At 50.9% G+C, this 111,248-nt stretch overlaps 9 protein-coding genes and 1 pseudogene across 18 annotated transcripts in view; 3 read left to right on the forward strand and 7 right to left on the reverse strand.

Annotated features, from left to right (window-relative positions):
• The window catches only part of PACS1 (phosphofurin acidic cluster sorting protein 1), a 102,887-nt gene extending 96,631 nt beyond the window's left edge, over positions 1–6,256 (reverse strand). The window contains exon 1 of the mRNA XM_039840841.1: positions 5,735–6,256. Coding sequence (XP_039696775.1) covers positions 5,735–6,087 — 353 coding nt within the window. The 5' untranslated portion in view covers positions 6,088–6,256. The remainder of the gene's footprint in view (positions 1–5,734) is intronic.
• A 1,476-nt stretch (positions 6,257–7,732) lies between these two features.
• On the reverse strand, positions 7,733–21,671 carry SF3B2 (splicing factor 3b subunit 2). 3 transcript variants are annotated; one of them, XM_039840838.1, is made up of 22 exons: positions 21,477–21,671; positions 21,273–21,319; positions 20,887–20,964; positions 19,867–20,115; positions 19,425–19,475; positions 18,408–18,525; positions 17,999–18,099; positions 17,549–17,645; positions 17,279–17,370; positions 16,675–16,890; positions 16,387–16,524; positions 16,118–16,198; positions 15,712–15,939; positions 14,619–14,768; positions 13,858–13,947; positions 13,638–13,745; positions 12,808–12,915; positions 12,380–12,522; positions 12,191–12,292; positions 8,594–8,693; positions 8,311–8,496; positions 7,733–7,968 (listed from the first exon to the last, which is right to left on the reverse strand). In XM_039840838.1, exons 1-22 carry the CDS (start codon positions 21,607–21,609, stop codon positions 7,897–7,899), a joined length of 2,688 nt encoding a protein of 895 aa, XP_039696772.1. In that variant the 5' UTR covers positions 21,610–21,671; the 3' UTR covers positions 7,733–7,896. The 3 variants fall into 3 exon arrangements, with proteins under 3 accessions (XP_039696772.1, XP_039696773.1, XP_039696771.1); XM_039840839.1 differs by having other exon boundaries at positions 19,425–19,472; positions 21,273–21,322; positions 21,477–21,644; XM_039840837.1 differs by having other exon boundaries at positions 21,273–21,322; positions 21,477–21,644.
• On the reverse strand, positions 14,999–15,117 carry LOC120584901 (uncharacterized; annotated as a pseudogene).
• A 2,715-nt stretch (positions 21,672–24,386) lies between the features above and the next one.
• Positions 24,387–31,568, forward strand: GAL3ST3 (galactose-3-O-sulfotransferase 3). Its single transcript, XM_039840840.1, has 3 exons — positions 24,387–24,588; positions 27,930–28,166; positions 29,975–31,568. The coding sequence occupies exons 2-3, from the start codon at positions 28,042–28,044 to the stop codon at positions 31,143–31,145; spliced, it is 1,296 nt and encodes a 431-aa protein (XP_039696774.1). The 5' UTR covers positions 24,387–24,588; positions 27,930–28,041; the 3' UTR covers positions 31,146–31,568.
• A 10,582-nt stretch (positions 31,569–42,150) lies between these two features.
• Positions 42,151–51,473, forward strand: CATSPER1 (cation channel sperm associated 1). Its single transcript, XM_039840399.1, has 13 exons — positions 42,151–42,641; positions 42,698–43,449; positions 44,369–44,581; positions 45,248–45,361; positions 45,587–45,746; positions 46,047–46,138; positions 46,236–46,379; positions 46,518–46,581; positions 46,752–46,824; positions 46,962–47,022; positions 48,256–48,331; positions 50,530–50,644; positions 50,805–51,473. Exons 1-13 carry the CDS (start codon positions 42,151–42,153, stop codon positions 50,829–50,831), a joined length of 2,382 nt encoding a protein of 793 aa, XP_039696333.1. The 3' UTR covers positions 50,832–51,473.
• A 2,016-nt stretch (positions 51,474–53,489) lies between these two features.
• On the reverse strand, positions 53,490–54,886 carry CST6 (cystatin E/M). Its single transcript, XM_039840849.1, has 3 exons — positions 54,598–54,886; positions 53,999–54,124; positions 53,490–53,671 (listed from the first exon to the last, which is right to left on the reverse strand). The coding sequence occupies exons 1-3, from the start codon at positions 54,835–54,837 to the stop codon at positions 53,588–53,590; spliced, it is 450 nt and encodes a 149-aa protein (XP_039696783.1). The 5' UTR covers positions 54,838–54,886; the 3' UTR covers positions 53,490–53,587.
• A 5,961-nt stretch (positions 54,887–60,847) lies between these two features.
• Positions 60,848–62,678, reverse strand: BANF1 (barrier to autointegration nuclear assembly factor 1). Of its 3 annotated transcripts, none has more exons than XM_039840850.1 (3): positions 62,468–62,678; positions 61,619–61,757; positions 60,848–61,414 (listed from the first exon to the last, which is right to left on the reverse strand). In XM_039840850.1, the coding sequence occupies exons 2-3, from the start codon at positions 61,739–61,741 to the stop codon at positions 61,223–61,225; spliced, it is 315 nt and encodes a 104-aa protein (XP_039696784.1). In that variant the 5' UTR covers positions 61,742–61,757; positions 62,468–62,678; the 3' UTR covers positions 60,848–61,222. The 3 variants fall into 3 exon arrangements, with proteins under 3 accessions (XP_039696784.1, XP_039696785.1, XP_039696786.1); XM_039840851.1 differs by having other exon boundaries at positions 60,848–61,369; positions 62,468–62,664; XM_039840852.1 differs by lacking the exon at positions 62,468–62,678 and adding an exon at positions 62,128–62,275 and having other exon boundaries at positions 60,848–61,369.
• Positions 62,679–62,846: 168 nt separating this feature from the next.
• On the forward strand, positions 62,847–67,505 carry EIF1AD (eukaryotic translation initiation factor 1A domain containing). 5 transcript variants are annotated; one of them, XM_039840846.1, is made up of 7 exons: positions 62,847–63,121; positions 63,243–63,435; positions 64,132–64,306; positions 64,453–64,561; positions 64,666–64,774; positions 64,928–64,975; positions 65,605–67,505. In XM_039840846.1, the coding sequence occupies exons 3-7, from the start codon at positions 64,220–64,222 to the stop codon at positions 65,870–65,872; spliced, it is 621 nt and encodes a 206-aa protein (XP_039696780.1). In that variant the 5' UTR covers positions 62,847–63,121; positions 63,243–63,435; positions 64,132–64,219; the 3' UTR covers positions 65,873–67,505. The 5 variants fall into 5 exon arrangements, with proteins under 5 accessions (XP_039696780.1, XP_039696779.1, XP_039696781.1 ...); XM_039840845.1 differs by having other exon boundaries at positions 63,258–63,435; XM_039840847.1 differs by lacking the exon at positions 63,243–63,435 and having other exon boundaries at positions 64,103–64,306.
• Positions 67,506–78,507: 11,002 nt separating this feature from the next.
• Positions 78,508–91,777, reverse strand: SART1 (spliceosome associated factor 1, recruiter of U4/U6.U5 tri-snRNP). Its single transcript, XM_039840842.1, has 20 exons — positions 91,348–91,777; positions 89,470–89,527; positions 89,039–89,094; positions 88,345–88,471; positions 88,116–88,221; positions 87,810–87,887; positions 87,579–87,678; positions 87,345–87,487; positions 87,017–87,223; positions 86,219–86,343; positions 86,001–86,137; positions 85,759–85,901; positions 81,136–81,309; positions 80,920–81,030; positions 80,516–80,603; positions 79,883–79,973; positions 79,639–79,774; positions 78,922–79,011; positions 78,697–78,818; positions 78,508–78,592 (listed from the first exon to the last, which is right to left on the reverse strand). Exons 1-20 carry the CDS (start codon positions 91,664–91,666, stop codon positions 78,574–78,576), a joined length of 2,430 nt encoding a protein of 809 aa, XP_039696776.1. The 5' UTR covers positions 91,667–91,777; the 3' UTR covers positions 78,508–78,573.
• An 856-nt stretch (positions 91,778–92,633) lies between these two features.
• Positions 92,634–101,959, reverse strand: TSGA10IP (testis specific 10 interacting protein). 2 transcript variants are annotated; one of them, XM_039840843.1, is made up of 8 exons: positions 100,321–101,956; positions 99,482–99,615; positions 98,691–99,379; positions 98,365–98,512; positions 96,143–96,313; positions 93,849–93,948; positions 93,526–93,650; positions 92,634–92,788 (listed from the first exon to the last, which is right to left on the reverse strand). In XM_039840843.1, the coding sequence occupies exons 1-8, from the start codon at positions 100,483–100,485 to the stop codon at positions 92,680–92,682; spliced, it is 1,641 nt and encodes a 546-aa protein (XP_039696777.1). In that variant the 5' UTR covers positions 100,486–101,956; the 3' UTR covers positions 92,634–92,679. The 2 variants fall into 2 exon arrangements, 1 of the variants encoding a protein (XP_039696777.1); XR_005648150.1 differs by lacking the exon at positions 93,849–93,948 and having other exon boundaries at positions 100,321–101,959.
• Positions 101,960–111,248: the final 9,289 nt, after the last annotated feature.

Raw genomic sequence — 111,248 nt, forward strand, 5'->3', positions numbered from 1 at the left:
AGTCCCTCGCGCCTTCACCCTTTCGATATGTACTTTTTTACAGCTTTATTGTGATATAAAATTCATAACGTTCACTCATTTGAGGCATATGATTGAGGAAAATCAACATGTATTTTTAAATATATATTTTTTAAATGACATTTACTGGTCTTTTCTATAATACATGTTCATTGTATAAAGTTTAGAAATCACCAAGTAATATATAAGGATAAAAATTAATATCACGCATAATCAATCCTACCATCTAAACACCATTTTGGAATTAATGCTTCCGGGCATTTTTTTCAACAGATACTGAGACCTAAAACTGCACCCAGAAGCAAATTCCCTCTAAGAAGTGAGCAGACCAGAAGGCAACACATTTAAAGGGCAAAAACTAACAAAGAAAACTAATGCACCCTTGAAATAACGAAAAAAGGAGGATTTTTAAAAAAATTTGGAAAGGAACAAAATTATTCAGTTTAGTTAAATGAAGAGAAACCACAAATATTAATACTAAAAACGCCATACACAGGCAATTTTCTCTACAAAACGACAACAACTTTCTGTGCTCCTGGAAATGTTCTAGATCTGCCCTGCCCAACATGGAAGCCACTAGCTACATGTGACTAGTGTGATGTAAAATGTGGCTAGTGCAACTATGGAATTTTAAATTTTATTCAATTGTAATTAATATTAATTTTAATTTTAATAGCCACATGGGGCAGTGGCTACTGTATTGGACAGCACAGCTTTAAAGATAAAACAGCTTATGACCTTAAGACATAATTAAATGTCAAATGCAATGTTTTAAGGAAATGTTTTCTAGAAGATATATAAACTAAGTAACAGCAAATCATCATTTACTGGCCTTCTCTACCGTGCTACCCAAGGTAGAGGCCAGGTACAGGTCTGCCTAGGTGGCTCCCTGGGCTGTGACTACAGCTATTGTTTGGTCTGTAATAAGATGAAAGGGAACGCAGGGTCCAGCAGGCTTTCTAACCAGACAATCGCCCTTGCAATGGCAGTAAGAGGGAAACTCTAGAATTGGTTTCTAGGCACAATATCTTGGTTTTCTAAAACCCTCAGAAGCTGTGCTGGTTATTGTTCTAACTAGGGCTAGAGACGGAGGATTCTGTCAGTGCTGGCCAATCTAGAACCAAACCACCTTGCTCAATTCCAGCCCAATGGGCCTCTGAGAGATGTTCTAAGGCCAACTTCAAACTCGTTTCTCAGGAGCGCTTAATACCACTCAGAACCCATGCTGGAAAAAAAACCAGCTCCAGCAATCATTCCCACAGCTACCCTGGGTTCCTCAAGCACTCCCAGAATGTGACGCCGCAGATGCAAACCAAGCTGACTCCAAATTTCAGAGGACCCACTGAGCCTTCAAATCCAGGCCAAAACAAGATGAGGACTCCTGGGGTAAAGCTGTGAAAAGACATTTTCTGACTTGCACCTCCCTCATGCACACTGATGCAAGCACGAACAGAAGCAGAGGCAACTTATTGGCTCGGCTAAGAAAGTGGAAAACTAGTTTAAAAAGAAATCACATAACCACTAATGTGTCCAAAATATCTGTAAATCAATACGTGTAAAATGGACTGTGAAAGTCATTCTCTTTCTGCCTTAAGAAATCTGAGCTTCCACAGGGACGACAGATAATATTACCCCGCCAGATAGGATATTCTATTACAACACTCACAATGTGAAATTCAAATCTTTGTAAGTATCAATTAATGCTTTTAAGACTTTTAATGCTAGAGAAATAGAAGTTTCACCAGGTCTTTCTTATTTGATCAATTACATTTACTTTAAATCTATCATTTAACCACTTTCTACTGTGGAACTATAGGTCTTATATTTATTGCACCCACATCTTAGAATCGATAGTAAGTAAAAGTATTCCCAATCAATGGATGAAAAAACTAAAGTGTGAAAGAATTTGCCCTAGTATACAATAAGAATACAGAGCAATATATCCTGGCTTGTCTAGTGCCTTTGTGGTCAGCAGGGCAACTGCCCCACGTGCCTTCATGAAACACTTGTATTACAGGCTGGTCATGCCAACTTAGCCATGGCCACCTCTTTCCGCTCTAACACTTTTGTACAATAAGGCTAAACTTTAGTGCCCACTTTTTTTAATGTGGTCTAGGGAGAAATGTGACTGATAAGCACTGAACTCCTTCCATAAGCACACGTACCGATAAGAATATGCGAATGTGCTTTGTATTCAAAGACAAATGTGATGTAGTTTGTGAGTGGCACAGCACAGCACATTTTGTCTCCTGATAATCAGTTTTACACCACCGAGGAAATGTTGTACACACTTGTGAAATTTAATAATTTTTCTGCCTCTCCTACTTAAGCAATTCAAAGAGAGAAAAGAACACCAGGGGAAACTTCACCAAAGACCTAAGAGAAGGGGATCGACAATGAGACTCGAAACTCCTTTAACATCAAGCAACATGCCACCTGGTGCCTATAATGGTGCCACGCCACTATCCTTACCATGGACCACAGTAGAGGAAGTACGACTTAGTGTGGAGGGCAAACGATGCCAGCTTCAAAAGCTGTGAATTTCATAAAGGAGACACAACAGACCTATCTGCTCCCAACAGAATCACAAAAGCCAACTGTATTTCCCAGTGATTACCTCTGGGGACTGAGAAAAAGAGCTAGGACTGGGGCTTTTTCCTTACAATTTCCATGTTTCTGTACTAGTGGAATTTCTAACCATGGACATGTATTTTATCTTTTAATTTTTTTAAAAAATGCCATTTTAAAGCCAACGACATGTATCCTCTTCATCTACAAAAAATTTTAAAAAGATGACTGTGGATTGAGGAAACCTAGTGGATGTTAATAAGATCAGACTCCACACCTAAGAAACAACTGCAATGCTCATCTTTATTTAAATATCCAATAAAGGGAAAGAGAACTTTTTCAAAAGCAAATTATATTTCTATAGGGACCAAGAAAAGCATGACTTCCTTAACACTTAACTTCTCAACCCTCTTCTGTGCACTAGGTGGAGGAACACGTTCCACAAAACGGAATCCCACAACATTGTTATACACAGCTACTTAGATCCACAATCACCTTTACGTTTCTTAAGCGCATATATCTCATATGTTTGCATCCTGTCTGTTACACGAGACAATAATGTCAATCCTAGACTATATTTAAAGTGCTGTATACAGATTACATGCTGCCAACATATTCTAAACAACATGAACAAGTACACCAAGGAGACCGCAAATTAACCAGATGACTCTAATAATTTGAAGGGCCAAGACAAGGCCATTTTCTCCCCACAGGGTGTTATTTTCTATCCTGCAGATAAAACAGCACGCTCCAAAGAGCACAAGTATTCCACAAGGAATCGGCGGGGCACAGGGTGATGGCTGAAAAACAAAGTCAGAGCAGGGCAGCTGACAATCTCAAGGAATGGTCAGCAGACATGACATACTGCAGGCTCCTGCAGGTGAAAACGAGCCAGCCTAAGCCTCTCGCACCAAGTTAGCCTATTACCGACTTGATCAGGATGCCTGGCTATTCCTTGGGCTACTAATTAACTATGTGGACTTTTCAGTGACTAATGGAGCAGACCAAAAATCAACAGCAGTCGGTGATTTTATTTATCCCCCTCTGTTGCACAGCAGCTTCTTGCCAGTCAGCTCATGCTAACGGGCTAGAGAAGGCAGCTGTCCGAATGTCATCAGTCAACCACAGTGATAGATGTGAAGGAAGAACAGGGAAGCATGTGTTACTAACACTGGAGCCATGTGAGAATGGGCACAGTGCCTTTACGTTCGAAAGAAGTAGATTAGAATACTTCAGCTAGAGATGGGCCTATATAAAAAGAGAGGCCCGCTGAGGATCCGGAGAGGAACAGCATCACATACTAAAGTCCCATTTGAGTTTGGTGTTGTACTAGGGCGCTGGCCAGAGCAAACTAAACTAACGTGGCTCCTGGTTACCCTAAAGGAAGGACAGAGAAAAAAATGTGTAAGTGAAGTGAATGTTGAAACGTAAACGACATGAACGGGCAATAGAAAACAATCTAGCATTGTCTAAAAAAGTTCCAGATGTAAACCCTACAAACAGCAATTCCACCCCTACATATAAGGACAACTGAAAGAAACTTTTGCAAGGAGCACCAGGAGTCCTGAACAAAAATATTTACAGCATGACTGTTCATGATAACAAACAGGAAACAACGCAAATGTTCACCACAAGGAAAATTATGACATATTCATACAATGAAACTTCATCCATCAGTGAAAATATTTACTACAACTACAACAGTGATCACTCTCACAAACTTAGTGTTGAGTTAAAAAAAAAAAAACAAAAACCTGCACTAAAATAGTTCACGGAACACATACAGTATGATAGTATTTCCATAAACTTCAAAACATTCAAAATCTTAAAATACTGTTTAGAGATACATATATGTAATAAAACTGTAGTTTTAAAAGACAAGGGAAATGATAAACACAATTCAGAATAGTGTTTATTTTACCTTTGTGGGGAAAGGGGATGTGGTCAGGAAGGGTCATCCCGACAGCTTCCACATCATTGTAATGCTCTACTTCTCAGGCTGAGTCAAGCATAGAGATGCAATTCTCATCGTTTTTTAAATAGCCTAAGAGTGTATATATGTGTGTGTATGTATGTATACATGTATGTACATAGAAAATGTTGTATGCATGAAATAATTCAGGATAAAAGAGGGAAAAAGAGAAATAAATAGAGTTGAAGGGAAAACCAGACAGTGGTCCCTAACCCTCACTCACACATCCATCTGCACAAGGCCAGACTAATAGAGTAAACAGTGAGCCCAAGACTACAAAGCAACAGAATTAACTCAGACAAAAAGATCACCTCCAGGCACCTCTCTGGGTTTATAGGGCAAAATCAGCTCCACTGTCTATTCAGAGGGTAAACTGTTAAGACACTGCACACTGTCCCAGAGTTGGAGAAAGACTACCTTGCCGATACAGAAACAGAAAATATCCTAAACTCGAGCAAATTTTACCAACGGAAGGAAAGTCCCCAGATGATTCCAAAAAACAGGAATGGATTGAATTTAGGAACAAGGCAGTAATTTTATGTAGCCCTGCAGGGCTGGAGAATTTGTGACCAGTTGCTGGGGGGCGGGGGAGGGAGATGAAGGCACACTGAATAGGACTTTTACAAGAGCACAGAGAATGTAATTTGAAGTACAAATGAACATGAGTACTGAAGACGAAGTGGAGGCCCCAAGGGTTGCTATATGGGCTTTACCTGGCAGAAGGTGAGAGCCGAGTTTGGCACATGCCGAGTACATTAGGCAATTATATCAAGAGAGATCTATACCATGTCTGTGTAACACATGTACAGCCCACGGGCGCCGGCGAGGGAGGGCAGAGAGTCTGACCTACGCGGGGAAACTGACCGTCCAGAAGGCCGGGCTCGGTCAGAGCGACCAGAGAAGGCCCAGGGCGGAAAATCCAGAAGGCCCCGCTCCGGGAGGGGAAAAGGGTGGTCCCGGCCGGAGACCGAAGGCGGGACTGCCAGGAGAGGGCGGGGACCCCGCAGGAGGAGTCCTGGGAGGCCAGGCCCGGCCCAGCAGCCCGGCAGCCAGGGGGAATCTGGGGAGGGGGCGTCCCCTCGGACGATGGGACAGGGGGGAACGGGAAGGCGGGGGCCTGTCAGAGCCCGGACCGGGCAGCCCCTTGAGGGCCCGGTCTCCTCGCCCGCCGCTCACCTGGGCACGCAGCTGGACGAGCTCCGGTCCACCTCCCAGGTGGCGTACAGGTTCATCTGCACGGGGGCGGGGGTGCGGCCTGGCCCCGGGCCGCCGGGAGGCGCAGAGCCCGAGGCCACAGCGACGGCCATGGAGGTGGAGGTGGACGAGGACGAGGAGGAAGCGGCCGCCGCCGAGGTGGACGAGGACGACGAGGTGGCCTGGGCCAGCTTGGGGGGCGTTGGCTGCTGCGGCGTCGGCTGCTGCTGCGGCGTCGGCTGCTGCTGCGGGGACTGGGCGACCCCAGAGCTCCGCTGGCCGCTGCCACCCCCGGCGCCTCCAGGACCACCGCCCGCCCCTCCGCGTTCCGCCATGGCCCGGCCGGGAGTGCGGGGCGCGGGGGCTACGGGGATCGAGGCGGCGCCGAGCGGACGCCCAGGCTTCTCCGCCGGCGGCGGCGGGGGCTCGCCTTGTCTCCTCAGCCCGCCCGCCCGAGCGCGCGAGCGAGCGGCAGGCTACACGCAGGCGCGGGGCCTCGCGGCGCGCGATCCTCGCGCTCGCCCGCCGCTGCCTGTTGCGGCTCGCGCCGCCGAGATACTGGGTGGGCGTGTCCGGGGAGGGGGCGGGGAGCCCTGGCTCCCGCCGGCCCCACCCAGCGCCGAGAGGCGGGGCCCGGGCTCGCGCTCGCGGCCCCGGGGGGGGGCCTCGGGGACGCGCACCACTGGCTCCTTGTGAGCGGGGTCTGCGACCCGCGCGCGCTCGGCCGGTCCCTCCCCTTAAATCTTCCGCACTTGGGGGTCATCGGCCCGTCCTGTCCTCCCCTCCCCCGTCGTCCTCTGGGCGGCAGCGTCCCGGCCAGCGGAAACCCTGCTTTTCCGGGGCGCGGCCCCGGCCCGAGGGGGCTGCCGCGGGAGCGCGCCTTGGCCTCTCGGGTCTGCGGAGTCCAGGCAGAACCCGCCGTCCGCCCAAACCCGCTTTCCAACCGCGGACCTGGCGCCCGCCTTGCAGACCCGTAGTTTCTTCGCCAAGAGCATGGGGAGATCTGGCGTCTGCCGCCACAGGGAACCCAAAGTCAGTGAAGTTCCTGCCCCCGCTTCTCTCCAGTGTAGGCGGCGGGCTCAGGGACCTAGAGTCCAAAGGCCCTTGGCAGGGGGTAATTACAAAGCTAAACCCTGGCCCATCTGGAGCCTACCCTTTTCTGTCCCTACAGCCCCGCTCTCCCAAAGAACCATTAGAGTCCCAAGCCCACCATCCCTGCCCTCAACTTCTACTTGGAATGTTTTTTCTTCTTCATCACTTTAGAAGTATCTAAAACTCTTCCTTCCAAAGCCTAGCTCAAGTGCCACGTCCTCTGTGAGATCTCCCACACCCCGCTCCCGAAACCATCTGGAAGCCTGCACATCCGCCACCTCAGTTGCTGCACTTAGACCAACACCAGTGGTACAGCAGCAGTATGTGACATTTCCCCAGGGCTCAGCAAATAAATGTCTTTTGGACCCAGCTATCCTTAACCTAGTCTAGCCTGTCAGGAAGACTTTGCACAGGGTACTAGAACCTGGAGAAAGGAAGACGCCGCACAAACGTGGAGACTGGTTGACTGAAACCACCCACAGGCTCACCGGGACTCAGGATTTTGAGCTGTGTTCCCTCCTGGGTTAGGACTTGGCCTCTCCTGACTACAAGGTCTATTAGGGAGGCCTGACCTGGCCTACTTCCCAAGCCCACTGTACTTCCTCAGCGAGCCAGGGCACTAAGCTGTCTATTTTTAGTCCCCAAGGACAAAGTGGGAAGGTCAAACCCTTCAGGTACTTCTCCCAGAGCCTTCCGACAAAGGTAGGCAGTGGTAAAACAGTTTCTGTAAGGCTGTGGCTTTATCACCAGTCTGAACTGTTATCATGATCCAGGTGTGCGTCCCTGCTCACCAGGGCAGCCCAGAAGGTGTAGAAAAAAGCTGTTTTAGTCCTTTTGCAGGAGGGGACTAAAAGGAGACGAAGGATGATCAGGAATATTACATATTCATCTCTTTCCTTGGGAAGCAGCTTTATTTACAAAACAGGTCTAAAATAAGAACATGAAATGACAAGCCCTTGGGAATGTGGGAGAGCTGGCTCTTGGGGACCCATGTGTAAAGCCCAAGCGTCCAGGCAGAGGGCCTAAAGGAAGGCTGGGTGTGTGAGGGGGACCTAAAATTTGAACTCCTTGTATTTCTTGCTGCCCCCACGGCTGTCCTGGGGCTGAGCTTTCCGTTTCTTTTGCTGAAGGAGAGAAAGAAAAACAGGTTACGACGGGTTAAAACAACCAAATGATCCCCAAAACAAGGGTGGGCAGCCTGACATGGCCACATACATCTGTGGAAAAAGTGCCGAAACTGGATTCTCAGACTTAGGTGAGTTCCTTCCCCTCTCCGGGCCTCAGTTTCAGCATCCTTAAAGACGGCAGCCCACTTCTAAGATTTCCCACACCGAGGAGGCTCAGGGCAGCAGGCACTAAGTCTTCCCTCGCTTTCACCACTAGAGGACACCACTCTGCTGCAAAAGGAGTCCCAGGTCCCCAGGTCCCTGGCTCCCACCCAGCCTGGTTCTGGTGTGAGCTCCTACCTTCTGTTTGGCAGCATGTTCAGCCACCATGTCACTAAAGTCTTCCTTCTCCACTTGTGCCTGCTGCTCCCGCACATGTTCCTCATACTTCTGGGTCATGGCCATGGGGTCCAGCTCCAACTCTTCAGGTGCCAGGGCCACTTCCACACCTTGCAGCTCGGGCGCCGGGCCCTTCCGGCTCATAACCTAAAAGGATCAGAGCCTTGTCATCTCCAAAGAGAGCTTTAAAAGCCCTAGCTTCCGCCCCCTCGCCAGCCCCTCAAAGTATCCTCCAAGCGCTCACCGTGGACATGTCGTAGATGTGGGTTGAGCCCATTATGGCCCCCCCAACGGTGGCCGTTCTCTTCTCTGGCAACACAGTGAACAGCTGAGGCGTCTCACTTCTGCAAAAAACAAGGGAGTCGAGCCCAAAAGGAACACAGATACCACCTCCACCCAGCTCCCTGGAGAGATTCTAAGACACCCAGGGGGAAAAGTGATGCCCACGCTGCCTCTGCAGGTCATGGAGGCCCGTGAGACGAGAGAACTGGGTCGGTACCGACTGCAGGGATTACAGCCTGGAAAGATTACAGAGACGGAGTTAAGGAATCCCCTGAAACAAGTTTAAGGGATCAGAGACCAAGATTTTCACCTGCAAAGAAGGGCTAAGGTCAGAGGCTGAAGTTTCCAGAAGACCTCTGGTAGAGAAGCGAGCCAGAGAGAAGAGGCTACAGCAGTTTCTGCCCAAGCTGGGCCTGGAGTTCTAACGTAACAAAATTCAACCTTTCCACCGGTGCGAGAGGCATCCACAGCCAGTCTCGCCACCTCGTCAAGGATTCCACTCAAAACACAAGAGGAAATCTACCAGTATCAGCCCAGACATGGCCTTAGCCCCACCTCTCCCCCTGGAAGAGGTGACAATCTGTTCTCACGGAGCAGCTAGAACAAGCGCATTAAAACAGAATTCAGATCCTGTCCTTCCTTTGCTCAACACTGTGGCTTCTGATCGTCATTAGAATAACATCCAAACTCTACCATGACCTAAAGGGTTTATAATCTGGTCCCTTACCTAATTCCTGCTCACTATACTCAGCCATAGAACCCTGCTTTCTTTTTCTTTCTTGAACATGCAACACTTGAGACTTCTGCTTCCGGAAAGGGAGCACTAGGGACTAGATGTACCCTCCCACCTGAAACAACCCCCCAATATGGGCAAAATAGATGAAACAGTGGTTTTCAAGTCACTGGACATGGGGCAACAGAGGACAGGGATTCCTGAGACGAGTAACGAATGAGGTGAGTTCTTCAATTGAACAGCCTACTGCACGGGGTCTGCAGACCACAGAACCAGGAGAGACACATGGAGCCCAGAAAACACTATGAGTCGAAGGGATGAAGCTGAAAGTGCAGGGAGACCAAGGCAGCTAGAAGTCACAGGAGAGGGTACTAGAGAAGAGAAAGCAGCCCAGAGATTCGAGAACTCAACACACCTGCGGAGGATCCTCCCTCAAGTCCTCAGGTGAGTACTGCACGTGAGGAAACTACCCAGGCCGGGGCGAGAAACCACCCGAAAAGATCAATGGGGACAGTACCTGCCACTCACTCGAGACTGGGAATAGTGCCCTAGTCCCACTGGCAGACTGAAAAACTTTCTAACAGGGCACCAGCTAGAGCAGGGGTGCCCAACCCCCAGGTCACAGACCAGTACCAGTTGTGGCCTGTTAGGAACCGGGCCACACAGCAGGAGGTGAGCAGTGGGCAAGCAAGCGAAGCTTCATCTGTATTTGCAGCCGCTCCCCAGCGCCAGCATCACCGCCTCAGCTCCATCTCAGATCATCAAGCATTAGATTCTCATAGGAGCACCGGTCCCTGGTGCCAAAAAGGTTAGGGACCGCTGGGATGGAGGACACAGAATGTCTTGTGCCTCCATAGTGGAGAGGTCTGAGCACTGCTTTGGTCCTGCCTAAGGAAGCTGCCAAGCAAGACCTGAAAGAATCAAACTGTTTCCAAGTACCTTAACTGAATCCCGAAACAAAGCTGAAGGAAACTGACTGGAATACAAAAGTATCCTGGACCTAACAAAGTACATTCCACAAGTCTGGCATCTAGTCAAAAATTAACAGGCGTGCAAAGAAGCAGGAAAATACAGTCCTTAATGAGGAAGGCAATCAATTTAAATCAATCCAGAACTGGGACAGGTGTTGGTATTAACAGGCAAGTACACTAAAATGTTATAACTGCATTCCACATGTTCTAAAAAGTTAAATAAAAAACACAGAAGATATGAAAAGACCCAAATCACACTGCTTAGAGATGAAAACTACATTGGATGAGATTAATGTCACGTTATAAATTGTAGAAGCTATATTAGCAAACAGAAACAGAAATTTTCTAAAATGAAATATAAAGAGATTTTAAAAATGAACAAAGTATCAGTGAACAGTGGGACAACTTTTAAAAATCTAACAGATATATAATAGGAGTTCTCAATGGAGAAGCTAAAGAGAAGGGAACAAAAATATACATATTTGGAGAAATAACTGCCCAAATTTTTCCAAAATTAACAAAAACCATAAATCCAGATTCAAGATGCTTAACAAACTCCAAGCAAAGAAACATGAAGAAAAGGACACCAATACAATGCCCTACACTGCACAGCATAATCGAATTGTTCAAAACTAATAAAATCTTAAAAGCAGCCAGAGAAAAATGACACATATGTACAGAGAAACGAAAGAATGAGGACAGACTTCTTGTCAGAAACAATAAAGACACTAGCAGCATCTTTAAAGTATTTGAAAGAAAAAAAACACTGTCAATCTAGAATCCTGTACCTGACAAAATCTTTCAAAAGTCAGACCAAATGAAGACAATTTTAGAAGCCAGAAGCTGAAAAGTCATTACCCACAACAGAAATACCGAAGGAAGACTTTCAGGCCGAAGGAAAGTGATACCAGATAGAAACCTAGATACGCACAAAGAAATGAAGGAACACTGGAAATGGCAATTACGTAGGTTAATATGTGATTCTTATGATTTATAAATAAATTATAACTAAATCTCTCAAAGATAATTGACCATTGCAACAAAACTAATAACCACATAGTGTGGGTTTTATAACATATGTAAAAGTAAAATGTATGACAAGAGTGCAAAAGTTGGAAGGGAAAAATCCAAGTATACTTTGTAAGGTTCTCAATACGATCCGGAAGTGGTATCGCTTAAAGGTAGACTGTGATGAAGACGGATATTCTAAACCCTAAAGCAATCACTAAAATAGTAAAACAAAGACTTAACAGTTAATAAGTCAACAAAGGAGATAAAATGGAATCATAAAAAATGTTCGATTAATCCAAAAAATGAGAAACCAGGAAAAAGGGAACAACAGAACTGAGATCATTTCCTGAAAAAAGAAGTCAATTGACCAAAAAGACTCAACATCCCACACGTTTGTTATATACCTGATAACAGAGCTTCAAAATGCATGACTGCAAAACCTGTGCCTGTCTCCGGGTCTCTGGACTGCCTGCGCGTACAGCTCCTTCTGCCCCAGATAGTCCTATGCCTGCTCTTTGCTAACACTCAGCTCTCAGCTCTCATACCCGCTCGTCGATGAGCCTCCCTAAGGCCTCCCCACTACCCAAATCCCTCTATGTCCCATTACCCAGCTTTCTTTGCTTCACCGTCCTATCCACATCTGAAATTACCTTGTTCTCTGATGACCTGTTTATCTTGCCTGTTTTTTTCATTGCTGACTCTCCGCTAAAGCAGTGCCTGGCACCAAGTTGGTGTTCAATAATTGTTAAACGGGCGGGGGTGAGGGGACAAAAGTCAGCCAGTAACCGAAAGGCCAAAGGAAAGAGAAAGTCCTCTCCTCCCGGCCCTGCCTGGTTCCCCTTACCCATCCATCGCCTCCTCAATCTTCTTCTTCCTCAGCTCGATGAGTTCTGGGGTCTCCATTCCAGCTGGCACTGACGAGAACCCTCCAGGAGTGATGAGGCCACTGTGAAGAAAGGAACAAGCCCTGGAGTAAAGAGAGGGCCCCAAAGACAGAAAGACCACGTCAGAGAGGCAGACTCTGCTTCCTCACCTGTCTGCAGGGGTGATAAAGCCTGTCTCATCTGGCTTGTCTTCATCACTTTCCTCCTCTTCCTCTTCTTCTGAAGACTCTTCATCAGATGGCTCCAGCTCCCCCCAAGGAGTCCGATCGATCTCTTCTTCCTCGGTCTTGGTCTGAAAGAGATCATTCATTCGACAACCGTTTACTAAGTACCGATTATGTATCAAGTTGTTGTAAACGGAAACTGATACTGATAGAAGAAGAGTAAACAGACAATCTCGGCCCACAAGAGCTCATATTTTCGTGGGGGGTTTGCATCACAGCCCAGGAAAATGTATGCCCCTTTTCAGACTTTGAAAATTCACAACACCCAGCTCCCTGATAATGAAACTATAAACCAACTATCTCCAAATTTCACAACCTTACCTAAGACTAAGCTTGCCAGCCATGGCCCATACCTGAAATTCAGCAGCATTGGTTCCAAACACGTCCCCATAGAGTGGTTTTCCAGTCTCATCTACTGGAGGTTTGCCCCAGCCACCGGCATGGTACCCAAAGGAACAGCTCTGCAGGAGAGGGAAAGCAAGTCAGTGCCACTGAGCTCCAAAAGAAACACTGAAGCCTAGGAAAAAAGTCACGCTCCAAAGTATAAAACTAACCCTTGGGAACTCTGGCAGTTATGATTTTCGAGAAGTAAATGCTACAAAGCAAAACTAATAAGCAACAAAAATCCAGAGACAACAGGATGGGGAGATGGGAGGAGAAAGTATGTGAATAACCTCGACCTTCATGGTAGAGTCCAGACTGTCTGAAACTGAAACATGTCCTTTAAAAAACATGACTCACTTCTTACCGACTTTTTCCTAACTTTTAGAAAGCTTCTTCAAGGGACAGAAACTCTGGAGGTTAACAATTACTTCTTTTTCACATCAATGACTTTAGTCTATTAACTTTTTTTTAATTTAATGCTTTCTGTTTAAAAATAAGAATTTAATGCCATTTCTGACAAAAATTATTTGTCTGTTCATCCGTGTATATACCAGAGAGCTACCTGGAAACACATTCACCGAATGTTAAATCCAGTTATTTCTGAGTGGTGAAATTGTAGGTGATCTTTTACTTGTCAATTCTGATTGACTATTTTATATGAGCATGTCAGGCTTTTTAAAAAGAAAAAATCTGCTACTTTTTTTTTTTTTTTAAGACACATTACTGCTAGAATGAGAGAAGGAAAAAAAAATCACCCACTGATTAAAAGCAGGAGCAGCTAAGAAAAAACAGTGCTCACCTCGGGGATGGGTGAGTTCAGCCCAGGGATTTTCAAGTTCGGGTACGACGGGGGTGGTCCGTATCGCTGCATGGCAATCAGCCACGGGGGAGGGACCTTGTGGGCATTCTGCAGGAAGGAGAGAACAGGATACCACCTGCCCAGCTCTATCCTTTTGTCTCCCTTCCGCTCCAGTTCCCACCCGCTTCTCTGCTTCCCCAGTCAGGTAACCGGCACTCACTGGTCCTACTGGCATCCCCAAGGAAATCCTTAGCTCATCAGACAGATCTCCTGGCTTCTTCTCCTTCAGTCGTGTCTCAAACTCCTTCCCCTGAGGAGAAAGCAGAGCATGCTGTATTGTGGACACCAGACACATACTGGGAGCTCAATGGCCAGGGGCCACGAGAACAAAGATGAGAAATCCCAATCCGCATCAGATACACAATCCCATTGAGGGGGTTGCCTAGTTCCCACTCAGATTCTCATCTCTTCTTTCCTGGCAAGAGTAGGGAAAGGAATAAAGGCCAGGAAGGAGGAGAAAAGGCAAGACTCCTAGTCCTATCATTAACCCACCATGAGAACACGGCTAAACTCGGGGGACCTACTTTCTCATCTGCAAAATGAGGGCATTCGACAGGAAGACCATCAAGATCCTTCTACCTCAAAAGTTTCAGGATATCATGGTCATTAACATTTTAAAGATCAGAAAACAAAAAAAAGCTTTCCTTCTACCCCCAGTGTTAAATATTTCCTAAAAGCATCTGCCCCTTGGGCCCCTCTGTCCCTAAACCATGCACTATAAACAACTATCACTTCAAAGACATGGTCTGCGCCTCTCCAGAAAACCATCTCATTTGAAGATCTCCCATTCCATCCCATTCAAGGAGTTACTGGCCAACTCTGAGGCCGAGGGGATGGGTCAGCTTCGAAAGCCCTTCCGACCAAGGGTTACACAGCTGTGACCAAGGGCCCAGCCTTGCTCCCCGGGCCCCACTCCCAAACCTCATAGTACAGGTCCCCGTGGATGGTCAGCTTTGGCTTGGTCTGCCACTTGAAGAAAGCATCGTGCAGTTTCTGGTAGTCAATGTCAATCTTCCCCATCTTGGGCCGAACCTTCTCTCGCATTTTCGACTTCATAGTCTTCTGTTCCTCCTGTGGACAACGGCAGGAGATGCCCCGCAGAATGATTCAGCGAGGTCAACTCTTAGCAGACCTGGCTCCCCACTCCCAAAAGGGATAAAGTGAACTCGCGTTTACTTCATTGCTGAAAGTCACCCAAATCCTTCCTGCTCAAACCCCTCAAAATCACGTAACCAATGTTAAACAAAATGTATCATATGAAGTCATCTTCATGTCAGTAAATTTTTATTTTTTATTTTTTATGCCTACAACACCAGGTCTTCCTAGGTGGTCTCCCATCCAAGTACTAACCAGGCTTGACCCTGCTTAGCTTCTGAGATCAGACAAGATTGGGTGCATTCAGGGTGGCATGGCCGTAGACTCGATAAGTATTTTTTTAAACCATCTGATCGAGACTGAGCTCGTTAGCTGCCTCTAGAGGAACAGGGAGTCTAGACTCTAACTGCGAGGAGTTTTCATCGTTGTACTTTCGTTCCTCCTAAATTTTTGCACACCATGCAAGTATTACCTACTCAAAGTATTTAATTAAATATTTTGAATTTAAGAACACACAACCACCATCAATCACTAGCCACAAAGTGTATCAGGCTCACAATGGGTGCTGAGAACTAAAGACACAGCCAGAAGCCACCTGCAGGCAAAGGGGTCGCCATGTGCAGATCGAAGAGAGCTGGCAAAGTGCAGACAGAGGGGATGAGGAGACAAAGAGACAAGGGGGAAAATGGAGCCACTCAGAACCAGAAGTCTCCGGGTGGGACAGAACTAGCTCTGAACACAGAGGTGAGGACTGTCCTTCCCGCCATGTGTTACATACAGTGCTGACTTCTAAACTGAAGAACAGATAATCAAATGATTAGCAAGTAGCGGGGTTTTGGGAACCAGACCCCAATTTTGCAGCAGGCTGCTCTTAAGGACGTGGCCCCGGGGCCAAGCGGAGCCCCGGCCGGGCCCTCACCTTCTCCTGCAGGGCCTCCCGCATCTCCTGGATGCCTGTGCGTTTGATGAAGTCTGGCAGCTCAAAGGGGGGCTTTTCAATGCCTCGTTTGCCCTGCAGGTACTTGCGCTTAAAACACCAGTGGCGTGGCACGGGCACGGAATTCCGAGTGGCCTTGAGGTGAACCAAAAGCTTGGGGTCCTGTGCTGTCACATCGTGCATCTCCACAACATCGGGACGAGCCACGAGCTAAAAAACAGCAGCATTCCTCGATAAAGCCCAATCTCTCTGGCCTAACCCTTTTTCTTTCTCTTCCTCAAAGGACCCACGCCTAAGCCACCCAGGCCGCCTTCAAAGCTCTCCCCCAAAAGCAAAACCTGCCGCGGGGGTCAGGAGCCCCAGGCCTGCGGGATCAGCTTGGTCTTACCTGCTTAAGTTCAGCCACAGTGAAGCGATTCATTCGGCGCAACTTCTTCTTAGACAGTTTGGGGGCTTCCGGCTTCTTTTCCTAAAACAAAACAATCACCTTTTTTGAGCAAGCCTCTTAGATGTCCATCAGACTGCCCAGCTGACCCCAAACCTTAAGCCACCAAAGGGATTCTTCTGTGCCACAGTTCACCATAGTCCCTCACTGGATGCCTCTCAGCCGGCCATCCCCAGAGTCCCTGTCTCTCAGCGGGAGAGTGTGCACCTCACCTGTTCATCGTCGCTGCTATCGTCGTCACTGTCCTTGTGCTCCTCCTCAAAGCCCTTCTTCTTGGGGGCCGTAGAGTTCTCCAGCTTGTCGAGTTTCTCCGGCTCCTTCTCTTTCTCCTTCTTCACATCGTCGGTGAGCTGAGGAGGCAGACAACGTGAAAACGCCAGCCCTGAGCCCCGCCCTGGCTCCGGAACCCGGCGCCGACAGATGCCCTCCTTCTCGCATCTCTTCGCGTCCCTGCCCCTCCCCTGCTCAGCTCTGCCCCTTCGGAGGGCTGCTCCTTGTACCTTGAAAGCCTCGAAAATCCTCTTGAAGAAAATGAAGTTGGGCTCATAAATTTCTGGTTCTTCCGTCACGTACTCAATTTCAACATCAGCGGCTGGGGAGTCAGAGCCACGGGACCGGGATGACTCTTTCTCTCGGTCCCCAGAGCTCTCAGATGATGCCCCCCGCACCCGCTGGGGCTTTTTCTTCTTCTTTCGGTTCCGACGCTTCCGGTTTTTCTGCCGAAACAAGGAAAACCAATTGTGTCAGAGAACCCAAGCACCACGTCTGCCCCCAGCCCTTAATCTCCCCCAATTTTCCCAAGAGAATAAGAGGCCTTGAAGTCAGACTCCAACGTTCTTCCTCTCTTGTGCTGTGTGTCTCTGGCTAAATTACTATACCTCTCAGAACCTCCATTTTTTTTAGCTGTAAAATGTAGGCATGCGCTGTACTCAGAACTCAAAGGACTTATGGCAAGCGAATGAAAAATGTATACGAAATGATTAAGATGGAAACCAGCACAAAATAGCAGCGCCACTTACAAAACGGCAGCACCATTTTAGAAATTATGTTAGTGCCCAGAACACGTCTCCCGCCACTCCGTCCAGACCCAGATCCGTCCCATACCTCTTTTTTGGATATGGACACCGTGTCCTCCTCCGTCTCTGACGCTGACTGGCCCAGGGACGAGCGCGCATCTGTTTCCATTTCCTCTTCCTCTGCAAGGGACGGAAGTGGCCATCAGTCTCCTCCAGGGCCACTGCTGGCTACTTGCTCACAAAACGCCCCTTTCCAAAGAGCCAGTTTCTCTCTCACACTCTCCTCAGGAAAGAGATCAAGGAATGCGGACCCTCCAGGTCCTGTCCTTGCGACACTCGGATGCAATGACACACTCACCCTGCTGAGAGTTCATCTCTTCCTGGCGGCTCTCCTTTAGCTGCAGGATCTTTTCCAAAGCCTGGGGGATCTTGGGGCCCACAGAGGGGTCGTCCATCTGCCAGAGACAACCCAGGCAGAGGGGGTAATCTCAGTGCCCCTTGCTCACCGATTCCTGCCTCTTACACTAAAAAGGCTGCTGGACAGATGACGTAAACAGCAGATAGTGGACAACACCAACTGGGCTCAAACATCCCTCCGCATCCCTCTGAGTGAGCCCCAGACCCTGCCCCAGAAATGTCTTCCTGCCCCACCTAAATATGTTTGAACTAAGTACAGCTCCTCCCACCTCCCACCCTCCCCAGCCCTAGAAGTCCTCCCATCTTCTCAAAAAATCTTCTCTGAGAACCCAGAAATGGTCCCATTCTAAACCACACTTTCCTGTCCCTAGAAAGAAATCACCAATCTCACCTCTCTGTTCTCATCTCCAGGAGGTGGTGGGGGACCACGAGGACGGGGAACTGGGGCCCCCATGGGCAAAACAGTGGGAGTGGGGCCCACTGGAGCAGCAACTAAGAGGAGAAAGAAATCTAATGTCAGAGAGATAAAACGCTCATTTTAAAAATTACCTTCCTTGCTAACAGTCGGGGTGACGGTTACTCTTAAGGGAAGGAAGTGGCTCTGAAGGGAGCTGGGAGGGAGCTGGGAGGTGCTGGGAACGTTTTGGTTCTTGGTCCAGGTGCTGGCTATATGGGTGTGTTCAGTTTCTGAACTCACTGAACTGCGCATTTATGATACGTGCATCTTTTTAATGTGACATATACTTAAATAAAACTTTCGTCACCTTCCTTGCGCTTCCATTCTATTTCTGAGGTCTTACCTCGAGGACCCAGAGGAGTTCGAACACCAATCTGGCCCATGTCTTGTGGGGGTCGGGGGACTGGGGTGCCCATCTTGGCAATTTCCTGCTGCCGTTCTTGCTCCAGTAACACAGCTGCCTGTAAGACGGGAGTGGGGAGACGGCTTGGAAACGCACGGGGCAGGCCCTGGCAAATGCATTCTTTCAGCCAGGAAGCAGGCCCAAGGAGAACAATCCGGTATCAGTGGAATTCTGCCACCCCCCATGACCCCCACGCTTCCAGACTACTGATCCAAATGGAGGAGCCCTCTCATCACCAAAGAAAACCCATGGAAATAACACCAAGAAAACCCCTAGAAGGATTCTGGCTCTTAGTAGAGAATTTAACATTAGTGAGACACTGACTTCTAAGGAACAGTGAATTCTTCTCTCGTATCTCTACCTCAAGACCTAGCACAATCGGGACAAAGACAGTTAAATAAATTTCCATATCGGGCACCGATAATGCTTATTTTCTAATACTCTTAAGTAACTCATTAGGTAACAACAGATACAAACACCTACAGGACTAAATTTCTTAAGTATCGTTTCCTAACTTCTACTATTTTTATTCTAAATCTGAAGCAAATGACTAAATTAGCCCAGAGTTCTCTCCAAAATACCTGAGATAATATCATTTAAGACTAGTAGGAACCCGCAAACTTTTTCTGTGATGGACCAGACGATAAACATTTTAGGCTTTACAGGCCATTGTATGGACTCTGTTATATGTTATTGAGTTGTTGGGGTTTTTTAAACATTCCTTTAAAAATATAAAATCCATTCTTGGCTTTCAGACCATACAGAAAAACCGGCTACACTCTATACTTAACCAAGCACTCTGCTGCAAGAAAATGAATTATTCGGAAGATACTGGAACTTAGTTGAGGACGAGGTAACTTCCACAGAAAATTTGAATGGTGCACTATGAATGGACACTATGCACTAGAAGTAACAGCTGACAAACTGAAACATGGGGTTGAAGATTAGGGGCATTACCCGCTTCTGCTGCTCCAACAGCTCATGTTCCTTCAGTGAATGATCTCCCTGCTTAAGAAAGAAAACAAACCAATTATATACACGTCTAACCATTTTGCTGTATACCTGAAACTAAAATAATGCTGAATGTTAACTGTAATTAAAATAGAGAGAAAAATAGAAAAAAAGAAAGAGGAAGGGAGGACGGCGGGGGGTGGGAGGGGAGGAAGAGGACATAGAGAAGGAAAGAAAGAAAAAACAAACTCATAACAGCATCAGTACCCCACAGCCCAGTCTGCCAGAACTCTGCTTCTTGGGGTCCTCTTCCAGCATTGGGCCTAAGTTGTAGTCTTTGGTCCAAAGCTTCCCAAAAGGCGTGGCCCCAGAATCCAGCTCTCTTTGAGGCTCCACTCCCCCTTCAGGTCCCCGGTAAGACCCAGGCCCCAGCTGCCAGTTGCCCTACCTGCTTGGCACGCTCCTCTTGCTGCATTAACAACGCTGCCTGCTGCTGTGCCAACTTCAGCCGCTCCTCCTCTGACAGCGCCACAGGCTCACCCACCCGGAGAGGAGGCGGGGGCCCCAAGTTTGGTGGGCGTGGTCCAACTGCCATAGGAAAGCCAAGGCCAAGGCCTGGTGGAGGTGGTGGAGGTGGTGGAGGAGGTTGCAGGGGTGGGAGTCCCATAGGTGGTGGTGGCATGGGAATGCCAGATAGCTATGAAAAAAAGTATGATCATGAACCAGGAAACATTTATCTACTGCAGATATTCGCTGGGCATCTATACGAGCCAGGTGCTGGGATTCAGTCAAACGACACAAAGTTCTTGCATTCAAAAGAATACTCTGCAGCAACATCAAGAAAGGATGTTAACTTTGGGGCATCCAGCAATGAAAATATCAACTCTCTCCCCCCAATATATCATGAACACAGATTTTGCATACAATTTCAGGAGATCCAGGGACACCCCTAAAGGCCATCTAGGACCTTCTTATCCCACACACAGAGGTCAATGAACTCCAGATCAGAGTACTGCTCTAAAGAAAAGATTAAATCCTAAATCAGAAAAGACAAGGAAGTTGAGAGGACTTAAACATTAGAAGCCAGTGTCCCCCCAATGACTAACTAAATGTAGACAGTATGAAATCAAATCAAGGGGCCGCAATGCCTCAATGAATAACACAGAAACTGTGCCCTGGGAGGACAAAGAAGAGGGTGATTACTTCCAGCTGGGAGGTGGCGGCTTGAGGGAGGGAGGATCAAATCAGGCTTCCAGGTATTTAAGCTGAAATCTTAAACAACAGAATTTGAAGGAGACACGAGGGAAGGACACAAAGATCAGAACCAAAGGAGGACTGAAGAGCTGCCAGTTCTGTCACTGCAGGACCTCCCTGCCCAATTTGCTAGTTGCATCCCCAATAGACCGTATGTGAGAAGAGGGGCCACCCTGAGCAGAAGGGATCTTATAAAGAAGAACAATCTCCTTACCTGTGCTGACATGGGAGGAGGGGCAGCTTTGTCCCCATCTTCACCTCTCAGAACGGGCCGATTCAGTACGATGCCAGTCTGCAAAAATGAAAGGACTTTAGGTCAGTCCAAGAAAAACTAAACGACGTTCGCTTGCATTCATTCAACAAAATTTACGCAGTGCCGATCCATCAAAGATCAAGCTAGGCACTGGGGGGGGGCCAATGTGCACAGCAGCCATTACAACAGCGCAGACAAAGGCAAGGACAAAAGGAGCAAGCCGCAACTGCTGTGTTGAGATACAAAAAGAACGAAGGCCGTGTCGTGAGGGGTCATGAAAGCTTCCTCCAGAGGCCCTGGCTATCCTGAAGCTCGGCCTATCCTGACATCCCGCCAACACCACTTACCTGGCGGGTGTAGGTCTGCAGACGTTCCACCAGCTCCTCGCGACTCCCTGCTGGGCAAAGCACAAGACCAAAGCCGTATGTTAGGCCGAGCAGGCCAGCGGCCCAAGTCTCGCCCCAGCGGCCCGCCCCCGGGTCTCCGGGGTAACCAGGCTCGGCTTCCCCGCAGGCCTGCGCTGCCGGCTATCGACCTCCCATGCTCCTCACCCTGGATCGGAGCTCCGATCTCTGCCAATTTTGCCTGAAGCTCCTGGGCAGCCCAGGCGCCATAGTGCCCAGGAGGTGGCGGCGGCGGCAGCTGCAACTCTCCTTTGGGAGGCTCGGGATGCTCCGTCGCCATCTTAGCCGCAGAGAGGCGCGCGACCAACCCGGAAGCTCGGCCCAGACTCGGGACCCACTTCCCGGAACTTCCGGCAGAGCCGTACCGCCAGCCCCCTCTGGGGTTGGCAAGCTGTTAGGATAAAGACCCACCCCCTACCGTTCTCCAATGGTTTCTTGGTGGCCTGGCAGCAAAGCCTTCTGGGAGTTGTAGTACGCAGGTCACGGTCTCCGTGGGTCCAACGCCCGGAGGACTGTGTCCGGACACTGCACAGTGAACACTGGGGCTGGAGCGGGGGCGGGACTGCGGGGCAAGCTGGTCTCGCCTGGAGAGCGTGCTGTCTGCGTGTGAACAGCCGGACCGCAGACAGCGGAACCTTCCGGTCCGACTCCCTGACCAGGCGTGAGAGGCCCGGACGCTTACGTTCCCAAGGAGTCCCGAAGGACTCGTTCCCCGGCGGCCGCACGTTGCGGGCGCCAAGCGGGAAGTTGCAGCCGATGCTTATGATAAAACAGTATCTGATTGCCTGCCTGCCCCGACCCAGGCGTAGATGAATGCACTGAATGGGGATCAGGGCCGGGAGAGAAGCGGACCCGCGGAGGCTGAGCTCCAGCAGCCGACCTGGGGGAAGGGCCGCACTAAAGCCCCTTTTTCCACCTTCGAGGCTGGCTCAAATGTCTCCACTAAGCTTTCTCCCGTTTCCTTTCCTTCCTTGGAGCTCCCATAACACGTTCAAAACTCCACCATTTGTTTTGAAGTCTGTCTTGCCCCTTCTCCCAACTCTCAAACCCAAACTAAGAACGGGAGCAGGAACCTAGCGTTTAAGAGCTCAATAATAATGGGGCGCGGGGGGGGGCGGCAAATGGAACAGTCCTTGCAGCGACAAGATTTGTGTCTTTTTTAGTTTCCAAAATAAACTAAGGATCTTTTCTTCCCTCATCCCCACCAGCCTACTGGTGCTGACCATGCCTCGTGTCCCTCTACCCCAACCAGTGTGGCCTGTGCACTTGACGGAGAAATGGGCAACTTCCACCTCTCCTTGTCCTGATTGGTCAATTCATTCTCTCCCTCCACCTCAGCCACTAGCTCTGAGGTCTCTCTCCCATTCTAGCTCTGTTCTGGAGAGGCTCGTTGCCTGTGCAAGTGTGTGTGTGTTGCTTGAGAGAGCCAGGAAACTCAAGTGAAATGGTCTCATTTCCCCCACACACTCGCAGCCTTCCCAGCTCGCTAGCATGCTCCATTTCACTGGCTGCCTCCAACAGAGAAATGACTGGGAGCAGTGAAAAAAGAATGGGGTGCCAGGTCCAGGGAAGGTGAGGATTAGAAAAGACAGGAAAGGACTGGGCCAGGAGGGTTGCTCACATCCTAACCCTGGCTAGGAAATCTCTTCACTCCTGCCCAAACCTCGACGCTTCTCCTGTCGCTACCACCATCCCAGTCTCCTGACACTCCCAGGAAAGCCAAACCCAGAAAGGACATAAGAAAGAACAGAAGTGCCCTTCTCTCCAGCTTGTCTGCTCACTCAAGCAAAACCATTCCCGACACAAAGTGTCTTTCTGCTCCCCAACTGGAGTGATGGCAGGTCATGTAAGGCTGGAGGCCCCAAGGCAGGCGCATGTGCTGGGCAAGGGGATGGGCGTCTCTGAAGCAGGATAAACTAAGGGCTGATGGGTGAGGCGCTAGTACAGCTTAGGCCAGAAAGGGACAGGACAAGTGGGGCCCCGTTTTATCCTAATGGCCCTGGGACCTGAGCAGGGTAGGACCCCTACCGTGCACATAGGAAGACAGGGGCAGAGAGAAGCCGACAAGTCCAAGGAGCCAAAAACTAGGACGAGCAGTTCTCCTGACTCTGAACATCCTCATCAGCAAGGACTCTCCTCCTTAGCAAGGACTCTCGTACAACACCTACCTGTGTGGGTCTAGAATGGAAGCCAGTCCCTTCCGGCCCCAGCTCTGGGTGGCTGCCCCAGCTCCAGGATCCTTGCCATACCAGGTCAAGAGGGCAGGAGAAAGCAGGGGTCCATGAGAACCAAAGTATGAAATGTGGGGCTCTTGGTGTCTGGCGTGACTTTGGGAGGTACTGCTGCCCGGCTCCCAGGTAGTAGGAGCTAAGGACTAAGAAGGCAGTAAAAAAAATTCAAGACCACCCCCCACGCACAGGGGCTCCCACAGCCTCCGCACGTGTCATCTCTGCGGTCTCAGAACAGCTCCCCATCTGACAGCTGGAGGCACCGTGGCCCAGGCCGAGTGCCTAGGCAGGGGTCCCCGGCCCACAAAGGCTCTGGTCAGGAGTGGGTCTGGGGTCCCAGTGGAGAGTGGGAGTGTGTCAAAAGCAAAGGGCTGCCTCAGAAGCTAGAAGGGAAGAGGTGGCCAGGGCTGTGACAGTAGATGGGACCAGATCCAGAGCTGTCCTCTGCGGGAGGTAGAAAGAGGAGGAGAAGAGGGGGAGAGCAGGTGGGTGCTTATAAATATACCTGTGTCTCCAACTCCCCCAGGACCCACCCGCCCAAGGATGACCAGTGGGGCCCAGCAACGCAGGAGTATTCAGATGCCTTCCAGACCTCAGTTTCCCTTTCTGCACAGTGAAAGCAAGGAACTGGCCACATTGGTGTCCAGAACCACCAAGGTTGCCAGTGGAAGATGCCGCCACGAAGACGAAGACGCCACAGGGAGACCGCTCATCTGCAGCCTGTGAGTCAGTGCACCCCCTCCCCTTCCCGCTCCCCCTTCCCCTCCCCCTCCCCTGCGCAGCCGCTGGGCCCCCGCTCCTGCCCCGCCTCCGGGTGTGCGATGGGGGGCGGGCAGTGGGCAGAGCTGAGAGGAGCAAAGCGGAGCGGACGCTGCCACCTGATCCCATCCAGGCACAGAGAAGCGCAGAGAGGCGAGCGACGGGCACTTGTGCCCAGGGCCCCGGCGCCCTCGGACCCGCAGAGGGTTTCAGGACAAGGGTTGGGAGGTAGCAGCGACCACCCGCCACCGGGTCGGAGGCAGAGCCCACGAGTGAGTACTGCAGTGGCCGACCTGGGGCTGGAGGGCGGGGTGGACCAGCCGGGATCGGGATCGGGGAAGAGGGGTGGTCAAGAGTGTGTGGGGGTCCACTGCCTGGAGAGCATGAGGAGAAAGGCATTTCTGCCCCCTGGGGAGTGGGAGGACAAGGTGAGAGGGAGAATCTGGCCTATCCCCTGTGGTGACCGGATCCGGGGACAGATCCTGGGGAGGTTGGGAATGGGGTGGGAGGTAAGGCAGTGATGGAAAGGAGGATGAGGGGAATTCAGAGAGCAGGATGACTAGGGTGGATGACAGTGAAAGGAGGCTGGGGGGACCTGGCACAGGCTGGGGGGCGGGGGGAGAAGGAAAAGCGGGAGGTGGAAAGATATTTGATCTCCTGGGACACAGGCCTTTAGCCCCTGGCCCTTTCCTCTCTGGTGCCCTGGGCAGTTTCCCTACTCACTGGGCAGTGCCATCCTCAAGTAAGGATGGAGTCTCCAGGTCAGCCACCAGACAGGTCCAGATGGCCCAGGCCGGGGCCCCCTCCTCCTCTAGATGTACCAGTATCAGCCCCAGAGCTTGGAGGGGAGCGAGAAAAAAGCTCATTTGGGAGTGGGTGGGCGTCCAGGCCAGTTTTCAAAGCTCTGGCTAGCTTCTTCTTTGGTTCCCTGGAGAAAGAAAAGCAATTTGCAAAACCGGGCAGCAGCCTGAAGTAGATTGTTCTGACTAAAATTAGCCCTGATATTCTGATGAGGCTGGGCACACTGACCTGTCTGGGACAGCTCAGAGAAACCCCCTCTCCATGGAGAAGACACAGGGGAGGCACGGTGTAGTTTGAAGCACACGAGGGACAGGAGTCAGTGTCTGGCCCCAGCAGACTGCCACCCACTCCACACCAGCCTGGAGATTACAGAGGGAAACCCAGCCCCAGGCAGCCTTTCCTGGGTGCCCGTGCCCTGACGCTGGCTCCAGAAGAGGCACCGACGAGTGAACTTGCCAAGGGAGGGGGAGGCCCGCCTCCAGTGCCTGAGAAGCACCCTCTCTCGCGACCTGGAATGTCAAGTCTGGCCGAGTGCCCACCCAGAGGAGACGGGGTGGCTGATCTCAAATACCTGAAGGTCTGTCATGGAGAAAAATGGTCCGTGTGCTCTTGGAGGGCACTGCTAACAACCATGCAGAGCGGAAGACACGTGGGGACAAGCTGAGGATCCTGGCTGTCCCACAAAGAACTACCGAACAGCCAAGGCTGCTCAGCGGTGGACCGAGCTGCATCTGAAGGTGATGAGCATCCCGTCACTGGCAGTGGGAAGGAGAAGCTGGTGCCCAGGGAATTGCTGTACTGATGATGCCCCGTTCCAAGCAAGCTTCGGACTGGGGTGTGGCTGGCTGGCTCCCCAGGACTAAGGGGAATGGGGTGCAGGGGACCACCAAACACCCATCGCTCTTCTCTGTGTGGCCTGGTTAAAGCATCTCCCAGGGAAAATCCCACTATAGCTCCCTCCAGGCTTGATCTCTTTGGCTAACCCAGAGTCCTCTGAAAAATAGGGTGGTTTCAGCAAGTTTAGCAAAGGTGGGAAGAGGCTGCCCTCCCCCCACTTTGTCCTTCTGGGAAACTCCTATCTGGTCACCAAGTCCTCTAGTCAGGATAAGTGACAAAGGGAAGAAGACCTGCATCTGAGAAGGCTGCTACCCCACCCAGGCAGAGTAGGCCTCTGCCCCAGCAATCTTTGAAAAGACGGTGGGGGTGGGGAGACTTGGACTTTCTCTGCTGTGCCCTTGGCTGTCCTCTGCGGCTGGACCCTTCACCCGCCTTGGCTCCAGGTGGATTAAGTCTGTCTGCAAGCTGGTGGAGGAAACAAGGTGATGGGGCCTGGAGAGGAGGGAAAAGTATAACCTGGGATCTCTCTCCACTGGAACAGGTTTCAGTGTAATCCAGGATTAATTAGGGTTGGGGTGAGGGGTGGAGAAAAGGGACAGGGAGCCAAGCCCAGGGCCCCAAGGGAAGGTGGTGGTCCAAAGAGTTTTCACATTACCTCACCTCTCCTGGGACCCAGGTGTCCTAGTTCCACAAGCATGCACGTGACCGTAAGGTTCCAGGTTCCTCCTCCCCTTTGGACAGGGCTGTATGTGAAGCAGAAGCTGAACCGGAACCTGGAGACTGAGGCCCATGGGGCAGAGACCCCCACCGCAGCTGGGGGGACAGGCATTGCTGTTGAAGCTGACTTTCCACTGGCGCTGCCAAGGGCTGGGTTACCCTTGAGCCAAGGCTTTCACGTAGGGACAGGTGACTGGCTGGAAACCAGGCCCTTCGGCCTCTCACTCCTGCCACTCACCTGGGGTGGAGGCCCACCTTCTCCAAATTCTCAGCAGGGCAATGAGCGGGAGCCTCTCTGCATCCTCCACGCCCCTGCCCTCCTCCCAGGCTGCCATCCCACTGCCCCGGCCAGACACCTCTCACCACGGACAGCTGATGGGGTGGCTAGCGTTTCCGGTGTCTGGGGATGGAATCCAGGTCGGGTTCCAAGACTACTAGTCCTTCCTTTCTTTCCCTCATGGATTTATTGGTCTCGGGCCTTCGGGCAGGAGCCCAGCTAGGAGGGCTCGAGACTCGGCAGCATGCGAAAGTGCCGGGGTCCAGGGCAGGTTGGGGAAATCAGTTTTCCGGAAGCAGCATGCGTCCAAGGGCGTGGGCTCTGGAGCCAGAGCAGCTCTGAAGCCAGATTCTGCTAATACCAGCTGTGTGGCCACAGGCAGGCATCATCTCTTACGGCCTCAGTTTCCTTGTCTGTGAAGTGGGAATAATACCTATGTTAGGGCTGAGGCGAGGACTAAATAGGATTAAGTCTGTAGTGGTATAGTACATAATAGTAGGCCTGCAGTATGGACCCTTCCCTACGTCAGACACTTAAGAAGTGAAGGCTTGGTCAGTGTTTCTGCAGAGCTTGGTTTCTGGGGGGCCAACTCTTGGCTGATGCCACCAGGCAAGGAGTCCTGGAGGAGGGGAAACCTTGAATCGAGACTTCTGTGCTCCGAGCCAAGCCTTGGTGCTCAGGTAAGTCTGCTGCGTACGCAGATACAAACGACTGCGAGGCAAAGACGAATCAGGGGCAGCAAAGAAGCAGAGACAGGGCTCAAGGGAGGGAGTGGCTACAGCCTGAGCCTGTAATTCCACCCAAGACTAAGTTATCTGGAGCAGTGCGGAGATAGGGTCTTGGTGACGGGGAGGCAGGAATCTGATCTTCCCTGGCCTCTCTGCTCACCCCACTCTCTGGAGCGCTCCTTTGCAGTAGTCGGCTGGGGCTCGGAGCCCATCTCTGCCCACTACAAACCTGTTTGCCTCCTTCTCCTGCCAGGCCTCTCCAGAACACTGGCCCTGCTACCAGAGCCTCAGGAGCCCCCATGAGTGCCGGCGAAGGGAGTCCTGGATAGCGAGACCCTGGCTGGTCCAGGGGTGGGTACCCCATCATGCCACTCATCCTCCAGCGCCTGCAGCAGGCCACCAAGATGATGAGCCGCAGGAAAATCCTGCTGCTGGTGCTAGGGTGCAGCACTCTGAGCCTCTTCATCCACCAGGGGGCACAGCTCAGCTGGTAAGGGGTGGGGGCCTGGGCGAGGGGGTGGGCCCAGGCAGTTGCAGTCCTCCAGCGGCCAGGTGCCTGGTGAGCACCGGAACGGGGAGTGCTGCTTCCCATTCCTTGCACCTGCCAGAAGAGTCCGGCCTTGCTGCGCTTTGCTCCTACTCTCTATCCTGAAAGTGCTTTCCATACATTCTCTCCAGCTCCACACAACCTCCCTGAGCAGAGACTGATCTTCATTGAAAGGGCTGAATGACGTTCAAAGTCATAGTGACTAAGCTGGGAGTCTACTCCAGCCCAAGTCCTTCCCACGGCATCACACTCAGGCCATCTTCCCAAAGGACTGCAAAGGATTTCTGTTGTGCTGGGCAAGTCCTCTCACTTCTCTGAGGCCCCGTTATCTTATCTATAAAATGGGAATGACAGTATGTATGGCTCAGTTTGTCTCTCTGACACAGGATACCATGTGACGACTAATAGGAGCCCTGACCCTACTCCCGTCTCCCATGTGAACCCCACAAATCCCTGCAACCCTCAGGGACTCAACTTCCCCAGTTTCTCCACGGTCTGCCCAATAGAATGTGTGAATGAGCCCAGTGCCCGCTGCTGGATGATTCGCTGGTCTTTAGAAGGTGCTTGTGTAGACATGGCCCTGAGCCCAAGTCAGCCGCAGATAGAAACCTAAATGACATTCTCAAAGCTGCTCAAAGCTGTCCTCAGTACATTATGCTCAGGATGGTAGAAAAGAAACAGGAGAGTGACTCAAAGTCTTAAGGGAGCTTACAGTTCACCCATAATCCCAAACACCTTTGTTTCAGGAATGAGGAAACAGAAACGAAAGCTTCATGAAGACTAGGATTGTGATCTGTTTTTTATACTATCATATTTCTTTGAGCCTAGAACAGTAGCTGGCACATAGTAGATGCTCAAAAAATATTGAATGAATGAATGTAGCTCCAGAGGCCTTAAGAACATATGACAAATATGCTGCCTCAAAGCCCATACCACTCATCTACAAGGTGAGGAGCCAGTGAAAATGAAAAAGACAGAAAGCAAAAGAATTTGGTGACTTCATCTGAGTTGCCAGACTTATGTAAATGATTTTTCTCCTCCTGGTCTTCAGTTTCTACATCTGTAGAGTAGAATTCTTGAAGGATCTCCAAGGACCTTTGTCCCTCTATTAGTTATCTAGTTCTGTGTAACCCAATTATGTCAAAACTTAGCAGCTGAGCACATCAAACATTTATTATCTCACTTCTGTGGGTCGGGAATCCAGGTGGGGCTTAGTTGGGTACCTCTGGCTCAGGGTATCTCATGGTGCCGCTGTCTCATCTGAAGGCTTGACTGGGCTCCCTTTCAGGCTCACTCATGTGGGTTTTGGCCGACTTCGAGCAGGCTGATGGTCTGAAGACCCAGTCCCTTGGGAGCTGTTGCCACGTGGAACTTCCCCATAGGGCTGCTCACAGTATGGCAGCTTGCTTCCCCCCTGCATGAGTTTTACTAGAGAGAGACACCAAGATAGAAGCCATAGTCTTTTTTATAATGTAATCTCACAAGTGACATCCATCGTCTCTGCCCTATTCTATTCCTTAGAGGCATCAGTAAGACCCGCTCATACTCAAGGGGAGGTAAATACACAAGAGCATGAATACAGGAGCCCTGCAGGGATCACAGGTGTCATCTTAGAGGCCGCCTACCATACCCCTCAACTGCTCTGTGGGTAAAGCCCAAGATGAGCCGCTCCGTGGCCCATCCCACCGTCCTTGGGAAGGGGCAGAGGTCAAGCCACACACCTCTCACACTCTCCTCCCTGGACCCGTCAGGTACCCCAGGCTGTTCCCCCTGAGCTGCCCACCTCTGCAGGACTCGCCGCCGCGACCCAAGCACATGACCGTGGCCTTTCTAAAGACGCACAAGACTGCGGGCACGACGGTGCAGAACATCCTGTTCCGCTTCGCCGAGCGCCACAACCTGACCGTGGCCCTGCCGCACCCGAGCTGCGAACACCAATTCTGCTACCCTCGCAACTTCTCCACGCACTTCGTGCACCCGGCCACGCGCCCGCCGCACGTGCTGGCCAGCCACCTGCGCTTCGACCGCGCGGAGCTCGAGCGCCTCATGCCGCCTGGCACCGTCTATGTCACCATCCTGCGGGAGCCGGCGGCCATGTTCGAGTCGCTCTTCAGCTACTACAACCAGTACTGCCCGGCCTTCCGGCGCGTGCCCAACGCGTCGCTCGAGGCCTTCCTGCGCTCGCCCGAGGCCTACTACCGCGCGGGCGAGCACTTCGCCATGTTCGCTCACAACACGCTGGCCTACGACCTGGGCGGCGACAACGAGCGCAGCCCGCGTGATGACGACGCCTACCTGGCGGGCCTCATCCGCCAGGTGGAGGAGGTCTTCTCGCTGGTCATGATCGCCGAGTACTTCGACGAGTCGCTCGTGCTGCTGCGGCGCCTGCTGGCCTGGGACCTGGACGACGTGCTCTACGCCAAGCTCAACGCGCGCGCTGCCAGCTCGCGCCTGGCCGCCATCCCCGCGGCGCTGGCACGGGCCGCGCGCGCCTGGAACGCGCTCGACGCCGGCCTCTACGACCACTTCAACGCCACCTTCTGGCGCCGCGTGGCGCGCGCCGGGCGCGCCTGCGTGGAGCGCGAGGCGCGCGAGCTGCGCGAGGCCCGCGAGCGCCTGCTGCGCCGCTGCTTCGGCGACGAGCCGGTGCTGCGACCCGCTGCTCAGATCCGCACCAAGCAGCTGCAGCCGTGGCAGCCCAGCCGCAAGGTGGACATCATGGGCTACGACCTGCCCAGCGGCGGCGCCGGCCCGGCCACCGAGGCCTGCCTCAAGCTGGCCATGCCCGAGGTGCAGTACTCGAACTACCTGCTGCGCAAGCAGAAGCGCCGGGGTGGCGTGCGGGCCCGGCCCGAGCCCGTCGTGGACAATCCCCCGCCTCGGCCCATCCGGGTGCTGCCCCGCGGCCCCCAGGGCCACTGATTTTTCCGAGTCTGGCCTGAGGCTGCCCCCAGGTCCCACCTAATCAGTGCCCCTTCTTCCAAGGGGCTCGAGCCCCGCACAGTACTTGGGGGTGTGTCTCCCTGTCTGAGCCCGCCTCCCTAGGGTAGGCAGAACCCCGCCTTCCGGGAGGGTGCTAATAGGCCCGATCGAGCCCCCGGGCCACCCTCTCCTCCTTCCTAACTGGTTGGTGACTGACAAGAGGTCCGAGTCCCGTCCAAAACAGTCCAGGCTGCACACTTCTGGGGTTTGAGCTCCCTACCTGTCTTTTCCAAGTGGATGAGCCCGGGGAAAGGCCGCTCTCTGCCTGCCAGCGTCCCGGGGCTCCCGCTCTTCCTCCCAGGGGTCAGAGGTCCCTACACCGTCTGTCTTCCAGGTTCTACTCTCGCCACACACCTAAGCTGCTCCCAGATTCCCAGAACCAAGAGTTCTTGGTTTGGGCATTTTGTTTGTTTGATTTCTTTCTTTTTTTAATAAAATATATTTAAAATGTGTACGTCAGTCATTGAAAGCCAGATTCCCCGTGTTTGCGGATGAGACAGATGCCCAAGAATAGCTGTGGTTGTTACCCTGAGGCTGGGGACCCAGCCTCAATCAAGCTCCTCCACTGCCCTTCCCAGAGAGGCTCACAACTCCCATCTACCCCTTAATTGACTGGACCTGGACCACCTCAGCCCCTCATACTCCCTTGAGAAAATCTCAGTCATTCCTTTTCATTCAATTCAGTAACATTTATTGAGCATCATCTCTGTAACTTGAGGACACGGGTGAACAAGACAGGCCCTTTTCCTGGAGCTCCTGGGGAGACATTGAAACTGGAGCGGATCTGTAAACAAAGCAAGGACCGCAGGGGGTTAGAGCACAGCAGCAGCTCCTTGTGCAGAGCGAGGAAGGAAGATCATTCCAAGTGAGGAGGTGCTAAACTCAGAATTTTACCTCCTGCTTTTGAAGTTATGACTTCACGGGCCTGCCTTCCCCACAAGGAGGAGACGACCCTGACTCAAAAGAGTAAGTACCATTCCTTGTCCCCAGTGTCTTTTCACACAGCGAGACGCATAGCACTTCCAAATAAAACCCCCCTTAAGTCTAGCAGAGAATCGGGACTTTTTCTGTTACTTTCTTTTCTACTTTACAATGTAGAGCTACACTGACGTATCTGGATGAGTAATAAAAGTAATAGCTAACATGGTCTGTGTGCCAGCCACCGTGGAAGGGCTTTATATATAGTAACTTATGAGCTAGGTACCATTTTATGGGTGAGGGAACTGAAACTTGGAGCGGTTAAGTGACACTCAGGGTCACACAGCTAGAAAGTGGCCACTAAGATTTGATCCCGGACAGTGCAGCTTCAGAGTCTGTGCTCCTACGTGCCATCGCAGTGCCCTATGAGTAAGAAGTTCACGTGCCCCAGGCTAGGCTGACCCTCAGGATCTTCTCCCAAAAGAATGGCAAGTGAAGAAACCAAGACATTGCTATCAGCTCCTCTTTATTTTGTTTTTCAGAGAGACAGTTGACCTGTTTGGGCAATGGAGATTGCAATGGCTGATTGACAGCTTGTATGACACTCCCTGGGCATGAAAAGGGCTGTTTTTATAACACCCCACTTTTTACTAGTAGAACTCTGGAAAGGCAAAAAAAAAAAGGCAATAATTAGAAACATGCCAAGGCATAATTAAGTTTCTGGCATTAAATACCAGTAAAGAATTGTACTGGACTCTAAGTCATCCACCCAAAGACAAGCATGTTGTGGGCCCTAGGCCAGGAACATGTCTGTTAGCCACTGTCCCCCCTCTCCCTCTCTCTAGCCTTACCTAATCTCTGATTATATCTTTGCCAGAAGCATCCTTCGCCTCGCTCTGGGTCCTCTTGCAAAACTTAGACCTGCCTTTAAGATTAGCCTTGACAGGCCTCTTCTGCCTTCCCTAACCCTCGGCGGGTGGAGAACCCATAAACCTTGCCCTGTTTTGGCAAAGAGCACACCTCTGGACTCAAAAAATCTGGATTTGGGCACTAACTGGGAACATCAAACCCTGGGAGATGGTGTCTCTGTTTGATGTAGGAGCAAGGGCAGACCCTAAGTAGATACCAAAAAAAAATATTAGCCATTAATAGCTGAATAGGGGGCCTCTGGGACACCTTGGTCTAAACATCTTCAGTCACAACCCAGGGGAACAGACAGCAGCCCCTGGCATCCCAAAGCCCTGCAAGGAGGCTCCTATCAACACACATGCGGTGCTGTCCACTCTGTGCCCACTTTACATGTTTCCAGAGCTTGGGCAGTGGGCGAAAAGTGGTCTCTGCCTCGAGGAGCTCACACTACAACTGTGTAAGTAGCACCTGAGTAACAACGACCTGATGGAGACGATTACCTCCATAGTGCTTTGGAGTTCACCCCCGGGCTCTGCTACCTACTGGTTACATGACCTTGGTCTTAGCCTTTGCTTTCCTTACCTTCTAAATGAATAGTTTTCCTCCTGGGCTTTGCAAACAATATTTGACATAAGGTACCTAGCGCCGTGCCTGGTACATGGAAATGTTCCCAAAGTGGCAGCTCTGGCGTTGCATGGGCTCCTCCAGGACTGACGTCCTGCACGTTGTAGATGTCATGAGTTGGCACACCGATTCTAAGAGTTTTCCAGCAGATGAAATAAAGCATTTGGAGGGAAGGGTGCCTTTTTCTACTTTGTCCAAAGGCGCTGTACGGGCGAGCAACAGCCTTCGTAGTTCTGATTATCGAAGGATGTGCAAAGTGTGTGGGGAGCAAAGAGGAGAGGACAGAAGTGTCTGCCTGAGCCATCTGGAGAGGCTCGCTGGAGGAGGGAGGTCCCAGCTGAGAGCAGGAGCGGGGGAGGGTGCTCCAGACAGAGGGACCAGCCTGTGCGGAGGCACCCGGTGTGAGAAAGCCGGAAGCGGGGCGTTTGTGAGGCAGGGAGGGCTGGGCTGTGCAGGTGGCGAGCAGCATGCCAGTGCTAGGTTATGAAAGGCCTTCAATGTCACGCTTAGAAGTTCAGACTGTTCTGCATGGGATTTGAGTAAACGGAATGGCCAGAGATGACCAGGAGGGGAAGCCGGGCTGTCCCCAGAGTGGAGGGGGTCACCATCTCAGCCCATCTGTAGCCCATTCCCGACGCAGCAATACACGAGGTAGGGGCCTCTGTTACAGATAACGGGAAGTCACTGATGTAGGCAGGAGAAAGGCCTTAATGAACTGCAAGAGCTGCTGGGAGAAGGCGCGTCAGTAAGAGCAACGATACTGGTCACGTTTATCGAGCACTCGCTATATGCGAGGCGCTTTTCTCGTGCTTTATGTATTTTAACTTACTTGATTCTTACGATAACCTGATGAGATAGGTGTTATTCTTGTGCCTCTTTCATAGGGGCACAAGAAGGGGACCTGAGTTACAAAATGGTGAAGCGCTCAGGCTTATTCAGCTGGGAGAGGCTGAGCTAGGACAGAAAGCAGCATGAACTGGCTCCCAAGACCCAGCTCCTACCACTGGAATACATTGTCCCACCCCCTCACACACACCCAGCAATCCCTGCGGGCTCATTATTACAGAGCCTCCTTAGATAAGCCACCTGAGAGCGGGCTTGAGAGGGAGGAAGGGGCAGAGGTAAGGAGGGCAGAGTATAGAGAGAGGAAGTTATCGATCCGCCAACACAATTGGACAGCTTCCCGGGAGGTGCTAAGGAATGTAAAGGGGACCAGAGGGTGCTGGCCATCCAGAAGAGGGGACAGAGGGGAGAAGGGGAGGCTGCTGGGGAGGTAAGCGTGAGCGTGGCAGCCCCTTCCTCAGTCTCATAGACCTGAGATTAGCTCCTGTGATCCAGCAGCGTTCCAGGAATCCGAGGACCCCACCCAGCCATCCCTCATCTCCCCAAGAGTTCCCTGGCACCCTCCGATGGGCAAAGGACAGGACAGGATGGGGAAAGAGCCTTCCCCACCCCCACTCTCCACCCCCATCCCAATATCATGGGATTTTCTTTTCTTTTTTTTTAAATTTATTATTATTATTTATGCCTACAGCCCAGGTAGTCTCCCATCCAAATACTAACCAGGCCCGACCTTGCTTAGCTTCCGAGATCAGACATCCGGCTTGTTCAGGGTGGCATGGCTGCAGACCATAGACCGTGGCTCCACTGGGGCGTGAACCCAGGATCTTCTGCATGTAAAGCAGACATGCTAACCGCTACACTACGGAACCACATCCCCAATATCATGGGATTTTTCACAACACCCAGGCAGGTAGGGCTGGGAGTCAGAGCCTAATTTGCCATTACGAATGGGGCGACTGAGTCCCAGATTGGGGATGTGGCTTCCAGAAGTGGCCTAGGACCTGGCCAGAGACAGGAGTGAGGACACTCCCATGAGCTGGAGCTACAAGAGGCAAGATCCTGGGTCCTCTATCCCAACTGCAAGTCCAGCCCAGAGCTCCCTTGCTGAGTGTTCCCCAGCTCATCAAACACTTTATGTTCAAAACCAAACATCTTGTCTTCTGCTCAAACCAGCTCTTCTAGTGCTCTTAGTTTCAGGGAACATTCAAGCAGATGCTCGAGCCCCAAATCTTGGTGTCTTTGCAATGTCCCCTTCTGTCCCTGGCGCCACCTACCTGTCACCATGTCCTGTACATTCTGACTCTTGAATAGTTGGCATCTACCCACCTCTCTTTCCCCTACAACATCTGCCTAGTCTGAGCCATCAGAGTTTCACTACTGGTTACAGCAACAGTCTCCTAACTGACCTACCTGCCCCAGGCTCCCCATAGCAAATACAATCCCCTCTCTGTATGCAAAGCGATCCTTCTTAAAGCCATCTGATCCTAACACCCTTGTTTGTAACACCACCCCCCTTACCAGGCCCGCAAGTCCCAGTCTAGACTGAACTCTCCCCTGAAAACTATTCAGCTATGTGTCTCTCATTGCCTCTCCCCCCACCACGTTCCATCCACACTGGATTACACCCCACTCCCTGAATGCGATGGGATGTCAGGTATGGCTCTTGCTAGCTCTAGAAAGCTGAATCTCGCTAGCCAGTTGAGCACAATTCAATTATATTAAAAATGAAATTAAAATTATATTAGTAAATTATATAAACTTACCATTGAATCAATTACATCAATAACACAGGTAATAAATACAACTCATTACTTCTTAATTAGTTTACTAGACTTCACTATGATTTAAACTCTTAAGGTCCCCTTTGTCTATTGTACACGTCTGGTGGAAATCCTAGAGGTGGCGTGTTACTTACTACACATCTCTTCCGAACAGTGTTCAGTGACGTCACATTGGCGCGTGCAATCAGCCACAGTGGGAGTAGCTACACTACAAATCAACAAAGGCTATAAATCTGAGATTGACTTATTTTTCTGTTGATCATCTAGACCAGCGAACTCTGGCCACCACCTGGCACATTGTTTAGAAGAGCTGAACATACACCTGGAACAGGAGTGACGGAGGTTGAGAAGGATCTGGCATAAGCCGAAGGAGCTGCGGACCCAGCTGTTGTCCCACGCCAACGAGGCGAGCCAGCAGGTAAGGGTCACTGTGAGTGAGCTGCTACTGCTTCCCGTGTCCCTGCCCCACCTTCCTAGTGGGAAAAGGATACAGCTCCTGTCTCGCTTTCATTTCACGTTCCAAATCTTACACAAAATGTCAACTGGAGCCCCGACTAAGTCGGAACTGCGCGGGGAAGAGAATTCTGGGAAACATAGTCCCAGCTTCGCTAAAATGACGCTGTACACATTCACGGCAGCTTCAGGTATTAATATGAATATTAACAGCCTCCTAACTGAATAGCACCCGCACCAAAGGCCTTCGGAGATAAAAGGCCACATTCCTGAGACCTTCAGATTTGTGCTGTCGTTATTTCCCCCATCGCAGAATTTATTGTGAGATTAGTACTCAGTAGCTGGCAGAATCTCCCACTGGTTCCCTGACACTAGTGTAGATTGTTAGGATAAAAGGGGCCAAGTGGAAACCCCTGGAATTGTCCTCCCACTCCCACCAACTTGTAAACCAAAAGAGATACCACAACCCGGGAGAGACTGCCAAGATCGGTGTCACCATCAAGGATCTGAGAGACGCAAGGGTGGTGATTCCGACCATATCCCCTTATAACTCACCTTTTTGCAGGAGAAAAAGGAAACTTAATAATGTGGTGAGGCCAATCACAGCTGCAACCTAGATTTGATATCTTTATTGGAGGAAATCCATATAAACCCCAGTAACGGGTATGTGGCTATTGAACTAGCAAATACTTTCTCTTACATCCCCACAAGTATGGTAAATTACACGGTTTGTATTTACACAGCAGGGATAACAGTATTCCTGCCTTGACTGTCTTGCCCCTGGGTTATGCCATTCTCCTGCAAACCGCAAGGTCCAGAGGGACCATGATAGGTTTGACTATGCAGAGAACACTATGCTGACACATTCAGCTGATGCCATTCTGCTAACCAGACTCTGTGAGCAGGAAACAGCAAGAATCTTAGGCGCCTTAGACATACATGTGCCAGAGAGTCAGAGATGAACCCTGTGCAAGTTCAAGGGCCTGCCACATCAGGGGACCAGCGGTCTGGGGAATGTCAGATATCTCCCAATATGAAAGACAAGTTGCTGCCCCCTACACCATACACCATGAAGAAAGAGGAGCAATGCATAGAGTGCCTTTTGGATTTTGGAGCAGACATATATCACATTTGGGCAAGTCACTTTGACTCATTTACTGGATAAAACTTGTAAATCTGGCAATGTTAAGTCTGAATCTAAAAAAAGCTCATCAAAAGGCCAGGCTCTGATAAAGCTGCCCTATCACTTGGACGTTACTCCTGGTAGGCTCACGTGCTGGACCTAGGTGTCAGCCAAAGATGCCATGTGGTGCCTCTGGCAAGCCCCAGTGGAGCATCTCAGCTACAACCCTTAGAGTTTTGGCCCCACTATCCTCTGCCAATGACTATTCTACATTCTAAAAAGCAGCCTCTGGCTTGCTACTGGACCTTGGCAGAGACCGAATGCCTGATTTATGGAACACCAAGTGATTATCAGACCAAATGTTCTTCATGAACTGCGTGTTAGTGGAGCCAGAGAATCATGAAATTGGATTTGCAGTTGCATCCCACTAGAATTTGAAATGATATATGTGACGCTGGGCCCAAGCAGATCCAGAGGGCACAAAGGAACTGCCTGAGCGGATGGTCCAAAGTCCCATAGTGTTTGTTTCTGCTACTTCACCTCCCCTCCCATGGTTTCCACTCAACAGCGTCAAGGGGAGGAGGAAAAACGACAGGCCTGGTTTAGGGAAGGCTTTGCACAGTAAGCCAGCACCAGCAAGAGTGGACAGCTCTGAAAGACAGTGGTGAAGGAAAGGAAAACCCTCCCAGTGGGCAGAACTTTAGGCAATACCTGTGTTATCCACTTTGTGTGGAAGGAAAAAAGGCATAAGATACTGATTTATATGGACTCATGAGCAATATGATGGGCTGACCCTTTGCAGAGAATGGAAAAGAATACAACTGGGAACTCGATGTCGTGATGGTCTAGGAGAGAGGTCTGTGGATGGCTTGTTAAAGTGCTCACAGAATGGGAAGAGTTATGTCCCATGCAAATGCCCACCAGAAGGCAATCAGTGAAGGAGTCCTCCCTAATTTGAAAAGATGTTCCATCCTGTAGATTCAGTCAGCCTCTTTCCCCAACCAAATTGGTGCTTTTTCAATGGACCCGTGTACAAAAGGTAAAGTTGTGGATTTCTGTATGGGATGGGAGATTTCGTTGCTTTGTCCAGGTCTCCACACAGTGTTTTATTTTATATAAAAAACTAACTTCCCATTATCCTCTCTCCACAGCCCTTGGTAACCACTATGCAACGTTCTATCTCCATTAATTTGCCTGTTCTGGGTATATTCATTTGTTCTTTTGTGTCTGGCTTATTTCGCTTAGCGTAATGTCTTCAGGGTTCATCTATGTTGTAGTATGTTGTCAGAATCTCCTTCCTTTTTAAGGCTGAATAATATGCCATTGTGTGTATATACCACATTGTTTACCCATCCATCTTTTGTCTATTGTGAATAATGCTGCTATGGACATGGGTGCACAGCTATCTGTTTGAGTCCCTGCTCTCAATCTTTTTGGTACATATGTAGAAATGGAATTGCTGGATCATATCACACAGTTTTTAAAAGATCTTCAAATAAACTAGTGCTTCTTTAATAAAGTTAACCATTTTGCAACATCTTTTTTTTTTTCCATCTCCAAGAATTTTTGACACCAGCACCTTTCTGTGAAGAACTCAGTGTGTGTGGCAACAACAAGTTTTTATTTGTTGTTTTTGGCTTGGTGTTTTATTTATTTATTTATTTATTTATTTTTACAAGAACAATGAAAAAACTCTTAGGGAGCCAGCTCTTTAGAATATTATCAGTTCACATGCCAAGATAGGTCTTCCAAGACAGACTTTTTGATTCCAGATTTGAACAAAACATTTAAATATAGCTTGGCTGTCTGTTTTTTTGTAAAAGCTGTTTGCAGCAGGAAAATTTCTTTGGATTATCGGCATCATTTACAAATCTTATGAGTGCATGGCATTTACTGGTGAAATCTGTCGACAACTCCAGCCTGGATAAAGAATCTGTTGTTTCCCAGTTTATTACCCCAAAAGCAAAAACCAAAGGCTCTTCAGCATTATGTATATGTCATCAATACGTAAAGTTATGGTTCCCTCTGAGAGAACTTTTTCACTTTTTCGGACAGCATCTTACACTAGCATTTTACTCACGATAATTTTACACACCGGCATTATTAGGTTCTTTTTTCTGGACAATAGGCTCTGCTACCCAATAACTTGCTTTTTGGGTCTTTTTACTGAATATGGTCTTTAAAATAAAAGCCTTATCTGTTTGTTTTGAGATACTAACAGATAAAAATTAGTGGGTTTACTCGGCAAATGGTCTTGATTCGTAGTTCTTTTCAATGTTGAAGTCATCGCTATATTTGTAAATTGTAATTCTTAGGACCCTGCCAGTCCTAAGCTTCTCCTCTTTCATTTCACACTTCATATTTAAAAAATCACCACACTGGACCATTCGACACATTTGTAAAACACAAATGCTAATAAGATATACAATAGGAGCGCATAATAAATAACTAAACAAGAAACTAGCAAAAAATACAAAATCACGCTGAAATTCGCTTCTAACCTGCATAATTCATGTTTTATAGTGTTTACGTCAACAGCAAAGTGGCAGAGAGGCAGCTGAGTCACAGCATGTAAAGTTATTTCTTAAGAAGGAAAATGTTCTATGGTTTTCCATCACACCAGAGTCATCAGTGCATAAGGAGAGGTGGTGGGGGGCAGGTAAGCCAGGAGGGCGAGGCTGACGTCATCAGTTTTACCTCCTCTCCAAGCAAATGATCAGCAAACTTCCTGATCTCGGGTTGAAAACTGAGCAAGGACTCACCAATGATACAGTCCTACTGTGTGTGGCCAAACGGGGCTGGACAATCTCTAATGGTTTCTGAGACTGATCAATTACTGTCCATCCCTAAAAGGCACTGGTCTCACACAGCACATGAAGATCGAAAATAACGCTGCTTTTATTTTTAATCACAGAGCAGAATCCCTGGCCTAGAAACATCTCAAGGCCAATTCTGTGGTTCCACAGAACCCTAGCTGAAACTCTGCCCTAGAGTGTTGATCCTGCCTGCTTGTCATATCTGTGCTCTAGCCCATAGGATGGAGAAAAACAGAGGTTCGCATACCCAGTGCTTTAAATCCAAGACCCAGAAGTTCTCACATTGCTTCTGCTCTCACCCTTTCGTCACACCTAGATGCTAAGTACACTGGGAAATGTCATCTCCAGATGGGAGGACACATGCACAGGAAGAAGAGAAAAATGGATTCGCGGAACAACCAGCAGTCCTATCACAAAATCTTTCCTTTCCTGCTGCTGGCAGCAGACACAGCATCCTGAGGGCAGGAGTGGTGTCTCTTTCATCACTGAGAACCTGATACTCAATGACACTGTGGACATGGCTGTAACCAAGCACTTAAGAAGGGGCTGCAGTCAAAGGAGTGACCTATTAGCTTCCAGAAGTGCTTGTACTGGCATAGATGAATTTGGTGAACAGGAAAAGCTTTGCTGTGGATTCCAGCAGGAAGACAGGTGGTTAATGTGACAGACTGAAGCCAGTGTTGGTTTTAAGTTCTTATTCATCGAGCAACTCGTTTATACTCTCTGAGCTAGGGGATAATTCCATCATGCAGGGTCATTGTGACGATTTGATTAAAATTGCATAAAGTGGGTCCTCGATAAATAATGACCAATAGTTTTATTTCAGTAATAATGCAGGAGGAGGTTTCCATCACTGTCAATGATCCAGGAGAGAATAATAAGACAAATTAACATGCATTGTGCTGTTAGTATAAGCTTTACACGTCTTAACTTTTTGATCTTATGAGGTGAATGTTATTATTGCCATTCTACAGAGGAAGAAACTGAGGCACAAGAAGATTAAGTGACTAGCCCAAGTTCACACTCCTGCTTATGGTGGGGTCTGGCAGTTTGAACTCCAGAGCCCACTGGCATGTAGGTAGTACTGGAGATCCCACCCCTTGGCCTCTTAAAGTTCTTTCCAACAACAGGGTTAAGCAACCTGCTGGGGCCTTCGGTGTCATCCTGAACTTCTTTGTCCAGCTTTGCCACTGGCCTTCTGGGTCACCTGGAACTATTCCCTTCCCTTTTCTTGACTTCAATTTCCTAATTTTACAATGCAGAGGTTAGACACAATGATCCTTGATTCTGAACTGTAGCCCATTTGGGAATTAGCCCTGGGGAGGGGGACTGCTGGTGACATCATAGAGAGGAGAATTCTAGGAGAAGAATCAGGCTTTCCTAGAAGCCCCAGCGCCACCACTTAGGTGAGAAGGGCAGCCTAGGAAGGGGCCTGTTGGGCCCAAGTCTTGAGCTATTCTCTTTCCAGGGTTGCCAGCATGGATCAACCATTGATGGCTGAAAGGGCTCAAAATGAGGCAGACACCAGTGATTTGGATGCATTCCCTCAGCCCAGTTCATCGACCCGGGACCACAAGCCAGGCCGTAGCGAAGTTCACCGTCATAGCAAATCCCGACACCACAGCGTGTCCACTCCCCGTGATGTGTCCCGTCACCACAGTGTGCCCCATCCCTATGACATGTCCCATCATCAAGGTGGATCTCACCACCTCGGTGCGGTCCAAGACATCCCCGACAATGCCTCCTCCCCCTACTCCCACCGCTCCGGGTCCGCCACCCCGGCTCCTTCCCGCGGCCTTATTCTCTCCCACCATTCCAGCGACGAGGTCTTCTTTGATGACAGCAGGAGACCTAGCAGCAGGCCCCGCCACCGCAGTGAGTCGCGCAGCCGCAGTGAGTCGCGTCGCCGCAGCGAGTCCCGTCGCCCCAGCGAGTCCCGTCGCCGCAGCGAGTCCCGTCGCCCAAGCGAGTCGCGTCGCCGCAGTGAGTCCCGTCCTCGCAGCGGCAGGCGTCCCGTCGCCGCAGCGAGTCCCGTCGCCGCAGCGAGTCCCGTCGCCACAGCGAGTCGCGCAGCCGCAGTGAGTCGCGTCGCCGCAGCGAGTCCGGTCGCCCCAGCGAGTCCCGTCGCCGCAGCGAGTCCCGTCGCCGCAGCGAGTCCCGTCCTCGCAGCGAGTCCCGTCGCCGCAGCGAGTCGCGTCGCCTCAGTGAGGCCCGCCACCGCGAGAGGCCCCAGCACCGCAGGTCCCGCCACCTCAGTGAGGTTCCCGGCCTTCGTGGGCTCCATCACGAAGCTGAGCCTCACGACGGTGGAGAATCCTACTACGACAGCGGGGCCTACCTCCGCGCTGGGCCCCGTCACTCTGATGCTCACGACCACGGAGGGCGCCGTCACCCTCAAACCCACCAACACAGAAGGTCTCTTTATCAAGGAGAGACCGAGTCCCACCATTCCTTTGGGGGCTCACCTCGCTACCGCGACGAGAGCCAAGACAAGAGCCACCCCAGAGAGCGCCATCGTGGCAGCTCCCAAGTCTCTGGCTCGCTCGAGTCGCACAGCATGGGCAGGGTCGCCTCGGCGCCTTCTGGTGCAGCGGCCAGCCAGCCCAGTGCGGCACGCATACAGAGCGTGGCCCTCGTGGCCCTCGGCCTGACTCCTTCCCACAGTGCACGGTACCCACATACCACCCAGAGCTCCGGCGAAGACTTTCCTCGGGTTCCCTCCTCTGAAACCGCGGAAAACTGGGCTGAAGACGACGAGCAATTTCAGAGGCACAGAGGTGAGTCGTTGCACCCCCTCACCCCCAACTCCCACTGCCTGACCCAGATTCCAGACCCAACTCAGGCCCTGCACAGAGCTTCCGAGCTTCCGTAGAACCTGAGGCTTGACTCTCACCTGCACGTGTATTCCATTGGCTGTTCACTCACCTGACCGTTCTTCGTCCAGTCTTTTATTCCCTGAATTACGCAACTCTTGAGGCCATCGGTTGTTCTTTCAGTCACGGCTTTATTCATCCTCATGTTGGGTCTTGTCTAATATGGGCGCCTGGACTGCCTGGGCCCTGGCAGCACAGGGAAGACCAACCCTGCCCGCAAGGGGCTCCTAGCTGAGGGAGTCACTTACCCAACCAATCCCAGACCACCCACTGACAGGGCCCTCTCCTCCATGTCAGAACGTTTTCTGCTGTGGATTCTGTGTGCCCACATTTCTCACACTCAACTGTGAGCTTCTTGAGGACAGTGACTGAGAGCAAGTGCCTGGATGAGGGCCTTGTTTGAGGGCTGTTAATGTACAACTCCCCAAACCTGGCCCCTAGTAGTTCAATAAACAGGGCAAGAGTCTCATGAACAAGCGAGAAAGGTCAGTGTCTGATTAGATGGAGTAGGGAAGGTAGCGAAGAGATGTCTCAGCAGAATCTTAAAGGGAGAAGGAGAATAAAGAAAGGCATGGAGGTTTAGGGGTGTAGGCCCTCACAGTCTTCTCAAGCAGACCCGAAATCCCAAACAGCCTGGCATCTGCCATGGAAAGAGTCAGGCCTGTGGTCCTAATAACAGCACAGGACTAACATAGAGGCACCTTAGCGAGTGAATGGCAGGCAACAGGCAGGCACGAAGATAAACTCCAATCCAGCCTGAGAGGGGGTGCTGGATCCCCATGCCCCCCTCCCACACAGACGTGACTTTCTGGCTCCCTTACAGCCAGTCGAAGCCAGCGGCCCCACAAGAAGCCGCACAACGTGGACTTCTTCAGCCGGTTGTGGGAAAGATTATGCTACCTCCTTCAGGAACTCCGGAACATGCTCAGGAAACTGACTGAGTCCCTGGTCTTTGAGGCCTTCATCTTCCTTATCGTCTGCCTCAACACCACCATGCTCGTGACCCAGACCTTCGCCGAAGTCGAGGTCCGGGTTGGTAAGGGCCAGGGAACCTTGTTCACTTGGAGAAGGCTACTGATGCTGTTCCAGGCCTCCTGTCGGCCTGGTCTGGTGTCGGGTGATTTATATATCTCAGCTTATTTGATCCTCACCTCTGGGAAGCAGACAACATTGCCCAGTTTTAGAGATGAGGTTCCGACACATAGCTGAGGTCAACCAGCCAGCCGGAGAGGAAAGGCCCACTGTTTGGAGCTAGAGCCACCAGGTGGCGCATCTGTTCTAAGCATGCTGCTTTGGGCGGTAAGGGTGCGGGGAACCTAGGTTTCCTGGACCCTGGAGGGGCGAGAGTGGAAAACCTGCGAAGGCGGCCCCTGAAACCCTGGGGGGCAGGGTGAAGGGAAGGACATAAACTAAGCAGAGAAGAAGAAGAATGGCTGACGTTTCGTGCGTGCTCACCGGTTCAGGCTCCATTTTAAGCATTTTACTGTGTTAAATACCTTTCATATTCACGAAAACCCTATTAGGCAGACCGTTGTCACTGTTTTACAGACAGAAAACTGAGGCACAGAGCCGTTAGGACGCACGGCCACTTGTGCAGAGCCAGGCTCTCTCTAAACAGCTGTGTGCGAGGTTCCCATGGGCAGGGGAGTATGGGCCGGGGTTGCTGGGGACAGCCCTGAGCAAGCCTCTGGTGTTCTCGCAGAGTGGTTCTTCGAGGCCTTGGACTCCATTTTCCTCAGCATCTACATAGTGGAAGCTATGCTCAAGATCATTGCTATGGGCTTCGAGTATTTTTCTGACTCCTGGAACAATCTGGGTGGGTGGGGATTGGGCATGTGCGTGTGTGCGTGTCTTGCGTGCGTGTGTGTGTGTGTGTGTGTGTGTGTGTGTGCGGTGTGTGTGTGTATAGTGGGAGCCACTGAACTGCCGGAGGAGGCTGAGGACGAAAGGGGATGGGGGGGATAATGGCTTTGGGGGGCTGTGGGTCTGGGCTAGGGGCCTGGGCAGGAGCCCAGCACACTCAGACACCCTGTGCCCTCAGACTTCTTCATCATGGTCATGGCTGTGCTGGATTTCATGCTCATCCAGCTCAACTCCAACTCCTTTAACAGCGTAGTCTACAAACAAAACGTCTTCCTGATCTTCAAGGTCTTCAAGAGCCTGCGGGCCCTGAGGGCCATCCGGGTCCTGCGGAGGCTCAGGTCAGCTGGGCCACAGCTGCCCACCCCAGTGTGGAGGCTCCGAAGGAAGAGGGGACACAGGCCAGGACTCCCAAGGAGTGTGCCGTGACCCATTCCAGTGATGAGGGAGGGGGAGGCTGCAGACACCAGCCAGCTTCTGATAAGCTTCCTGCCTGATCTTTCTCTTCATTTACCAGAGAGGGGGCTGGACTCTTCTAAGTCACTAGCCAGTCAGGGACCTCCTGCCTTCAGCATCCTTTGGTTTCCGGGCACAGATCCCCATCCTGCTGACTCATCCTCCCTCTCCACCTTTACCCACAGCTTCCTGACCAGCTTCCAGGAAGTGACAGGGACCCTGGTGCGATCCCTGCCATCTATCACTGCCATCCTCATCCTCATGTTTACCTGCCTCTGTATCCTGTGCCGTGGGGGCTGGGGCAGGAGCCTGCGGGGCTGTGATGGTGGGGAAGCAGGGGGACCAGGGATCATGGCTTGGCCCTGAATGTCCAGTCCTCTTCTCTGTGGTGCTCCGGGCACTATTCCGCCAGTCTGACCCCAAGCGCTTCCAGAACATCTTCACCACCATCTTCACTCTCTTCACCTTGCTCACTCTGGACGACTGGTCTCTCATCTACCTGGACAGCCGGGCTCAGGGTGGGTGGAGAGCAGGGGTGGGCAGACCCTGAGGGCTCAGTTACCCCATCTGCAAAGTGGGGCTTCTGATGCTTGCTGGCAGTGGCATGGGGAAGGCCAGCAAGGAGCTCAAGGCTCGAATGACCCCCTCTCTCCTAGGCGCCTGGTACATCATCCCCATTCTTATGATTTACATCATCATCCAGTACTACATCTTCCTCAAGTGAGGACCCCGCCTCCGCTCTGCTCCCCAGCTTCACTCCCCCCACCCCCAACGCTGGGGCAGCCTCTCCCCAGCCCTCTCAGCCTGGTCATGCCACAATGAACCCAGAGAAGGGTGCAGGGCCTCTCCTTCAGCCTCCTCCTTGAGAGTACCCCATTGTCTCCTCCCAGCCTGGTGATTGCCGTCCTGGTGGATAACTTCCAGATGGCACTGCTCAAAGGCCTGGAGAAAGTGAAGCAGGAGGTACTGAGTGGGGTGTGGCCGGTGGACCAATTAGGGACACATGAGGAGGGGGCACAGAGGCTGGAGGGAAGGGAGGAGGCTGCTTCAGGGGCAGACGAGCATGGGACAATGACAGGACTGAAGTCTCTTCTTCCCAGAAGGCTGCCCAGGTCAATGAGAAGCTGCTGGATGAGTCGCTGACAGAGCTCAGGAGAACAGGTATGCCGCCCCCCTTCACCCCCAGTCAAACACAGGAGTCCAGGCTTAGTTTCAGAGTTTTAGAATATGAGACTCAGGAGAACTTTCCTTGCCTAGAACTTTGGTCCAAAGAGCACTAAGACGAGCCAGTTAAACTGGTAAGTCAATTCTTGAAAGACCGTTGATGAAATGACTAATTAGCCAAATTGAGTCACCAAATACTTGTTTCTGTTAATAACTTATCAAGTTTAAAGCAGTGATTTTATATGGATGGTTTCAACTTTCTTTGAGGTCAACTTTCTTTGTCAAGGTCATATACACACTGGTCCAGAGTCACTCAAAGAGTCAGCAAAAATGAAATTTCCTATACACGTTCACTTTTATGCACTGGACTTTTTGGGTGAATTGATTTCGAGCCAATTGTTTTGCTTCCTGCTTAAAGATCTTTATAACTTAAGAATCCGAGCTCCTGAATTCTATTCTTAAGATCACTAACACCAGAGGACTGACGGGCCTCCGGTCACCTGGTCCTTCACCTGCCCTCTCCATCAAGGACAGATCCTCAACACAAAAAAAGCTTAAGCAAAAAGAGGAATTAATTGGTTCAAATTACTTGGCAAATTGAGGGTTCATGGGCTTTCAGGAATGGCTGGACCCAGGACTCCAATGATTGTTCGGATTCGGTCCTCTTCCATCTCTCTGTAGCCCTCTGCAGGGTTTTGTGCTTAGGGTGTCTCCTCCTTTGTAGTAGGAAAATGGCCACCTGCAACTCCAATCCCAAATCCTCACATTGTAGCCCTTTCTAGCACTTCCAGCAGGGAGGCCCTTGTCTCCCAGAAGCTCCAACAGAGTCCCAGAAATGAGTCTCCTTTGCTCCAGTTGATCACCTGCCTTTTTCTAAACCAATCGCTGTAGGCAAAATGATAGGCTGTTCTGATAGGCCAGGCCTGAGTCACGTGTCCTTGGAGCTGGGGCTGGAGTCAACTCCAGCTAGACAGCATAGACCCAAAAGGGGTAGGAATGGTTCCTCGGGAAAATGGGAAGACTTTCTCCAGAAGAAGAGGGAACAGATGCTGGACAGGCAAACGAACAAATAACTGATGCACACTCCATGCCTGGAGAAGCACTCACTTTAAGGGCATCCAGGACAAAAACCTGCTGGCTCTTATTTGGATACCTCCATGGCACATGGGGTTTCCTACACCTCTCAATTCAGGCACCTCCTTGACCTCCCCCTTCTTTTCCTACATCCAGAGCCTGAAGAGACAATAAGTGAACACAGTAAACAGAAGTATCTCATTGAGAAGAAATTTGGGTCCATGACTGAGAAGTAAGGAGACTTGAAAGGAGGGGGAGGCCTTGGGCCTCAGGGGAGAGTTCTGGGGCCTGACCAGTGGGTTTGCAGAGAAAGGACCATCTCCCACCCCTGTGGAGGGGGATGGAGTGACGAGGTTTATGCGGAGCCTGTGGAGAACATGGAGAACCTGAGTGGCTTCTGCTCACCAAGAGTTATCTAGTGTCACTGAAAGAATCCCACCGGCAGTGCCCAAGAGGCCGTGAGCCCCTATGAAACCAAGGGCCAAGGGCAAGGGTAGCAAGGTCCTGGAAGAGCAGAGATTCTGCTCATCATTTTACTCAAGAAGCACCCCTGACTCTTGCTCTGGACCGAGCCCTGTGAGGACTCCAGGGACACAAAGAGGACACAGACTAGCTCCTGCTCATGAGGATGCCCCACCTCTGTAGACGTGCAGGGCCGTGGCGGGTGGGTGACTTCAGCGAAGTGGAGGGATGAGGGGCGTGGGTCTGGGAACGCCATGGGTGAAGGCTGGGGGGCCGATGGTCAACACCCATTCCTGTTGACCTGAGTGGCCATCTGGGCCAGGACAGCTGGGGGCTCGGTGCTGTACTCACGGTGGGGAGCCCTCCAGGCTCTCCTCACCCTCCACAGAGCCCAAGCCCCAGAGGCCCGCCGCAGTCAAGCCTTTGCTGGCCTCGCCGATGACGATGTCATCGCAGCCACTACCACACCCGCACGTCCCTGCTTCTCCCACACAGTTTCCCAAGCTGAGCACATACTTCTCCACCTCTGGGCCTTTGCCCACACTGTTCTCTCTGCCTGGAATGTTCTCTGGCTGCCAGTGCCAGGCTCAAGTGACCAAGAATTGGGAGAGCTGAGCTCTAATCCAGCTCACTTCACCTCAGAGCCTCCTGTCCACGCTCCACGTTCCAGTTCCTTGGCCACCAGCCTAGTCTGGACCCTCAGTGCCTCTGCCATACTTTCCTTGGGGCGGGCGGTCTCTCGACCTCCAAACTCTTTTCCACTGATCCATCTCCACCAAGAGTGTTCTTTGTTGTTTCTTGTTTGTTTCTTTGTTTGTTTTAATCATTTTTCCTTTTTTCCCCCTTTGTATTTATTTAGAGAGTGATCTTTGTTAAAAGAAGTTTTGGCTTTTCCCTCCTCCTCTGATTTTGAAACCCTGGAAAGGCTCCCGCCTCCCTTAGTATCAGATTAGACACCTTTGCTTTGACCTTTCCTGGGTGTCTCCACCTCCCATCCATCTGTGCTCTTTAAAGTTCCTTCTGAGACCCGCCCCAGCCCCAGCAGCATGTGCCCTGCTTCCTGGCATAGGGAACCAGGAGCCCTGCCTGGGCCTGGTAAACGCTCACGTTTTTCAAACTCAGCTCACTGGTACTCCCTCCGGGAGCCTTCCAGATCACCAGCCCTCAGAGCCCTGTGTTTACATTTGTTATAAGTGTAAACACAAGTGGTTTGCTGTTTCTAGCTCTGCCACAGACTGCGCTTCCTGAGGAGAGGGGCTGTTTCTTATTTCTATGTTCTGGGAGCACCTGGCAGTGTAGATTGATTTCAGTGTTATTTAATGGATGGATTGGCCCAGCAGTGTGTTAGCAGCAGCAGCCAGAAGGGTAACTTGGAACGTGGGTCAGGCTCAGTGCTGGAGGGCAAGATGACGGTCTCCCTGCTTCAGGGAGGAAGGGCTTCCTAGCCCAGACGGTGAAGGAGTTAATGAATGGGTAGTAAGGGGGAGTAGGAGGAAGATTGACTGTACAACATAGCAAATGGGTGGGCTGGGAGTCCAGGGAAAAGCCAGTGGGTGGAGAGATAGGTGAGTAAGTGAAAGGATGGGGTGGTCTGATGGGCAAGTGAATGGCTAGGCGGATGGGAGGACGGATGGGTAGATGTTGAGTGTGTACACGAGAGAGATGGGGCAGTGGGAGGGGCAGGCAGAGGATGGACGGATGGAGGGATAGAGGGTTGGGAGAGTACACAATTAATAGAACTCTCTGTGGTACAGGGTGTGGCTTTTTTATATGTGGCAAAGGAGACATACCATGAAAGGCCACACTCAGAAAAGTTGTGACCATGGCTAGAAATGGAGGTCTAGGGCGATGTGAGAGTGTGGGTGAGCGGGCAGGCAAGCAAGAAGAGCCATCTCGGAGGCTCTGGGGGCCCAGAAGTCGCAGCCAGGCAGGTTGGCCAAGGCTCACCTCTGCCCCCTTCACCCCCAGGCAGCAGGAGCAGCTGTTCCACTTTCTCCAATTGATGGCTGGGGTGGAGCATTATCAACAGAAATTTCGCTCCCAGGCATCTGTCATTGATGAAATTGTGGACACTGCATTTGAGGTGAACCGGTCTGGACCAGAAGGGAGGGGCTAGGGAGGGGGGATGCGGAAGGCCAGGCAGGGGGGGGCCCGTGCCCAGTAGTGGCCCTGAGTAACAGTCACATGGGCATTTGGGAAAGCAGAGGTCTGTGGCTCAGCCGCCCTCCCATCCCGCCCCACAGGCTGGAGAAGAAGACTTCAGGAAGTGACCCCTGGACAGGGACACTGGATACAGACTTCACCCTTTGTCAAGCGGCCCACCGGGGTGGGTTGGGACAAGTCTCCAGATCTACTGGAATGATTGCCAGGCCTGAAGGGCTGGGCCCCAAAAGAGTTTTAAAACCCCAGGTAGCTCTGTGTCCTCACTGGCTGGGCTGAGGCATGGGGGGGGGCGGGGAATTTGTGTGTGCACGTGTGTGTGCACACTTGAGTGTGTGTATGCGAGTGTTACATGTGAAAGCCACTGTTCATGGTCCCCTCCAGCCCCACCAGGGCCCAGCATCCTAGTTTGGTCCAGCAGTGTGTTTGTAGCAGCCAGAGGGGTAACCCAGAAAGTGGGCCAGGCTCAGTGCTGGAGGGAGAGGTGACAGTCCCCCTGCTTCAGAGAGGAAGGCCCTTCTAGCCCAGATATTAGGCGACAAAGACAAAGCTGGAACAGCCATCTGTTGTCACGCTGTGGGAGACCCAGTAGGCTCCAGAAACGGGCCTTAGAGCCCAGGAACTCAGGCCTACCAGCAGCCTCAGCGGCCAGTGCGAGAATGTCATGAACTCGGAGGTCAGAGATCACTGCCTACCCTTCCCTTCCTGAGATCAGACTGAAGAGCCTCCATGAGGGAGGCAGAGTGGACGCCGCTTCAGTCCTTTCTTTCTTTCCTCAGGATGGGGCAGGGGTGCGGGGGACAGAGTGGGGCGTGTGTGGAATGGACCAGCCCGCCATCAGGGAAAAGCGTGGAGTGAGGCTGATGGCTGCTCCCCACCCTGTCTGGGGCTCAGACGAGTCCTCCCGCTTTCAGCCTGAGCCTAGGCAGGATGCCCAGAGACCCTGTCCCCATAGCCGGTGGTGGTAGTGGGGCACAACCAGGGTCCACGAATGCCTGGGCCTGTGCTGGGTGCTGGAGACCTAGCACTGGGTCAAGCACAAGCTTGGCCTGGGCCCTGAGAGCTTCTGTACAGAGGAGGGGTCTTCCACTATCTACGACACTCACTTCACCCTAGTAGAATGAAGCCAGCGTGCAGTACAGGCTGGATGGGATCAAGAATGGGACGGGACTTCGGAGTGGGGGCTGAGGGGTGACAGATAGTTTTGCCAGCCAACCCTGTACCTCTTAGCCTGACGAAATGGTGGCAAAGCCTCCAGGCCCCAGGACAGAAGCAGCATTTTCCCTCCCGTGGCCCGGCCGAGGGCGCTGGCTGGCCCTGGGCCCAGGAATAGAAGCCAAAGGAAATGCCATCTGGGATTTGGACACAGATTCCGGGGGCGGAGAGGCCACCTGGCAGATACCTCCAGCCTCGCCTCTCTCCACCATCTAAACATTCATTCGGCAAGCATTTCCTGCCACCTGCTCTGTGCCGGCCCAGTGCTGAAAGCTCCTGCTTGGTGGCACGTGGAAGCCCTCCCAAGCGGCAGCCTCACCACCTGCCCATGGGCTGTCTGAGCTGCCACATCTTGAGCAGAAGCAGGACTGGAAAGTTCCCCAGCATCCCTAACTCCTGTTGAACCCAGCCCCTTGGCAACACAGCCTTCCATAGAGACATCATGTGTTTTTCATCCCCAATGTGGCCTCTGAGGGCAGAAGGCAGGGCCCGGATGAGGGGCAAGGGGATTTTCCTCATTTATTCCAGCACTGGGCAGGGGACTACGTGAGGCCTTGCCTGGAGGGGCAGCAGGCAGGGGTGGGAGTGCTCTCCATAGCCACTGCAGTTCTGACTGGGCTTAATGATGCCCATGCCTAGTGCTCCGAAAGGATCCAGTCACTGCTCCATCACGCCCCAGGTGTGGGTGTGCTTTTTTGCATCTGAGGCATAGCTCTGGGAGGGGCATGTGGATCTCTGGGGTTGTGTGTGTGTATGTGGGGGTCTGTGTATACATCTCCAAGTTATTTCTTGGGGCGGTAGTGCTTCTGTGTGTTTGTGTCTGTGCTTCTGGGTTGCTAGGTTGTGTTTGTGTTTTCCTGGATATGCATGTAGTGTCTGGGAGCATCAGAGTGTGTGTTGTGGGTTTCTGTGCGTGTGTATAGTGTGTTGAGGCATTCTGGGGTGTGTCTGTGTAGCAAGTACGAATTGCAGCCACAAATTCAGATGTACAAAAAATGTTGCAACTGTTTTCTTTAAATGCCATTAAATCGCATCTGCCCCCCATCCCTCTTGCGGGCAGCAGTTTTGACTTGTGTCCCCTTGGAGCGCCCTGTCCATCCCCTTCCCAGGGTCTTGCCCGCCATCCCTGGGCCACATGTGGGTAGAGGAATCTCACGGGCTGGGAGCTCAGAGTCCTGGGGCCCTGCTGGCTAAACCCCCCATGTGCCACCCTAAGTCATCCTGGGGGCTGAGGGGGAGCAGCGCTCAGGTGCTCCTCAGAGCATTCACCGACTCCCACCCTTACTGCTGCGTGTACCATCTGGTCCTGTGACCACTTAAGGCTGAGAATATTGAGTCTCTGGAGTTTTGTTCCTCTGTCGGTGATGCTGAGGTGTTTCAGGGACTCCAGATTTGGGGGCTGAACCCCGTACCCTCAGCACTGTCTGGGCTGGGACAGCAGTTCAGTTGGTGGTGGTATGGGTACCCTGTTAGCTGGGGGAGGGGGCTTCTAGGAGAGGGAGTGGGGGACAGAAGGGGAGGAGTGAAACATTCAGAAGAGACCGATACAAGAAGTAGTGCTAGTGATTTATTGCGACGGATGTGACCCATGGACCTGAAGTGCCCTCCGCCGATGGGCCTGTGCCCTCCCGCCCCATGGCACTGGGGCCTACTACACGGGCACACAGTGATGCTTTAGAAGTCTTGTAGAGTTCTCCCAGGGAACCACAAGGATCTCGAAGTCACAGCGCAGCTTCTGCAAATAGAGCATGGGGAGAGAAGGAGGGGTGAGCCTAGGTCCAGGCCTGCCGCCTCCCAACAGTCAGCCCTCTGCCCACAAGGAGGGGCAGTCGCTGGCACAAGGGACATCGAGTCAGATGGCTGGGACTAGATCCTGGGTCTTTCTAGTCAACTCCTTTAGGGGAAGCCGCAGTTTCCTCTCTACACCCCACCCTGGCCTGCAGCTGAGTCATCCAAAAAGCAGAGACAGGTTGGGCCAGACATCAACCTGGCCAGCCAGACCAGTTCAGGGGCCTTGGGTGCGAGGAGGCAGGGCACGCATGCGCGTGTGCAGGGCTGTTACCTCCTCCTGCGTTCCTGCGGCCAGCGGGCAGGTGGTGAGGTCTATGTGGTCTCCAGCCACTGCACTTTTCCGGCAGTCGGTGCTCCCCATCTCCAAGGTCAGGTAGTACTTGACGCCAGCCACCAGCTGGGACAGAGGGCAGGGGCAGGTCAGGGTGCCGGGAGACTACCCCTGACCCTCACCAGTCACCTCTCTCCCATCTCCCATTCCATTCCCCTAGACACGTCCAGCACACTGGCCTTGGGACTCAGACCTGGGACAGAAGCATTCTTTTGGGGATCCCTGGGATGGGAGGCAGAGGTCTGGGCCACGAAGGGGGCTAAGACCCAAGGGCTCACACTGTCCTGAAGCCCACCGCTCATCCCCCTCACCCGCTCCCCAGCAACCCGCAGGCCAGGGCCCATGTGAGACTGGTGAGGTAGCTATGCAAGGGCAGAGGTGCATCCTGTCGATTTAAAATTTAGATATTTTGTTCATCATTAATTCGGTTTTTAAAAATATATTGTTAAAATATCCTGCTTGCTTTCGTGGCTCCCCCTTAATCTGGCACGGGCGCTGAGGGCTCTTCTCCTCTCCCTGCCCCGCCAGCCCAGCCGCACCTGTCTCTGCGCCTTGAGGATGTGCGTGTCGCGAAAGTAGTAGAGGCTGTTGCTGCCCATGTTGTAGCTGGCCACGGCCGACTGCGCTGCCTTCTGCACCTGCGGGTCACTAGGCGACAGGTCTTGCAGTCCTCCGACCATGACCTCCTGTGGTCGGGCCCCGGCGTCGCGAGGCAGTGCCAGGAGGCAGACCGCGAGCAGGGCCAGGCCCAGCACCAGCTGGAGGTTCGCTTGTGCCATGGTCTTCAGTGCCGAGGCTGTGGCCCGCGCCGCTTTTACCGGCTGAGGCCCCGCCCAGCCCCGCCCAGCCCCGCCCTACGCCCGCTGTGCGCCCGCGCGGGCGCGGGCGGGGAGAAATCCCCCGGCTTGGGCAGTCCAGCAAGGGCACCTACCTTCCCAGCGCAGAGGGAGGCAGCAGACAGGCCCCACCCCCCCCGCACACCTGTGTGCCACGATGCTTGCCCATCACTCCAGAACACACCCAGTCCTGTGAGGAAAAGGACAGTTCCCAGAAGCAACAAGTGCCACCGTTGGGGCAGTTCGCGGGCAGGGCTATCCAATAGGAAATACCAACAACAGCTATTAGCAAGCTCTTATTATCACCACCATTTACCGTGTAACCGTGGAAAAGTTACTTAACCTAATCCCATTGCCTCAGTCTCCTCCTCTGTGAATGGGGTCCTGTGGATTCAGTAGGCAAAGCATTTGGAGGAGCGATGCGATGCGATGCAGCAAAGTGGGACGTTGCTGCACTGAGCCACGCGCTGTTTAACCCTCAGCCAGCACCAAGTGAGAATCAGTCATGTTTCCACTTAACAGGAAAGGAGACAGGACACAGAGGGGACAATCGATTTGCCCAAGGGCACCAGCTGGTACACAGTAAATGGTGATGCTGGCTTTGGAGCCTGGGCAATATAACTCAAATCTGTGCTCTTAACCAGACTGAGACTGAGGACTGAGAGCCCGCCAGGAGGAGGGGCGTGAGTCGTACCAGTTCTGCCATTAACTAACTGGATGCCTCCTGACAAGCCCCTGCACCTCCCAGAGCCTCAGTGTCCTCACCTGAAGATAGGCGACAACTCTTCTAAAGTTAGTCTATGAATGGCCTGAGACTGGATCACCCGTAGGTAAGTGGGGCGTGGGCTGGAGGTACCACCAAAACAAGGCAAGATGACTTTCATGGAATAACCCGGGCTTGGAAGAGGTAATAGTTTGCGGTATGTGACAGCTGGTGCTTTAATAAGTGGTTAATAATTACAGGTGACCCTTGAACAATATGGGTTTGAACTGCATGGATCCACTCATGTGTGGATTTTTTTCGATAAATGCTGTCATGTATTTCTCTTACGATTTTAATTTTTTCTCTAGCTTACTTTAAGAATACAGTATGTAACAAACATACAAAATATGTGTTAATCAACTATTTATATTATCGGGAAGGTTTCCAGTCAATAGTAGGCTATTAGCAGCTAAGTTCTAGGGGAGTCAAAGTTATACACGGATTTTGGACTGCAGAGGGGTGGGGGGACAGTCATTGGTGCCCCTAACTCTGAGTTGTTCAAGGGAGAGCAGCACCGTGGTGAACAGTATGAGTAAGCATCCAGAATTCCCCAGGACTGGAGTGCGGTCACTGCCCAGGCCAGCTGCTACCCCACCTTCTCAGCCCAGCTGGGAAAAACAATTTTGGGATTCCAAGGAACAGTCACAAGTTTGTTGTGGGCTCAGGTGTCTGCCTTAAAGGGACAGAGCCCTGTTTGTGAGAGATCTGGTGCAAGCTTGGCTTGATGAGGAGGCCCAGGCCAGGCAGGTAGCGGATCAGAGAGAAGCCAGGAGTGGGGAGCGTGAGAGGCCTGGGACCACGACACAGGGGAGAGGTGGGAGAGGCAGCCCCAAGGGGCCAGAAGCCCCCTCAGGCTCTCCCGGTTCTGCTTTCCTGTCACTTGGAGTTCAGCCATGACCACTTACCTCCAACAGCTCCCTGGAAAACTAGCCAAGGCCCGGTTCCCAGCTCACTTGTCCCTATGCTGTGATTCTTCTGCACTGACGCTGATGAGTCTTTTGCACCCAAGCCTAACAATTACCAAAGACCTTTCACCCACTCGTCTGTTCTCACAAGTACCCTGTCCTTCAGCATCATCTGTATTTTACAGATGAAGAGAGGGCAGGACATTTGTCTGAGGTCACATGGCTAGAATCGGGGTCTTGGTGAGAAGAGGGATGGGGGAAGGGAAAACAACAATTACTGTGTTCCTGATATGTGCCAGGGACTCAGCATATGTTCTCTCGCCCTCAAAACAGCTCTGCAGAGCAGTGAATAGAACCAGTTTAGTGCACACACAACACAACATACACATGCCTCACTGTTAGATTGTACACCTGAAACTTACTGGATTTTGTTAACCAATGTCACCATCGGTTAACAATTTTTTTTTTAAAGAATATTACTTGTTTTACAAAGAAGAAATGAGGAGGGTCAAAGAGGAAGGGTCAGTGGTGGGGCCTGGGTGGCCCCCATGTGCCAGCCTCCTAGTGTGTGAGTCCTGGACTGCTCCACCGGGATACGAGGTCTGCTGTGTGAGGGGAGTGTCCCTGGAGGGAGGGTACCCCAGGAGGACTTCCCAGGGCTGGGTCTTATCGGGAGAAGAGCCCTTAGCCTGGACTCCACCCTGACCGGACCATAATGGCTTCCGGAAGCAGGCCTGAGCCAGGTGTGAGCTCAAGGTTGGCCATCCCCGCTGGCCACAGGGCACAGCCTCATTTTGCTGTGGCCCAGACATCCCAACCCAGGTTGCCCATGGCAGCCCTCTCTTGCCGCTGGCTGATGGGTCTCATTGACGAGGATGGGCCCTGATGTCCCCTTCGCCCCGGGACCAGGCCACCCAGGGCCTTGGTTCTGCCCCAGCATCCTGTTCACTGAACCTTTAGCTGCGGCTGTTCCCTCCCCAGGGCTCTGCTCCATGTCCCTGTTGGGACCACATCCTGGACAGGAGACCCCAGGGTCAGGGAAGCCGTGATCCCGCAGTGATGAAAGCTCCCCGTTGTGGAGAGCTCTCCTAAGTGCGGGGGCTCCACATCCATCAGCTGATGGAACCTTCACAACCCTGCACCGCTGACAGAGGACACGGGCTCAAAGCAGGGAGGCAATTTGCTCCAGGTCACGCGGCAAATAAAGGAATAATTGAGACCAGAACCAGGCCGGCTGTTTTAGGCTACCGCCAATCAAGGCCAAGAGTGACAGTAGAGCCCTGGGTCCCTACAGGAAGGAGGCAACGTGGGAGGCGGGTTGACTGTCATGAGCATATACTGTGAGACCTTCATACCATCTGGGCTGCCACCGGGCAGATGTATCAGGCTCGAGTTTGTCTGTAGCTGCCCCCTACTTCACGGCCAGTGACAGCAGGACAACTTCAGGGCCCTGGAGTGCAGGGGCTGAGTTCACCCCAAGCTCTGCGCCAGACCTGAGCCCTCATGACTAGACTGGCTGAGAGGGTCAAGCTGTGGCTGGGTGCAGCTGCAGCGAGAATAACACCGGGTCAGTGTTTGCTGACTTCCACGCCCACCCTTCACCAAGCCCATCCTGTTGGCAAATGTGGACTGACCTTTAGATAATCTGATTCCTACCTGTCCCCAACTAGGTCTGCTTTCCCCAACATGCCAGGCCTGGGGCCTTGTCCTATGGCTGAGTTGGAGTTGGATCTCTGAGAGGCCACACTGTCACAAAATACACTCCAGATGCCCTTTGTCTCCTGCTGCCAGGACTGATCCAGGAAGCTGTGTGGGATGTACTATGGGGCTCAGATAAAGGGTTTGGGCCTTTCCAACCTGTCACAGGTACTGTCTGAGCCCCAAGGGAGAGGTGAGAAAGCAGGTGGGTGAGGCAGGGAAGAGCCCGTGACGAAGAAGCAGAGCTGGACGGGCCCCAGTACGAGAGTCACAGGTGGCGAAACTGTGGCAACTCCTGTGGGCAGGACCCCCAGGAAAGCTGCTGTGGAGGAAGCAGTCTCCATTACCTCACAGAGTGCCAGCAACAATGTGGCAGTGTCAGGGCTGAGGTCGGGGGACTGTGGCCATGCAAAGCACCCGCCCCCACAAAGCACATCGGGCCTGTGTGACAGCAACACAGCACCATTGTCAAGGCTGAAGGGACTCTGACGTCACCCTACACACATCCAGGAAAACCATCAGAAACATAGTAGGCCCGAAAATCCTGGGACAGCCCGCATTACCACCTTGCTCTGGGCTGCAGGCTGACACCCTCCCAGGAAATGGCCTGTAACACAAGCCGGACCCTGCTCTGGCCACCTGGTGCCTTCCCAGGGGGGTCACTCACACGTCACAGACCCAGCCTTGCATTGAACCCTCATCCCTAATAACCATCATAGGTGCCGACTACTCACGTAACTGCTCTATATCTGGGTCTTTATTTTGGTTTCCCTTTTATTCTACTTCTACTCTTTGGAGACGGAGCCATCCACAGAAAAGTACACAGAATATGTCTGCTCACTTTAACAAATAATTAAGTCAATGCCTGTACCACCATCACACAGGTTAAGAAACGAAACTGCCGCTCCTACCCCCGGGCTGTCCCGCTCTTCACCCACCTCCCAAAGGCAACCACTGTTGACTTTTACAATAAGCATTTCCTTGCTTTTCGTCTAGTTTTACCACCTCTGTAGAGATCCCTAAGCAAGAATGGAATCACGCTACTTGATGTTTGCTCTGTACTGATTCGCCTGTTGTGCCATAGATGTCATGAATCCATGTTCGAAATCTTGACAGCCATCAGAGTTCTTCCAGTTGGGAGCTGTCATAAACAAGCTGCTGCGAAGGCTCACAAAGGTACTGGAGCAGGTGTGAGCGGCAGTGCTGGGTCACAGGGTGGGTCTTCCATTTTTTCAGAAAACGCCCAACTGTTTTTCCTAAGTGTTCAGACCAATTTACATTCCCACCAGCTGGATATCAGTTCCTGTCACTCCATTCCCTCATCAGCACCTGGTATGGTCTGGCTTTAAAATTTCTGCCAACCTAGCAAGAGTCTGACCGCACCTCATTTGCATTTCTGAGCACTAATGTAACTGGGCACCTTTTCACAGCTGAGTCTTCATTTCGGTGTCCCTCTCACGTCTGCTTTCAGGTCTCTTACCCAACTTTCTGTTGCTTTTTCTTCACTGCAGTTATGCACATGCTCTGGATACAGTCTTTTGTCGTTTGTGTTGCAAATATCCTTTCTCACTGCGTTAGTCTCGTCCGTCACCCACTTTATATCTTTAGATCGATGGAGTTTCTATTAATGGAGTTGAATCTATCGACTTTTTATTTTTCCCCTACCCTGGGATCACGAAAATCTGCTCGTTATCCTAGCTTCTGTATTTTATAATATGAATTTCATTAGCTACTAAAAATTTTGTACATATATCTGTCACCAGACTGTATGTAAGCTGTCTGAGGAAAGTTCCTCAACAAGGTTCTCCTGAAGGACTGCCAGCCAAGCAGGGCTGGGTGCTGCACAGCTAGCATGTCATCTGATCCTTATGACCTCGCTTTCCAAGTGGGGAAACCGAGGCTCACAGAGGCTGAGTGACTTGACCTAGGAACAGAGGGCTCTCAGCCGCATGGGCTTCCAAGATATGTTTTGAGGGACAGCTGGGACACTTCCTAGCACTAAGTCCACAGACATATTAGTCTCTCTGAACCCCTGGTTTCCTCATTTGTAAAACAGAAAGAAAATTACTTATTGTGGAAGAAAACGTTTGCAAAGACCTTAGCTGTGGGCCTGGTTCACTAAGTGTTCAACCAAGAATAGGATGAAAAGGTACCAGGGAAGAGTGTAACTCATTCAGCCTCCCAGCCGTGATGCCCATGCTCCTTCTGCCTCCCTAAGAGAGCAGGGCAGGTGGCAAGGGCCCTGCCCACTCCTCCCAGAGACCGGGAAGGCACATGATTAGGTGAACTTTTACCCACATTCGGTCCTCTTCCTGGTACCTGACTCCCACTGACTTTTCCAAGTGCTGCCTGTCCCAGCTGTTGATTCACTCGACATCTGGAACACCACGACCCATCTGGATCCCAGGAAGAGATCAACCCACTCTCTCATTACTAAGGGATTGAGACACTCAGAGGTGCGTGCCTGAGGCTTATGTGGCGAGGGTGGCTGCCCTCTGGAGGAGGAAGCTGCCAGTTTCGAGCTGCACTGATACGGTTGTGGCGGAGCTGCTCAGCCCACCTGCTTTTCAACTCACAAAGTCCAGTCTTAAAGGCCACTGACTTTATTGATTCAAAAAGTTTTTATAACGACAGTGACTGTTCTGCCAAAAGAGAAGCCAAATAGCATAAAACAGACCAGAGTTGAGGGTGGGGATGAGGGAAGGGGCCAGGAATCCGTTCAGAAAAGCTGGTAATTATTAACACGAAACTGGCCGGGGAAGAAGGAATATGCATGCAAGAGCAAGAATTCCCAAAAATTGAAATGGTGAGGGGAGAGAACTCCCTGAAGACCCTGGAGGACATCGGAGGTGAGTAGACAGCAATCATTTCCTTTGTAGAGGACAGGGGAGGAGCCCCCACTTGGCTGCAAACTCTGGAGACTCAAGGATAGGGCTAGGGATTGGGGGCCCCCCAGAGGGCATCACAAGAAGGCGTCACACCACTCTCGAAGGCACCCAAAGCAGTCCCGGGACTGCTTGGCATTGGCACCGCATGTGTCCTTTAGCCATTCCCGGAAGAGGTCTTCATCTTTCTTTAGCACCAGAAACTGGCCAAGGACCACATAGGCCTGCAAACGTGCAAAGTAAAGGGCATGCTGCTCAGTGCTGTGGGACTAAGAACAAGAAGACCACTTCTGCAGCATTTAAAGCACACGTACCTAGCAGGCAGTGCAGGCTCTGGCTATCTTTTCAGATCGTATACCGCTGTTCGCCCCCCAAAGGTACTCACTGTCCTCACTCCCAAACTGCCAGGCAATACTGCAGTCTGCCCCCTCCAACCGCGGAGCCCTCCCCAGATGTATGCAACCTCCCCACACCTTGTCAAAGCCCCTTTCCTCCAGCTTCTTGCCCAGGACTTCACCGATCCCGGCCAGGCTCCCCACCGGTTTTTCCCCCATGGGCTCTGCCACGAAGTCTCGGTGCTTTTGAGAAGTTGTCATCTTGGTCAGGATTAATCTAGGAATCCCAAGAAAAGTAGGTTAGGGCTGAAAACCGGAAACTCCCAAAGTCTCACTGGCAATCTCGCGTTAAAAAGAAGCTAGACCAGCCCTTATGGTGGCTTATCGATTCCTCTTATTTAACAGATAAGAACACTGAGGTCCAAGGATTTTCCTCCACCACTCTATAGACAAACTTTTCCCACTTCCTGCGGGAACTGGGTTTTGGTACTGCCCCAGAGGAAAGAGTATCCCGCTTTAACAGGTGGTGCACGCGCGGCAGGGGAAAGATGCCCAGAGTCAGTAGCTAAGGCTTGCCCTGAAGGTGTCACTCCCTCTGTGACCTTGGCTGGGCAAAGAAGGCAGTGACCCTGCCTGGAACGGCTTACCTGGCCTGCAAAGCAAACAAAGGGTCCCTCTGCCCCACCCGCTCTACAGGCTGCTCACAGAGCACAGGTGCAGGCCGGAGCACGTACACCTGCTCCCCAGCCCCGGCGGGTCCACGCCGGGGCTCACGCCTGGACCTCCGCCGGCCCCGCCCCCCACGCGCGCGGCCCCGCCCCCTCCACGCGCTGCCGCGCCGCGTCCCGCCCCTCTCCGCCCGGTCGCCAAGCCGTCTCCCAGGGCGCGTCCTCTGGCCCGCCGCAGCAATTGCGGCTCCTCTCCTCCCCTCCTCCCTGCGCCTCCTCTGGCCTCCAGACTGGGCCGTGCTCCGCGGCTCGCGCTCACCGGCAGCTCCAATTCCTGTAACGGCTACTCCCGCCGCACGGCTGCTCCCGCCGATACCTCAACCCACTAGAACTTTCTTCTACTTCCGCTTCCGGGTCGCTTCAAGAACCGCCTGAAAAATTAAAGTTGGCACTTCTAGCCGCGTAGAGCCATAGAGATGAGGCGCTCTGGACCTCTACGGCGGCCTTAGCAGGGGCTCCTTTCCGGTCGCTTCGCGAGAAGCCTGGCTGCCTTCTATGGTCTTCTTTCTGAGGCAGCATTTCCGGTGTCAGGGAGCGGAGTCCTCGGTGGATAAAACTTCATTTCCCCGCTGCACGGCATCCGGAACTCAAGGACCCAGTCTTGGCCGGCCTGGCGGTGGGAAGAGTTAGAAGGACGGACAAGGCGGGGGCGGGTGGCCGGAGGCTTCCGAGAGAGCGCCGGAAGAAGGGCGCTCGCAGGGCTCCTACTCAGGCGCAGGGCTGTCGTCCTCAGCGCCGTGGGGCTTGTAGGAGTCGGGAAGGAACCGGAGGCGCCATCGTGACCGCTGGCAGGTTCCTTTTCTGTGCCTTCATTGGCTCAGCTGAGAAGTGAGTCGTGGACGAGCCGCTCCCAGCGTCCATCCTGGAGAACCGGGTCGTTGAGGCAGTGCCTGTGGGAGAAGAGGGCCGGAAAGTAAGTGTGGGTCTCTCTGAGCGTCTTTACTCCGGGACGTGGAGCGGGGAGGGCAGAGAACGGTAACTAGAGGTGACGCTTCGGAGTTTCCTTTGGAAACTACCAGTCTTGGCGGTGCCAGTTCTTGTCTCCTCAGAACCCAAGTCAGAAATACAGCCGAGGCCGCAGACCAGGCCAGCTCCCCCGACCTTTAATGAACTCGATCCTGGCTTGGGCCGTCGCGGTTGTCTCCTAACTGGTCTGCCTGTAGCGTGTTGGGAGATTGAGCATCTGTATAGTGTGGCGATGCTACACTTGGGGATGTACGAAGCATGGTGAGGAAGATACAGTTTATCTCACACTCTTTCCTGAGCGGGTGCTGGAATCATCTATGTAGTTTTCATGATTATGCCAGTGCTTATGATAACGAGTTATTTTTACGTTCCTTATACTGCATTAAGTGCTTTGTTTACATCATCTCGTCCTAATAACAACGTTCTGGGTTAGGTATTATTTTTCTCTCAGATGAACAATTGGGAACGTCCAAACCTGTAGAAAATTTTTACAAGAGTTTATTTGAGCCAAACCGATGACCTGTTTTGGGGAGCAAGATCTCAGATGTTCCAGAGAATAACAGTTTTTCAGTTTGCTCTATGCACTTGAAATTAAGGAGGGATCTAAGGAAGATTACATGATGGGAGACAGCAAGATGGGGGTTGGATTACAAGATAGTTAATGACATTGCGTGCTCTCTTGAGGGTGGTCACTTCTTCGAGGGATATTACTTGGCTGGCTTAAAAACCTTTCACTAAAGTTATAGGCACGGGACGTGAGCATCGATCATTACCTGCCTATTTAGGCATTTATGATCAGATCACCCTGTGAGGTCACTTTCCATAGATCCCCTTTTTTTCATCCATAGGAAATAGTCAAGTAGGTTTTTAATCCAAGCAATTAGATTTCAGAGCCCATATTCTTAATCAGGACTTTGTCACTCTTTAGTAAAAAGCCCTTCCCCATCTTCAAAACAGTCCTGGGTTCTGAACCTGCCATCCAAGAAACTCAAGAGCAAAAGTTGACAGCCTTTGCGTCCCTCACCTGCCTTGGACAGAACCCAGCATGTCTCAGGCCACCAAGAGGAAGCATGTGGTGAAGGAGGTGCTAGGGGAGCACATGGTACCCTCCGACCAGCAGCAGATCGTGAGGGTGAGTAGCATTGGTCACAAGCTGCTCTGCCTCTCACCCGTCCACTCCCGTTGGGCCCCTCGGGTAGGGGGAGGGTACAGTGCAGCTCAGTGGGTCTTGGAGCTGGCAGATGAGGCTCACTGGTTCTTGGTCTCTCCCTGCACTAGGTACTCAGGACCCCAGGGAACAATCTACATGAAGTGGAGACAGCCCAAGGGCAGCGCTTCCTGGTGAGCATGCCCTCCAAATACCGCAAGAACATCTGGATCAAGAGAGGTGAGAGAGGTAGCCCTCTAGGAGGCAGAACCATTTCCTGTGGTCTTGACTTCCCCCAGTGAAAGCTGGACTGACTGACTGTCTTTTCTCCTTTCTACCTACAGGGGACTTTCTCATTGTCGACCCTATTGAAGAAGGAGAAAAGGTGAAGGCCGAGATCTCTTTTGTGCTCTGCAAAGACCATGTGCGCTCCCTGCAGAAGGAGGGGCTCTGGTAGGTGCTCCCCTTGATCATAAGCTGCCTGATTTCTGGGGGGTCGACTTCCTAGCTGTGAGATTATGGCACCCCAAGCAGGGACAGCTGGAAACAGCTTTTATGCTGTGAGATTTCTCTGTCCTTTCTGAACCTGGTTTTCTCTTGGCACAGGCCTGAGGCCTTCTCTGAAGTGGCTGAGAAACACAACAACAGGAACAGGTGAGGATCAAGCCTGAGGGTAGGAAAAACAGGAAATAGGGGTTCAGACTTTGGTACCTTGAAGGGGAAGTAGAGCCTTCCTTTTATCCTATGTAGGGTCCCAGGTGAGAGCTCTTATGTATGTGGCTATGCAAGTGGCTTGAAAGTCAGGTGTGCTGGGTTAAAATCCTGGCTTTGCCACTTGTAACCAAATGACTTTAAAGAGGCTGCTAACCTTCTTAAGCCTGGATTTCCTTACCTATCAAATGGGAGCCTTGTAAAGATTAAAGGAGTTAACGCTTATAAGGTTTCTTAGCATAGTACTTGTTATGCAGTGTGGATCCATTGCATGTTAGTTGGTGGTAGTACAATCATTACTAAAAATAGTGGCTCTAGTAAACTTTTGAGGTGGAGGTAGGGGGTGGTCTTTACCTTGTTTTCCTTGGCCAAGTTTTTTTGCCGTTTGCTTTGATTGTCTCCCCATCCGACTTACTGATCCCTGACTGCTTGGCCATATGGTCTTCCTTTTGATTGTCTCCCCATCCGACTTACTGAGCCCTGACTGCTTGGTCATATGGGCTCCTTGATTGCAGATATGGTTTTCCCAGAAGGCACTGGGCTAACTCTGTCCTTTCCTACCATGAAGACAGACTCAGCCAGAACTCCCAACTGAGCCACAGTCATCAGAAGAATCCAGCTCTGAAGATGATTCTGACCTCTTCGTTAATACCAACCGCAGACAGTATCATGAGAGTGAGGAGGAGAGCGAAGAGGAGGAGGCATCCTGAGACCCCAGGATCCACTTCACTCAGAGACTTGTCCTTGGCTCCTCTGAGATTGGACGTTCCCAGGGTGCTCTGCAGATCTTCCCCCCCGGATGGGGACAAGGCAGGACCCCTCTCTGAACTGACCTTCTGACCTAGGAGAATTAAACCCCTGGTGGGTGGTGACTTGTGCTGGTGTCCGAGTGGCTCTCTGGAGGAAGGAGGGACCTGTAGTGGTTAAAAACTGCTCCTTAGTGGAAGCCCCATGGGCAGCTGGGCTGAATGGGCAGGAAATGGCAAATGGCTGGAGTCTTTCCTAGGTTCTCTCTCGTTGGGCCTTTAGTAGGTGCCAGGCCCTGTGTTGTGCCTCCTTGCACGTATTTAATAACTGGGAACAGTCCCACTCGTTTCCTGCTCATAGTCAGTACTGATTCAGACATTCAGGATCACAGCTGTAGGACCTAGTCTTGCCTCTGAGAAACACTCAGGATGAATTTCCTATGCCTTGTATGCTGCTTTCCCTGCCTTTTTTGTCAGCCGTGACTGCAGGAGTGTCCACTTCTGTGCTGCTGTGTACATCCCCAGGTTGGTGCCCTCCGTGTGGCTACTCAGACCATCATTCCTCAGCCCTCTTGTAAACCATATCATCCCATTTCTCCTTTGAAGATTTTACCTCCGGTTATACACTCTTCCTCTTCATTGCTGGCATTGACCTTCTAATCACTGATCAGACATTGAAGAGTTTACTACCCAGTTTACAGTCTTTTACCCTTATATCATTGTTTTGCGTCCCCTGGTGGGCCCATTCAACACTGTGACCCTCTAGTTCCTTGATAGCCCCATCACTAATGCACTTCTATTTCATGCCTGCTGCCTACATCTCTGTCTACATCCCTACTCCCTGGACCCCTGACATCAATAGAAATTGCAGCAGCTTTTGAATTCAAATACCTGTAGTCACCGCCTCCTGGCTTTTTTGCTTACTCGCTCAACTACCCCCTTTGCAAAAACTCTTTATCTCCATCCACCAGCCCTGCCGCTTTCCCACCATTATTCTATCTTCACTTCTCCCCTGTGCAACATGGATTCCATGACAGACACCTTCCATTCCCGTGTCTTCCTCCATTTTATTCATCTACTAAAACCTAACCTGGGCCAACCCAGCCATTCACTTCTGTGCCTGTGCCCAAGTAACTGTTAGAGAAAACTGCCAACCTGGCTCACTTGTTTTACCTGAAATTCATAATAACAAACCTCAGATGGACACTTGGCACTGCCTGGAAGATCTGCTCTGGAATGTTGTATTTCGACTCTTCTGTCTTGTCCACCAATTTCTCCTTCCCCTGCTAGTTAACACAGCTCGTACTTCAAGAAATAGCCATTAGTGGGAACTCTCACCACCCCATTATCAACCTTAAAAACGTACTTGTGGATCTTCCTCTTTACTTCCCATTGTACTCCAAGGGAATGCCAACCTTTTCTCCTTTATCTGCTTTTCATTTTCTCTTATGTTTACTTAGCATAGCTTTAAATACATACGTGTATATATTTGCACGTATGTGTATGTGCATACATTTAAATTTGCATGTGTCTATACATATACACACACAAAATCAGTCGAGGTAAAGATGTGTGTGTATATCTGTTTTTAACTAAAGTTTGGTTTTTATGAGAGAGAACCTTTTTCCTAAAGAGATGACCACTTGTCCCTATACCATTTATTGAATGGGTCATTCCTTCCTCACCGATTTAAAATACCTTTTTAAAATAAACTGTATTCCTGCAAACAGATGGCTCTCTTTGGGATTTCTAACCTGTCCTGTTGATCTGTGTGCACATAGGTTTTATAACATGATTGGTACAGCTCCCTCAACCCTGCCCCACTCGTCCTTGAAATTTTCATATTTTCATGTCTTCTCTTACATGAAAAGTTTTGAATGAACTTGTTAAATTTCATTTAAAAGTCCTGTTGAGACTTTCATTGGCATTAATTTAAATCTCAGTTTGATTTGGAGAGAAGTGCTATCTTAACAGTTTTGAATTTTCCTATCCAGAAACGAGGCGTGTCCTTTCTTTTCTAAGGTATCATCTTCATATGGGTCTTTCACATTCCTACTTTAGCTTAGCCTTAGGAATTTTAGAGTTATTTGTTGTTATGAATGGGTTTTTAAAAATTACATTTCTAACCATCACTGGCATATAGGAAAGCCATCCATCTTTGTGTGCTCACCCAGTTGATCTAATTGAATTATTTAATGCTAATTAGCTTTTCAGTTGATTCTCTTAGCTTTCTGGCTAGAGTCAAATCATCTAGAGGCAGATTTATTTGATCCTTTATACTTATTCCTTGTGAATTATGGAGGACAGGACCTCTAGCATAATGTTGAATAGAGCCCTTATTTGTTCCTTTCTTAGCAAGAGTGGTTCTCATGTCTTATCAAGAAATATGAATCTTGCTTTAGGATTCTGGTACATAAACTTTATTAGGCTAAAGGTATTTCCTTCTCACTGAGAGTTTTTTTCTTTTTTCCAGCGTTGATGAATTTGACATCTGAGATAATCACAAGATTTTGTTTAATTTTACTAATTTTCATTAATAGGTTTCCTAATGCTGGAACCAGTCTTACATTCCGATGCAAACCCTGATTAGTTGTATAATATTTATTTAGGACTTTTGTATTTTTCCCTGAACCAATTTCACTTTTTGTTTTAATGATCTTGTCTCATTTCAATAACAATTATGCTAGCATGTAGAATGGGTTTAGAAACATTTAATCTTTCTCTTCGAGCTTGAATAATTTATAGAAAATGAATTGTTTGTTTCTTCAAAGTTTCATAGAATATAAAAACATCTGTACTCGATGCCTTGTTTAGGGGTAGATCTTTGCCTTTTAATTTCTTCTGCAGCATTTTATCTGCTCCAGTTTTCCATCCTAAAGTCAATTGTGGTAACTTCATTTTAGGAATCACAGATTTTGTGTATATTTAAGCTTTTGGAGGCAAAAAGTCATGTGTAGTAATTTTTATTATTTGGGACTTTCTTACAAGTGACAAAATCTAACTTGAACGGCGAAGCAAACCAGCGCTCATTGGCCCGAGTTCTGAAAGCAGAGCGTTGGGCAGAGCTGGCCCGGGCCAGTATGAGGACTGTCCTCGTTTGTTCTCCGACCGTCTCTGCTCCTCTTGGTCGATCAATCCCTTTCTCCCTGCAGGTGTTTTCTGCAGGAAGCTCTAGCTCACACTTGGTCAGATAAAGAGTTCCTTCGTCGGGATCCATGTATTTCAGGGAAGACCAGTTGGTCTTGCTCTGGTCACTTGCTCTCTCCTGAGCAATCACGGTTGCCAGGGCTGAGTTAAGGGGATGGGGGATTGTGGGGAGGTGAGACGAGCCACACCTGATCTTTATGACGTGTGTTTCTCATGGAGTAGAGAGGTTCTTAAACCAGGAAAAGAGGCAAGGGGTGAGAGGAGAGCAAACCAACTACATCTGTCCTGTGTTTGATGTGTTTTATTTTCTTGAGCTCCAAAATGTGTGTTTATAGGCCCTTCTTTCTTCAAATTTCTCATTTGTAGCTTCTGAGTCATGTGTTTAGTTAATTTATTTCATTTCAGTCTTGCTTTTGAATACATTTTGGGCTAGTAAGTTTTCCTCTAAATATTCCTTTGACTATTTCCCACTGTGTGGGTTTTTGGACATTGTGTCTATAAGCGTGGCCTTAGGTTTTCCTCCAGCTCTCGGTGATTCTGTGACTTACATAATAGCCTTTTTTCTCCGTCAAATCTTTTAATCCCCACTTTTCCATCTCTTGTCAGCCATTCAGCTCCTGTGGGTTATAGCTCAGAATCCTGAAGGAAGTATGGCCTTGTATTCTGCATGCTCCTTTGTCGTTCTCTGGAGCTGAGTCCCATCTCTATTTCCCAATTTGGAATCCAACCATGAGTGACTGACCAGATTTCCCAGAACGAGCCACTGTTCTCAGGGCCCTTTCCTCCAGCGCCATGGCCGGTCCTTGCAGCCTGGTAGTACTGACCCTACCGCAGTTAGGTTTGAGATTTGTGGCCCTTTGGACTCTGCACTTGTGTCACTTTAGGACCAACCTTTGCAGCCAGGTTATTTCTGCTAGGGCTTCCCCACACAGCCCAGCTTTCTTCTCTTGTCATCCAGCCACCCATGTAAGTGCGCCAAGGAGCACACGTAGCCATCTGAGCTAGCCACATGGTTTTTCTCCTTTAATATGTAAACGTGTGCTATCTTGACACCATCCCTCACTTTAGAACATCCTTGCTTTCTTGGAATAAGAGAATCATGATATATTTTTCAATATATTGTTGGATTTGGTTTTCTGATATTGGGAGGGATTTTAGCATCCAGGTTCATAAGTGAGGTGGTTTAAGCTTTTCCTTTACTGTACTGCCCTTGTCTGGTTTTTATGTCAGGGTTATGCCAACCCCCTAAATTGAATTGGAGAGTGTTTTCTTTTATTTTCATTACAAGTGTATATATAAGATTGGCGTTTTACATTTCTAAAACTTTTGGTAAAACTGACTGTAAAACCAGCTATGCCTGGCATTTTTGGGATGGTGTGTAGATTTTTACCTCTGGATTTTTACTAATAATAGATTGCTCAGGTTTCTGTTCTTGAATCAGTTACATTTGCAAAGAAAAATATTTTCGTACATTCTCATTTTTATGTGGTTTCTAATTTATTGGCATAAAATTGTTTGTAGAATTGTCTTATGTTTGTAATCTTGACTGTATCCAAAATTATGTCCCGTTGTTTACATCAAGTATTATTTATTTGTGCTTTCTCTTATCCTGTCAATCTTGACAGAATTTTATTTATTGATGTATCTTCTAAACACCAAATTTTTGTTGTCATTTCTTATTGTTAGCTTTCTTCTATTTCATTAATTCCCACTCTTGCCGTATTTCGCCTGTACTTACACTCCGTTTGGATTTATTCTCTGGTTCTTTTTCTAACCCTTTTGGTTGGGTGCTTAGCTCATTATTTTTCAGCTTTACCGCCTCACCCACCCCAAACTCTTCAGAGAATTTTCAAACCTAAAGAAAAAGTGAAAGAATTCTGAAATAAGCACATGTACCCTTCATCAGGGTCACCAATTTATAACATTTTACCATATTTCTCTACACACACAACACATATCGTTTTTGCATTTGTTACTGTAAAACCAACTGTGCCTAGCATTTTGGGGGATGGGTAGGTTTCTAACTCTAGATTTTTATAATAGATTGCTTAGGTTTCTGCTCTTGAATCAGTTACATTTTCAAGGAAAAACTTACCATCTTAGCCATTTTTAAACGTACAGTTCAGTAGTGTTGAGAACATCTGCATTGTTGTGCAATAATCTCCAGAACGTTTTTTATATCCATTAACCACTCCCCTCCCCAGGCCCTGACAACCACCATTCCGCTTTCTGTTTCTATGAGTTTAACTAGATAGCCTCAGATAAGTGGGATTATACAGTATTTGTCCTTTTGTGTCTGGCTTATTATTGAGGACTTAGCATTCAGTCCTCAAGGTTCATCCATATTGTAGCATGTGTCAGAATCTCCTTCCTTTTTAAGGTGAAATAATATTCCACTATGTATATGTACATGCCCCATTTGGTTGATCCATTCCCCTGTCACTGGACATTTGGATTCTTTTTTTATTGTGAATAATGCTATGACTGTGGGTGCACAAATGCCTCTCTGAGACCTTGCTTTCAATTCTTTTGGATACATATACCCAGAAGTAGATTTGCCGTGCCGTGTGGTAATTCTATTTAATTTTTTAAGGAGTCACTGCCATAATGTTTTCTAGCAGCTGCACCATTTTATACTCCCACCAGTAACGCACAAGGGTTCCAGTTTCTCCACATCCTCACCAACATGTTTTTTTCTTTTAATAGTCATTCCAATAGGTTGAAGTATCTAGTATTTTAATTATAGTTGAGTGTTTTCTAATTTCTATTACAATTCTATTTTTGGTCCATAAATTATATTTAAATATTTAGTTGGTTATTTTTGATAGTGTAAGCGCCACAAAAGCTAGGACTTAGACAATAACCCAAGCAACCATATGCCTCCACCTTACCCCACCCATTCCATTCTCTGTCCTCCCACTCACGATAACCATCTTGAATTTCATAGCCCTTGTTTTCTTTTTATATGTCTTTTTTGTATCTACATGTGTTTTTAAAGAGTTTTTGAAAGTATTTTTAACCTTATGAAAAAGTTAACATGCCAAATGTCACATTTGGGAGCTGACTTCTTTCATAGATTTTTATGATTATCCTCATTGCCGTATGTTGTTGTAGCTCATTTGTTTTGACTGTCAATATTTTCCTGGTGGGACTATATCATAATGTATCCATTCACTCCTCTGCTGATGACCTTCAGGCTCTTTCCATGTTTTTGCTGTTGTAAACATTCTTGTACGTGTGGGAGAGTTTCTCTTGGACAGGCAAGGAATTGCTGTCACAACTTTAGGCAGTGCTTAAATGTTTTCCAAGGTAGCTACACCTATCCACATTCACTAACAGTGGGTCCCTGAGATGAATTTAACGATTTCTTCGTTAAAATACAACATGTTCAAAATTGCCATCTCATTTTGTGACTTGAACGCTTTGTTATGGAGTGACTCTTTTCATTCCTACAGTTGCTCTTTATCTTAGTTTATTTCATCTGTTGTCAGTGTAGCTACCCCGGATTTCTTCTCATTAGTACTTTTGCCTGATAAGTCATCTTCCATCCTTTTATTTTCGATCTGCCTACATCCTCATGCTTTTATCTTTTAAATATGTTTAATCCATTTAACTCATTGTAACAATGAGTATATTGGGACCCATCTATCATATTTGAATGACAGTTTAGATGGACATAAAGTTTTAGGTTCTAAATTCCTTTCCTTTAATACTCTTGAAATACTACTTTGTTTTCCTGCATCCAGTGTTGCTATTGAAATTCCGATGTCTATCTGATTATTGTTCCTTTGCGTGCGATGTGCTTTTTCTCTTTGTAAGCATTAGCACTGATATTCTTAAAGTTCTATATGGTGTATGTTGGTCTGAATAATTTCATTTCTCTCTTGGCACTGTTTGGGCTTTTTTGATCCAAGGTGCTTCATATTTGTTTTATTCCAGGAAATTTGTCTCCATTATTTCTTCAAATATGTTCTCCCTCCATGTTTATATTTCTTTCTAGAATTTCTAGTATTCAGATGTTAGCACCTTCTATCTTCCATATCTCTTAGCTTTTTTTACATTTTTTTATTTCTTCAATCCTTTCTCTTAGATGATTTTCTTAATCTGGTCTTCTAATTCTGTTTCATTCCTAAAGTGTATCCCTTCTGTTGCGTATCCTGTCTATTGTGTTCTTTCTTTCAGCTCAAGTTCAGTTCTGTGGCAGGTTTAAAGTACAAGTGACCATACTGGAAATTTCCTTTATAGACAACTTGGGAGTCAGTGTCTAACACACTTCAGCGATAGCTCCCGAGGGGCCAGGCAGCTGGGTATTTTCCACGACCTCCCTCCAGGCATTGGTGAAGGGCTGCTCCTGGGAGCGTTAGCTATGGGTCAGCCCACGTGTGGGTGGAGAGCAGTGTGGGCAGACTGGCTCCAGTGGCCAGGGAAAGTCCTCAGGCAGAGGGTTGCAGGTGCTGGCTGTTGCAATCTGGCCAGCACACCAATCTGTCACATGCTGAGGGGATATGTGTGGGAGCATGCACTTTTCAACAACAGGAAGAAGTCCGTAAATGTAAATGCCCTGCGGGCCAGGGAGAGCTGCTGGAACATAATTTCTGAAGCTGAAACTAAGTCCGTGGCATCTGAAGGGAGACGGGGCCCAGTGGCAGGGATTGGTCTATAGCTTCCTGTTGCAGGGGCTCATTCGGACTTAGTCTCATCTGGTAGCCCGGTCCAAAGGCCTTAGTAAAATTCTTAAATGTGGAGTATGCTGCTTTCCAAGGACAAAGAAACTGGCTTGGTATAGGGCCTCTTCCTCTGTTGTTGGAGGCGCGAGACCAGCAACTGATCCAGATACCCACCAAGGAGCTCACTGGGGCTGCGGCACCCTGGATTTTGTCTTCATTCGAGACCCAACCACCTCTGCCTACCTGTACCTGAGGCATGCAAGACAGTGGGGTTTGTTTTCTCAGTAGTATCATCGGTGTGATTGAAAGTCAGGACACCAACAGTGGCCGTTAGTGCTCCACTTTGGTCCAGTGATGACACTTGGCAAGAGAAGCCAGAGTCCCTGTGGAAGGTGTAAAGGCACATTGCATGCCTTGCCTGGTGACACAGAGATGAATAAAGCATTAGCAATGTCTAAGGCTGTCTACCAAGTGCCAGCAGTGGCAGCAATTTCTCCAGTTAGAGTCTGACGATACTAAAATATCCACTTTGTTATGTAACTCTCACTAGTTCACAATGAGGTGCCAAGTACCAGAAACTTTATGAGCCAGTCCAGGTCGTTAAGCATGAGATGGTGCTGGGTATCACTCTGTTCTTACTAATTTTTGTATGAGAAACACTCTCTTCCTTCCTGTGGTATGCTCTATAGTTTCACTGCATGACCTTGGCCTGTGTGAGGAGGTATAATCCGTGCCTGGCTTGGAATTCTGTCAACATTTATAGAAGCGACCAGCAGGGGTCGCAGTAAGCACGTCCAACCAGCAGCCAGCCACTGTCCTGGGGCTGCAGCACCGCAGACTGTCCATCCGAGTTATGCAATTTGGTAACATGGCAGTCCCAGTACAACCAAAGGGTCCAACAGCAGCTGTGACTGGCGCACCCCTGGTAATACAAGTTCCACAGCCCCAGGGGGAATTCACTTACCAGGTGTTAGCAGTATGAGACTTTCTAGAAATGAGCCTTCCTAGCCCTGTGAGGCTGCATTATCTGACCAAAAAGGGGAACTGTAGACAAAGGAAAGAGGTTCTATGGAAAGTGACCTCACAGGGTGATCTGATCATAAATTCCTAACCGGGCAGCTCATGGCAGGTAGCCACGTCCCAGACCTATAACTTTTTAGTGAAAGGCTTATCTTTGCCTTAAGCCAGCCCTGTCCATTGTTTCTGTGCATATCCAGAAATTAACACACCTCTGAAATAAACTACAACCACCCTCGAGACAGCACAGAATGTTAAATAGACTTAATCCAATCCCTGCCTTGCTTTCTCCAATCTTTATTCCCCTCCTTCATCTCAAATGCATAAAAGAAGCTGCAAATCTGTTATTCTCTGGAGCATTTGAGCTCTTGCTGCATGGCATATGTCATCAGTTTGGCTCAAATAAACTCTTATAAAAATTTAAAACACATAAGACTAGAGAGGGAGCAGTTATAATTAAAGGGTTCTGAAAGTTTTGTATAGTTAGAAGGGAGATCTATTAACAGTTTAGACTGTTAATACACATGTGACAATGTTAAGGGTAATCTCTGACAGGATAGAACTGGAGTGTGTCATTTCCAAGCCAGTAAAAAGAAATTAAGAAATCATTCGAAAAGCAAGAAAGGAGAAAAACAACAGAAAGCAGGATAAATAGAAAGTATCACTTGTGTATAATTGAAACCACTGGTTTTGTTTAAGTAGAAAAGGACTCTTCTAGACCATTTTAGGCGACTCATGATGGTTAATTTTATATGTCAACTTGACTGGGTGAAGGGATACCCAGCTGGTAAAACTTTGTTTCTGGGTGTGTGAGTGCTTCTGGAAGAGATTCGCATTTGGATTAGTAGACTGAGGAGGTCCCCCTCACCGGGGCAGGTGGCCTCATCCAATCCATTGAGGGCTGAATAGAAAAAAAAAAATGGTGGAGGAAGAAGTTCCTCTCTGTTTGAGCTGGGACATCCATCATCTGTCCTCTGACATCATCGCCCCTCCGGCCCTTCTTGCTTTTTCAGTCTCTACCTCCAGAAACGACATGCTGACTTCTCGTAGCATAGATGTCTGTGAGATTCACCCATATTATTCATTCCATTATATAAATATCCACCATTCTGTTGGGCATATGGGTCATTTCCAGTGTGGGATGGTTATAAATAGTGCTGTTCTGAACATTCTTGTTTGGCTGAACACATGTACATTTTTTCTGTTGCTAAGCCAACATTTTTGCTCTCTTTAAATGAAGTTTTATAATGGAAATTTTCAAACATTCTCGAAGGTAGAGGGAATAAAATAATGAACCCTCTGTGCCCATCACCCAGCTTCAATGATCGACATTTTGCTAGTCCTTATCCCCACTCCCCATATTCTTTATTTTTTAATGTTGGAGTAACTTAAAGCAAATCCTAATCTCATCGCGTCCTGCTATTTTGTATTTATTATAACATGCATACACATGTAATGTGTATAATACATGCAGATGTATGCATATCCCTAACATAAGGATTCTTTTAACCACCATGCCAGTATCATACCCAACAAAATTAATTCCTTGATATCTAGTAACCAGTCTATTCAAATTTCTCAGGTATGTTTCTGTTGGACTCAGGATTCAAACGTCTACACCATGTCCCTCTGAATGTCTCCTGTGTCTTTTTAAACATTCCTGCACCTTTTCTCATGCCCTTTACTTTTGATGAAACCAGTTCATTTGCCTGTAGATTTCCCCCCATGCCCGATTTGGCTGATTGCATCCTAGTGGTCTAATATGTTCTTCTGTCCTCCATTTTTCTTGGAAACTGGTAGGTAAACCTGAGCATTTCACAGGTGATGCTACTGCATCACATTGGGAGGCACGTTCTGCTTGTAATGATGTGAAAATGGATGTGGGTCCAATTGTTGGCAAGATGGATGTTATAAAGTTTCTTATCAATTTTCACCTGATGGCTTAGCAGTCATTGATATCACTGCCTCCATCGTTAATTAGGCATTGCAAAATGGTGGTTTTCTAATTATAGTTCTGTATTCTTAGCTGGAATTTTTCTATAGGGAAAAGCTTTCCATTATCAGCTATTTTGTTGCTCAGTATGGGAGGCAGGAAAATTCTTGATTTTTTTTTCTTTCAAAACTAATTTCAGCATAAGGACTTGGTGCCTGCCTATATCAGTCAGCCCAGTCAGGAGGTTGAAACTTTATCAGTTACTTTAAGAACGAGAATTTTATGTAAAAAATTATTAATAAGATCTCTGAAAAGGCAAAAGTGAACACTGAGATATCACTGAGCTACTGGAGGAAGCAGCTCTTAACCCATCTGGGGAGCCAAGGAAGTAGGGCTCCCAAGGCTAGGGCATGTGTCAGAACTGGGAGTTCAGGAGACCTGGCCTGGTGACCAGGTGGGCAGGCACAGCCTGGGGAGGCCCTAGCATGCCTCAGAGCAGGGAAGGGCAAGCACCTGGCCTGGGGACCAGCAGCATGGTTGGGGAAGAAGCAGCCAGAGCGCACCAAGATGGAGGTCAGTCTCTGGAAGGCCCTCCAGGTCCCTGGTTCGCCATTTCCTGTCTGTCTGGTCACTAGGTCAGAGTTAGGCAGCGTCCTAGGCCAGACCTGGCTGGTTCAATGCCGGTCCAGTTTCTCTAGACAAGGCTCCGGGTACCTCTGGCTCTGACGATGGTGGTAGCCTCTTAATAGGCCACTGCCTGCAGAGGGTAAGGCGTGAGCTTCAACACGAGCTTGGCCAGGGCTGGTGCCACCACGCCAGGGACAGTGGACTGCCTAACCCCGGATGGGCCTCGTAGGCTTTTGGGGAAAATGAACTGAGATTCCCCAAATCCTAGACCCAGTCTAGATGGGCACCATCTTCAGGGATCGGAGGAAGCAGCCCAAGTGAAAAATCAGAATCAGATCTCAAAACGAGGAGGTAACAGGCTCAAGAGAGTGACTACGCTGGACGGCTTTGCCGTGCAAAACTCATCGAAACTCATCGAAGCAATCAGTTAAGGCAACTGCACTTTGTCCTTTGCTTACGTTTTTCCCACCCAGGTTTTTTTCAAATTCACTTTTTTATTTTTTGGTTTCATTTAAAAAAAATCTTAACCATCTGAGATACATCTGGTGCCAGGTCTGTCCGACCCCCATCGGAGCCACTTGTCCCCATTCAGGGCTCTTGCACATGCCTCAGCTGCATACTCACTTGGAGGACTCTCACCTTCCCTGCTGTAACTACCTGGGACACTCCTCTTGGAGGCACGGTAAGGAACTCCCGCCCTGAGGACAGTCACTATTCACACAGACCGAGGGGGCAGAAGGGAGCAAGGAACATGGGGTGGCACGTCCGCACTGCGCAGAGCCCAGTTCCTGACCGTCAGGCTGCTCAGTCCCGGGCCCAGAGGGCGGTGACTTGTGTAGCACTGGAGGCTGGGAGATCAGGGGACCGAACCTCTAAAACACCTTCCACTTCTTACCTGAAAGCCAGGCTTACAGAGGATAAACTGACCTTCGACGGTCAGCCAGGACATGTACTACCATGCCAGGAGTGGTGGGGGGAGGCCAGCTGAGAAAATAAACGAGCCGGCTTCTTTGGTTGGCTGTGGCCCAGGGTGTGGGTGGAAGACCATCTGAGAGGATCCAGGCTAGTTCTCCCCCTTCATCTCATTTAGTTATTTGTCTCATCCGATGATGAGGTCTCACCTAGCAGAGACCAGACTCTAAGCCACCTCTGAGGGTCTTGCTCACCTCTGAATTCTAGGTGAATAAATGGATGGCAAAGAGGCTCAGAGAAGTGCAGTGACTTGGCTGAGGTCGCAGAGCTGACCATGACCTGAGGGCGGCGGCGCTGATGCTTCTCCCAACACCGCCTGCCTTTCCTCCCAGGTCTGACCCTGGAATCTGCACCACGACCAGGGAGGAAAAAATAAGGAGGGAACTTTATTTAATATTAAAGTTGGGGAGGGGATGGGAAGGGAGGCCGGCTTCACTTGGTGATGGTGTTCCTGCAGAGAGAAGACAGGCGTGAGGCCGCAGAGAGGGGCAGCCCCCCACCCCCACGCAGCGCGCGCCACCCACCCCTCACGTACGCCACCCGCCCCTCACATACGCGTTCATGCTCTTGCCGCTGCCACTGAGCACGATGTAGGGCGTCTTCTGGGCCTTCTGCTTCTCCTGGAGCAGGGCCACGGTGCCCAGGGGCGTGTCGCTGGAGCTCATCTTCTTCAGGAGCTGTGGGCAGCGGCCAGTCAGCACTGGGCAGAAGCAGGCCCCAGCACCAGCCCCCTAGCACCAACAGAGGGGAGGCCACCCCACGTCCCCGCCAGCCACCCACCGCCTCCTCGTCCAGCTTCTTCATCCGCCGCTCAGTCTTCATCTTGCCTGAGCCCTTCCCGTGGAAGCGGTGGGACAGCTGCCGGAAAGCCTGGGGACACAAGGCAGGAAGGCGTTAGAGCACTCGTGTCCCACGAGGCAGGGGAGGAGTGGTGACACCCTACCCAGTGCTGGGCCCGTGTGATGGAAAGATGGGGGAAGGGTGCCTTGCGGGGCCCCCAGGTGGGGGAGACGGGCTCAGGAGAGGGACGTGCTACGCTGGGGGCACTCAGGCCCTGGAGTGAGACCTGCTGGGCCGAGGCTAGACCAGGTGACCTAGGGCGGAGGGGCAGGGCAGCAAACCCAGGGAGAGCGCAGCGCGGAGCGCTGGTGGGCTGGGGGAGGGAGGCAGCGATAGGGCTGGAGAGTCAGGCCAGGGCCGCCAGCCTGACCTAGGGTGTCTGTGAGAGCACAGGAGTCAGTCCACGGCCTGGACACTGCCCGCCAGAACGGTGGCCCTGAGGGCAGGTTGAGCCACTAAGGGCAGGTGGGCAAAGGCACCGAGGCACCTGTCTGATCCTGCCGCCAGGCCTGTGAGGGGAACTGCTCTGTCCCCCCAGAGAAACAGAGACCAAGGCCCAGCACTTGTGACACTTCTCCAGTCCCCCCAGCCAGGAGCCAGGCAGCCAAGACCGAGGTGCAGCTCTGCCCCCGTGGCCCCGTTCGGAGGCCCCCTCACCTCCTTGGGTGTGAGCTTCCGGCCCGTCTCGTCCACATACTCGATCTTAACATCAGGCTTGTAGCCATCCTTCTCCTTGAAGTCCTGGGTGAAGCCCCGGTACTCTTCCCGCCGGCTGTACTTGTCATCGATGGCCCTGGCCCGAGACAGACGGGACCTCAGGGCCAGCCACTACCCACCCTGCCTGGGTTCCTGGGAATCCAGAGTTGGAACCAGCCCCCGAGCCTCCACCCGCCACACTCACATCTTGTCCTCAATGCAGTACACGGCTGACGGCAGGGACTTGTTGGGCGCCTTTACCCGAGCCACCTTCTGCACCGTGGTCTCCAGCAGCCCTGAGAAGCGGGTAGTGAGATCCCAGGCTGCCCACCCCGTCAGAGGGGCACAGCCCCAAGACAGGCCTGACGCCCTCAACTGCACAGCGCGCACTGTGGGACTCTCACAGCCGTGCTGTGAGAGTCAAGACATGAGCCCATTTTGTAGATGAAGGAAACGGACCCAGAGTCATCAGGCCTTGTCCAGGGCCGCCGACCAAGGAAACGGCAGAGTTGGGACCCTACTTAGTGCCAGGGTCTCTGTGCTACAGCCTGGACTGCTTCAAGTCCCCCCACTCCTCCCCAGAGGAGACAATGAGCCTTCAGGGATGAATGGTGCTTCATAGGAGGATATGTGAGCAAAGCCATCAAAAATGGTGTGACGCAGAGCAGAAAGCCAGAAGCTACTGCGACTGCCCCACGCCAGGTGCAGGAGTGGTCCTGGGGAGCAGCTCACAGCACTGGCAATGAGGGAGACAGAGGGGACCAGAGAAAGTCATGCCGGCACCTGGCTGTCACAGCACCCAGCCCGGCCGAGGCTCACAGTGGCCCGAGCCCCTTACCTTTGTTCTGACACAGGAGCAGGGCAGCTGCCAGCCCTCTGTTCACGATGGGCTCCTCGTCCAGGATGGTGGTGGAGGAGGCAGAGAACTGGGGGCGGCACACGGCGGTGAGGAAGCGGGTGAGCAGGCCACACGGGCTCTTCTCGCCCCGCTTCCCCACCAGTCACCCCCACCACACATGCCCGCTGTCCTTTCCACGCCCCGGGCCCTGTGCACCGAGATGCTTCGTTTAACTTTCACAATAACCCTAAGAGATTTACAGGCGCCATTTATGGATGAGGAGACTGAGGCTCTGAGACTTGGAGTAACTGGCCCAAGGTCCCAGAAGCAGGACGGGGCACAGCTGGGGCTGGAGCCAGGCTCTTCTAGCCTCCCACCCCAGTCTCGCTGCTCCCCCTCCTCACATCCTGGTGCTGCTTCTCTTCATCCAGGTTGACTGTGCTCCAGCCGATGTTCTCCTCTCCATCAGATTCAGAGCCGCCATTGGCCGAGCGCTCTTCATCCCGTTCGAAGTCCTGGAGGGCAGACCGGCATCAGCCCAGGTGCCCCCAGCCAGCTGCCCCATGCGGACCGGGGCTCATCACTGGGGCCTGGCAGGGCTGACACTGCTGGGGACCCACCATGAGCTCCTCCTGCTCCTCCCGGTTGCCGGCTAGCCCGTAGGTGGGGATCTCGCCCAGGGTGCGGCAGAACTCGGACGTGGCATTGAACACGATGGCACCTTTCCGCTCCGGGTCCTCATCCTCCTCCCAGCCCCGCTGGCGGGACTCCAGCTTCTTCACGATCTCCACCACCTGGAGGAGGGAGCAGCTGTGGGCAAACCCAGAAGTTTCTGGGGAGGTGCCGTTGAGACCCAGGACCCCAAGATCCTCCCTGGTGGCAGCAAGACGAGCCACTCCCACTGGCTGACGGCTCTATGTCCTCCCCGCCCTTGGTCCGCGCTCCACTCTGCGCCTGCACCCACCTCACTAGGTCACTCCTCTGCTTCTAAGCCAGCAACGGAATGGCTCCCTACTGCTCTCTGAATCCATATCCAAAACCCTACATGGCTCTTCATGACCAGGCTCGTGCCGGCCCTTCTCCAAAGCCCCTAACTCATGACCTTGACCTTGCACAATTTCCTCCAGGACCTGGAGCACACCAGGGCCTCTTGTCACTCCCCTGCCACCCACTCTTCACCTGGCAAACAGCTATTTTAGAACTCAGTGTAAACTTCACTTCTAAAATCCCTTCCCTGAGGCCATAGGGGCCCGGTGGAACTTCCACGGGCTTCCAGCACTGAGTTCCTCAGCCACCCGCGCCTCCTGCCTTCCCGGCTCGACTCTTACCTCAGGCCACCCTCCTACCAGGCATGGCTCTGAGGTCCCGCAGAACTCAGCTCCTGACATTATCCCCCCAACTGCACCCACTGTCCCCTTCATTGCGTCACTGCTGTCAGCATACCAGGATTATCTGGGATTGCCCCTTTTTTACAAAATCCTTGACCCCACAGCCCCACTGCTCTGTCACCGACAGCAATCTCCTTAAAGAAGTTTCTAGTCACCGCATCCACTTCCATACCCCTTCCCTGCCATATTTTTATGAATGTCATCATAAACATAAAAGGGTTGTATCAAACACATATATACGTATTAAAAACAATCACTAAACAAACACCCACGAACCCATCGCCCGGGCTGGGTACTAATACCCCTTCAGGCCCCGGATCTGCGGTCGTGATTCACTGGCTTTTCTTTAGTTTCATCACACAAGACCTGATCCACAAACAGCGTTGTTTTGTTGTGCAGTCTTTCGACATTACATAATCTGAATCATACTAATTCAATGACTTCCTTTTTTAAAAAAAATTTTTTAAATTATTCTTGACATGAGGGGCTGCAGTGCGTTAGCTTTTCACCACAGAATCATCTTTCGTGATGAGGCTACCACTCCCCAATGTAGTTATCCAGTGCGCCGAGGATGCACTGTTTCTGCTCACACGTAATACGGCCACATGCAATCTGATGCTTGTTTCCTATGCATGTGGGCAAGTGTTCCTCCGGAGCACATGCTCGGGGGTGGGGACTGCTGGGCCGTCAGGCACACACACACTTTCACTCTATAATACGTCGATGTCCTCCCAATCTGATTAGACTCCTACGTCCATGAAAAGTATATAATTTTGGCTGCTCCACATCCTCGCTTACATTCCATATTGTCAGACCTTGACAATTTTTGCCGCACAGTGTGGGTGTGACCTGGTATATTATTGTTTTAGTTCACTTTTCCTTGATCACTGATGGAGCTGCACCTCACTGGGTATTTCGTTGGCCATTTATCCTTTCATTTCTGTGAAATGCCTACTCAGGTCTTCTGCCTATGCCTGTTTTGTCGATTTTTATTCTTCATGTGTTCTTGACACCCGCCTCTCCCTCGAAACCCAATTAATCAACCCAGTGGTTGATTAATCCCAACCACTGCCTACTCAGCTGACCACACTGAGCAGCTGAATGAGCTAAAGAAACCCATTAATGTGCTGACCACCACTTTAAATTCACAACCACTTACTGCCAATGGAAAGCCCCTGCCGGTCCCCAGTGAGCAGCCAGCAGTGCCTCCCCTCTTCCCTGGCTGTGTCTGGCCTCCGCTCTCCATTGTCCCACTGCTCCTCAAACCCCCACATCCACCCTGACCCTGCCACCTCTGCCACCTCCTCAATGAAGACAATCAGACGGCAGCTCCTGCAACTAATCCCCAGCCAGTTACCTGCATGTGCTGTCTCCTCCCTTGCCCTCCCTCCTGAAGTAAATGACGACATGACCTGCTTGGTGTCAAAGACCACCCCCATGTGCACTCTCGGTCCCATCCCTGCCCGCTCCTTCAGGATTTCCTCCTGAAAATAACTCCTTCCTTCTCCTATTCCATCACGAATTTCTCTCTCCCAGATTGGCACCAAATACTCCAGAATCTCCAGCACCTAAAAACATTCCTTTGAGGGTGTGAAACTCGGTTGGACACTGGAAAAAAACTAAAAAGACATTTAAGAAGATAACTGGGAAATTTTGCTATACGGACTGGCTATTTTACAGCATTTATGGAATTTTTAAGGCAATGTGGCTATGAAGGGGAACGTCTTTGTTTTTACAGATGCCCACCGAAGTACTTAAGGGTTAGGTGTCACAATGTCTGCGACGTACCTCCAGTGGATCGAAAAAGAGACACACAAAGGACTGTGATGAATGTTTATAATTACTGAACATAACAGGTATAAAGGTGTTCACTGTAATATTCTTTCAACTTTTCTGTATGTAAATGGTGTGGGGTGTGGCTCATGTATGTTTAAACAACTTCTTCTGTGATTCTAATGTACGGCCGGGCTGGGAACCACTGGGCTTCATAACCTTTACGATTCTTTCGGCCATAAACTCTATGATTCTTGGATATAATTTTAAAATATTAATGCTATAAACCATTAAGTACAAAAAGCTTCCCTTGCAAAATGATCAAGCCTTTCTTTCATTCTCTCTCTGAAAAGTATTCCAACATGGTGTTCCTTTAAGTAGATGTGGATGACTATCAGGATGTTGCTTCAGAATGTGAAGTCAAATGCATACTAACTTTCCAGTTTTTTAAGAATGGACAAAAGGTGGGCAAATTCTCTGGAGCTAATAAGGAAAAACTTGAATCCACCATCAATGAATTAATCTAATTATTCTGAAAACATAACCAGCCATCGGCTCTTTAAATCCTGTAATTGTTTTAATTTACAAAAAGGAAAGACTATACTCAACGCCCATCTGGTTATGAATGAGAATAAAATATTAATTTTATCCTTAAAAAAAAAAAACTTCTCTCAACTCACAGCCCCTTCAGCTATTGTCCCATTTCCCTAACCCTCTTTAGAGCAGGGAGAGCTAACGATGGGCCACCACCTGCTCTTATAAACTTTGGAACCCAGCCATGTCCCTTCACACACATGCTATCTGCGGCTGCTTTCGCTACAGAAGCAGAGCACTGAGACCATGAGCTTCAAATATTTACTCTCTGGCCCTTTAAAGAAAGTCTGTCCACTCCTGCCCTAGTTGCAGCCCTCACTTTGACTCCCGGCTCTTCCCAATTCTCTTCTCGAATCCACTGGAATGGTCTCGGTTGTGCCACATCTGACCACCTCCGGGCAGTGTCAGGACACTCCGACTACCTCTTCTCAGACCCCCCTCTTGCTTCAGTGACATGTCACTCCTGTGGCTTTCTTCCTACCTCTGCGGGAGCCCCCTGCCTCTCCTCTGTGCCCGTGGAGGGCAGCCTGGGTTCACTGCGCCAGCCCCGCTCTCTCCGGGGTGGCAGGTATAGGGTTAAAAACGTGGACTCTGGAGTCAAGCGGTTTGAACCCCATCTCTGCCACTTGCTAGTCATGTCAACTAAGGCAACTTGCCCAGTGCCTCAGTTTCCTCCCCTGTAAAACGGCGAGAAAGAACCTTCCTCAGAGGGTGTTGCTGTGAGGATCAGATGAATCAACACACAAACCACTTAAGCAGCGCCCGGCTCATGTCAGTGCCCCGTGAGGGTCAGTGACGGTCACGGCCTCGAGGGCCCACTGACCTCTCCGCCTCGGCTCACACCACCGCGCCCTCTTTCTGCGCCAGCCTGCCTGGTCCTCAGGCATTCCAAGGTCACTGCTCCAAAGGACATCTGCTGTCCGGTCCCTTCCACCCTACCCAGTCCGCCCACCTCCACTCGAATCTCTGCAACAATGTCTCCTCTCAGCTCGAACGTAGCCCCAAAAGGTCGGCCCCGAACACCTGCGTTAAGACTCCAGCCCTCCAGTTACTCTCTCATCCTGTTTGCTCTGTCCGGCTCTAATCACTGTCAGAAATTAGTCTGCCCGTGTTCACTGCTACTTCTCCCCCAGCCTCAACCAGAAAGTCAGCTCCATAAGCACAGGGGCCCTTGGCTGTCCTGTTCACCAGGGACCCCGAGCCCCCAGGTTAACTCCTTACTCACAGCAGGCACGCGACGCACATGCACAGAAAACGAGAGAGGGAAGCATCCGACCACTAAAGCATCTCACATTGAAAACGCTGCAGAAATCTAGAAATTTACTAATACGTGACGTTAAACAAAAAAGAAGTTGAGATCATAATGTGGGTGCTGCCTACAATGGCCCAAGTCATGTGCTCGTCAGAACAGGTCACCACAGACACACCTGTCACTCAGCCTGAGACCAACAACCACCTGCGCCCAACCCAGCCCCGAGGGCCCCTTACCTTCTCACCGCTGTCTCGCAGCTGCTGCAGCTGCTGCAGCTGCCGCAGCCGGCGCCCCTTCTCCAGCTGCTTCTGCAGCTCCAGCTCTGCCTCGTCCTCCTCCAGCGCCTCTGGGGACCCAGATGGCGATGCTCCGCCCTCCTCTGGTGGAAACAGGCGACGCCTGCTCAGAGCCTCCTTCTGGACCCTGGGCTCTCGTCCCTGCCCCTCTGCCCACCCTCAGCTGGCTGGCGTCCCCTCACCCTCGTCACTGATGTCCATGTTCTCCACTCGAGTGTCATCTGACTGGGGCGGCTGAGGAACGGGCTCCTTCTCCTCGTCCTCCTCCTGGGCCTCCTCGTCTGCCTCGGGCACTTGGCGCCGACCCCGGCCCCGCAGTCTGGTGGGAAAAGGCCTCTGCACTGAGCATCAGCCTCTGGGCCGGCCCAGCCCCATACCCCACCCCCGTGTCCAAGCCCACCTGGAACCAAAGTCTCCATCTTGAGTCTGGTCCCCAAGAGGCAGCAGGTCATCGGCCCGCACTACCACCTCCTTCTCCTTCTTGCGGATTTTCTTCACCCTCCGCTTGGTCTTTTTAAAGGTTATCTAAGGGAAGAGAGAGACGTGAGAGGGGGAAGGAGAGCAGCCACAGCCCACGAGAATAAACGCTTCTGTAGCGTTCCTCTGCCAGCCGCTGTCCCAACCACTTCACACACGGGGACCAGACGCAAGGTGCGAGTGGCTATCGTCCTGTGTGAGGAGGAAAACTGAGGCAGAGAGATTAAGTACCTTGCTCAAGGTCACCCGGCTCCTACATGTGAGACCCAGGACTGTCAACCTCGGTAGTTTGGCCCCAGAGTCTTGCTCTTAACCACTTAACCGAGCAATCTTCTGAGCCGGCTGTCCACCTCTGCATTCGCAGTCACCCCACAGGCAAAATCCACATCTGGCTGTGGATCACCACTTACCGCATCATCAGTAATCCTTGCCATGGCCTCAAGAGGTGGCTCCCGCCGACCTCATTTCAGATGAGGCACCTCAGGCTCACAGTTAAATGACTCGCCCGAGGCATGAGCTGGCTACGTGGCAGAGCTGAACATGAACTCGCCGCCTCCCCAAAGCACCCCCCAGGGCTGCCGACCACCGCGTCTCGTGGAGCACCAAGCACCGAACGCACACTGGACCTCCCTCCTCAGCTCGTTCTGGCAGCACGTGAGCCCCGAGGTGCGGGAAGCGCCACTGCCCCGTTCCACGTGTGGGCAGTGGCTGCGGGGCTCACCATCTCCTCGGGCGTGAGGTACTCGGAGGCGAGCCGGGGCCCCGCCGTGCTCAGGGACTGGGCTTGCAGCCGCAGCTTGGTCCGGATCTCTTCCAGCTCGCGTTCCCGAAGGCCGTCGGCCATGCCGCCCTGGTCCAAACGGAAGGAGTGCGGCCGCTCGCCCTCGAGCTCCTCATCGTACTTGGACAGGATAGAGCGGGGTTTTTGCTGCAAGGCAAGAGGTACAAGTTGGGACCCAGCCTGGCTCCCCAAAAGCCACAGAGCCACCAATTCCTCACAGTCCCCACGGCCGACGTTCTCGGCCGCAGCCCCCACGCGGTCGGCCTGCCTGTGCCAAGTCATCCACGCTCTCGTCTTCCGCATAGGGCAGGTAGTCAGGCTTTTTCTTCCTCAGCTCCACGTTTTTCTCTGCCCGCTCCTTATCCACCAGGTTCACGTTCACCAAGACGTCCTCCTCCTCCTGCAGCACACCTGGGGACAGGGCAGAGGCAGCGGCCATCCACACTTGCCCTCAACTTGGCAGGACCTGTGCCCCCAACCAGTGGACTCCAGCCCAACCCACCTTTGTCCCTGAGCGTGAGGATCACAGTCTCCCCTTCCCGGAAGGAGTCAATGGCATGCTCCACGGTGAGGCCCTGCAAGTCCCGTGCACTGTACAGGTCCTGGAAGGGAGGCGGAAGGTCCAGCCAAGCCAGGAGCCCTGACCCCTCCAAGCCCTGGGATCCCAGCACCATGGACAGCAGTGACACCCCCTCCCCTGCACCCTCAGTGCCCTCTGCCACAGCAGCGTCACCTGCCGCCTCTGCCCGAACTCCTCTTCCACCAGAGTGCTGACACCGAACTCTTGGTCCATCTCCTCCAGCAGCTTGGCCTATGGGACAGGAGCGGGGTGACCTACGACCTCAGGCCATTCAGGATCACCAGAAGACACGCGGGGCTTTATAAAATGGGAGTGCAAAAAGGGCAGGCCTTGCAGGCGAGCCTCTGAGAATCCAAAGCAGATGCCACTGACCACGGACCTGCTACCTCTCTGAGCCCAGCCTCACCCGCCAGTCAGGGCAGCAGAGGCACTGAGCAAGCACCCCCCACAGGTCCTCACCCTTTTCTCTGCCAAGTCTTTTTCCTTCTGAAGCTGCCGGCTCCTCTCGATCCAGGCCGCAGTGTCGTCCAGCCAGGGATCGTCCTCCCCCAGGGTCTTTATCTTCCTGAAGAGGAAAGAAAGTGACCCTCTGGGGAGCCCAGCTCCTGCTCCCCCCATCCCGACTCCAGAGCTCCCTGGCAGCCTCCTCAGGCCCTTCCCTTGCCCACCCTGGATGGGACCCCCTCACCCCAGCTTTTGATTCAGGAGGCGCTTTTCTTTGGCCGCCGCCAGCTTCTCTCGCAGCTCCTCTCGCTGTCGCAAGGCCATGGGGTTGATGACTTCGGCTGCCACGGGCTCCTCCTTGGTGCCCGCCTCTGGAAGGAGGGCCCAGACGTGAGGCTATGCCTGCCCATGGCTGGTGGGGAAAGGAGGGAGCCACTCACCCTGCCCCCTTCCAGCTCAGGAGGCCAGAAGGGGCCAGGAGAGGGAGGAAGGATCCTTCAGCTCCCTACGCCCACTTTATTCCCACACCCTCATGTCACACCAAAAGCATAACGGGACCCTCTACGCCTTCCAAAGTCTCAAATCATGCTGAAAGGATAACTAACACCCGCACAGCCCCGATCGGTTTGTAGCGACGGTGCGCATCTCTCAGGCCACCTAATGCTGCTACCTGACAGCCAGAGGAGCAATGCCCAATGTTCAAACTTAAAGAATGAGCTCGCTGTCAGATCCCCACTATGACCGAAAGGAGGAGCGCCATGCCTGGGGGTGAGTGCGTGGCGTGCATACACGCGTGCACACACTCACACGTGCACACGCACACATATATGCACACACGCATGCCTGTTAACTGGTGCTGAACCTGTGCTCTAACCCCACTTTCTTTAGTGACCTCTTCATGTGCCCTCCCTCGCCCTCATCCTCAGCCCCATACTCACCCTTCTTGACGGCATTGACCTCCAAGGGTTTCAGCCCCAGCTTTGCCCGGAGTTTACTGAAAGTAAGCGATACAAAGTGTTAAGAGCTGTCAAAGAAACGGGCATTCATTTCTGGACAGACGGGGGTGAAAACAGGATGGGGTTCCATCTAGAAGGCCTGAGCCCGGCGGCCCAGAGCTCTGGGAAGGGCACTGGCCTCCAAATCAGGGAGCACGGCCCTAGGCCTGGCCTGGCCCTAACCGGCGGAATGCTATCCTTCCTCTTGGGGTTTAGTGCCCTCTTCTATAACATAAATGGTTAGCCTGCGTGATTCACATGGCACTTCTGATTTAAACCAGAACGCGTTAGTGTGTGAAAGCGTCCCCAGGCAGCTGCTCCACAGCCACCTGACTCAGAAAAAAAAGCAGAAACATAAAGAAGTTGGTACTTACTTGGTCTCCTCGATGCTGAGTGAGGAGGCATCTCCTGAGCTAGTTTTGGAGCTGGCAGCTGGAATGAGAAGCACAGCTTAGGAGCCGAACACAGGGCCCAAAAGCCACCCCCTTGGCTCCAGCTGCAGGGCAGAAGAGAGCCCTCGCCGGTATGTGGGCCTGGCTGAGATGCTGGAAAAGAGCAGTCGTCTCCCACCCATCAGTCCGTCTACCCGAGTCCCAGTCACTGAGAACTCTGCCTCTTCTAGGCGCCTTCCTTTCTCGACCCAAAAGTCCAGCTTTCTGCATCCCTCACTTTGCTACCTCTCCACTTTCATGTATCGTGTTTTCAACCTGCACTGCTCTCTCTGGCCTGACAAAATCCTATCCAAACGCCAAGATCAAGTGCCACCTCCTTCATGAAGTCCTGTTCGATTACTGATCAAAATGAACTGCTCTCTCCAAACTCCACAGCATGGTCAGTCATTTCTGGGTTTGTTTCTCCTCACCGGGCAGGGACCGTGTTGGCCGTATGACTGTGTCAAGAAACACATTCATTGGTATTTGCTGTGTGTTGGATGTTGGGGACACGGAAATAAAGAAGCGTTTCAAACTTCCTCCACTCACTTCACAAACAGCAAATAACTTCGCTGAACAGAAAGAAGTTAGACATCCTCAGATGGAGCTCACTGAACCAGCTGCCGCCACATGCTCAGCCTTCCTGCATCCCCACCCCACAACCTACCTCCTCCACTTTTATTCCTACCTGGACCCTGGGTCCCAACACCTCCAGGCTCTCTCCAATTGTGAAGAAACCAATTTTTTTATTTTCTGAAACCAACGGGTTCTTTTCAGCTCTGGTTCTGCTCGATTTCTTGTGGTGTGTGACACTGCTGATCATTCCTTTCTTGTGGCAGTGCTCCCTTTCCACAGATCCCATGACACATGATTCTAAGGTTTTCCTCCCTTTTTGATAGTATCTTGTTTCACTCACTACTAAAGTATTGGCATTTCTCAGGCTCTACTCCTGACTCTGGCTTCTTACTCCCTCAGGGGACTTCATTTGCCACCTAAATACTCATGACTCCTAAATTGCTCTATCCAGCCTATACCTGGGTTCCTCCCAGGCCTCCCCCATGCACATCAAATGCGGCACTCTCCAAAATGGAATTATTTTCCCCGAGAAGTCTGCTTCTCTTCCAAACTCCTCAATTTCAGTAGATAACAGCACCACCCACCTACTAGCAGCTCAAGCCAGAATTTGAGTCATCTTCGACTCCTTCTTCTTCTTCCCACCCTCATCCAAGGGTGTTAATTCCTCCTCCAAAACACTTCTTTCTTCAATCTGTCCACATCTCTCCATCCCATTGCTGCTGCCTTGGTGCAGGCCACCATCAGCCCTGACCTGGCCTCCAGTCTCGACTACCCTTGATCAATATATGATCAACTCACTTCCCAACTCAAATCCATGGCTCCCTATCACCCTCTAGACGAAGTGTAAATTTCATAACGGGTTTGCACCTGTGTTTGCGCCACTGCCTGTCTTACTGCCTCACGTCTCTACTGTGAGCCCGACACTTAGTTTTTTCTTGCCTCTGCACACACGGATACCACTTCACTCATTCACTAATTCATTCAATCGCTCCATGCACTTATTGAGGACCTACGATGAGCCAATTGAGAAAAACAGAGAGAACCTCCGCCCTCGCAGAGATTAGAGAATGACAACCTTGAATCCCAAGTAACCGTAAGGAAACCCTTATTAAGTAAGTGCTGACGAAGAGGGCCTGGGGGTGCCTCGGCCTAGAATGCTGGGCCGATACTGCCCCCACACCCGGGACCGCGCGGGTCCCGGGACAACCCCCCCGGCCCGCCCCCTGCGCAGGCCCCGCCCCTCACCGGCCTCGTAGCCGTCATCGCGCTTCTCCCGCTTCACGCGCCGCTCGGAGGGCTCGGCCTGGCTGCGCTCCCGCCCGTGCGCGCCGCTGCGGGCCTCGGCCTCGGCCCCGCGCCGCCCGCCCCCGCGCTCGGCCGCCCGCTCCCGGCTCCGCTTCCGTCGTTCGCCGCCGCCGCCGCTGCTGCCGCCGCCACCGCTCCGATGCTTGTGCTTTTTGTGCTCCCGATGCCGCGGCGGCTGCTCGGTGGCGCCTCCAGTGCCGGCTGCCGCCGTCGTCCCGGCCGCCTCCTTCTCTCCGCGGTGCTTCTTTGACGACCCCATGCTTGGACGTCCGCCCCGAGCCCGGCCGCCGCCGAGCCCCGACGACGCAAAATGGAAACACTTCCGGGTCGCCCAGCGGGCCTGTCGTGTTGCCGGAAACCGAGAGCGGCTGCTTCCGTCGTTCCCTTCAGACCCTGCCCCCAAAGGCTTATGGGAAGACCGGGGTCGGAGTCCGACTGCGCAACCGCGGCCGCTTTGGGCGGGGTGGTGGTCAGGGTGCGCGTTCGCTCCTCCAGGCGCTCGGACCCGGTCTGGAGAAGACGGGGTCCCAGAACTATATATACGACCTTCAGGGACGTCTAAGCCAATTTCTGGAGCTAGAAAGCCCTTCCCGACTTCCCACCGCTAGCATACCCCGAGCCGTGGGACGCTCGCTGCCTCCACGGATTTTCCGTGGACAGCTCCTTCCGCTCCAATAGGCGTCCTCCTTGTGGACTCCCTGGAGTTGTGCCTCAGTCAGATGCTGGACGACGCAAGCTTGTGCTGCTCCGGAGCCCGAGCTCCGCAGCCCAGCCTCCGAATCCTTGTAACCAGTATTGTCAGCAAATGTTGCTTTCCCTCGTTCTCTGGATTGGGTTTTTTAACCTGTGCTCTGAACTGCTGAGAAGCTCCAGCCGAGCTTCTGTGTGTCTGTGAACCTTCTGAAATAAAGTGCAAACTTCGGTGCATCTGTGTGTGCGAGCTTATTTTGCCTTTAAGCGAGGGGCTCTAACTTGAAGTCATTTAGAAGCCCAGTTCACACAATCCCTCCTGACTCTCCAGCCCCAGCTGCTCCATCTGCTGGCCCCTCTGTTACAGTGTGACATATGCGCCCCTTTAAAGGTCCGCCTCCCCCACCGGACTCCAGGGCAAAGGTCATTCTGTCCTACTCTTGAATTTCTAGGACTCAGAGCTCCTGGGAGATGTGGGAACAAACAGCCTGCTGCCTCCCCCCAGCTGCTTCCCACCACCACCAGAAACCCCACACTGTATTTTACATAAAGCCTTTACTTGTTATCTAAGCGACTGGGTTCTCAGTCTGGGCTTGGGGCGGAGTGCCTGTCAGGCTGGCTGCTGGCGGGTTCTGTCCTCGGGAGGTTCTGAGAAGAGTGCTCCATTCTCTCTCCCACTGACCTGTGGCTCCTTAAAGACAAGACGAAGATAGAGGCCACTGGGCTCGGCAGCTCCCCAACCCCACGCCCAAGGAGATCTGGGTCATAGGAGTTGAAAGGCCATTGTCATTGATTATTTGGCTTCCAATCTGGCTCTTATGCTGTGTGACCCTGAGGAAGTGATTTCCCTTCCTCGACCTTCGGTTTCCTTCTTGTGATTTGGGCCTCATAACCCCTGCTCTGCACCAGGTTGCTCTAAAGCATAAGGGACAGTACACATGGGGTGACTGGCTTGGCACCAGCCACTAATGGGGGCTTGGTGTGTGGCAACTCAGATGGCCACAGGTTCCCAGACTGGCTCTGTTGCTTATTCATTCCTGTGTCCTTGGGAAAGACCCTGCCCTCAGGTCTTTAGTTTTCCTCATTGGGAAATGGGTGTGTGTGTGGGGGGGATAACCTTGGCCCCACTTTCCTCAGGTGACATGGAGGACAGAGCTTGGGGAAGGACCTGCTGACTGCTAGAGTGGCAGAGTCAGGGGCAGGGGACTGGGGGGCGGTGGACGTGGTAGGACTGAAGCTTAAATTCAGGACAAATCAACATGGCTGCCCATGGAATCCCCTTAGCCTTTCCCCAGACATCCAATCCAGGTTGAACGGGGCCAGGGAGATGGCTGGAGGAGACCCTGCAGGGCCCAGAGTGCTGCCGATGGCACCCTTTCTCCCTACAGCTGGGCAGAGCCAGTTTCTTGGCCAACTAGATGGCCTCACCTGGATTTCCTGGAGGTGCCCTCTGTGTTCCTCATTTCTGCCTCAGCCAGCAGCTGCTCTTCATTCAGACCCAGTGCCGACAGCACCTGGGAGAAACGCCGGGTCACCGTGAGCCGGGCATTGGCCTGCGGAGAGAGAAGAGGGATTCCCGCTCTGCATCAGGGCCACCAAGGACAAGAAAAGCTCTGATTACTGAGGGGATCCCAGGGCTTCCAGATGGGCAGCAGCCCGGCGCCCCATCTAAGGGGGCCCACTCCCGCCTCGCCAGTGAGAAACTCTGTTCTCAAGGGGAGGCTGCGTGCTTGCTCAGGTGCTAGCCTCACCTGCATGGCCTGCTGGAACAGGTAGGGCCGGGCCTGCACCCTGTGTTGGATGCCCTGCAACTCTGCCTGGTACTCAGCAAAGCGCTGTCGCTCCTTGCGCCTGCGGGGAGATGGGCCTCTGGGCAACTAACCATGGACGTGACCCATCCACACTTGTGAGCCACCTGCCCTCATCAAGGACTTGACCACCTGCCACCCTTACCTTTACAAAGCCACCCTGGATTCCTCCCGAGGTCAGTGGAGTGGGAATTAGTATTTGCCGCATTTTACCCGTGATTACCCTGAGGCTCAGGAGGGTTGAGGGACTTGTCCAAGGTTGCACAGCTGGGAAGTGAGAGGCTGAGCTCTGAGCCCAAGTCTCCAGGCTGTGCGGCCAGGACTCGCTTATCCTCCCAGCCACCCCCAAGGGAGAGAGACCAGCGCTGGTTTCTGAGCAACTGGGCATCTGCTCGCACAGCTTCTCCCCTCCCCAAGTCCCCTCCCTGCCCCCTCTCACACTGCATCTGTAAGGAGGAAGCTGTGGCTGTTGGCTGTGGCTTTGAACAAAGCCCTGTGCTGAGTCTAAGCTGTTTTCTCCTCTGTGCTATACTGGGATTGGACAAGCCTGCCAGCATTCTCTGTGGCTCTTATAAGTGGACAGCTTAGAAAATGGGACAGAGAAACTAAAGAATTGTGTTGCGAACGATAAAACACATCCTGGAAAGATCAAGGTTCAGCTGGGGAAATACAAACTCATTTGCAAAAACCCAGTTTGTGCACTTGTCGGAAATGCGGATGCTCAACAAGCTGGCAGCAAGAGGGGCCCTCTGGCCACATGGCACATAGGTCTGGGCATCCTCCTATGAAGCACGTAAGAGAGGCCGTTGGCGTGGTGGCAGCACCCACAGACAGGACGGGAGGGGAGAAGCAGACCAGACTCTGAGACTCGTGCCGAGGCCTCCAGCAAGTGTGCCAGGCCCTGTGGAAAACACTGCCTTCCTGGGCCTGGACCCTTGGCTATGAGCCAGGGAAGGAAACTTACTCCATTTAATAAAAAGAGATGGACTTGAAAACCCAGGGCCGAGAACAGAAGTTACTGCAAAAAGGAGTCTTCACTATTTAAGAGGAAATTTAAAGCAGTTACAAGGGGCAGGGGCAGGGAGACATGAGCTGGCACTCAGTCTCTGTCTTGCCTGTGATGTCACATACCATTTCCCTGCTCGATTCTTTATGCTATCTCTGTTAAAATTGAAGGAAAGCCCATGTCTAGGAGCCCCGAGCAAGAAAGGAAGTGGTGTCAGTGGATGTCAGCAGTGTCCATCATGTTGGAATGAAAGGAGGGCACATCACCTCCCCACCACGGGGCGACCTCTTTTGTGCCCGCCCCCCTGGGCAGAGCAGTCTCCAGTGCAACTCAGACAGAGCCAAGTTCACAAGCTATAAAGCTGAGGAATCCCGTGGGAAATATCTGCTCCAAGTAGAAAATAAAAGGTGTGTGTTTGAAACACTGACATCTGCCCCTCGGGGTTCTGAACCTTCATAAGAAACAATGAACTTGAGATCTTACAAGAAGGCATCTCCCAGGATGAAGGGAGCGGAGGCGTGGAAAGGGCCACCCTCCAAGATTGCGCATCGAGCCCTCCAAGACAGTGTAGCAGGGTGGCTAAATGGCTGCCTTGGTTAGAATTCCAGCTCTGTCTCCTCGCTTGTGACCTTTGGGAAATTATTTAAGCTCTCTGAGTCTCAGTTTCCTCATCTGTAGAATTATGGGAATGGTGATAATACCTACTTCAAGGCCTGTTAAGAGTCTAAAAGAGACCTGCTGTTAAATATGTATTTGCTTTTTTTTAAAAAAAACAATGGTCAAAATATAGGAAGAGAATAAAACAGATGACTCTTCACCTGACTGTGAACGGCGGCTGTCTCGGGAGTGGGATCATAGGCTCCCGTCATGTTCCCCATCATCTATTTCGGTAATATCTGAATTTTTGTACTACATATGCCTGGCTTTTAAAATCAGAAAAACAAGATTCGAAAGTGTGATAAAGCAGGTAGAACATTTTAACCTTGAGCGTTTGACAGCTTCAGAGATTGTTAATATTAACTGGGTGACCTTGGCCCAGCCCTTCTCCCGAGCCTCAGTGTCTTCACCTGTAAAGTGTGACAAAGTGGCCCAGCCTGCCTGCCTGGGCTGGAGGATGACTATGGGAAGGTGAGGGCTGAACCTCCTCGGGCCTTCCGGGGCCCTTCCGTCTGCCACAGCACCGCCTCCCCGCCCTCCCCCCACCAGGCCCTCCGCAGCCCTGGCTTCATACCTCAGCTCCTCCAGCTTGCGCTGGGCGGGCCCTGACCCCCGACTCCCTCTTGGTGCATAGGCTGCCAGGCAGCGAGCCACCTGCTGCTGTACCCGCTGCTCCCGGGCCCTCCGCAGCTCAGCCTGCTGCCGCTCCTCCTGCTGCTGCCGCTCCCAGGCCAACAGCAGGCTTCTTAAGTGGGCAGTGGGAAGAAGAGGGATGGGAGACGTCTGTGGGGAACTGGAGCCTCATGGAAGGTCAGGGGCCGGGTAGGGGATCGTGGGGGCCTGAGAGGTTGCAGGAACCCGGAGAGCCACGGACCTGGAGAATGGGGTTTGTCATGGAAGTCTGACATGATGGAGGCTGCAGCTGGGGCTCAGCCCTCGGCGCAGCTCAAGGCCTTTCCCTCCTCTTCCTGGAAGCCTCCTGCCTACTTCGGCCAGCAGTGTGCCTCAACTCCGGATGTCCTCGGCGCACACACCTGTGGCCGCACCTGTATTGCTCACTTTCTATTGCAGAGCAACTCTTTTTGAGGGCAGGGGCCGGATATTGTTCTCCTCTCTGCCCCCCATGTCTGGTAGGAGCTCGATTAATGCATTTTGTCTTGAGTGACAGACAGATGGATGAAAGGACAGGAAAGAGAAACAAAAGGGTGATGCGATCAATAATAGATGGGTGAAGGGAAGAAGGAATGGTGTGGACGGTTGAATAGACAACACCTAGATTGACCTGGAACATTCTTCCCCCAGATCTTGTGGCCAGTTCCTTCTTATCAATCAGGTCTTTGCTCCAATGTCAGGGAGAGACACCCTGACCACCCCATCTGCCTCCCAGGTATTTTCCAGCCATAGCTACACATTTCGGCAATTTTTAAAAATTATCCTTCTCAAGTAGAATGTAAACCTCATGAGAGCAGGGTTTCTTGTCTGTCCTCTTCACCACCAATGTATCCCCGGCACTTAGAACAGTGCCTAACGTAGGCAGAAACTCGATGTCAGTACATTCATGCGTAATTGGACCATGGTCAGGTAGAAAGATAGACAAAGGGATAGACGCAGTCATTCAGTTAGCACATATTTATTGAGCACCAACTATATGCCAGGCCCTGTGTAGAACATCAGAGAGGTGGCGATCAAAAGATCTGACACCTGCCCTAAGTCTATATACAAGGATGGACAGGCAGCCTAGCACCCCGCTGCGAACAATGGCTGTCTCAGGGGTGGGATCATGGGCATTGGTCACATTCTACAAATATTTCAGTAATATCTGAGTTTTTATACTAAGTATGCCTGGCTTTTGAAATCAGAAAAATAAGATTTGAAAGTGCGATGAAGCGAGTAGAAGAACATTTTAACCTTGAGTGGCAAGAGCTACGATGGAGGCAAAACAGAGGACAATTGCCTGGAGAGGTTCCTGGCTTGAGAGCTGAAAGATAAATCTCAGTTAGCTGGGTGGAGAGAAACGGGCAGTCCCAGGAGAGGAGGGAGGGAGAGCTTGGGGCATTGCAGCCACTCTGACCAGCTGGCGTGGGAGACAGAAGCCTCCTTCCCAAGGAATCTGGGCTTTTTTTGCCCCAAAGGCACCGGGAAGCATGGAAGGATACCAAGCAGGACATGACAGCGTAAGAATTGAAAGATGTTACTGGAATGCTGAATGGATTCTCACCTGCCACTTTTAGCCAGTCACCAAGGCCCAGTGAGCCAGCCTCCAAATATCTCTTAAATGGAACCCCCTTCCATTCTCATGGCCGCCTGGCTCAGGCACTTAACATCCCTCACTAGACAATGCCAACAAACCCCCTGCCCAGCCTTACCCCTCTGCTCCCGTCATCTCTTGTTAAAGCCCTAAGCACAGTAATTATCTAAGTCTACTCTCATTATTGCTGCTTTGCCCATCTGTCTCCTTTTCCAGCAGACCTTGAGCTTCTCAGGTCTGGGACCAAGTCTTTTTCTCTTTATATCCCGAGGACCCACGAGTATATAGTCAATATATGTTGCAAATTATGTTGCACTTAGTTAATAAATTAACAGATGGATAGAAGATGGGAAATAAATGAAAATTTGTTTCTGTCAATAGACAATTGGCCAAGCAGACGACAGAGATAAGATGGATGGACGGATGGATGGACAGATGGACGGACGGACGGACGGATGGATAGATAATCAGGAGATGGCGAGTAAATAAATGAACTGGCTCCTTCCGGCTCCCTGCTTTTGGCTCCTGCCTTCCCTCTTTCGCCTTACCTGGTGGCCTCCTGTCGCTTGTGGAAGGTACGGTTAGGGAAGTTGGCAAACAATAGAGTCTCATCGTCTCCCAAGGCATCCATCTTCCCACTCCGGTTGGAGGCCTGGACAGCAGCCCGCAAAGTCTTCCAGGGATGTTTTTTGGGGCCTATCCACAGGGAGACAAGTCAGAGACTATCCTCTTTCCTGGCCCATTGGGCATTCCCACCCAGCCCCTGGAGCCCAGCCCAGCTCTGTCTGAACTCCTGGCCCAGGTCGCTGCCTCCCCAATCTCTCTCTCCACCGAGCAACTTCCTGGGAACCCAGGCATTGAGCCCCACACTCACCACAGTTCAAGTCTCGCTGTAACTGCCTCCTCAGTTTCCCCAGGTCCCACGGCCCCTCCAGCTCTCTGGCCCTCGCCGTCCCTTGGCACTGCAGTTCACCTTCATCAGAGGCCTCCTCACTGGAAATCCGCCCCTTTCTCCGAGAACCTGCCCTCCTTCTGTGGGGGACCCTGTACACCCCCTCCTCAGCCTCCTCTGTCACCTCTGCAAACCGTTCCTCCTCCAAGATCGACCTCCTCCTGGGGAGCTGGGGCAGCTCCCCAGGGCTCAGACCCCTCTCGGCCTCCTCAGCACTCAGAGCTTCCAGCTCAGCAGCTTCAGCTTCCTCGGATTCTGACCCAGACTCTGACCTCTTCCCAGGTGGCCAGAGGCCACACTCACTGGGAAGCTCCAGCTCTTGGCCCTCCCCTTGGCCGGAAGAGGCAGAGATGCAGCCACAGGCCCTGAGCTGCTGTCTCCTCGCCAGGTTTGGCACCCTCGTCTTCCAGCAGAAGCCATGGGCCTCGAGGAGTTTGCTCGAGGACTTACGCCTGGACTTGTGCTGGGGGTCCGCTGGGGGCAAGGGCAGGGCTTTGTGGCCAGGGGCCAGGGGGGTGCCAAGCTGAAGCGGAGCCCGGCCCTCTGTAGTGAAGCTCTCCCAGGCCCACTGGAAGGGGAAGGAGGGTTTCCGAGCAGAAGAAGGAAAGAGGCTGAGGACAGAGAGGGCAGGGGCCAGCGGTCAGGGTCAGGGCGAGAGCCCCCGGCGGGGCCCGACGCCCAGCACCCGTCCCCGCCTCTCCCACAGCGCTTACTCCTCAGTCTCGGCAGAGCCACGCCCTTTCTTGTTCCGGGCCCTAGGCGTCCGGTCCTTCTTTGCCATCTGTCCTGCACTCTGAGACCTCTGCCGCTGGCCCTGAAGTATGCCATCACCACCCCCAAGGCATCCCTGGGGGAAGACAGAAGAGGAGGCTGAGCTCTGAGCAGCCTCCTAGGCCACCTCACACCTCCCCAGGGAACTCCCCTTCCCTCTGCACCTTGGCTGGCCCCTCTGCGGGGGGCCACCAAAAACTGACTGCACCTCGATACGTAATAGCAATAGCTGCTGTTTATTTACTGAGCACCTACTAGGTGCTCAGGACGTTCACATATCAACTCATTTAACCTGTGAGGTAGATGAGACCCCGGAGGCTCAGACAGGTGAAATCACTTGACTAAGGTCACACGGCCAGCAAGCGGAACCAGGATCTGAACATGATGAGTCTGTCCCCAGAGCCCAGATTTGTCACCACTGCACTATGCTGAATCTGGGCCCTAGACTGCTCTTCCGAATGCCCCTCAGGACACCGGAGTCGCTAAGCCAAGGTGGAAGAAACTCATTATCTTTCCCCAAACCCTGCCCCTCCTGCAGCATTCCCAAAATTGCTCCATCAGAAGGCTGGGAGTCATCCCCAGCCATCATCCTCATCTTCAGCCCACGTCCTCTAGGCCTCCCCACGGTCCCTTACCCCCTCGAGCCTCCCCGACTCTCAGCTGGGCCTCGGCTCCAGTCTCATGGCTTCTCAAGGGCCTCCCTCAGCCCTGGCCTCCCCTGGCCCCAGATAGCCAGCCTGCCTCTGGGCAGTTGGAAGTCTCCCCATGAGGCCTGCCTCACCTGCTCAGCCTGGGGGGTGTCTGACAGGAGTTCGAGCAGCCCCTTGACAGTCCCTGAATCCTGGAGCTGGATGGTCTCTCTGATGGGGTCTCTCTGATGGGGTCTCTCTGATGGGGTCCTGACCAACTGTTTGTGGGTGTTCAGCATATTGGTATCCTGTCCCATCCCCCACCCCCATCTGCCAGCCTTGGAACTGTCCTTCCCACCATCTCTATGGCAACCAGTCCTCAGCCAGTCTTCAGGGCTCTGGCAAAAAGCAAGCCAGGAAGGGTTGACCAGAGTACTTGAGGCCAACTTCCTTTCAGAAGAGAGAGCTCAGCAGGGTAAAGGCCAGGAAGCTGAACCACATGTCTAGGAGTGAGGCAGCAGGCATACCAGAGCAGGAGGAAGCCCTGGAGGGAGTGAGCACATTTAAATCCTAAGCAGCGCCAAAAAGACTTGACATGGTTCATCCCCATGGGACGCCTGGCACTGAGCACTACGACCAGCAGTATCAAGCTGAGGCTCTGGAGATGGACCTGCCAGGGCTAGAGGCCTGGCTTGCCCTCCTCACCAGCTCTGTGACCTTGGGCAAGTCACTTCTCCCCTCTGCAAAACTGGAATCACGGGCCTATCCCATAGGTTTGTTGCAAGGATTAAATGAAATCGCGAAGGCAACACACTCAGTAAACGTCTGTTATTATTACTGTTGTAATAACTGACTGTTATTGGGAGGCAGCAGAGCATGATGGTTAAGAGCACAGGGGAAGCTCCGAGGTTTAAATCCTAGCTCTCCACTTGTCACGTTTCTTTTCGGTGCTTCCTCGGCTTGTGGTAACTGCTGTGTCAGCGTTGTTAGGGAGCTGTGTGGCCCCAGTGAGACAGGTGATGAAGCAAATCCCGGCAGATGCCCTTGAGGCACGTTTTTCTCGGCTCTCTGCTCCTGGGGACCCTCATCTGCTGTCAGACTCCATCCCAGTAACACCTCTGCGATGAGCACATCCAATTTAACAGTCTAACTAACACTGCAGGTAAAGGGCTTTTATCACTCAAAATAGGTAAGCTCTGTTCTTTCTGGCGGGCTGTCATCCCCCGTACCTGCCTCCTCCTCTACCGAATGTCATCCACGGGACCCCAGGTGGAAGCCAGCCGTGTAGGGTGTTTTGCTTTCAGAGAGCAAGTCCCCTCCAGACCCTGACCCAATTGACTTCCTGGGCAAACTCTGGCCCGCTTTCTTCCTTGGCAGAGGGCAAGTCTGGGTTTATCGGGTCCACATTCTCATGAGGTGCGTTCAGACGTCTTCTCCATCCTTAAGTGAGCTTACCCAGTCTGACAGCCTGAAAAGCCACCTGCCCCCTCCCAGCTACCCCCAGGTTTGCATATCTCAGCCCTGACCTTTCCCTCAAAGTCCAGACTCATATCCAACGGCAGTAGCCTCATAAATCTTGTATTTACTGTGCCTCTTGTGCTGATTTAATCCCTTGTTTTGTACAGTAATGTGCTGTATAGGTTTTTAGCCTAGGAGCAGTAGACTGTACCATACAGCCCAGGTGTGTGGTAGGCTACACCATCTAGGTTTCGCCAGTGCACTCCATGACGTTCACTCAATGACGAAACCGCCTAATGACACATTTCTCAGAACATATCACGTCGTTAAGAGATGCATGACTGTACATGATTTCTCAACAAAAATGAGATCATACTTTTTTTTGCTTCATAGTATGTCTATGCTCATCTTTCCCCATCTGTGCGTGCAGAGCCGCCTCAGTCTTCGCCGTCTTCACTGGGTGTCACAGCATGACTTGCATGATGGACTAAACCCGTCTCCTCCAGGGGATTTCCACTAGCTTCCCTACTACAGACATTGCAGCAGTGACATTCTGGTAAATGCGCTGTTGCACACCGGGTATTTCTGCAAGGCAACTTCATATAAGCAAATGTGCTGGCTCTAAGCCATTTACATTTTGATAATGCCCAATCGCCCCCTCCCCAATGCTCAACCGATATACATTTCCATCAATAGTATTTACGTCCTCGCCAGCAAAGCATATAATTTTTTTAAATCCTTGTTTATCTGATAGATGAAAAACTATGATCTCATTGTTGTTATAACTTGCATTCCCTTTATTATCTATGAGATTAATGTATTTTCATGTCTTTCTGGGCCATTTGTGCTTCCTCTGTGCATTGGCTGTTTGCACACTTCTCTCTGGTCCTCTGGAGCAGAGGTGAGTTTATTGTATTCCTTACATCACGAGAATCATCAATGGATGCAATGCCACTCTCATTTCAGTGTCGTTTTTGTCTCTTTTATCTTTGATCCCCATCCCCATCCCACTTAAATATGAATAGATCCTTGTTTAATACCTAATATCATTTTTGAGCATTTCTGGTTTTAGTTTATATAAATGGTATTATGCTATCGATCTCATTTGTTTCCTTACTCTTTTGTGTTTCTTTTCTTTTTTTTGTTTTTAGGCGAGGCAACCCTTGGTTGACCTCACAGATTGCAAGGACCTTGTCAGCTTACAGTCTCTTATTTTTTATTTTTTATTTTACGCCTATAGCACCTGGTCTTCCTAGGTGGTCTCTCATCCAGGTAGTAACCAGGACCGGCCCTGCTTAGCTTCTGAAATCTTACGTTTTTCTTTGAACACTGTTTTAAAAAGCTATCTGTTCATTCCGACTGTTGCCTAGTATTCCGTAGTTTGCCTCCGTTACACTTTACCGATTCATTCTACTAAGGATGGATGCCAAGGTCACCCCCAACTCCTGTTTCCACAAAGGATACTGCAGTCAACACCCTTGAACATGCCCCTTTGTACACCTGCATGTGAATTTCTGTGGCTTGCGTACCAAGGAGTGAGTGTGTGGGGTCGTGGAAAAAACATATACCTCATTTGAGACTGCCTGAGAGAGAAGCTGTACCAGTTTACATGCCCATAGAAGTGACCAGGGAGTTCCGTCTGCCCACATGCTCACCACACTTTGGTATTATTCACCTGACAAATTTTTACTCACTTGGTGGTAATGAAACGGTATCTCCCTGTAATTTTAATTGAAGTGCACTGATTACTTCTTTGACTCCATCTTCATGAATTTCTTGCCATTTGGGTCAATCCTTCTGTGAGTTGGTTGCTTATCTTCTTGTTCATTTCTCTGTTGTGTTTCTCCTCTTTTCCTTACTGACTTGCAAGAGTTCGTCATTCACTAGATCGCAGACACCTGTCTGTCAACACTATCTCCGAGGGACTTTGTGGAATAGAAATCCTTAATATTGATATAGTCAGACCCATTAACGTTGTGAATAAGAGTTTGTATTTTGGATGTCTTCAGTCCTTTGTCCACCCCTGGGCGGGGGGCATTCTCCTATAGTCTATCCTGTGAGATTATAGTTTAACATCTGTGTTCAGAATGAAATGCTGCTACTTTCCTGCTACTGTCCTCATCTGGTTTGAGAATCATATCAAGAAATGGGCAGTTTTCTCTCATTCTCTGTCTCCTGGAACAACTTTTACAAGGACCATCGATCTGCTCCTGGAAAGTCTGGGGGAACCTCTTTGTCCAAGTGTCTCTGTCACGGCTTTCACACGGGAGTCTTACATTATCATTTTGTGTACCGATGATGACTCTATTGAAGTTTTGGATATTTTTGTGCCAATTTTGGCATTTCATATTTTTCTGGGAAGTTATTCGCTTTAAGTTTTTATATTTATGAACATACAATGATTTATAATAGTCTTTGAAATGTCAAACTTTTGTCTGGGCTCAGGGGTCAGATCATGTGGGACCTGGAGGCCGTGAAGGAAACTCTAGACTTGTAAACATAATGGAAAGTGTGATAGAATATTGGAAATTGCAACTAGACTCTAGGAGAGAATGAATATGAAACGCCAAACTAGGTTGCTGCTGGCCAAAATCCAAATTTTAAAGAAAATGGAAAGAACCCAATCTACCTCAAGAGTATGGAGGGACGGAGGACAGGTATTGAAAAGGGATTTTGTGATGGGTGGATTTGGAAAGGGCTGATGTCATGCTGAGTTCCAGCACTCTTCGGGCGGGGTGGGGGGGGGGGCTGCTTCCTAATCCCAAATCTAGGGAGCAGTGCTTCAGGGATGCCACCTGGAGAGCTTGTGATGGGCTCCCTGAAATTGCGGCTGCCCAGTGGGTTCGTGCGAGACCTCCAGAATCACAGTGGGAACTGCCAGAGGGTTTCTGTCATCTGGCCGGAGGTACCCAACAGTGTGGGTCTACGTGTACCAGTCAAAAGAAAACCAGAGCCAGCCAAAAGGGAGGCCATGCCCACTTCCCAGGAGTTACAGTCAAGGGGGCGGCCCATAAAGGAGCCTTAAGCACTCCCCCAGGGCAAAAGCCCACCTTAAACAGCTGCCACCCAGAGGGTAAGATGCCATCCTGCCCAGGATCGAGGAAGAACTTCACACACCCACTTCCCTTCCTCCTCTCTGCACCCCCACAGCAGAGGGCTCTCTTGCTGGGGGAGCAGAGGGCAGGGAGAAGGGCAGACCTGACTTCCCTCCTTGACAGCAGAGGCAGAAGCTGGGGAAGTGGAGACCGTTTCGACGAGTCAAGAGATTTAGCTATTACACAAAATGGGACATTCTTATAGAACCTGTTTAATGACTTCAGGTGATCGTAGCGCCATGAGGGAACATGGCACAGAAAGTCGTGATTTCATTTAGGAGGCATAGAAAGAAGTTCCCTTATGAATTTTAGAGGGACATTGAGAGACAAAAATAATCTTTTATTATATCCCACGCATCTTGTTTGGTCAAAGTAACCATCTCTTGAGGGGAAGTGATATGAGCTGATTTGCATTTTTAAAAATCCTCTGGCTGCTGAATAGAGATTAAACTGGGTGCCTGGGGCAGAAAGAGGGTTCATCACCCAGGAGAGGGTCTGTAGGACTCAGGCTGGGCGAGGCAGAGAGAGAGAAAAAGAGAGGTCTGGAGGCTGAGCCTGGGCCTGCCGCCATTTAGAGGACAGGAAAGGTCGGGGAGACACAGGCGTGGAGACCAGATAAGAGAGGCCAGTGGGGAAGACGTGTGCCAAGAGAGTGAGGACTGCCAGCCAAGTGAAGAAAGTGTTTCAAAGACGGAAGCGTGACCAACTGTGACAAGACCTACTGAGAGGTCAAGGCAAGGCCGACAGTTAACAACTAAACTTGGCAACCTCACCGTTGCCTAGGTCCGTATTCCAAGGACCAAACATAGGAGGCTCAGTACGGACTGGTTGTTGGAATGTGGCTCGGATTGGCCTCTGTCACATCGCTCAGTAGCTTCTCCCAGAGTCCCATCTAGAACTTTTCTTGTGGAGCAAAAAATGAAAAGTTTTAGAAAAACTTAGCTATAGTCTAGGAAAAAATTTCTTTCCCTTGGGGAACACATAGGCTCTGTTTTTTCCCTGAGGAAAGGTAAGTTACCATGTCTCCCTTTTTGCTTTGACTACCAGGAAGCTCAGAGCCAAATTTGATATTCAATTAACAGAGCACCTTAAAGGGCCTTTATGGGCTGCAGACTTATATATTTATATTCTTGCTCCTGATTTTCATTTTCTCTTTTTAATTATATTTTCATACTCTTGAGTCTCCATTTCTATTTTATCTTCCTTGTTCTTGTTGGAAGCAACCTTAGCTGCATTGAGAATGAGGCAGCTATACAAATTAATTCCACTCATTCAGTAAATATATGAAAATGCAGGTCCCTTCAGTTTGCAATTGACAGAACTAAAGTAAGCGAAGAATAAAGATAAAATAAACGATTGGGATGTTTCTGACCTCAATTTTGCCTGGATGGAAGGACTTGAGTCCTTTTGCCTGTGTGTGTGTGTGTGTGTGTGTGTGTGTGTGTGTGTGTGTCTTACTCATCCTCATTTCATCTCTCTCTCTCTCTGTCCAGTCCATTCTGTCTGATGGGAATGTTGGCTGCAGGCAGCATCAGGTTGCTGTTCTTGGACCTTTGCCACCAGAGTGGAGAGAGGACTCTTCCCTCACATCCAGGAAGGGGAGTTCTCTAAAGATGAGGATGTGATTTGAGGTGGCCGGAAGGAAGCGGGACAGGAAAGACCAAAGCACAAAACATGCCTGCCACATCCTACCATGTGCCAGGCCCTATGAGACACCCTGAAGATGCAGACATGCATAAGATAAGCCCCCCCCATCCTTGAGATGGTCACAGTCCAACGGGGGAGGTAAAATATGCACTCGCAATTATAAGCCAAATCAGAGCACGGGAAGAACCTTGGAAAGGGGGCAGGCAAAGGACTCGGTGAGTTCCAAGGAGATAGAGAGATTTCTCTTTCCAGCCATGGGGAAGTAAGGTAGACTGAAATGATCCTTTTGCCACAGACAACTAAGAAACTGGATAAAGTATAAGAAACAATGACTTTCAGATGTTAGGAAACTGGTAGCACAGGACTGTAATCCCTGAGGTGAGTCCCACCATGTCCAGGTCATCTCCACCTGCCATCTGCCTAGGGGTAATTGCCCTACTTCAGTGTAGGGAGGGGAACCCAATAGTCTCCGTCAATTTCACTGAGTTAAGGAGACCGAGATCAGAGTTTGGAGAGAGACACCAAGGGCAGCTAGAATTTGTGGGGTAGAATATCTAAGAGGAGGAACCTACACAGAGAAAGAGCTCCACACTCTGCAGAGGGGTCCCCCTGAGCTTTGGGAGGGTGAAACCCCACAAGGCTGGACAAGAGCACCTTTCAAGAGAAGACCGATTACTGCAGAGCTGTAAGACAAATCATTCCCAGAGCTCACGTGTGACTAGAAATCATTGTAAGGAGATTCTCTCCAGTCAGATTAGAGAAATCTCACTGGATTCTCTCCAGTCAGAGTAGAGAAATCTCACTGAATTCAGTAGAAAGCCCCGAAGGGCCATGCCTTGGAAGTGGGCCTGACTCAGCCCTTAATAAAGGCGACTCCAGACCCATTGTAAAAGGCTTGAAACAAATCTTGAAATGATCAAACTAATCCACACGTAACAACTAAACTGCCAGGAAAAGTCCAACACTCTTTAAAAGAATTCGATAAAATCCAGTTCAATAATGTAAAAATCACAATGTTTGACATCTGATATAAAATTAATATATATACAAAGAAGGAGGAAAATCTGATTAATAACCAGGAAAAAATATCTGTTAGCAAAAACAAACCCAGAAGGTGACAATACTCTCCAAATAGATTCAACTCAACCTCTATCAAAATCTCTGCTGCCTCTCGTAGGAATTTATAAGCTGACTCTAAAATGAATATGGAAAATGAAGAGACCCAGAATAGTCAATGTTGAAAAAGAACAAATTTAGAAGATTCACATTTCCCAATTACAGAACTTAGTACAAGGCTACTATAATCAAAACAGTGTGATATTAGCATCAGGATAAACATATAGACTAATTGAGAGTCCAGAAATAAGAGCTCTTAGATTTATGATCAAGCGATTTTAGACAGGGGTGCCAAGATTATTCAATGGGAAAAGAATGGTCTTTCATCAAAGGATACCGGGACAACTGGACATCCACATGCAAAAGAATGAAGTTGGACCCTTACCTCACACAGTATACAAAAATTAAATCAGAATGAACCATAGATATAAAGATAAGAGCTAAAACTCTTAGGAAAAAAAAACATAGGAATGACTTTAGATTTGGCAATGGTTTATTAGGTATGACACCAAAAGCACAAATGACAAAAGAAAAAAGAAATAGATAAATTAGATTTTACCCAAATTAAAAACTTTTGCATTTCAAAGGACATCATCAAGAAAGTGAAAAGACAGACAACCCATGAGATGCGAGAAAATATTTGCAAGTCATATATCTAATGAAGGACTTGTATCCAAAATATATAAATAACTCTTACAATTCAACAATAAAAAGGCAAATCACCCAATTACAAAATGGGCAAAGGATTTGAATTAACATTTTCCCAAAGAACATGCACAAATATCTGATAAGCACATAGAAAGATGCTTGGCATCATTAGCTATCAGGGAAAACAAAAATAACATGTTGTTGAGGATTTGGAGAAATTAGCACCCTCTGTATCACAAGTAGGAATGTAAAAAGGTGCAGCTGCTACAGAAGACAGTGTGATGATTCCTCAAAAACTTAAATATGATCCAGCAATTCTGCATATACACCCAAAAGAATTAAAAGCAGGGACTGGAATAGATATTTTACCCCCATGTTCTCAGCAGCATTATTCACTTAGTGTAAAAAAAAAAAAAAAAAAGCTGGAAACAACCCAAATGTCCATCGACAGATAAATGGATAAACAAAATGTGGCATACGCATTTATGGAATATTATTCGGCCTTAGAAAGAAAGAAAATTCTGATACATGCTACAACGTAGATGAAACTTGAAGGTATGCTAAGTGAAATAGGCTAGACATAGGAAAAATGGTGTATGATCCCACGTGTGTGAGATACCTAGCATACTCAAAGACACGGAGATGGAAAATAGAACAACAATGCAACACTCGGGCTGTGGGGAAGAGGGGAATGGGAGTTAGTGTTTAATGGAGACTGTTTCAGTTTGGGATGATGAAAATGTTCTGGAGATGGATGGTGGTGATGGTTGCACAATGATGTGAAAGATCGTCCTGAGGGCAATGGAATTCAAACTCATGGAGACGGGGGCAGTCACAGGTTTCAACTTGAGCTTTAAAAGATAGATCCGGCCCCATAGTAGAGAAAGACTCTGCAGTGGGGACCCTGGAGGCAGGGAGGCCAGGGAGGAGTCCGTTGGGATAATTCAGGCAAGAGATGATGAAAGAGAGGAGATAAAACAGCATCATTTACTGAAGGCTTAGGAGCAAGGCACCGCTCCGAGTTGTCCTATGGATTTTATTAGCCTGGTGGTTCTCGACTCTGGCTGCACAGTTAGAACCGCCTGAGAGGCCTTTAAAACGAACCGATGCCTGGGCCTCCCAGCCAGTTAGATCGGAATCTCTGGAGATGGGCCCCGGGCATCACTCACCTTCAAAGCTCCCCAGTAATTCCAACGAATGGTCAGGGTGAGAACCCCTGCCATCACCAAATGTCAGGTGCATGGGGCCAGGGACTAGGATGGTTCACAGCCGCGTGCCGGTGCCTGGAAGAGTCTGGCGCAAAATTGTCGGTCAACAGATCTCTGTAAATATCAGGTCATCCTCACAACAACCCTATTAATCACGCCCGTTTATCATAAGGAAACTGAGGCACAGAGAAGCCGGCTTATTTGATCAGTCCCAGGCTGGTACGGGTTGGCTAGAAGTAAAGGTCAAGGAGTGTCACCCCAGAGCCCACGCTCTAACCAGGCGCTCTGCTCCCTTGAGCGTGGCAGGGAAGTGGATCCTGAGGGAGATGGAGCCAGATGAGCGAGGAAGTGGGGCCTTCTGAGGAGGAACGGAGGGCGGAGGCCCTTACCCCATCTTCAGTCCTCCTACCCTGAAACCGATGGCCTCCCCTGGAACAGCAGAGGTGACTCCAGACAAAGGTGGGGGAAGCAGGGAACCCCCCAAGGCAGAAACAAAACTCAGAATTTAAAGGAAGAGGAAAGTGAAATCAGCCTGGCACCAGGGCAGAGCGGGGGAGAGAACCTGTGGCTGGAAAGAAAAGCAGCACCGCCTCCCACGCACCGGGGTACAGGAAAGGGACTGAAGTGGCCAGAGCCCCTGCGCTCCCCCTCCGCGCCCCATTGCTTCCGCGCACTGGCCCCCTCCCTGCCGGCCTTTCCCTCATAGCCCTTCCCGCCCCCTGACATTACCCGTGACCCTCCCCAACTGGAACGGAAACGCTACCCCAGCAGGTTGACCTTCTCTTTCCTGTGCTTCTCCTTGGAGCCCAGAACAGCGCCTGGCACAGAGTAGGAAATATTTGTTGCGTGACGGAAGAAAACACATGTGACCCCATGCGCTCTCCAGTGCCACTATGTACCTGTCCTACAGGACACCATCTAGGAGGATAAATCTGTTTAGCCCGCTCTGAAAGACGATCGGCAATATTTTTGTTTTTTTCTTTAAACGTGGGGTGCGTAGTCTTGAGCAGTCTGTCAGGCTCCTTGGTTTGGGGTACTCCAAAGTCTCCCTTTGACATGGACTTTCCCCTGCAGCCCACCCCCCAAACTCCTCCCACTTCACCTAGGCTCCCACTCGTGTGTTTCACACCTGCCCTTTCAACCTGCTTTCCACATATGTAACGGGAGGCACCATTTACTGGCTGCTTACTATGAACCAGGCACTGTGCTGAGCGCTTTATGTGTCATAGCTCATTTAATCATCACCTGCTCCTGAAGAAGGTGCTATTATTGTCCCCACTTTACAGATGAAAAACTGAAGCTCAGAGAGGGTAAGGCACCTGCTCGAGGTCTCAGAGTAAATGGCAGGAATATACAGATTATTGTGTTCATCTGTTTTTAGTTTCCATGAGCACTGCGGGCTGTAGATCTCGTTCTGTCTTTTTCTGTGTTTCACTCGACACTATGCATCTAAGCTTTGTCCACACTGCATTCTGCCATGCGTTCCCCAGTGACAAACACCTCCAGCCTCCAACTCTACCCACCTCAAACCACACCTAGGAAAGGTCTTTCTATCTGTGAGAGGTTTTACCCAGGAGTGGAACCGCCAGGGGGCACTTAGCTGCCGAACTGTCCTTTGGAACATTCCTGCTGGTTCACATTCCCTCAAAAAACACCAGACTTCCATTTACCCGCCTCCCCACCAGTGATCCCACTTTATCTGACTTCCTATTCTTGACAACCTGATGGGTGTCATGTGGAATTTTGTTTTCCTTCGCGGCTCTCTGATTACTGGGGTGGGAGCAGAAATCTTAGCCCTTATCTCATTTTTAAAAATGACATTTGAAGATGTGTACACATAAAATAAGAAGGACATGATTTCACACTAAACATAGCTCACTCTGATAGTGGAAGGTCAGTGTCACACAG

This window comes from Pteropus medius, unplaced genomic scaffold, assembly GCF_902729225.1.
Source record: "Pteropus medius unplaced genomic scaffold, Ma_sr-lr_union100, whole genome shotgun sequence".
Classification (NCBI taxonomy): Eukaryota; Metazoa; Chordata; class Mammalia; order Chiroptera; family Pteropodidae; genus Pteropus; species Pteropus medius.

Coding starts and splice junctions, on each gene's coding strand:
- EIF1AD (XM_039840846.1), top strand. CDS start 64,220: ATGTCTCAGGCCACCAAGAGGAAGCATGTGGTGAAGGAGGTGCTAGGG. Junction 64,775..64,927: donor CTGCAGAAGGAGGGGCTCTG/GTAGGTGCTCCC, acceptor CTCTTGGCACAG/GCCTGAGGCCTTCTCTGAAG. Junction 64,976..65,604: donor AAACACAACAACAGGAACAG/GTGAGGATCAAG, acceptor CCATGAAGACAG/ACTCAGCCAGAACTCCCAAC.
- BANF1 (XM_039840850.1), bottom strand. CDS start 61,741: ATGACAACTTCTCAAAAGCACCGAGACTTCGTGGCAGAGCCCATGGGG. Junction 61,415..61,618: donor AGGAAAGGGGCTTTGACAAG/GTGTGGGGAGGT, acceptor TCTTGTTCTTAG/TCCCACAGCACTGAGCAGCA.
- SART1 (XM_039840842.1), bottom strand. CDS start 91,666: ATGGGGTCGTCAAAGAAGCACCGCGGAGAGAAGGAGGCGGCCGGGACG. Junction 80,604..80,919: donor AAGAGAAGCAGCACCAGGAT/GTGAGGAGGGGG, acceptor TGCCGCCCCCAG/TTCTCTGCCTCCTCCACCAC. Junction 79,012..79,638: donor GGAAGCTCACACCCAAGGAG/GTGAGGGGGCCT, acceptor TTGTGTCCCCAG/GCTTTCCGGCAGCTGTCCCA.
- TSGA10IP (XM_039840843.1), bottom strand. CDS start 100,485: ATGGGACAGGATACCAATATGCTGAACACCCACAAACAGTTGGTCAGG. Junction 93,949..96,142: donor CGCAAGCTGGAGGAGCTGAG/GTATGAAGCCAG, acceptor ATCTCCCCGCAG/GCGCAAGGAGCGACAGCGCT. Junction 92,789..93,525: donor GGCACCTCCAGGAAATCCAG/GTGAGGCCATCT, acceptor CTTGTCTTTAAG/GAGCCACAGGTCAGTGGGAG.
- GAL3ST3 (XM_039840840.1), top strand. CDS start 28,042: ATGCCACTCATCCTCCAGCGCCTGCAGCAGGCCACCAAGATGATGAGC. Junction 28,167..29,974: donor CAGGGGGCACAGCTCAGCTG/GTAAGGGGTGGG, acceptor TGGACCCGTCAG/GTACCCCAGGCTGTTCCCCC.
- CATSPER1 (XM_039840399.1), top strand. CDS start 42,151: ATGGATCAACCATTGATGGCTGAAAGGGCTCAAAATGAGGCAGACACC. Junction 44,582..45,247: donor CGAAGTCGAGGTCCGGGTTG/GTAAGGGCCAGG, acceptor GTGTTCTCGCAG/AGTGGTTCTTCGAGGCCTTG. Junction 48,332..50,529: donor TTTGGGTCCATGACTGAGAA/GTAAGGAGACTT, acceptor CTTCACCCCCAG/GCAGCAGGAGCAGCTGTTCC.
- SF3B2 (XM_039840837.1), bottom strand. CDS start 21,609: ATGGCGACGGAGCATCCCGAGCCTCCCAAAGGAGAGTTGCAGCTGCCG. Junction 16,199..16,386: donor ATAGCAGCGACGATGAACAG/GTGAGGTGCACA, acceptor GTTTTGTTTTAG/GAAAAGAAGCCGGAAGCCCC. Junction 12,293..12,379: donor TTTATCACCCCTGCAGACAG/GTGAGGAAGCAG, acceptor CTTTCTTCACAG/TGGCCTCATCACTCCTGGAG.
- CST6 (XM_039840849.1), bottom strand. CDS start 54,837: ATGGCACAAGCGAACCTCCAGCTGGTGCTGGGCCTGGCCCTGCTCGCG. Junction 54,125..54,597: donor TCCTCAAGGCGCAGAGACAG/GTGCGGCTGGGC, acceptor CCTCTGTCCCAG/CTGGTGGCTGGCGTCAAGTA. Junction 53,672..53,998: donor CCGCAGGAACGCAGGAGGAG/GTAACAGCCCTG, acceptor CTCTATTTGCAG/AAGCTGCGCTGTGACTTCGA.